The sequence below is a fragment of the Phyllobates terribilis genome, unplaced genomic scaffold (assembly GCF_046119375.1).
Source record: "Phyllobates terribilis strain yellow unplaced genomic scaffold, ASM4611937v1 Scaffold_2__4_contigs__length_985480577, whole genome shotgun sequence".
Taxonomy (NCBI): Eukaryota; Metazoa; Chordata; class Amphibia; order Anura; family Dendrobatidae; genus Phyllobates; species Phyllobates terribilis.
The window spans coordinates 453,676,802-453,804,666 of record NW_027362762.1 but is presented as its reverse complement, the minus strand read 5'-3'; the positions used below and the strand labels follow the sequence as shown (position 1 = coordinate 453,804,666).

At 43.2% G+C, this 127,865-nt stretch overlaps 3 protein-coding genes across 6 annotated transcripts; 1 reads left to right on the top strand and 2 right to left on the bottom strand.

The window, feature by feature from the left end:
• Window positions 1-9,595: 9,595 nt before the first annotated feature.
• PPT1 (palmitoyl-protein thioesterase 1) lies at window positions 9,596-33,762 on the top strand. Its single transcript, XM_073665619.1, has 9 exons — window positions 9,596-9,781; window positions 9,862-9,971; window positions 11,771-11,898; window positions 16,693-16,763; window positions 18,614-18,716; window positions 20,731-20,821; window positions 24,569-24,667; window positions 24,767-24,838; window positions 31,955-33,762. The coding sequence occupies exons 1-9, from the start codon at window positions 9,676-9,678 to the stop codon at window positions 32,075-32,077; spliced, it is 903 nt and encodes a 300-aa protein (XP_073521720.1). The 5' UTR covers window positions 9,596-9,675; the 3' UTR covers window positions 32,078-33,762.
• CAP1 (cyclase associated actin cytoskeleton regulatory protein 1) lies at window positions 33,714-65,266 on the bottom strand. Of its 4 annotated transcripts, none has more exons than XM_073665615.1 (13): window positions 65,130-65,266; window positions 62,901-63,007; window positions 62,716-62,816; window positions 61,262-61,339; window positions 58,196-58,339; window positions 53,301-53,386; window positions 53,100-53,205; window positions 52,808-52,997; window positions 48,455-48,645; window positions 43,640-43,763; window positions 43,479-43,561; window positions 34,612-34,755; window positions 33,714-34,457 (listed from the first exon to the last, which is right to left on the bottom strand). In XM_073665615.1, exons 2-13 carry the CDS (start codon window positions 62,995-62,997, stop codon window positions 34,374-34,376), a joined length of 1,428 nt encoding a protein of 475 aa, XP_073521716.1. In that variant the 5' UTR covers window positions 62,998-63,007; window positions 65,130-65,266; the 3' UTR covers window positions 33,714-34,373. The 4 variants fall into 4 exon arrangements, with proteins under 4 accessions (XP_073521716.1, XP_073521717.1, XP_073521719.1 ...); XM_073665616.1 differs by having other exon boundaries at window positions 65,087-65,180; XM_073665618.1 differs by lacking the exon at window positions 65,130-65,266 and adding an exon at window positions 65,100-65,123.
• A 26,498-nt stretch (window positions 65,267-91,764) lies between these two features.
• Window positions 91,765-119,614, bottom strand: MFSD2A (MFSD2 lysolipid transporter A, lysophospholipid). Its single transcript, XM_073665613.1, has 14 exons — window positions 119,329-119,614; window positions 116,320-116,448; window positions 116,105-116,229; window positions 109,865-109,988; window positions 109,209-109,287; window positions 108,949-109,112; window positions 104,402-104,492; window positions 104,168-104,289; window positions 102,437-102,520; window positions 101,958-102,041; window positions 101,499-101,611; window positions 100,411-100,554; window positions 99,015-99,188; window positions 91,765-94,556 (listed from the first exon to the last, which is right to left on the bottom strand). Exons 1-14 carry the CDS (start codon window positions 119,398-119,400, stop codon window positions 94,502-94,504), a joined length of 1,560 nt encoding a protein of 519 aa, XP_073521714.1. The 5' UTR covers window positions 119,401-119,614; the 3' UTR covers window positions 91,765-94,501.
• Window positions 119,615-127,865: the final 8,251 nt, after the last annotated feature.

Sequence of the window (127,865 nt, the reverse complement as noted above, 5' to 3'; positions counted from 1 at the left end):
AAGCGGACCATTTTTTGGTTGTTGCCCTCCTGCTGGTCAGCACACATCGCTGTGTGTGACCAGTGGGAGCAGTGATCAGGCTGGTAACCATGATAAACATCGAGTTACTAGGTGCGCGTGTGCCCCTAGTAACCCGATGTTTATCATGGTTACGAGCCTGCTAAAGTGAGCGATAACCTCCCGCTCACTGTAGCAGAGTGGTAACCATGATAAACAACGGGTTACTAGGTGCGTGTGTGCCCCTAGAAACCCGATGTTTATCATGGTTACGAGCCTGCTAAAGTGCTAAAGTGAGCGGTAACCTCCCGCTCACCGTAGCTGAGTGGTAACCATGATAAACAACGGGTTACTAGGTGCGCGTGTGCCCCTAGTAACCCGATGTTTACCATGGTTACCAGCCTGCTCCTGCTTCAGCAGGCTGGCAACCAGGAGCAGGACATCGTGGAAAGATTCTTTCCACGATGTCGCTGCTCCCCTGATCGTTGGTGAGCCGGCCTGTTTGACAGCTCACCAGCGACCACATAGCGACGCAGCAACGATCCCTGACAGGTCGTATCGTTGTCGGGATCGTTGCAGCGTCGCTAAGTGTGACGGGGCCTTAAGTCAGAAAACATCATGTTGGATGCAGATGACCGCATCCGTATAATTGACCTGGGGCTCGCCCAAGATGGCGTCACCTCCTCCAATAACATCTCTGGAGAGACGGGCACTTTCCATTTCATGGCCCTTGTTGGTGCTTCACAAGAAAGCCTGGAGATTGTGGTGTCCGAGATGGCAGCAGGAAGCTCCCCATTTTACACCGGCTCCGTCATCAAAATGGCTTACAGAGCAATAACCTAAGGAGAGCCTGAAATTCCATCTTGGCTTGATGCTGACTTCAAAGATCTTATCAAGAGGCTGCTGTGCAAAAATCCTCAGAAACGATTGGGTGTGTGCGGGAACATCAGAGAGCATCCTTTCTTTATCATCATGGGAGGATCTGGAGATAAGGATTTAATTACGTGTCACCAAGCTGGGCAGGTAAGATCATCCTTCCCTGAGGATAAATCCCATCAAATGTTCTTCTCACCTTGTGGCCATTATGACCGTCCTTGTCTTCTCCCACTGTTTCTGTCAATGACTATGTCTCTGTTATTCTTAGGTGGATGAGAATATCTGGGCTGTGAAAGAATCCAAGACCATCGGTGAGTGACCTCTGTACACACAGGACACCGATCATTAGATGTGTACATTATATCTGATGTTACATAGGGGAATGGTTCATTATAGTGACCATTCCTCTAAGATAACAGAAGATCCAGGAGATAGAAGTTGTTGAAATGTCTTCCTCCTTATGTCTTGCAGGATGAGCCCGTGCCAACTGCCCAGAACTTCTTGCCTCCTGAACCGTACCTCATGACTCGCTGCTGTTTGTCACCTCGGCTGCCCTAGAACATCAGCTCTCTCCATAACATATTCAGGTCGGACCACTGCTATCATATCGCTGCACCAAGCCCTTGACTTGGTCGCCTCCTATCCTGGGCTAGCACTTGACATCACTCCAGCCTGAAGATCTTCTGCGCCCCCCAGGAGCGGCCTGTGCTAAGTGTCCATCTGGTGAGTTCAGGAATAATAGTGTAATATAGGCAGGGCCAGTTTTAGACAAAGTGGGGCCCTGGGCAAAAGTTTAAAGTGAGGCCCCAAATGCTCACATATTGCACCGTCAGACAGAAACATTTCGGTTGCATTTACATACGCAGAATTCAGGCCGCTAAACGAGCATGATCGACAATATTGAAGTCGTTCAATGCTTGTTTCCCGGTCTCTTTACTCCGGCTGAGGAAGGATGATGGCACAGAGCAATCACTAATAGATCTATCTGTCCCCACACAGTATCCTGTTATCTGCAGCACATATGCAGTTTACACCAGACGATATGCTGCTGAGAACAATGATTTTTCTTTCGGCATAAACAATCCAATCACTCGATAAATAGGCAGCATTTTGCTTGTTTAGTATAATACACCCCATAGTCCTCCATACTGTATAATGCACACCCCATAGTCCTCCATATAGTATAATGCAAACCCCATAGTCCTCCATATAGTATAATGCAAACCCCATAGTCCTCCATATAGTATAATGCACACCCAATAGTCTTTCATATAGTATAATGCACTATGTGGAGGACTATGGGGTGCATTATACTCTATCGAGGACTATGAGGGGCATTATACTATATGGGGGCTGCATCATACACTATGGGGGGCTACATTATACTCTATGATGCAGCCCACCCCCGAGTATGATGCAGCCCCCTAATAGTATAATGTCCATCATAGTCCTCGATAGAGTATAATGCAGCCCCCCATAGTGTATGATGCCACCTGCCCAGAGTATGATGCAGCCCCCATATAGTATAATGCCCCTCATAGCCCTCGACATCGTATAATGCAGCCCCCCCAGAGTATGATGCAGCCCCCATATAGTATAATGCCCCTCATAGTCCTCAATAGAATATAATGCAGCCACCCCAGAGTATAATGCAGCCTCCCCAGAATATGATGCAGACCCCCCAGAGTATTATGCAGACCCCCCAGAGTATAATTCTATATATTATTACCATCAAATAAATAATAAAGCCTTAACTTTATACGATTAGTTGTAATTTTTTTCACTAAATTTATAAATTATATCTTTAGCACAACAAGACAGAAAAAAATCCCATAAAAAACCCTATAAAACCCAGTTAAAGCCAAAAACCAGGACATACTAGTGGATGGAACAACATGCACTTTTTGTGTAAAGTAGATAACAATGGTAGATAATTATCACTTTTGCAATATACAATGATATAGCTGTATACCTACATATATCTATATATACAGATATTTGAGGAAGACGGAGTATATAATACAAGTAGATCACAAATACAACCTCACATAGTGACGGGTGCAAGTCATACTAAAAGCTTACATACTGTATATATATTTGAGGAGGGCAAAAATATAAAGTGCGAGTAAATCACAGACACATCCTCTCACAGTAACAGATACAAATCGTAATGAAAGCTTTCATATATGATCACCCCTCAGTAGATATAGTGTTAAATAAAGAGACAAAGATTATTCAGACCAAATGCCATTTTGGTGCAGAGTCTGCCTGCTCCGTACCCCTACGTACGTTTCGGCACTATGCCGTCATCAGGACATCCAGACAGGGGCTGACATACCGCCGATGCTGCTGCACCGGGGCCCCGAAGGGGAGGGGGCCCGATCAGCTGCTGAAACTCCTTGTTCTGTCACGCAGCCGACGGCAGCTTTAAGAGTAAGAGGAGAGGAAGGGATCCATACAGGGTTGGACTGGCCCACCAGAGAACCGGAGAATCCTCCGGTGGGCCCTGGCTTCTCCTTCAGGAGAGTTCATAGTGCAAACCTTGCAGCTGCTATGGGTTGCACGGCGGCAAATTTTGGACACGCTCCTGGTCACACTCCAATCCACGCCAATTTACCATTTCTTTCTCCCCTGGCAGGAGGAGCTATCAGAGGGGCGCTGGTAATGAGGGGCATTCAGCAGATGGCCCTCAACCCCATTCCTGGTATGCATGGCCTCCTCATCCCCAATCCTGGTATGCATGGCCCCCTCAGACCCAATCCTGGTATGCATGGCCCCCTCAGACTTAATCCTGGTATGCATAGCCCCCTCAGACCCAATCCTGGTATGCATTTCCCCATCAGACCCAATCATGGTATGCATGGCCCCATCAGACCCAATCATGCTATGCATGGCCCCCTCAGACCCGATCCTGGTATGCATGGCCCCCTCAGACCCAATCCTGGTATGCATGGCCCCACCAGACCCAATCCTGGTATGCATGGCCCCCTCAGACCCGATCCTGTTATACATGGCTCCCTGAGACCCCATCCTGGTATGCATGGCCCCCTCAGACCGATCCTTGTATGCATGGCCCCCTCAGACCGATCCTTGTATGCATGGCCCCCTCAGACCCAATCCTGTTATGCATGGCCCCCTCAGACCCAATCTTGGTATGCATGGCCCCCTCAGACCCAATCCTGGAAGGCATGGCTCCCTCAGATCAAATCATGCTATACATGGCCCCCTCATACCCAATCATGCTATGCATAGCCCCCTCAGACCCGATCCTGATATGCATGGCCCTACCAGACCCAATCCTGGTATGCATGGCCCCCTCAGACCCGATCCTGTTATACATGGCCCCCTGAGACCCGATCCTGGTATGCATGGCCCCCTCAGACCCAATCCTGGTATGCATGTCCCCCTCAGACCCAATCCTGGTATGCATGGCCCACTCAAACCTAATCCTAGTATGCATGGCCCCCTCAGACCCAGTCCTGGTATGCAAGGCCCCCTCAGACCCAATCCTGGTATGCATGACCCCCTCAGACCCAATCCTGGTATGCATGACCCCCTCAGACCCAATCCTGGTATACATGGCCCCCTCAGACCCAATCCTGGTATGCATGGCCCCCTCAGACCCAATCCTGGTATGCATGCCCCCCTCAGGCCCAAACCTGGTATACATGGCCCCCATTACTGCACACATGAAAAAAATACACAATTATACTCACCTTCCTTCCTCTCCTCTTCTCTGCTCTGGCGCTGCATCCTGTCTGCCAGCAGGTCATGTCAGCATCTGAGCAGCGCATGATGTCACTGCCATGCGCCCTCAGATGCCGAGGTGAGCTGTGGGGATATTCACTCCTCTCCATGCCGGGATTATGGACGTAGAGAAGAGTGAATAGTTCTCCTTAATAGCGCACACAGCAGCGGCTGCGTTCCTGCTGCGGCTCCATGATCCTCTGTGCCCGCTACTAAAGAGAATGTTTATTCACTCTTCTCCATGCCCATGGGAGTGGAGAAGAGTGAATAATCATTCTCTCTATTAGCGGGCACACAGGATCGCGGAGCCGCAACAGGAAGCCTGCGGCTGTGATTGACAGTGTGTGCTAGTAAGGAGAATGAATATTCACTACTCTCCACTCCCATGTGCGTAGAGAGGAGTGAATACTAATTTTCTTTAGCAGCGGGCACACGTGGTAGCTGCAGGTGCCGGCTACTACCTGTGCCCACTGCTCCACCGCCGCAACCCGTCCCACAACCTTCCACAGCCGGGAGACCAGCTGAGCCGTGACGGGATGCGGGATTGAGCCCTCAAAGAGGGAGAGTCCCGCGGAAATCGAGACGGTTGGTAGCTATGCTGTAATAAATCAGGCTTAAAGTGGCCCCTGACCCCAGCCTTCCTCCACTGCAGCATTTGTATAGCTGTGGATAATATATATAGTTATGTATAGTATATACACATATATAGCACATGGGTGTGTATTATATATGAGTATATTCCATCTTTGTGCAGTGCATATCAATATATACTGTATTATACTTAGCTACATACTGGCTCATTAACAAAAGGCAATTACTGTGTGTCACTTTTGTCTTGCACTAGTCTAAAAAAATTGCCCCACAATGTCTAAATCCCCCTATTTTATGTATGGAGTCACTATAGTGAGTTTATCAGTAGATGTTAGAGCCCAATCAGATGGCCGTATAAGTCGGACCGAGATCGGACTGCAATGCATGGACTGGCCGGCAGCTCTCCTGACCAGAGTGTGACAGATTCATGTATTTCTATGAAGTTGTCACACTCGGGTCAGAGAGTCGCCCGCCAGTCCGTACACAGCAGTCCGAATGATATATTTGTCAGACTGCACCCTAAAGGTAAATATCTGCTATCCATGGGGAATTTCATTAAAGAGGTTGTCCACTACTATTAATATTGCCTCCATGGATTTAAATTGGGCCAACAAGTATTTTTGTAAATGCCTTTCGTTGTCTTTATTGCCTGTGAGTGGCGCTATCGCTGGCTGCTCACAGGCATCATGTGACTACAGCTGCAGCTGGCTCTGACATCCGCTGATTTTATACCCCAAACTGATAACATGTACCATATTTTTTGGACCAGAGAAATGGCCGCCCATACTGCGCATACGCTGGCTCGGGCGGCCATTTTCCTGTAGACCACAGCTTCTGGAAGGTGGCCGCCGGAAAAGCCGTGCACTGCGCTCTGTTTCACCGCCGACACCGGGCCCACAGCATCTCACCGCTCCTGCTCCGCTGGATTCCTGAGGGTGGGACCCTGCTTCCTGCTATGCCGCTCCACCACCCCCGCAATCCCATGCTGCTGTGGCACCGCCTTCTCCCACACAGGGTCCTCTGCAATGCTACACTTCTGCCGGCTTCCTGAGGGACCCTGCCTCCTGTGACCTTCGCTCCACTGCCCCCCAGGTAAAAGACCTATTTGGACTTTAAGACGGACCCCCATCTTATAAAAAAATATTTTTCCCGTTTTCCACCTCAAAATTTAGGGTGCATCTTATGGTCTTATAGTCCGAAAACTATGGTTTATAAAGGTGCTTTAATGCTGAGTAAATCCTTAACTTTCTTGTAGAAATCATTTTTGCTGTTTTAGAGAAATCTCTAGTTGTCTGCTATAGAGCCACAAGTGCAGTGGGTGGGCGCTGCACTGACAGCTCTCCTTCTTTTCTCTATTCCTGCTTCTTGACTCCTGTCTCTAGGTCACTCATATTTCAGTGACCTGTCAGTCATAGACAGAAGGCCGGCAGCAGGTGGGGAAAAGGCCGACAGGCAGGAGAGCTGGAAGTGCACCGACAGCTCATTAGCATACAACTTCAAATATGGATTACTCTAAAACAGAAAAATGGATTTCTACCAGCAAGGTGAGGATTTCATCAGCATTAAAGAGCCTTAATATACATTATTATTATTATTATTATTTATTATTATAGCACCATTTGTTCCATGGCGATTTACATGTGACAGGGATATACATAGCACAAACAATTACAATAAATTTTGAACAATACAAGTCAGTGACTGGTACAGGAGGAGCGAGGACCCTGCCCGCGAGGGCTCACAATCTACAGGGAATGGGTGAGGATACAGTAGGTGAGGGTAGAGCTGGTCATGCAGCGGTATGGTGGAACAAGGGTTACTGCAGGCTGTAGGCTTGTCGGAAGAGGTAGGTCTTCAGGTTTCTTTTGAAGGCTTCCATGGTAGGCGAGAGTCTGATGTGTTGGGGTAGAGAGTTCCAGAGTAGGGGGGGATGCACGGGAGAAATTCTTTTATACGATTGTGAGAAGAGGAGATAAGAGGGGAGTATAAAAGGAGATCTTGTGAGGATCGGAGGTTGCATGCAGGTAAGTACCGGGAGACTAGGTCACAGATATATGGAGGAGACAGGTTGTGGATGGCTTTGTATGTCATGGTTAGGGTTTTGAACTGGTGTCTCTGGGCAATGGGGAGCCAGTGAAGGGATTGACAGAGAGTAGAAGCCAGGAAATAGAGGAGCGACAGGTGGATTAGTTGGGCAGCCGACTTTAGGTTAGATTGGAGGGGTGCGAGAGTGTTAGAAGGAAGACCACAGAGCAGGAGGTTGCAGTAGTCGAGGCAGGAGATGATGAGGGCGTGCACTAGTGTTTGTTACACGCACGCCACTAGGTTCAGATAGGGGAGAGACAAGTTACATGAATTCTTTGGAATCCTGGGGGAACCGTTACTCAGGGTGACCATAGACCATGTGCTGCAGCTTCTCTCAGGCACACAGGGGTATTGACCCTCAGGCACAGACACATAGGTTGTTTCACTTGCTAACCAGACACACTTGACAAGAGTCCTCATAAACTGTAGAACAGTAGCATTTAATAAGAAGCTGCACAGCCAGTGCAAGTTAAGTCTTATGAGCAACAAGCTCCAGTGACAAACAGTACAGTTTTCTTAGCAGCACAGCAGTTCACAGTCATCCCAGTACAGTACAGGACTGCACATTTCTAATGCAAAGGCACATTAATGAACACAGCATTCTTTACAGCACAGTAAGATGGAGAGGAGGGGGGAGGGTTTGCTGAGGGAGATGATCCCAGTGACACAATTTCTTCCAGTCCTTATCTTTCTGCCTGACAATACTCTGCACTGTTAGTTCAGGAACTCTACCTGACCTGTGCTTAGCTTCACTCCTGACTTGAATCCTTTTCACTTGCAGGGGCGCTTCTGTGAGATACAGGACACACACACCACCTTTCTCTTCGGCTCCAGCCAGACAGTAAACAACTTCCCCACAATCCCCCTGGGGTTCTGCTAAAACACTCCCCTTCTCCTGTGACTGTGTTAACCCCTCTAGTTGCTGGATGTTTCTGAAGAGAAAGGTGTTGTGTGTTCTGTATCTCACAGAAGCGCCCCTGCAAGTGAAAATGATTCAAGTCAGGAGTGAAGCTAAGCACAGGTCAGGCACAGTTCCTGAACTAACATTGCAGAGTATTGTTAGGCAGAAAGATAAGGACAGGAAGAAATGGTGACACAGGGATCATCTCCCTCAGCAAACCCTCCCCCCCTCCTCCATCTCACTGTGCTGTAAAGAATGTGTTCATTAAAGTGCCTCTGCATTAGAACTGTGCTGTCATGTACTACTGGGAAGACTGTGAACTGCTGTGCTGCTAAGGAAACTGTACTGTTTGTCACTGGAGCCTGTTGCTGATAAGACTTAACTTGCACTTACTGTGCGGCTTCTTATTAAATGCTACTGTTCTACCGTTTATGAGGACTCTTGTCAAGTGTGTCTGGTCAGCAAGTGAAACAACCTACGTGTCTGTGCCTGAGGGTCAATACCCCTGTGTGCTTGAGAGAAGCTGCAGCACATGGTCTATGGTCGCCCTGAGTAATGGTTCCCCAGGATTCCAAAGAATTCATGTAACCTGTCTCGCCCCTATCTGAACCTAGCGGCGTGTGAGTAACAACAATCCCTTTAAAGAAAGAATGGATGTGGTTATGGTTCCAGTAAACTCTATTGGACCATGTGTTAAATGCAGAAAGCACATGGATGAGAATGTAGCCTCACTGATGCAACGGAAACAGAGGGACCTTACTGATTGTTATGGGGTCTGTTTGGAGTCTATTTTGTGTCAGTTTTTAGAACAGAAGAACAAGTTCTTCTCGTTTTCTTCTAGTCTAAAATCCGACATAAAAGGAAGCCTGACGGACCCCCACAATGAATAATGGGGTCTCTCTGCTCCTGTTTGCATTAGTTATGTAACAGAGCCTTTTTACACATTAATTCTGTTTGTTTTCCTCTAAACTGAACAGACAAATGGAAATGTGAATTGCGATTTATGACAGCAACTGTTATAGAAGTCCCCTGCCTGTCACTGTGGCAGTAATTACTCTGCCAATCACTATTATGGCTGTCACTCACCATGGTTACATGTATGTGAGCTGTCACAGTTATGGGAGCCCCCTGGCTGTCACTGCCGCTATCACTATTACAGGAGCCCCCTGGCTATCACTGTTATGGGGGCACCCGTTTATTCTTGCAGGGCAGCCGCTATTATGATAGTAACAGTGGCAGCCGGCTGTCATCGTTATAACTGTACACTAGCAGCCGGCTGTCATCGTTATAACTGTACACTGGCAGCCGGCTGTCATTGTTATAACTGTACACTGGCAGCCGGCTGTCACTGTTATATTGACTATTTTGAGTATTTGTATACGTCATTTGCTTTGCCCCGCCCACTTAACCATGAAGATCACGTGTCAGCATCATATGACCACAACAGGAACTGCCGCTAGTCAGGCGCTCCCGGTAACATGGAGTGGGTGAGGCTGGCGATCTTGCTCGGGATCGTGGTGTCCTGCGGGGAGGCCTTTCAGGGAAGAAAAGATCCGCTGCCATTGGTGATCTGGCACGGGATGGGTGAGAAGTGTGGGACGCTCTTCTCTGGCACCTGCTTTCTCTTCATTACTGCCCTGCCTTGCCATAACATGTATTTTCAGGTGACTCTTGCTGCAACCCCTTCAGTATGGGCGGGATCAAGAAGATGGTGGAGCAGCAAATCCCTGGCATATATGTCCTGTCCCTAAAGATAGGAAGCACTATTGCTGAGGTGAGAGTCCGCCATGCGGTGTGGTGAGGGGATGCCCGGTGTGCTGCCGCGCCCTGCACTATATCTGTGCTGGTTAGTGGTAGGAAATGCCTGTGCAGCTGGATGACCTGTCCGGCCTCTTCATACTGTCACTGAAACGAGTGACGGCCACAAGATGTCCGATCGTACAGCAGTGGTGGACCTGGGGCACAGCCCAAATGGCTCTGATTAGGGGGGTTGTCCACTTGTTATATACTGTATTCACTGGTGTAAAATAAAGATAACTGATACCCCCCGCAGCGGCGCCATTCTAATGTCAGCACCTGGACTCCCGGGGATAGCAAGGCGTAATGTCACGTGAGCGCTGCAGCCAATCAGTAGTCTCTTATGGACTACGTCACTTACACTTATCTTGGATGAACCTCAGATGTCTGAAGACAGTGAGAGCGCTGCCCATTAGTGGCCGCTGATTGGCTGCAGTGCTTACCAGCATAAGAATGTCACACCGCCACCTAACGCCATCGTTGGAACGGTGTCGGTGTGCGAGGGGAGCATGTGTTATTTTTAGTTTACATTGGGGAATATAGCACTTTAGAAGGAGTGACTTCGCAGTGAGCTGCCGCTTTAAAGTGCAATCTGCATCATATACACAACTGTGAAACCACTGCTGTCCGCTTAGTAATCCTTTCCTGCTAGTTAGGCCCTGCGTAGACTCTCGGCTCTCCTGACCGGTCTGTTTCTGTAAATACTTGTACTCCTTATGGAATAAAAATGCCGGAGTGATTTTTTCTTAGAACGTAGTTATTCCCCCTAGAAATGCATGGATAAACTAAGACTTAGGTTTAATGAAACCTGCCTGATGGTTCAAGGGCAACATGAAATGCCAAAAGGTGCTAGATGATGTAGATGTTTGATATAATTTCTGCCATGGTGTAAATTTTTGCAAATCTGTTGTGTGAGTAGATAGCACTTGTGAAATCTGTGGTTTCTGACCACAACTATCATCCAAGAGAAGACTTGCACACAAAATAGAATAATAGATGAAGGTGTGCTAACTTAACCCCATACATGTTCCATGTGTTTCTACCTAAAAGCACTTGTTTTCACAAAAAATTTACTTATGTCACTTTTCCATTCTCTAATACATCATGGCAACTTTTACTTGATAAGTGAGCGCCATCAGTTTTCATGATTTCTACTTAAAGCTCATCTGTCAGCAGGATTGTGCTGAGTAAACTACATACACTGTCAGGTTGGCGCCGTTACACTGATTAGAATGATACCTTTGTTGATGAAATCTGTCCTGTGGTTCTTGTGTAATCTTTACTTTCAGTTTGGAGATAATGATACGCTCGTGCTTCGGGGCGGCATTTGGGGAGGGCTTTATCTGGTGCTCTGCTTACTTATTTATCTGTATGCTATTATGATAGCTCACTGACCTGACTCCTATTTTACATAGTGTATCTAGTAATGCGGGGCTAGGTAAAATAGGAGGCAGGTCAGTGAGCTGTCATAAGAGCATAAAAATGAATATGTAAGCTGAGCACCAGATAGAGCGCCCCCCACAGGCCGCCCTGAAGCATGGGCATATCATTATCTCCAAACTGAAAGTAAAGATTACACAAGAACCACAGGACGGATTTAATCAACAAAGGTATCATATTAATCAGTGTAATGTCGCCCACCTGACATTGTATGTAGTTTACTGAGCACAATCCTGCTGACAGGTGCGCTTTAACAATATGGCCTATTTCCTAACTTGATTCGTGTGTGTGTGTGTGTGTGTGTGTGTGTGTTTTTTTTTTTTTTTATATCCCTAGGACATGGAGAACAGCTTCTTTCTGAATGTGAATAAACAACTGGATATGGTTTGTGAGCAACTTGCAAAGGACCCCGGACTTCAGAATGGTTACAATGGCATGGGTTTCTCACAGGGTGGGCAGTTTCTGTAAGTAATGCTTATTAAATTTGTAGTTTATCATTTTTAGAATGTGAAGTTTGCTTGCACGTCCCCTAATGATAAGCAGACCACAAGAGGGCTGGGTTCAGGGACCCTCTTGACTGTAAGCCATTATGCCCTAACGATGGGCATGCAAACAGGGTTTGTGCAAACTATGCAACTCCTTCTAATTTCAAAGATTATCTATTGATTATGGAAAAAATCTAAAAAAAAAAATGACAGAAGACGAAATTATAAGACGTTTCTGAAATATATCATTAGCAAATGAGATTCTTTCCATTAATATTACAGCAATGCAGATTTTACTTTCAGTTCACTAGCATGAGCTCCAAATCTGGTGAGATTCTCTTGTCTGGGAGATGCCAACTGTGAGGGGCAAACGGATTGTATATAGCATCCAAATGGTAAAGTAGAGCCTGGTGCTGAGATCTGGAAGGAGTTTGCCTTTGTCAACACACTGCTCCATAGAATATAATGGTAGAATGAGATGTAGATACCGTATATTCCGGCGTATAAGACGACTTTTGAAGACTGAAAAATCTTCTGTCTAGTCTGGGGTCGTCTTATACGCCGGTAATGCTTTTGAACTTTCAGAAATTGACATGCGGGGATACTCTGGGGGTGTTAATAAGCTGCCGTGGCCGTATCCCTGCCATGTCGGAGTTAATATAAGGTGGAGGGAGTTAAAATACGGCGGCGGTAGGTCCAGACAGTCAGCGCTTCTGTGCTGAAACTGACACATCGCTGCGTATTCCCAGCTCTGGACACAGCGCAGGGCTTCTGTGCCGACAGCTTTCACTTGTCACAGAAGCGCTGCGCTGTGTCCGGAGCAGGGAAGTTCGCATCGCTTCTGTGACAATATATGAAAAGCCGGCAATTCAGCAGCGGCGTAAGCCGGCACCCGACAATTTAGAATAGAAAGAATAGAGCTTCACACATAGATTAGATAGATAGAAACATGTCAGTCACATATATATGAAGTACAGTGACAGTATTGCTTACTGTACTTGTCATTTAGTGTAAAGGATTTATTAAAACAAATAATAGTGTTTTCATGCACTGTCTCTTTAAAAAAGCCGGCCGGCAATTCAGCAGCGGTACCCGACAATTTATAACAGAAAGAATAGAGCTTCACACATAGATTAGATAGATAGAAACATGTCAGTCACATATATATGAAGTACAGGGACAGTGCTGGTTACTGTACTTGTCATCTAGTGTTAAAATAACGGATTTATTTAAAAAAAAATTGGCGTGGGGTTCCCCTTAATTTTAGTCTCTAGCGGAGGTTAAGCAGACTGCTGGGGCAGATGTTTGAAGCCTGGGAAGGGGGTAATACCCACGGAGCTTCCCAGGCTACTAATATCAGCCCCCAGCTGAATACCTAGCCTTTACTAGCTATTAAAATGGGGGATCCCAAAAAAATGACGTGGGGTCCCCCCTATTTTAATAGCTAGCAAAGGCTAGGCAGACAGCTGGAGGCTGATATTAGTAGCCCAGGAAGGGTGCCATGAATATTGGCCCCCTCCCAGGCTAGAAACACCAGCCGTCAGCCGCCCCAGAAATGGCGCATTCATAGGATGCGCCAATTCTGGCACTTAGCCTCGCGCTTCCCACTGCCCTGTAGCGGTGGCAGTGGGGTAATAGGGCTGGGGTTGATGTCAGCTTATAATGCCAGCTGACATCAAGCCCAGGTTAGTAATGGAGAGGCGTCTATAAGACACCCCCATTACTAACCCCATAGTCAAAGTTAAAAAAAACACAAACACCCAGAATAAAGTCCTTTAATTGAAATAAAGACACAAATCTTTATTGTTCTAAATTAAACCATACTTACCATCACGCCCATTCCAGCTGAAGCCAACGATCTCCTGCAATAAAAGAAAAATAATAAAGCAACCTCATCCTTACCTTTCCATGGTTCCCAGGACAGCTCCAGCTCTGCTACATCGAGATGACAGGCTGGACCGCAGCAGAACGCTGCCATCCATCCTGTCATCCCGCCATCCCGCAGACACTGAGAAGCGCAGGCATGCTTGCGCTCTGCAGTGTCTGGCTGTGACGGCATCCAGATGAGCCGACAATGAACTCAGCTCACCTCCTGGACGTCCGTCACTGACAGCGTGGGAAACTTCTACTGCGCATGCGGGGAGCAGGAGAATTTTCCCACGCTGTCAGTGACGTGCATGAGGTGAGCCGAGTTCATTGGACATGATCTCGGCTCATCTGGATGCCGTCACAGTCAGACACTGAGGAGCACAAGCATGCCTGCGCTTCTCAGTGTCTGCCGCATGGCAAGCTGAACGGCAGCGTTCTGCTGCGGTGCAGCCTGTCATGTGAATGTAGCAGAGCTGGACCGGTCCTGGGAACCATGGAGAGGTAAGGATGAGGTTGCTTTATTATTTTTCTTTTATTGCAGGAGATCGTTGGCTTCAGCTGGAATGGGCGTGATGGTAAGTATGGTTTAATTTAGAACATTAAAAAATTGTGTCTTTATTTCAATTAAAGGACTTTATTCTGGGTGTTTGTGTTTTTTTTAATTACTTTACTAGAAATTCATGGTGGTCATGTCTAATATTGGCGTGACCCCATGAATTTCGGGCTTAGGGCCAGCTGATAATGCCAAGCTGGCCCTAACCCCTTTATTACCCAGTGAGCCACCGCACCAGGGCCCTGGATGAGTTGGGTACAGCGCCAGAAGATGGCGCTTCTATGAACGCGCCATTTTCCGGGGTGGCTGCGGACTGCAATTTGCAGCGGGGGGGGCCCAGAAAGCTTGGGCCTCCCTGCGCTGCGGATTCCAGCCCCCAGCTGCCTAGTTGTACCTGGCTGGACACAAAAATAGGGCGAAGCCCCACGTCAACATTTTTGGGAAAAATTAATTACAAAATTAATAATTTAGGGACTGCATCTTTATTAACCCCTCAATTGTCATTTAGTGTTAAAATAAAGGATTTTTTAAAAAGAAAATTGGCGTGGGATCCACCATCATTATAGTCTCTAGCGGAGGTTAAGCAGACGGCTGGGGCAGATGTTTGAAGTCTGGGAAGAGGGTAATACCCACGGAGCTTCCCAGGCTACTAATATCAGCCCCCAGCTGAATACCTAGCCTTTACTAGCTATTAGAATGGGGGACCCCCCCAAAAAATGACGTGGGGTCCCCCCTATTTTAATATGTTTGAGTGACAGTTTTCCTGCTATATACCTGCATGTCATAAGAATTTAAATTAAAAAAAGGACCATGTTAAATTCAAATCTGTTTTTTTTAAATTTTTACCGGTGTTTGGTATGCGTTGGAAAAGGGGTAGTCTTATACGGTGAATATATCCTAAACTCGATATTTTAACAGGAAAGTAGGGGGGTCGTCTTATACACCAGGTCGTCTTATACGCCGGAATATACGGTATATATTTTCATCTAAAGAAAATCAAAACCTGATGGTCACTCACCATTGTATGTCTAGGCAGTGAATCCACTAAACATAAGTTGTGCTGACATTTTCATCACCTCCTGCCAGTAGCTTGAATTTATTAAGCCATATATTGGCATGTCCCTGTATGTAATGAAGCAAAGAGAAGAGGGGGGTACAACTGTTTGTAAAGGGTTAATCTGCAAAAGGAGGACATAACTACATCTAAAGGCTTAACCCTGCAGGAAAGGGATGTAGATGTTTGTAAAACGATAGGCAGCCTGTAAAGTGTTAATCTGAGTCCTTACCCACATAGTGTACACAAACATCCACAAGAGGTTGTGACATGATTTGGTTCAGTTGCTGCTTGTAGTCACCCCACTCCTGTTGCTCCATAATACACAGGAGCCCATCTCACATTGTGTCTTCATACTAACTCAGTATGAAGTAAGACAGGAGCACTAATCTCTGCTGAAGTCCCCTAGTCTCTCCCCTACACATTTGTATATCAGAAGCTAGAATTTTTTTTCACAGCTGTCAAAATAGAGTCCCATTTGTCTCCCCTTCTTAAAGGGCCAGAGTTCTTATCACTAAATTTTAGGATTTTTTTTTTACTGTACATCTGTTTTTATTCTTGTTTTCTAGGAGGCGATAGGTCCTTTTGAAAGGCTTTGTCCAGTCCCTTTAATTTTCACCAAAAGCTCCTAATGCTATAAAATAACAAACTATTATTTTTCTTACTTGTATCCTGGCCTCCAGTGATGTTTTGACATGGACAAGTAACTAATAGTCTGTAGCAGACCCAACACCAATGTCACAACTGCTGTGGTCACATACCTGTGGCGAAATGTCATCACTGGCGACAGAGATACAAAGACCAGCAGGTGAGCCAGAAGCCGCCCAAGAAGGTGAGTATTACTCCCTTTACTTTATACACTTGGAGCTTTTACTTAAAACATTTCAAGGAGCTGGACAACCATTCTTAAACTCACTGATCCTTCTGAGTTCTTACAACAATCCAATTTCTATGTAGAATAATAAAGATCTAACATGTTGGATTTCTCACAATGATATGCGGCCACAAATCTCCTTGTGTGCCGCTGATCTTCACCTCCCTTTTGTGGACCTGTAGGCTCGTCTGAGCCACATTTGTGCTCCTGGTGAGTTTGGACTGATAACTCCATCTGATGACAACTCTAAAATTAGTTTTTCTTCCACCAGATTTAAGTTTTAGTTTTTTTTTTCTCTATCTAAAACCTTGCATAATTACTAAAAACTAGCTTTGGTTCGTTACCACATTTATATTGAACATAAATAATAGAAACGTGTCTGTACGTTTGTGGCTAAACCAGTTTTTCTTTATTTCTGTGCAGGAGGGCTGTTGCTCAGAGATGTCCTTCACCTCCTATGAAAAATCTTATCTCATTTGGAGGACAGCACCAAGGTACATAACAGACACACAAACCTCCTGTACAAATTTGATAGCTATTTGCCAAACTTTCTTTTGCTGGCAGCCATCCACCCTCACTCTTCCATGTACAAGTGCTCAGCATGACCAAGCATTAAGGGCTCGTGCATGCGACCGTAAAAATCGGGTGAGTGCTATCCATTGTTTTGACGGATGGCACTCTTCCCCATGTTATTCTATGGGCCATGCACCTGTCTAATTTAATTTCTTATTTTCCTCTTGCAGCATGCACTGGTTCCATCCAATTATCAGATCGCACTCCACCCTTTGTCTATCAGTCATGTGAACCTAGCCTAAGAGAGCCGCTGTTACTCCTTTTTTGGGGCAGCTTATCTCCCAGAGAACAAAAGGATTGGCCATTGGAAATGTGACAGGCCTGATCTTTCTCTCCCCTGACATCAGTCGGGAGGCCCCCATGCACATTACAATGCCGGCTGATCCTGCTGACATCGGCTGTTCGGACAGATTTAGTCTGTGTATGTTGACCTTTAATTTGTTAAAGGGATATTCTTGCCACTTAAAATGATGACATCGCAGGCATAAAGTATGACACAGCAGACACAAGAAAAAATTTAAATCAAGAGTGAGGGAACAAGAGACACCAAGAAGTCAAGGGATCAGAAAAACGCTAATCAATGTCCTACTGCACGATAACAGGATGAAATGGATGTCAGATTATACACATGTAAATTTAATTCTAAAACTGCACACGCTTCATTATATTACTTCACATTGCTGCATATGCCATATCAATTTCACATCCACTGGCAGTTATAGGGTTACTTTCATTGTATTGGTGTCTGTCCCTGCTTCTTTTTGTTCTGTCACTAGATGCACAATTGGCACGCCTGTGTGACATTGCCAGGGGCGTGCCTGCTTTGCCGCGGGATAAACCAGTGCTGTTAGTGGTGCCCGATAACAAGATGTTTGCCATACACATTCCTCATTCTATAAAATGCCCTTCCTGCTCCTCGTCGCTCTCTGAGGAAGTAGATCGCAAAACATGACTGAGTGCCTGGTGGGGGACAAGAAGGCGCCTATCAATTTGACCCACAGATCTAGATGCTACTCTTGGCCTCTAATTCTTTGGGTCCATTTGGGTTTTATTTTTTTGTGTTCCTGTGCTTTTCCATCCTGAGATATGGCTCCCTCTCTATGTAGAAATGCCATCTCGTTCCGTGAATTTGACGAGCGGTCGTAACCACACCCTGGCTCCTTCCCAACTTTGCCAATTTTGGCAGAACTGCTTTAAACTGGCCAACTGAAAACGCCTAGACATTTTTTGAGCAAGTTCATGTTGCAAAAAAAATGTTGCCATTATTCAAAGTGTTTTACAGTTTGATGTAACTGTCCCACCATAAGTTTAAAAATGTTACCCCAAGTTTCAGGTTACAATTTTAGTTCCTTCAGTCATTTTATACTACCTAATAATCCACTTGTAGCCTGCTCCTAGATTCAGATTTAGCCCATAAGGGTGTCCATGCAAAAATGCTGCTGCCTCTGCTCTATCCTATGAACTAGCACGGCTACAGTGCATTTTTCCCTTCTGATAAAGCCTTTGTGCTGACTGTGGTCTTCCCCCTGCTTCCGAGACGGACATCCCAATTTCTGCTGTGGATTTGCTGCCAGAGTGCACTTAAACCCTATTCATGTAAAGTGAAGGCTGACTTTTGTCAGATTTGGCTCTGAAACCGTGCTATGATCTGTTAAATTGGACACGTGAGCAGGGCATTATATGGAGCAAATACCCCCCAGCTTTTGGTGAAAACCTGTTGAGCATGTAATGGTGTGTATAGTTTTATTAATTACTTTGGCTTTATCTCTAGGCGTATATGGCTTTCCTCGATGTCCTGGAGAAAGCTCCCACATTTGTGATTGGATCAGAGAGACTTTAAATGCTGGTGCCTATACCAAACTTGTGCAGGAACAGTGAGTATGAAGAGCTGCTTTATTCTTTTTGGAAGCTGTTATGGTCATTGGTAGTTATCCCCTATCAAAAAGGTATTATCCTAATAACCCTTTATTGGTAAATGTCAAACTAACAACTGATCTGTGGGTCTGACTGCTGGGAAATCTACTGTTCACCAGAATGGGGCACTTTTATCCGCATTAGAAAAGAACTGAAGTGAGGCGCATGACTGCCGCTCCATTCATTTGCTATGGAACTGCCATAGTGCAATCACTACTTTTTCTTGCACTCCCCAGGAAATGAATGGGGCAGTGGTTGCGTATGCTCAAATTTTCCAATGGTGAGACATGGATATTGTCAAATAACAAGCAAGAGATCTTTAAGATTTAACCCATCAATGGATCAGAAATCTGTCTTTCCAGATTATTCAGTAAAGTGTAAAATAAGAGACAAACTTGTGGATAGATAACTTCTACATATGGGAATACCCCTTTAAATGGATTTTTGTAGACTTTAGGATCCTTAATAGTGATGAGCGAGTATGTTCTGTTCAGAGTATGCTCGGGCCGAGCTCCGAGTATTTATAGCTGCTCGGTGATATGGTTGAATCGCTCCCGTGTGCATGATTTGCAACTGTTTGACAGCTTTATTACATGTGAGGAATGTGTAAGAAATAGACATTCCTCCCATGTAATAAAACGGTCAGTCGCAAATCATGCACACGGGAGCGATTCAACCATATCACCGAGCAGCTATAAATACTTAGGCTAAGTCATCATTATCAGATTATGGAGGTCTGACACTTTTTATAGCTCCTCCAGTGGCCAGATGTACATAGCGAACAAACCCCTGGAGAAAGCTAGATGCCAAATGCACGTCTGGGTAGGACAAAGGGCACAGCAGGCACTGCACTTTATACCAGGTACATAAAACTATAGCCGCCATTCAATTCTTGCTCCTACTTGTCTATTATATATGACTAGTCTGCAGGACACAGCAATTTCTCATATACGCCATTGCACTTTATTACTGCATTCATTTACTATCATTGTTGCTACAATTTGGCTATCTTTAGTATAGTATTGCTGTGGACTGCCCTCGCTGCTATATATTTTGGGTTAACAATCATGTAGGCAGTGGTTTGTGTGTTCATTTGTAGTTAATCACGTTTTTGCTAAATAATCATTGTTTCCGCATGTTTACTGCATGATTTGTGTATCCAACCAAAGGGTATGTGCACATGTTTCAGACTTTTCTGCTATATATACTGAACATTGGTGGGGTGCTAGGTGACTAATCCCCCGATGACTTGATATTAATGACTTAAAGGGGTATTCCCATCTCCAAGATCCTATCCCAATATGTAGTAGGTGTAATAATAATATTAGCAAATACCTCCAATTAGAAATGTATAGTATTTTTGATTCGCTATGCCACTTACTTCATGTGCAGGCATCACAGGACCTTAGGTATCCATGGTTACGACCACTAGCAGCTAGCTAACTGTCACTTTATCAGTGGACGTAACCATGGATATCCAAGGTCCTGCACATGAGGACAGAGACATAGCGAATCAAAAATACTATACTACATTTCTAATTGTAGGTATTTGCTAATATTATTATTACACCTACTACATATTGGGATAGGATCTTGGAGATGGGAATACCCCTTTAAGTCCTGGTTATCACCCTTTAAAAATTGTCAGGAGTATTAAAGCGGGTGACAAAACCATGGTGCAGTTGACTTTAGTAATCATCAGCTTTTATTTTGTAAGGCTAGTTGAACACTGAGAAGAATGTCGATACTGCTGTGTTACTTATGTCTGCATTTGGCATATTAACCAGCAAGTTATATTTCTACAAAATGCTCAGAATGGTTTTTTCAACACAATCGTACTGCCCCTGTGCTCAGATTACAACACTGCCTGGACCCCCACCAGTATTGCTTCATGCTGCAGAGATGTGACTGCTGCTGCCAATCATCAGCTGTAATGGATGGTTTTGTAGGAAATAAAGTAACATGTCTTTTCAGTTTGGTACAGGCAGAGTATTGGCATGATCCTCTGAATGAAGAGCACTACAGAAATGGCAGCATTTTCCTAGCGGATATCAACCAGGAGCGTGTGAGTTTTTGTTCTGTCTTTTGAATACATGATCAGGAGCAGTTTATGTGCATTCAGAATAAGGGAAATGTGTCACCATATACAGAGACATCACTCATGTATTCCCAGGGGAAAACATAGGACAATATGGCCATTTTTTTTTGCAACTCTTTTTCACGCCTTGTGTTTTAAAGGCAGTGGGCACCTTTTGAAATTTATCAATCATTAGTTTAAAAGATTGGTCTGGCGTAAGATATAAGGGTTACGAGGTTAACCCTTTAGTGACCACCAATACGACTTAAAACTGACCTTAGATACAAGTGAAAAGTATCCCCCAAGGTGACAATCCAGCAGCTGTCAGCTGTACAGTCATGATCAGTGTTGGCTCCGACCATGGGCGTTTAACTGCTTAGATGGTGCTGTCAATAGTGACTACTGTATGTAGATGGTTAACAGAGTATGTGGCTTCCTCTTTGCCCAATCAGCATCCTGAGATCATGATTGTGTGCTCCTGATGCTTCCCTTGGCAATTCTGAGTCAAATAACGGCCTTAGAGTCTGCTGGCTATAGCTGCCTGTTCAGAAGTTGGCAACATTTAGGTGGTAAAAATAGTATTTTTCTTCCTTGTCATTCCACTTTGCATTAGTTCCTGAAAAGCACCTGAAGGGTTAATAAACTGACTGACAGCAATTTTGAATATGTTGAGGTGTGTGGGGGGGAGGGGGCTGTTTTTAAAAAATGGTAGCACTTTTGGGGGTTTTCCAATATATAGTTCTCCCAAAGTCACTTCAAGGCTATGTGCTCAAGATGCAGAAATGCTCCGGATTTTTTCCTGAGCATTTCTGCATCTCCCCTGGCAGAAAAAACGCATGCGGATTGTACATGCGGATTGTACATGTTTTTTCCTGCCAGGGAGATGCGGATGTGAAGCGTTCTTCACTTGCATTTCCGCATGCGGGTTGTTAAGCGCTTTCCATTGATTTTAGCATCACTTGGAAAGTGCTTGACAACTTGGTCACACTATATAAATCCATGCAAACGGCATGGATTTATATAGTGTGACCTTAAAGAATGTTTAAAAATTAAAAAATAAATCTATACTTACCTTCTGATGGCCCCCGCAGTCTTGCTTCGCTCCGTTCTCCCTTGCCGGCAGCTCGCTGTACACTACACTGAAGGACCTGCCGTCACATGACTATGATATCAGCGCAGGTCCTTCAGTCCACTGCGATCTGCCGGCAAGGGAGGACAAGCGCCACGGGGGCCATCAGAAGGTAAGTATAATATTTATTTTTTATTTTCTTTATTTTACAGGTTCTATGGTACCCGGGTCCGGAGGAGAGTCTCCTGTCCTCCACCCCCGGGTACCATCCGCACATTGAAACGCTTGGATTCCGCATCTACAGATCCAGTGATGCGGAATCCATGCGTTCCAATGAAAGTTAATGGTGGCGAAAACGCAGCGCTTCCCCAAAATAATTGGTAGTGCTGCGGATTTTTCCGCAATGATAATCCGCAGCAGAAATTTCCGCAGCATGTGCACAGCACATGCGGATTATCATTGGGGAACATGGCAGGCCTTCTACCATGCGTTTTTTAAGCGTTTCTGCAGCATTTTTGCCGCTGCGGAAACGCTTAAAAAAACGCATCGTCGGCACACAGCCCAAAACTGTATAAGTCCCCAAGAAAAAAAAAATCAGTTTTGTAAATTTCCTTTGAAAAAAAAAGAAATATTACTACTACAATTTTAAAGCTTTTAACATCCTAACAAAATAAAAGAATATTTTACAGATGGTGCTGCTGTAAAGCAGACGTGAGGAAAATTGTTAATTCATTAACTATTTTGTGTGGTATGACTGAATGATTATCCCTTTAATCCAGATAAAGTTTAAAAATTTAGAAATGTGTCAAATTTCTGATATTTTGTTCATTTATAAAAATATCAACCTAAACTTACCATTATCATAAAATATAATGTGTCAAAAAAAACATCTCAAAATCACTGGGATATATTTTGTACATAATTTTGAGAAATTTGGCCCAGTCACTGAGGGGTTAATCTGCCATTCAACAAGCTTAAGCCGACCATAGACATTAGATGTCTAGTGTGTATGGCTATTGGACGAACAATGCTGTGGCCGATTATTGGGCCCTCTGCCACCTCATCTGACTCTCCCATAGACAGGAGCACTTGCTTGGTTGAGTGCTCTCGCGTTCCCAAATATAAAATGTCGGCTAAACCGGTCACTGATATTAGTCTGTTTATGGGGGCCTTCACAGACTGATAGTACATAGATTCCACAACACTCCTATGGTACGTAGAGGCTGTAGAAGCCAAGCAATCCAACTTTCTTGCTCTTCACATGTCAATCTGGCAGGTGAGCTTAAAATAGGCATGGGCAAAAGTTTTGAGACTGACAAATTTTTGGTTTTCACACATTTTTCTACTTCCATGTTTTTTGATCTCTTAGCCATGGTTACTGATGTTCATTTATAACCATTTAGGGTATGTGCACACGATGCAGAAATGAAGCAGAAAATTTCTGCATCATTTCTGCATCTCCCTGGCAGAAAAAACGCATGCAGATTGTGCATGCGTTTTTCCTGCAGAATACATGCGGATCCACATGCAGATTCACATGCGTTTCCGCATGCAGATTGACAAGCGCTTTCCAGGCGATGTTAGCATCACCTGGAAAGTGCTTGATAACTAGGTCACACTATATAAATCCATGCAAACAGCATGGATTTATACAGTGTGAACCGAGAGCGTGTATATACTTACCTCCGATGGCCCGCGCTGTCCTGCTCAATCTGTTCTCCCGGCTGCCGGCAACTTTGAATTGAAAGACCTGCCGACGTCAGCGTCACGTGACCCGTCACATGACTCTGACGTCACCGCAGGTCCTACAACTCACTGCAAAGTGCCGGGAACCAAGCGGGAGCGCTGCGCGGGCCGACAGAAGGTAAGAATACATTATTTTTTATTTTATTCTTCTTTTTACAGCTTTTTTTAATGGTACCTGGGTGTGGATGAGACTCTCCTCTCCTCCACACCCGGGTACCATCCGCACATTAGAACGCACCAATTACGCAAGTACAGATGCTGTCTTGCGGAATTGGCGCGTTCTAATGCAAGTCAATGGCGGCGAAATCGCCGCGTTTCCGCAAAATTAATTGACATGCTGCGGATTTTTGACCGCAGCGTTAACGCTGCGGAAAAATCCGCATCATGGGCACAGCACATGCGGATTTCCATTGGGGAACATTGCTTCCCTTCTACCATGCGTTTTTCATGCGTTTCCGCGGCGTTTACGCAACTGCAAAAACGCCGCGGAAACGCATGAAATACGCATCGTGTGAACACAGCCTTAATAAGTTTTTACACTTTTATTGACAAATACATCATGCAATTCCCCCCGGCATGCTTGATATCTGCTTCTGGGCCAAATCCTGACTCGTCACAACCCATTCTTGACTAATTAGTGCTGGCAGTTTTTCACAATTTGTGTCTGTTTGTCCATCGCTTTTTGAGGATTGACAGCAGGTTCTCAGTGGGATTGATATTGCATTTTCCTGACCATCTATTCACTAAGCATAATAATGCAGAGTTAATTCAGATTGCCACCATTAAAAACTGAAGCTGCAAACTTTGTGAAAACCAAAGTTTGTGTCAGTCTCAAAACTTTTGTCTCCAACTGTACTTATTAGTTATTTTAGCATGTATTGTGTTTTTTTTTTTTCTTAATTTATATTCTGTCTTAACAGGGTCTAAATGAGAGTTACAAGCACAATCTACAAACTCTGGAAAAGTTTGTTATGGTGAAATTCCTCAAGGACTCCATGGTGGATCCTGTAGACTCTGAGGTTCGTATAAGTTAATATTCTGAATAATCCTAATGATTTTAATTCCTCAGTCTTGCCCTCATGTTAGGAATGTTCACTTCTGATTTCTTCTTCTTCTAGTGGTTCGGATTCTATAGACCTGGACAAAGCAAAGAGACGATTACATTACAAGAGAGTTCTCTGTATACAGAGGTAATGGTCTAAATATTTATATTTTAGCACCTTCCAAATTTTTGCATAAAACTCTTTAGATTTGTGTTGATGTATTGGCTCTAAGCCAAGTGCAGCGGCGTATTTTAGTTTACTTTGTGATACAAAACATATTTTCATATATATTTCTTATTTGGTTATTCAGTGTAAGGATTAATTTACATGAACTGACCAGCGGCTCTAAACTACTGCTGTTCAGTAAATATTTGCTGATCGTCGGTAGTTTAAAAGCCTCTTTACACATTCTGACTACACAAAATGATGATGCCACTCCTCTGGGCAGCACAAGTCTTCTTTACTTAGGACAATGCGCTGCCGAGAACAATGATTTTTAATAAAGCTTAAAAATCATTTCACCCGACAAACAAGCATTTTGTTTATCAGATGATCAGCCGGTTACACTGCAAGGTTATTGTTAATAGAGCTTTCCTAGGTCTACTAATCTTTCAGCCTGAGATTTTTATCTGTAGATGGAGGCTCCTGGTTTGGTCAGCAGATATACGATTGTAGGTAGCAGAAACGGGGCATTAGCTACTTCTAGCATTGCTACAATGTAGGAAGTTTACACTGCAATACTTGGATTGTTTTACTTGCCAAAACATACATTTTTTTTTGTAGAATTCATTGGGGACACAGTACTGTAGATAGATATAGGCACTAGCTAGAAAAAAATAGTATTGGCTCTGACCAGTAGGCTATCCACTCTCCTCCATAATAAGGCAGATCAGTTCTGGGGCCAAAAGCAGTAGGAAAGCAAATCTAACCCTAAAGGAGCAACATGTCAATTAGGGGAAGGAAATCCCAAAGATATCAGGACAACGGACCTCAGGAGAGGAAAAGAATTAAAGGGGTGGAATTTGTGTTCCCCATTCAATGAGAAAGGGCTTTTACGGTGAGTACAAAATTGCAATCATTTTTATTAACAACATTGGGGAACCAAGTACCGTGAAACGTTCAAAAGCAGTCCTATAGAGTTGGGAAGAAAGTCTGCATTATAGATTTTCCTATCTGGTTCACAGCGGACTGCAGCACCATACAACTTAGAGATCTTGTCATGTGAAAAAAATACTATTAATCTGCAGGTTAATAGCATTCTGACACACTGTGGCACCCGCACTTAAAGCGCCGCCACCGGGAGCATTCAATGTTCAGCCACAGGGGCGGCGTCGGCACAGTTTCAGTCACCGCTCTGTGTATAGGAGGCGGCGGCTGTAACCGCGCTCCTGGCACTAACTGACAGCAAACTTGGCATTAGGGCCGGCTGTCAGTTTCCTTTAAGCCTGCAATAGCAGAAGCCTTACATGAAGTGAGCCTGAGCAAGAGAGTACAAATTACCTGAAGGATAGTCTGCCAGGTAGCCAAAACTAGGGGACAGTTCCAAGCTTTAACGCAGTGGGCCTCACCCTTATGAGAAGACTTGCCTACTAGCACAGAAAAAGCAAGACTGGGATGTCATCTGACTGACTTACTTAAGAACTCAAGACCAGAGAAGAAAAAGATGTAAGTAGAGCAAACTAGTTTCAAGTAGTGACCATCAATTAAACCACAAAGGTCCCTGACTTGACACCATAAGATAAAAATCAATGGTATACACTTGCTGCAAAAATTCCCACATCAAGACAACCATCTATGAGACCTTTTCCAGAAGATTCTTGGAAGAAAAGTCCACTCTCCTGGGTTTAGGGTCCCTCGACTGGGAAAAAAAAAACATGGAAATAGTGTAGATGGGGTGCTTCCCACTGGAAGATGCTGAATCCTGACAGAGCAGTGAAAGTGCAAGGAAGATTAGTGTTGGAGCACAGCTTCCTCTGGAGGCCAAAGGCCTGGAACGGAAAAATGGAGAGCTTTATGGGCGAGTGTGACTTTTTATTGTGTATTCTATAGTAGATGGGCAACCAGTGCAATGATTTGGGAGAATGTAGCGGCTGGATAGAAATGACCCTTGCTGCTGCATTCAGTTTAGTATGAGGGAGATGCATTAGTAGAGAGTTGCAGTAGTCCAAATGAGAATGATTTAATCCTGATAATGCGCACTGAGGCTATGTGCCCACGATGCAGAAATGAAGCAGAAAATTTCTGCATCTCCCTGGCAGAAAAAACGCATGCAGATTGTGCATGCGTTTTTCCTGCAGAATACATGCGGATTCACATGCGTATCCACATGCGTTAACGCATGTGTTTCCTCATGCGGACTGACAAGCACTTTCCAAGTGATAGCATCACTTGGAAAGTGCTTGACAACTAGGTCACACTATATAAATCCATGCAAAAGGCATGGATTTATATAGTGTGACTGTAAAAAAAAAAAAAAAAGCTATACTTGCCCCCGATCCCCCGCCGCGTGTGCTGTCGCACTCGTCCTGGCTTCTTCCGGGTTGCCGGCATCTCGCGAGACAGCCTGCGGTCACATGACCGCGACGTCATCTCAGGTCTTGGAAGATAAGCGCTGCAGGGGCCGCCAGACAGGTGAATATAAACTTTATTATTTTATTCTTTTTTTTACAGGTAGAATGGTACCCAGGTCTGGATGAGAGTCTTCTCTCCTCCAGAACTGGGTACCATCCGCACATAGAGATGCATAGAATCCGCTTGTACAAATGTACAGACACGGATTATATGCGTCTCAATGCAAGTCAATGGCGGCAATTCCGCTGCGCTTCCGCAAAATTAATGAACATGCTGCGGATTTATTTGCGCTGCAGAAACGCTGTGGAAAAATCTGCAGCATGTGCATTGACATTGCGGAATGCCATTGGGGACCATGGGGTGCGGATTACCATGCGTTTTTGATGCGTTTCCGCTGCAGAAATTCCGCAGCATAAACGCATGAAAAACGCATCGTGTGCACGCAGCCTGACTATACGGTTGAACCGGCTCGTCACTTCTCGATGGAGTTGGCGAGGAGGCACACTGTCACTGTGAATTAAAGGGAGTCTGTCAGCACAAAATGACTGTTGAAACAAAGTACAGGTGCTTGGTGCTTCACAGCGGGGCCAAACCTTTAAATACACCTTCCCACCTGCTTGGTTTTCATCTATTTTTACCCCTCTCTGGCACTATGAAGCCAGAGCTGACAATCAAAGAAAAAGGGTGGGAGGGGGATTGAGGAAAATAAGCAGGTGGTAAAGTGTATATAAATGATTGGCCCTACCATGAAGCACCGAGTGGCGGGACTTGAACAGTAATTCTGTGCTGACAGAGTCCCTTTTAAAAAGAATATTGCACAGTGAGCATGCGTTGGAATTGACAACCTGCACATGCGCAGTAGGGCAGGGCCTAACCCAGCCCCTGAAACAGTTTCAGGGTGGGGACAGAGGCTGTGGTGATGAGACCCCCTGATGATGTCTTGTTTGAGTATCCCAGCATGCACTGTGGATTTTCAAACAAGAAGTCTGTAAGGCTATGTGCCCACAATGCAGAAATGCTCTGGATTTTTTCCTGAGCGTTTCTGCATCTCCCTGGCAGAAAAAACGCATGCGGATTGTACATGTGTTTTCCTGCCAGGGACATGAGGATGTGAAGCGTTCTTCACATGCATTTCCGCATGCGGGTTGACAAGCGCTTTCCAAGCGATTTTTGCATCACTTGGAAAGTGCTTGTCAACTTGGTCACACTATATAAATCCATGCAACCGGCATGGATTTATATAGTGTGACCTAAAGAATGGTAAAAAAATTATACTTACCTTCTAATGGCCCTTGGAGTCTTTATTCGCTCTGTCCTGGCTTGCCGGCAGCTCGCGGTACACTGAAGGACCTGCCGTCACATGACTAAATGACGTCAGCGCAGGTCCTTCAGTCCACCGCGATCTGCCGGCAAGTGAAGACAAGCGCACCGGGGGCCATCAGAAGGGAAGTATCATATTTATTTTTTATTTTATTTATTTTTTTACAGGTTCTATGGTACCGGGTCCGGAGGAGAGTCTCCTCTTCTCCAGACCCGGGTACCATCCGCACATTGAAACGGATGGATTCCGCATGTAGTGATGCGGATTCCATGCATTCCAATGCAAGTCAATGGCGGCGAAAACACAGCGCTTCCGCAGAATAATTGGTAGTGCTGCGTTTTTTTCCCGCAATGATAACCCGCAGCGGAAATTTCCGCAGAATGTGCACAGCACATGCGGATGATCATTGGGGAACATGCAGACCTTCTACCAAGCGTTTTTTAAGCGTTTCTGCAGCGGAAACGCTTAAACGCATCGTGGGCACACTGCCTAAAAATAAAGCAATTAGAGTAGAGAGGGTACAGTAGGGCCTTTTTAATTAAAAAGTATATTAGAAAAGAGATTAGAACAGTCAGTGAGAATCGGCTCTTGGTTAGATGGATATTGTCTCTACTCCAAGGCTAGTTAATACCTTTACCTAATCTGTAACTATGTTACTTTCCTCTTATTTGGAAAAAGAAAAACTAAAAACTGGTATGTAAAGTGGTTTTAATAAAAAAAAATTATTTGATTCAGAAAAGATATAAATTACATTAGAGACCTCAATTTTAGTTTTGGGCAGGCCTTTAAAAGTGACAGTAAGAGTTTTTGCATCTTCAAAGGTTAAGAAAATTATGGATTCTAGAGCTATTTTTGAGGTGCACGTGACATGAGCACACGAGTGAGTGGATGTAGGGAGTGAAGGAAAAAACGGAGTCAAATATAACCCCAAGACAATGAGCCTGCTGCATGAGATTATAGTAGACCTACCCCTGAAAAAAAAGTATCTGGTTTAGGTAGGTTATTAGAAGGAGGAAACTCAAGAAGTTTGGTTTTGTAAAGGTTTAGATAGAGGGAGGACATAATGTTAGAAACAGCAGAGTAGACATAGAGCCTGAGGTTGAGAGACTCTGAACTGAATGGAGGCGAGGGTGTATTTAGCATGACCAAGGATTTTATGATCCGTGTAAAATTTAAAATGATTTCTTAACACAAAGTTGGGAACTGAGACGATGACGAAGAGTGGATTGATGGCCTGAATGTAGTAGCAACAGGAGCTTTGACCTCTGGTGTCTATCTTTCTAACCACAAGGAATTACAGGGGCATTTTGGCAGCCATATACACTGCTCAAAAAATTAAAGGGAACACTCAAATAACACATCCTAGATCTGAATGAATAAAATATTCTCATTGAATACTTTGTTCTGTACAAAGTTGAATGTGCTGACAACAAAATCACACAAAAATCATCAATGGAAATCAAATTTATTAACCACTGGAGGCCTGGATTTGGAGTCACCCCCAAAATTAAAGTGGAAAAACACACTACAGGCTGATCCAACTTTGACGTAATGTCCTTAAAACAAGTCAAAATGAGGCTCAGTATTGTGTGTGGCCTCCACATGCCTGTATGACCTCCCTACAACGCCTGGGCATGCTCCTGATGAGGTTGCAGATGGTCTCCTGTGGGATCTCCTCCCAGACCTGGACTAAAGCATCCGCCAACTCCTGGACAGTCTGTGGTGCAACGTGACGTTGGTGGATGGAGCGAGACATGATGTCCCAGATGTGCTCAGGTCTGGGGAACGGGCGGGCTGACACACTCCAGCCACATGAGGTCTGGCATTGTCCTGCATTAGGAGGAACCCAGGGCCAACTGCACCAGCATATGGTCTCACAAGGGGTCTGAGGATCTCATCTCGGTACCTAATGGCAGTCAGGCTACCTCTGGTGAGCACATAGAGGGCTGTGCGGCCCTCCAAAGAAATGCCACCCCACACCATTACTGACTCACTGCCAAAACCGGTCCATGCTGAAGGATGTTGCAGGCAGCAGTTCGCTCTCCACTGCGTCTCCAGACTCTGTCACGTCTGTCACATGTGCTCAGTGTGAACCTGCTTTCATCTGTGAAGAGCACAGGGTGCCAGTGGCGACTTTGCCAATCCTGGTATTCTGTGGCAAATGCCAAGCATCCTGCACGGTGTTGGGCTGTGAGCACAACCCCCATCTGTGGACGTCGGGCCCTCATACCACCCTCATGGAGTCTGTTTCTAACCATTTGTGCAGACACATGCACATTTGTGGCCTGCTGGAGGTCATTTTGCAGGGCTCTGACAGTGCTCCTCCTGTTTCTCCTTGCAGAAAGGCGGAGGTAGCGGTCCTGCTGCTGGGTTGTTGCCCTCCTACGGCCCCCCTCCACATCTCCTGGTGTACTGTCCTGTCTCCTGGTAGCGCCTCCAGCCTCTGGACACTACGCTGACAGACACAGCTAACCCTCTTGCCACAGCTCGCATTGATGTGCCATCCTGGATGAGCTGCACTACCTGAGCAACTTCTGTGGCTTGGAGAGTCCGTCTCATGCTGCCACAAGTGTGAAAGGACAACCAACATTCAAAAGTGACCAAAACATCAGCCAGAAAGCATTGGTACTGAGATGTGGTCTGTGGTCCCCACCTGCAGAACCACTCCTTTATTGAGGGTGTCTTGATAATTGCCAATAATTTCCATCTATTGTCTATTCCATTTGCACAACAGCATGTGAAATTGATTGTCAATCAGTGTTGCTTCCTAAGTGGACAGTTTGATTTACTTGGAGTTATATTCTGTTGTTTACGTGTTCCCTTTATTTTTTGAGCAGTGTAGGTTGCTCCCCTACACAGACCAGTACTGAGGAGATAGTCCACCTTCCTGTTGAAACATCAAGGGAAGGGTGGAACTTGCGCAGTCTGCATCATCGGGGGCGGGTCAGAGATGAACTGGAGGCTTGCATGTTCGGGCCTGCTGGCAGGATGGAAGTGTGGGCAAAAATTTTATTACAGATAGATCTCCGGAGACCCCTTGTCTCCACTATTTCTCTCCCCCACCCTCTTGCTTGACAGTAGCCCAAATGGCACATAGGGCTGGAATGCCACTGTGCGATAGAAAAAGCTAGCCGAGGTTAAACTGATCTTTCTAATTTCTAAGAGAGTGTAGTCCAATAGGGGGCCCCAACAATTTTTTTTCCAACTGGTGTCAGTTTCATAGGGGGTGGGTCTTTAAGACCTTGGCATTGTGTTAACCAATGAAGTTAAAGAGAACTTGTCTACAGCATGTCTAAAGGTATCTCAACAGTAAAGCAGGAACTCTGCATTTAATTTTTTTTCTGATGCTTTATCAATTTTTCTTGTCATAGGATCGTTTGGGTTTGAGAGAAATGGACAAGGCTGGGAAGTTGGTGTTTTTGGCTGCAGATGGAGACCACTTGCAGTTTTCAGAAGAATGGTTCAATGAGAACATCATACCATTTATCCATTGACTTTTTTTTTGTATTGAGACTGTTTTTGGCAAAAAGCATCTAATCAATTGCACTGGAGTAGTACTTTTACTACAGTTTAGCTGATAGCAATAACCGGCATTAATCTGCAAATAACACTCCCTCCTTTTACTATCTTTACCAGGGAAGTTTTAGAGTCCCTCATGATATTGTTTTAACTGCTGTAGCTGTGATTCTAGTCTTTTGGCTATATGAAATTTCCTGTAATGCCTTGTTTAGAGGGCTCTAACATTACTGCAAAACCCAACTGAGGGCTCATGCAGGTGGCTGTGGATCTCTGTCTGATCACGGACCGGCTGTGGGGTCTCCCGACTGGAGCATGACTGCTTCATATAGTATGGCAGTCACGATCAATTCGGGAGACCTTGCAGCCAGACGATGCATTGTGGTCCTCATGAGTGGTTACTCTGATTATGTACAGGTCAAATAGCTATGCAAGGATGCATTTATACAGCTATCTCTATGCTCTATTACAGCATATAGTTGTAATAAGTCACTACCTAGTACTCTTCGTGGCCATTTTTTTCAGTATACAGCATTTAAAAAATAAACAAAAAAAACCTCATTGATCAACATACAATTGGGTACGTTAGATTTTAATGTGTCTAATTCTTTGTTTCAAAAGGAAATTAGTAGGTGCCGGAAGATTCTGGGAAATCTTATTTACATCACTGTATGGGAAAAGACATCTGAATATATGGAAAACGTATCCACGTTTTAAACAGGACTAAATCTCTAAGTATTGACTACGAGGGGCAAACATAAAAGGGGAGCAGAAGACGTGTAAAATATTTTATCTATTCAAAATAAATTAAGGCATATTTGCATAGGCAGCTCTGTGCAAGGCTGGAAATGATCACCGCATTATCCAGATTTTACAGGAACGCTGACGCCTGTGATTGTTGAGTTCTTCTAACTGCTTCAGCCAGAGAAACATTCATTGACTAGCTGCATCAGTTAGGTGACAAGACGAGCCAATCACTGCATTCTGTGTTGCTGTGCTATCTGGACGGCGCAGTCATCGCGGCCGGAGCTTGCACCAGGGCTGTGGAGTCTGTATAAAATGGACTGACTCCTGAAATATATAAGTTGTGTACAGTAATACAATGCAGTATATGCTGTAAATGTTTCCATACAAATTTGTGAAATGTCTTGTGTTCCTGATCTAAGCTTTTAGTTGAGATGAATCTGTGCTGCACTTTATGTACATGCTCTGTAGTGAGGCAGGGTCCCCCACACTAGGCAGAATGAGGAATTTTTATTCCAGTTACAAAATGAGGTGACAGGTCTGTCTGCATGATCACTGTTCCATTCATTCTCTATGGGGCTCCCGGAAAAAGCTAAGTACAGCGCTCTATAGCACCATAGGGAACAAATGGAGTGGTGGTCGAGCATGCGCACAGTCACTCCATTCAATTGGGGATAAAAGTTCCTTGTTCTGCTGATCAATGGTGGGTTCCATCAGTTAGTCAGTTCCCACAGATCAAGAAGTTATCACCTATCCTATTGGGTATCACTTATTGTGTGATATATTGTCTGGTGAAAACAAGTTCACTTTCATGATGTTGTATTGTTGAAAGCAACTCTCCCCCCACACCCCATAAAAACAAAGCAGACATTTTTTTTTCCTTTATTTTGAATCTTTAATAAAATGCTTGATTTGTAAACTTGTGTATTCCACAATCTGTGCAAGGACTGCTTCCGTTCCCTTAATATCAGAGCAGAACCTGCTTACAACATATTGGAAATGTTCAGTACACATTGGCATTATATTAGTTTAGGATCAGTACAGAAGTGACAGGCCAGGACAGTAATTCAAAGAGGGAAAACCATTGCATATTTCTGAAAATACTTATGTATAAAAAGTAAACCCTGGAAGTGCTGAAAAGCGTCGGCCAATAGTCAGGAGTTGTATTATTCCCTGTGCATGGAATGAACAAGATCCATTTGCAAAGTGCTCATTAGCTATTTAAACTTTGGTCCAATTAACATTTTACCGGTCATCCAGCCACTACCCAGAATTAACGTTTGACAGTCAGAACCTCTCCCTTTTAATTGGCACAGGAGGGGTAGGACAGCAGATTAGCATAAGCAGCTCTCAGTGGACTTCTGGCACTAATTAGGTGTGGTACAGTAGGACATTATCAGCATGGAGCTGTGAGGATCGGGTCTCTACCTACAGCTAGAGTAATCCTCAAGAAAGAAGCAGCAGAGAGAACACAGAGGGCTGGAGAGGACATTGTGTCCAGCCCATGTCACTGCAGACGGGTTACTGCTTCTACCCTGCTATCTCCGTCACTGTGGTCACCAGCTTCTCACCATTCCAAACAGTCTTGAACTGTTCTGGTACCGGAAACTCGCTCTGCAATAAAGCCAAGTACATAGTTAGGATATAGAACAGAAGAATTAGCAAGCAGACGATAGATGGTAGCTTTATCCATTTGATTTCTAAATCTATATACTTCTAAAAAGAAAACATTTAATAGCAATGCTATAGACAGAGAAGTCATACTTACAAATTCCCCTCCACTGCCTGGGACCAAAATATTCATTTCTGACGATTTGGCGCTGATGATCTCACAGTTAATGCTGTCCTTGCTTAGGTAGACATGACAGCCATCAGTCTTATTGATGGATATTGTTGGCACTTTACCCAACACCTAAGGAAAATAAAAACAATTGTAAATCATTACACTGTGTATGGTGAATGATGACGTTACACCCGGCCTACTAATCAGATGAGGCTCTGGCTGATTGGAGGAGGTTCACAGGGCGCTGTCTGGTCCGATGAATCTTTCTGCTCAACTGTCAAATACATCTAACACTTATTTTAATGAAGATGATTTACTAAGTTCATTTTTTTAGGTTCACAGTTCCCATGCAGACCAGTGTCTACACAGTAACAGACTTTAAAAAAACAACAACAACAAAAAACTGTATATTTGCATTAAGCTGAGGATAAATGGATCAGACTACATTCTGTAAATTATCAAAAAGTAAGTAATGAGTGAAAGTGACTGTAGGATTAGACTATACTGGGTCTGTATGTAGTTTTAAACCATGGAAATACATTGGCCTGCATAGGGATGTACACACAAAGCAGTAAATTATTTCTACTCAAAACTATTTGCATAAGATGCTTATTTTTTTAACTATATGTTGCACCTTACTAGAATACACACCCCAGATTTAGATGTCAGAAGATGTTTTTTTTCCTATTTCCCATGGATTCAAACTTCCCTGGCGGTGCAAAGAAGTGGAGTTGTCAATATCACTAATATCAATGCACTAGTGTAGAATAGGGGGCAATAGATCTATTTTTAGTGTTTCTCTGCAGCACGTATGTTATAAATACTCATCAGTACACAGATATACACACAGTCACACTGCTTAGCTGGACATCGCGTGTGCCACCCAGTGATGCTTATAATGCCGCCTCCTACATCAACAGTGCCACCCACAGTGAATGCAGTGGCACCTGGCAACAGAAACAGACATTGCTGGAGCAGGTCCAGGTATGGATATAGTACTCAGATTTATTCCCATCTTCACACTACATAAACGTGGTGATTTTAAATAGGTTGTCTGGTCCAAATCTATAAGTCTACAGTCACCCTGTACCTGCAGACTTCTGAATCCTCCCAGCGCATGCACTGTGCGCTGAAGGGATTCACAAGTTTGTGAGCCAGGGACTGGAGGGTATGTACGAGTTATACATACCCCCAGCCAGTGGGTGCAGCCTGCTTCCATACAAGTGTATGGAGCGAGGCCGCGCCCACTAGACTGCTTCTGCCCAGGAGTATGTATAACTCATACATACCCTCCAGTCCCCGACTTAGAAACCAGCGAGTGCACGTGCTGGGGAGATTCATAAGTCTGCAATCACACAGAGTGACTACAGACTTGTCAATTTGGACTGGACAACCCCTTTAACCACTTCGCACCAGAGCCTGTTTTTGCCTTAGTGACCGGGCCAATTTTTTCAATTCTGACCACTGTCACTTTATGAGGTAATTACTCTGGAACGCTTCAACGGATCCCCCTGATTCTGAGATTGTTTTTTCGTGACATGTGGTAAAATTTCTTCGATATGACTTGCGTTTATTTGTGAAAAAAATCGGAAATTTGGTGAAAATTTTGCAATTTTCAAACTTTGAATTTTCATGCCCTTAAATCAGAGAGAGATGTCACACAAGAGAGTTAATAAATAACATTTCCCACATGTCTACTTTACATCAGCACAATTTTGGAACCAAAAGTTTTTTTTGTTAGGGAGCTATAAGGGTTAAAAGTTGACCAGCGATTTCTCATTTTCCCAACAAAATTTACAAAAACATTTTTTTAGGGACATCTTATTTGAAGTGACTTTGAGGGGCCTTTATGACAGAGAAAATACCCAAAAGTGACACCATTCTAAAAACTGCACCCCTCAAGGTGCTCAAAACCACATTCAAGAACTTTATTAACCCTTCAGGTGCTTCACAGGAATTTTTGGAATGTGGAAGAAAAAAATTAACATTTAACTTTTTTCACAAAAATGTTACTTTAGACCCAATTTTTTTTTTATTTTCACAGGGGTAACAGGAAAAAATGGACCCCAAATTTTTTTGTGCAATTTCTCTTGAGCGCGCTGATACCCCATATGTGAGGGAAAACCACTGTTTGGGTGCACTGCAGGGTTCGGAAGGGAAGGAGCGCCATTAGACTTTTTGAATGTAAAATTTGTCTGAATAATTAGCAGACGCCATGTTGCGTTTGGAGAGCCCCTGATGTGCCTAAACAGTGGAAACCCCCCACAAGTGCCACCATTTTGGAAACTAGACCCCTTAGGGAACTTATCTAGATGTGTGGTGAGCACCTTGCACCCCCAGCTGCTTCACAGAAGTTTATAATATTGAGCTGTAAAAATAAAATTTTCACATTTTTCCCACAAAAACGTTTTTCATCCCTTAATTTTGCATTATCATAAGGGTAACAGGAGAAATTGCACCATGAAATTTGTTGTGCAATTTCTCCTGAGTACACCGATACCCCATATGTGGGGGAAAACCACTGCTTTGGTGTACGGCAGGGTTCGGAAGAGAAAGAAGCGCTATGTTGGCTGGGATAGGCAGCAGACACCATGTCACATTTGAAGAGTCGCTGACATGCCGAAACAGCAGAAACCCCCACAAATGACCCCATTTTGTAAACTACACCTCTCAAGGAATTCATCTAGGGAAGTAGTGAGTTTTTTAATTTTTAAATTTATACCATTGGGCAGTGAAAAATGCATAATTATATTTTTATCACAAAAAAATGTTTTACCCTCAGATTTTACATTTTCACACAGGGCAATGGGTAAAAATGGTGCCAAAATGTGTCACACAATTTCTTCTAAAAGTGGCAATACCCCATATGTGGCTGTATCGTACCGCTTAGCCATACGGTGAGATCTGGGGGGGACGGAGCGCTATTTGACAATTGGAGAACAAATTATTGTAGAATAGGCATTTGGATTTGGGAGCACAACATTTTCTGAATTTCTTTTGGGGGGCAAGGGCCATTTCGCTTTTCCAGAGTCTTTCTGCTACCAGTAACTTGAAAGTCCCTTATATTTTTAACAGATGACGGACCTGAGTGGGGACTAGCTTTTTTTGAGGACTGAGTTGAAGCTTTTATTGGGAACATTTTACGTAACATTTATCCGGCGCTCTAGGCTGAGCACTTACATTGGGGTTTCCATCTAAATTTCCAAGTGATGTAATTCGGATGAAACCCCTGCGGGATCCATTCACTGTAATGAGGCAGCAGAGTTACTCTGGACTCCGTCTGGCCTCTGTTTAGCGGTGTCCTTTTTTTCAGAAGTGCACAAAACTGTGGCCAACCGCACTTTTATGCACGCCTAAAAACACTGACACCGTGGGATCACAGGCCAGACGGCATCCACAGTGGCCTATATCTGCCTCATTACAGGGAATCTTCCGTCATGGGTTCCGGCTGAATCACGTATTTCAGAGATTTACACGGAAACTCTGGTGTAAGTGCTCAGCGCAGAGCGCAGGATAAATGTGGGCAGAGCCTTACTGGGATCTTTGGGAGGCATAATAAACAAATCAGTAGCAGGTGAAGAATTGGTTTTATTTATTTTTTACGCCGTTCCTCGTGTGGTAAAAGTGATGAGATTACTTTATTCTTCGGGTCGGTGCGATTACAGAGATACCAGATTTATATCGGGTTTTTATGATTGACAGCTGTCACACACTAAAAGACGCTTTTTTTTGCAAAATCTAGTTTTTGCATCGCCATATTTTGAAAGCTGTAATTTTTCCATATTTCGGCCGACAGAGTCATGTGACGGCTTGTTTTTTGCGGGACGAGTTGACATTTTTATTGGTACCATTTTTGGGTACGTGACATTTTTTGATCGCTTTCTATTCCGTTTTTTGGGAGGTAAAATTAACAAAAACCAACAATTCAGGAATTGTTTTTTGAGGTTTTTTTTTATGCTGTTCTGCGTGTGGTAAAAGTGATCAGGCAGCATTATTCTTCGGGTCAGTACGTTTACAGCGATACTACACTTACTGTATTTTTTTATGTTTTGACGCTTTTACACAATAAAAATTTTATAGAAAAATTTTTTTTGCATTGCTTTATTCTGAGCGCTATAACTTATTTTTCGGCTGATGGAGCTGTATGGCAGCTTTTTTTTTGCGGAACAAGATGACGTTTTCAGCGGTACAATTTTTATTTCCATTTTGCTTTTTGATCACATTTTTTTCCACTTTTTGTTTGGTGATATGATGAAAAAGCATTTTTTTGCGCAGTTTTTTATTTATTTTTATTACGGTGTGCACAGAAGGAGTTAGTGTGACAGTTTTATAGATCGGGTTGTTTCGGACGCGGCGATACAAAATATGAGTTCTTTTTTTTTGTTTTGCATAAATATAGGGATTTATTGGTTTAATATTTTATTTATTTTGTGATTTTTTTTTTTTAACAGTTTAAAAACATTTTTATTTTTACTTAGTCCCTGTATGGGACATTAATTTTTATTTTTCTGATCACTGATCTCATGTAATGTAATAGACATGTATTACATTACATGAGATCTTCGCTGACTGTTTCACAGTCAGAGTCTCCTGCCAGGCTTCAGCTGCAGGCTGACCCTGGCAGGACACCATATATGGCAGATCTGGAGGCGGTCATGTGACCTCCAGCTGCCATAGCAACGCCAGGTCCTGGAAGGTATCAGGGGTCGTCGGAGAGGTAAGCAAGACGACCCCCTCTCCTCTGTCTATCTTCTATATGCCGCGATCACTATAGATCGCGGCATATAGAACATAGCAAAGTGTTAACATCATTGGGACCTGATCCAATCAGGTCCCGATGATGTCTCCTGTCAGAGCGAACGCTCTGCACCGGAATCGCAGCGCTTGCAGGACCCTGGGGGTCCTGAGCGCTGCGAGACCACCCACCGTTTTTAAACGTCGGCGCTGCACAGAGCCCAGCAAGCGCCGACGTTTATCTACAGTGGGCGGTCGGGAACCGGTTAAAGTGCATATACCACCACATTTTACGTTCCTTCCAGGCAAGTAAAGCAGGGTTCCCCAACTCCAGTCCTCAAGGCCCACAGGTCATGTTTTCAGGATTTCCTTAGTATTGCACAGGTGATGGAATTATGGCTTGTGCAGGTGATGTAATTATCACCTGAGCAATACGAAGGAAATCCTGAAAACACGACATGTTGGTGGGCCTTGAGGACTGGAGTTGGGGAACCCTGATGTAAAGGACCTTCAACTAATTCTGAGTTGAAGCGCAGTTACTGAGCAGGAGAAGAAATCAGTGTTACTGGGCATTTCTTTCAGCGATCAGAATGGATGCCATGTCAGAATTCTGCTTGTTCATAGGAAGTTGTGTCTGGACTAGAAGATGCACACTTCTGGCTCACCCCCTTTGACACAGCCTCACCAGCTGCACTTTCATATGGCGGACTCCACCTTTCCCACACCCCCCGCCCCAGCGGCAAGCATGGTGGAGGAGTTGGCTTTATCCTGTCAGATAACTGCTCCTTCTCACATATCCCACTGTCACCCTCCATTACTCTCCCCTCTTTTGAAGTGCACTGCGTGCACATTTACTCCCCCTCCAACTGGCTGTCATCTACACCGCCTTCTTAGACCACTTCACCACCAGGCTACTTCACTTCCTTTCTGCTCACATTCCCACTATCATGGGCAACTTCAACATCCCCATTGACACTTCCCACTCATCAGTCTCAGCTTCTATTCCTCACTTCCTCCTTTGGCCTTGCTCAATGGTCTTTCAGCTCCCACACTGGACCTCATCTTCACCTGCCTCTGTTCCCTATCCAACCTCTAACTCTCCTCTCCCTCTTTCTGACCACAACTTACTCACATTCTCTCCCCTTTCCAGGTCCACAATCCCCAATCCAGAAACTTGCACACCCTCACAGAAATCTTAAACACCTCAACCTACACTTAACTCTCTGAATCCCTCCTCCCTCTTACAGACAAATTCCTTACACGATGCAGATGATGCTGCCGCCTTATACAACACCAACAGCTGCAGCTCTTGAATCAGTTGCCCCCCTCACACATACCAAAGCTCGCACAATCAACAGGCAACCCTGGCAGACCAGCCTGACTAAAGAACTGAGACGGGCTTCCAGGGTTGCTGAGCGGAGATGGAATAGGTCCCACTCCAACAAGCACTTCATCGAATTCAAACAAGCCCTCACCACTTTCAGGTCCACACTCACTGCAGCAAAACAAACATACTTCTCATCTCTCATATCCTCCCTGTCTCACAACCCTAAACAGCTATTCAGTACTTTCAATTCTTTCCTCCGTCCCCCAGCACCTCCTCCCTTCCCACTCATCTCAGCTGAAGACTTTGCCTCATTCTTCAAGCCGAAGATTGACACCATCAGACAAAGCTGTTGCTACAAGTGCCCACAGTCCCTTCTCATATCTACTCAACTCTCCTCCAAAACCAGCTTCTCCACCATCACAGAACATCAACTTTCCTCTTTACTCTCCAAGTCACATTTCACCACCTGTGAACTTGACCCAATCCGGTCCCACCTCATCCCAAACCTTACCGCAGTCTTCATCCCAACCCTAACCCACCCTCTCAACCTGTCACTAGCAACTGGTGTCTTCCCCTCATGCTTCAAACATGCCTCAATCACACCCATCCTCAATTAGCCATCCCTTGACCCATCCTCTCTGTCTAGCTATTGCCCCATATCACTTCTCCCCTATGCCTCAAAACTACTGGAACAACATGTCCATCTTGAGCTGTCCTCCCACCTCTCCTCCTGCTCCCTCTTTGACCGCCTCCAATCTGGCTTCCGACCGCACCCATTCTACTGAAACTGCCCTGACTAAAGTCACCAACGACCTACTGACCGCCAAATCCAAGCGACACTACTCTGTTCTTCTCCTTCTGGACCAGTCATTTGCCTTTGACACAGTAGACCATTCCCTCTTACTACAGACTCATCTCTCGGCATCACAGACTTGGCACTATCTTGGATCTCCTCATACCTCACAGACCGGACATTCAGCGACTTCCACTCACACACCACCTCCTCACCTCACCCCCTGTCGGTGTTTCCCAAGGCTTAGTTCTAGGACCCCTGCTCTTCTCCATTTACACCTTCGGCTTGGGACAGCTCATAGCGTCTCACGGATGACACACAGATCTACCTCTCTGGACCTCATATCAACTGCTTACTAACCAGAATCCCACAATGTCTGTCCGCTATTTTATTCTTCTCTGCTAGATTCCTAAAACTTGATATGGATAAAACTGAATTCATCATCTTTCCACCATCTTGCTCAACCCCCCCAATCTGACCTATCAAAGTCAACGGCTGTCCACTCTCCTCAGTCAAGTAAGCTCGCTGCCTCTGATCTCTCCTTCAAACCTCATATCCAAGCCCTTTCCACTTCCTGCCCACTCCAGCTGAAAAATATTTTACCGTATCCGCACATTCCTCAACCACGAATCTGCAAAAACACTAGTGCATGCCCTCATCATCTCCCGCCTCAACTACTGCAACCTCCTGCTCTGTGGCCTCCCTTCTACCACTCTCACACCCCTCCAATCTATCCTAAACTCTGCTGCCCGACTAATCCACCTGTCCCCCCGCTATTCCCCAGCCCCTCCTCTGTGTCAATCTCTTCACTGGCTCCCCATTGCCCAGAGACTCCAGTTCAAAACCCTAACCTTTGCATATAAAGCCATCCACAACCTGTTTCCGCCATACATCTGTGACCTAGTCTACCGGTACTTACCTGCACGCAACCTCCGATCCTCACAAGATTATCTTCTCTACTCCCCACAATCGCATACAAGATTTCTCCCGTGCATCGCTCCTACTCTGGAACGCTCTACCCCAAAGCATCAGACTCTCGCCTACTATGGAAACCTTCAAAATGAACCTGAAGGCCTACCTCTTCCAACAAGCCTACAACCTGCAGAAACACTCGGTCCACCATACCACTGTACGACCAAGCTCTACCCTCACCTACTGTATCCTCTCCCATCCCTTGTAGATTGAGACCTCGCGGGCAGGGTCCTCTCTCCTGTACCAGTCGCTGACTCATTTTTGGTCAAATTATAGTATGCCATATATACCCCTTTTAAAAATGTAAAGCGCCATGGAATTAATGGCCCTATAATAAATAATAATGCACACACTTTTTAGCAACAATTTTTCTTGCTAAAAAGTGTATTTAAATAAATAGTCGAGGAAAAATGCGGCAAGTTAAATTCTGTTCACTACAATTTACTATTGACCACTATAATTTTCTAGAACTGGGTTAGTCTGCAAAGTCTGATTATCTACTTTTGTGCAACTATAAGGCAAACTATAGACTTGCAATATCGCTTTTTATACAGTTTAAAAGGGGCTGTCCAAGTTTGGGATGAAAGTGTACATTCACTATGTGACTGCTGACTCCTGAATCCTTACAGTGTGTGCACCGCACACAGTCAGGATTCTCTGTTGCTAGTGGCAAGAGTGGGCGGTGAATTATGTGATTTGCATATATTTGGCCACATTCAATGCAACTGAGACTTTCATCCCAAACCTGGACCATCCCTTTAATACTCTGTTGGTCAATAACTATGTTTGAGGAAAAATGAATTTCCCCATGTTCTTCCGGCAATATCATAATTTAAGCGGCAAGCTTTAAAGCAAAACTGACAGCCAGTGATGGCCACCAACTCTCATCCCATTAGCTACAGCAGCAGAGAAAAGTAGCCTTCACTTTCAGAGATACACGACAATCTTAAGTTTGGCTACTCTGCTCTTCGCTGCAATAGTCAAAGCACAAACTGAAGGTATACAAAAAAAAAAATAAAATCGTACCTGCACTTTAACATCACGAGCATTAATGATTTCCACAATACCTACTGCATCTTCAAACACTAAGCCGAGCTTCTTGCAATTGTCTGCAGGGATTTAACACAGGTATAAGACTAAGAAATAAGTAGAACTATATATTTTTTTCCTTTTGTTTGCTTACTTACCTATAGTAATGGAGTTGATCTTTCCCTTGACTTGCAGGGTGCTGTTTACACACTTGTATACATAAACCACCTGTTTCAGCTCAGTGTCACTTATCACCAGATTGGATGCATTGTCCTGGTTTTCCTGTGAAGACAGACAGTTTGTATGAATGTGAGTGTCAACCTTATAGCCAATGGTCTTCAGTAGGTGGATGGCGCTAGGAGTTTAACACCATAAAGAGATGGTGCGACTTCTGGTATGCTATACCTGGATTGCAGGCTTTGTCTAAAGGTGTCCATACACCATAAAAAAATATTGGCCAATCAATGGTTTGTAGAGACAGAGCTTTAATGTGTTTTTATTTGGGAGAAAGCCTTTGCAAGTCATCTGGCAGCGACTTGTGTTCCCAGAGAACAAAAGGACTGGGCACTTCAATTCAATCTGCCTGATCTACACTCCCCTGACAATCTATCAGGAGTTCCTATATACATAAAATAGATGTGCACTTGACCAACTTTAAACCTTTTGGGCTTGTTCACACCTAGTGTTTTTGTGCCGTGTTTTACAGTACTAGCAAAGTGAATGAGATTTCTGAAATCTCATGCAGCATATTGTCTCCTTGCAGATGTGAACCAAAGCGTTTTCTCAAACCTGCATCATGTCAATTCTTTCAGAGTTTTTGTAGCGTTTTCACCTGTTAAAATGGGAAAAAACATCAAAACCGCATATATTTTATACAGCATTTTTCCTGCCAACACTTTTTTTGCAACAGAAAAATATGCTGCAAATACTCAACTTTTCACTAAATATTGATTTAGCCTCAAGTTTTTCATTTTCTCAAGGGGTAAGGTGAGAAATTGGACCCCACAATTTGTTGTGCAATTTCACTTGAACGTGGCAATACCCCATATGTGGTCAAAAGCTGCTATTTGGGCACCCAGCAGGGCTCAGAGGTTAAGAAGAGCCATTTGATTTTTGGAGCGCAAATTTTGCTGGAATAGACTGGATGTCATGTTGCATTTCTTGGCTCCACAAGGTGCAAAAACAGAAACCCCCCACAAGTTACCCCATCTTGGAAACTAGACTCCTCGAATTAATCTAGGAATGTATGGAACATTTTGAACCCACAGGTGCTTCCAATTTAATTTCCAATTTCTCCCAAATCCATATGTCATTGGAAACTGCTGTTTGGTCACACAGCAGGGATTAGAAGGGGAGATATTTTACTTTTGCAATGAAGAGTTGCTGGAATAATATGCAGGCACCATTTGCAGAGACCCTAAAGGTGCTTGAAAAGGACAAAAGCCCCCAAAGTGACCCCATTTTCTAAACTAGATCCCTTGATTAATTCATCGTGTGCAGTGACTATTTTCCAGAAAAGAGGAAGAAAAGAAAAAAAAAAAAAAAAAAAAGCATGCAGTGGATGCTACAGAATAAATACATTGGCCCCAATTCATCAAGATCGGGGATTTCTCTGCTGGTTTTGATGATGGGGAATGTTGGAATCAGATGCTCCTGATTCATGAAGGGGTGCACGCTAGTGTTGAGCAGGTATGTTCTATTAACCCTTTCGCCGAGTATCGAGTAGTTACAGCTGCCCGGTGATATGTTTGAATCGCTCCCGTGTGCATGATTTGCAACTGTTTGACAGTTATTACATGTGAGGAATGTGTAAGAAATAGACATTCCTCCCATGTAATAAAGCTGTCAAACAGTTGCAAATCATGCACACGGAGCGATTCAAACATATCACCGAGCAGCTATAAATACTCGGAGCTCGGCCGGAGCATACTCTGACAGAACATACTCGCTCAACCCTAGTGCACGCCTCTTCATGAGTCTGGACTGTATGACAAGTGGCGTGCGCCAAGCCAGAAATCTCACTAGTCAGAGACTGGTGTGAGATTATCGGCAATCAGACCAACACAGCTCATCATGAATTAGAGGAGCTGTGGAGTTCCGTCCCTGTGTGGGCCAGCTACTCCCATTTTGGTGGAGCTTGGAGAAATTGTTGCGACAATACCAAAAGTTGCAAAATTTTGGTGCAACCAAACTTGGTTTGGTTCTGCCAAACTTTTGCATCTTTTCAAAAGTTTTTACACCCCTTTTTTGGTGTAAAGGCTTTGATGAATTGGGGCCGTTGTGCTCAGTTTGTGCTTCAGGAGATACTCACCCCATATATTGTGAAGTTGGCTCTTCCCGCTAAAGTAATGCCAAACGTGGGCAATAACTGCAAGACTCAGAAGGGAGGGGGGGCCATTGGAATCTGGGAGTGCAGGGGTCAGTATTTTTTTTGGGGAGAGGTAGGGGGGAGGGTTGTGTCAGTTTTCCAGGTATTTTGTTTTGCCAGTAATACGGAAACCCACTTTTTTCAATTGACTGATGATGGAGCCCACTGGGGCTTTTTTAATTTTTTATATAGGGATATTTACCCTGTGATCTACACTGAGCAGTTACATCCGGGTTTCCAAAAAATGAGATTTCCCAATGGAATCATAACGAGTCAGAAGGAATTTCGTATAACTCTAACCTCTGTACTGGTGTGCTGTCTTTTTAGGCATGCACGCAACTAAGCTTGATCACACTTTTGTGCACTAAAAAGATGGGAGACCGCCGGAAAAGAGTCTAGACTGAGTCCAAAACAACTCCATTTACCTTATTATAGTGAATGGTTCTGTCAGGGGATTCGTCTATTTTGGGAAATTTAACTATTGCAGTGCATGAGATCAGGAATCTAAGTGAAAATTATTGAGATTGAATATTTTCCACCATGATTGCTGATGTCCTGCACTGCAATACTTGAGTACTGCAGTGCATGAGACCTGTCAGTTTCACAGTGACACAGCCTAATAGACCCTGCCATATAAGCAGGGTCTACCAGGCCACCAAACCCCAAGGCAATTACTTGGCTACGGTCATGGCAACTATCAGGACCCACAATTACGATCACTGGATCCCAGAAGAGTTAATAACGAAGCCCTCTCCCTTTGTTAACCATCTAGATGCCGCTGTCAATTGACAGCGACACTTAGGGGCTTAAACGGCTGCAATCCGTACTAAAACAGATTGTAGCCAAAGCAGCAGGGCAGCTATAATATACAGTTGACACCTGCTGCATTTTTAAATTTCAGTGCTGTAAAAAAGTGGCGCTGAGAATTAAGGTCCCTTAATGACTGCAGTACATAGGCATACCAGCAGTCATTAAGGGGCTAATATGTGTGTGTGTGTGGGAAAACATGACTGCTTTCATTCAAAATCATTGCTACCCCTGACCATGGGTTGTTCCTTGGATTGCAACTCAAACCCACTGAGCAGGGTGGCTCAGTGGTTAGCACTGTATCCTTGCAGCGCTGGGGTCCTGGGTTCAAATCCCACTAAGGACAACATCTGTAAGGAGTTTGTATGTTCTCCCAGTGTTTGCGTGGGTTTCCTCCGGGTTCTCCGGTTTCCTCCCACACTCCAAAGACATACTGATAAGGAATCTAGATTGTGAGCCCCAATGGGGACAGCGATGATAATGTCTAATCGCTGTGGAATTAATGGCGCTATATAAATGAGTAAAATAAATAAGTGAATTGAGTTGAGCTGTAATAACACTCAAAATCCTTGTTCAATTTTGACAGAATTTGCCAGTAAATGCTCATTTCCACCTATGCCTCCCCAATTTATATGCCCAGTTGGCATGTTTGTCTGTAAATAGAGGAAGGAGATATTGCAACCTGCTCAAATGTATGGATCTGAAAGATACCCCCCAAACAGTATTGTGCACATTAGTCCCCCAAAGTGAAATCTTGTTGGACAAATTATTCTGGATCAGCTACTGCGTTTCCCTGAAAATAACACAGGGTCTTCTATTTTTTTGTGCCGAAATAGGCTTTGGAGCTTATTTTCAGGGGATGCCTTTTTTTTTCCATAAACCAAGAATCCACATTTATTTTTGAACATTTTTTGGCTTGTTTTTTTTTAAATATAATCATGTCATCACACATACTGCGCATACACATGAAAAAAATGCACACTGTACCTAGGGTACATACCAGCCTGTCTCTTCAGGTCCTCTAGAGTTAAAGCACCTTTGGTGACATCATGCTCACATGATCAAGATGTCACCAAAAGTCCTTAAGCAGTCTTGACCTCAGAATAGAAATGCTGAGGACCCAGAGAAATTGCAGTTTGTCCCCAACCCTCCCCCTAACACGAGCCCTGCCTACCAGCCTGTCTCCTCTTTAATTCCTCTAGACTCCTGTAGTTAAAGGAATTTTGGTGACATCATGGCACATAACTGATGTCACCAAAGGTCCTTATGCAGTTTTAGTCTCAATAGAAATGCTGGGGGCCCTGAGCAATTGACTAGTTTGCGACTTCCCCCCTCCAAACGCCGGTCCTGAAACTAGGGCATATATTTCAAGCATACTCCAAAAATCCAGTAAAATCTTGCTAGGGCTTATTTTTAGAGGTCTTTTTTTTCAGGGAAACATTGTACTATCAAAAGATCCTCATTCCCTGCAATGCTGGTTGTTTGACCTGCGTAACCAAGTCCCAGCAAAGAAGTTTTGGTTGTGGGATGAGAAGTGGTTTGCACCATAGTTTGTCCACTATTGCCCTTGTCAAGGATCAATCATAATTCGTTCCTTTGCTAACAAATTACAGCAATCCTCACAGTTTTTAATTTGGCATTATGCCACAACTCAATCTACTGTAGCTCCAAGCTAGCTGGGCAGTTTGGCAACGATACCTGAATAATTCCTTTGCCTACACTTTTTTTCTCTCCTTTTAAATCTAGTTACTTCTTGTTGGGGTCTGTGGTATCTCTGATCACTCCATTGCATACTTACCACCTTCCATTTCTTCCCTTCTAGTTCAAGCACTGGGGGTTCCTTCTTTGGAGCTGGTTTGGATGCAGGAGATCCAATGTTTGTTGGTTTTGGACTTGTGAATGGTTTAGGTCCGCTTCGAATTGGACCGCTCTGAGACTTCAAAGCTGGATTTTTGTGAGTCTTCATATCTTCAGGCACATGTTTCAGAGCTAGAATCCATTAAAAAAGCAAATCGTTATGACGATCAGATCACTTATTGAGGAAGAATATTATATGCGCACTGGTATTCTCTGTACAACCAACAATGCTTATCTCAAGATAAACAATGCAGGCTCTGTCCTTGCATACCTGCTCATGGTATAAAAGAAAGGGGAAAAAAAACAAAAAAACCCTTCAAATTCCATGTTTTAGGATAAAGCATAAATGTTCTTAGAAAGAAGACACTTGGACTAATAAAATAAGCTGCTGGACCTCCTTTTATTAACACTGCTTCCTAATAACACACAATTTGGTATTAGACTTCTACCTTTCTAATCAGTTTGGTTAAAAGATTATTCTTATGCTCCCTATTCGGAGGCACACCACTTCCCAGCCTCCTAGGCAGCATGCTCTTAAATGACTGACAGTTCAGACCAGCGACAATGGTCTTGCCGCTGGCCCGAAATGTGTGCTCTTCTATACTAAAAGCAGAGACCGCTTTACACCTCTTCAGTACCAAAGAAACATAACTTCTGTCAGGGAGTGTATGTCGCTTATCCATGTTATGTAAATAAAAGCTTATAACCTGACGTTAAATTCATCCATTGGTTTTATAAATTACTCTTTTGAAAGCTGAAACCCTCCCAAATTTGGTTTCGGTTAAGAAAATAAATTGGCATCAATGCTGAAATATTGATCATTTAATGAACGCAGAATGGTCAGATTTTGGCAAGACAAAAGTTTTGTCGCCCTCAGAAAGTAATGTGATATTCAAACAAATAATTATCTTAAAATACAAATATATGTTGCATAACATTGGTGAATGAAGTTGTGATGCTATTAGGATCATATTTAATATTTTGTGTGACTTCCATGAGCTTGAAGGACTGCATCCATGCGATTCAACAATGATTCATACAATTTATTAATGAAGTCATCAGTAATAGCAGAGAATGCTGTCTTACATGCCTCCCAGAGGTCATCTAGATTCTTTGGCTTTGTCTTCCAAGCTTCCTCTTTCATCCTACCCCAAACATGCTCAATGATGTCCATGTCTGGTGACTGGGCTGGCCAGTCCTTGAGCACCTTGATCTTTTTTGCCTGGAGGAACTTTGTTGTAGAGATGGATGTATGAGATGGAGCACCATCCTGCTGCAGAATTTGACCCCTTTTATGATATGGAATGTAAGAGGTAGCTAATACGTCTTGATATTTTAGGCTATTGATATTGCCTTCCACCTTGCAAATGTTTCGCACACCCCCATACTGAATGTAACCCCAGACCATGATCTTTCCACCACCAAATTTAACTGTTTTCTGGGTGTATTTTGGATCCATACGGGGTTCAGTAGGTCTCCTGCAGTATTTGCGGTGGCTGTGGTGTAATTCTACTGAAGATTCATCAGAGAAATCCACCTTCTGCCACTTTTCCAGCGTCCATCTGTTTAGCAGGCTGTGGGACTTTGCAAATGCCACACAGTTTATTTGCCTTTTGATTAGTGTTGGCTTCTGGGCACTGATTCGACCATGGAGGCCATTTCGAGACACAATCCTACAAACTGTTCTAGTTGACACAGGGACTTGAGGTGACCAGGCCTGTTGGAGCTCTGCTGCAGTGGAAGAGGGGCTTGCTTTGGATTTTCTAACCAACAAAAGTTCCTCCTGAGCAGTTGTCTTGCAGGGTCTGCTGGACCTGGGCTTGTCAAACACATCTCCAGTCTCTTCAAATCTTTTTTTTCATTCTTTGTACTTGACGCTGAGACACATTAAAGATGCCAGCCACCTCTGCAGTGGATCTGGTCTTCAGCCTCTTGATAATCAAGGCTTTGGTCGCAGGGTGGATTATTGGCATGTTGTCAGAGCTCAAGTTGCAGTTAAAGTGAAGGTCTGGGGTGCTGGGTTTCTTTTTATACACACCCACTAATTAACCGATCATTTACTGAGCACTGGTGAGGATGTAAACTAGGATTGGGTGCATTATATGACCAGGCGACAAAACTTTTGTCTTGCCAAAATCTGACCATTCTGTGTTCATTAAATGATCAATATTTCAGCATTGATGCCAATTTATTTTCTTAACCTAAACCAAATTTGGGAGAGTTTCAGCTTACAAAAGAGTAATTAATAAAACCAATGGATGAATTTAACGTCAGGTTATAAGCTTTTATTTACATAACATGGATAAGCGACATAACTTCTGTCAGGGAGTGTAGGGGCACTTGCCAGATCCAGCCAGCTTCAAAGCAGTTATTTCAGGATTTAGAGCAAAAAGAATGAAGTGCAGCACTCCATGCCTTGGGAACCTATGACAATACTGCAGAGGTGGCAGGTAACCTAGGCAACAAGCAGTACAGAACAAAAAAAATAAATCCTTCCATTCTTGTGAAAGGATAGCATTTTTAATAAGAAATAAATGGATAGTTGCTCGTTTTACAAGAGCTTTGTAATTTTACAGATTTATGATAAGTAAAATGGTTTCAATTATTTTCATCTTAAATTTGATATTATTTAACTTGTATAGCGCCATTAATTACACAGCGTTGTACAGACATTACTGTTCCCATTGGGACAGTGTCTACATTTTCTATAAGTATGTCTTTAGACTGAGAGGAAACCCAGGTAAACATGGAGAGAACAAATACTCCTTAGAGATCTTGTTCTTGGTGGGATTTGAACCTAGGACCCCAGCACTGCAAAGCAACAGTGCTAACCACTGAGGCACTGTGCTGCTATTTTTTAAGTCATGCCAGAATTTGACTGAACAGCTGTCCTATTTATATTCCCACACTTCCTGAAACCAAACATGGATAAATTATTATTTTTTTTTTCCTTTTTCTTTGCTCATTCCTTAAGGCCCCCATACACATTAGATGAAAATTGGTTGAACTCGCAAATTTTGACAGGACTGGCAGACCATTTGATGTGTACGAGGCGAAGGAATCGGCCCGTAGAATTTCAACAGTTGAGCCTTTTGTTCTCATGGAAGAGGAGAAGCGTATACCAGCAGCTCACACTTGGCCCGGGACGGGCGGTGATGTGAATGGGAAGTTGGATGAGATTGTGGTCTGTGGAATGAACATTTAGTTGACAGCTCTCATATGTACGGCTAGCTTAAGCCATGAGTCAACCAAAGTGCACGTCTTCATCATACTTAGGATGGACAACTGCACCATCTTTCTATGGGGCCGCTCCTCATTTTATCTCTAGCTCTATCAAACCTCTCCTCCCTCCCTGTAGGGTCAATGCCACATCTTTCCATTCATCTTGGAAAGTCAGTAATTCCACTCTCTTGATTTCAAATCTAATGCCAATCAATTTACGCTGTGGATTTTCTCCATAGCAAGTGGATGCAATTTTGTGAAATGTGATATAAACTGCTGTTACTGTAATATGCAGCAGATTTTCCACCTGAAAAATCCAATGCCTATACAATGTGTGCATCTAACTTAAGGGGGTTCTCCTCTAAAAAGGTGAATTCGGCAGTGGGGTTAAAATAAAAGATTGCATACTCGCCTCTGCAGTTGGCCTTCAGTTCCCTCAGCCTCTTGCCAGGCCAGGAGTGGACTCCACAGACCACCAGTGACTGGACTGCTGCGTCTGCCATTTGGCTGCAGAGTCAGTAGTGGCCAGGTCACTAGTGGTCGGCGACTTCACCGCTCCCGACCCAGTTGAGTCTGTCGCAGCACTGAAGCTGAGCAAGAAGAATATGCATTATCTTATTGTTTTTAACCCCCCCCCCCCCCACTGCTGAATTTAGTTTTTGACCAGAGAATTCCTTTAAATGTATATAGAATTTTCTACCATCGATTCCATTATCGGACAAGCTACATACTGAATTGGCCACTCTTGTAGTCTCTTATCGCTATAGTACTTCATACTGTGAGAGTCTAAAGGATTCCCCCACCCCATATCCCCTCTTTAGCTGTGGCTTTGATTGAAGAAAATCCAGCCTTCAACTGTATTTTTATATTCTTACAATATTGGTATTGTATCATGCAGAGATATGGAGGATGATGGCAATATGTAAATAGTAGTAATAGTGTTTATGGTATATAAAATTAACAACTTTTCCCCATTTTGTACAATTATTTTGCAGGCTCATTCCTAATAGTTTTTCTTCCAACCTGCGGCACTCATCTAGCACATTATAAAGAATAACTGCTGGCTTCTTACCTCTAGTAATATTCTCTCCCTGGTTAAGTTGTGCAAACAGCTGTGAACGAGCCTGAGAATCATCACTGGGAGCTGAGGCTGGGGCTGGTGGGGGAGGAGGAGGTGGTCCTCCAGGTGGTGGAGGAGGAGGTCCAACTTTGGGGGCTGATGGAGCACTTGGTGAAGAAGTAGAAGGTCCAGCCTTTGGACCCTAATGAAAAAGAAAAGACAATGCACAATTTCTAAGTAATCAAGTAAAGAACTATTCAAATATATTACTACAAAGTTAAGAAAATAAAAAAATTACACTTACAGTCTTTCTCCAACTTAAGCCAGTTGTGTGGTGTTCTTTGATGTAGGCCTGCAGCTCCGTCCAGATGCTTAGATATGAGCGGACCCAGTCGACATGTTTCTTATCACTGTCAGGAACCCAGAAAGGTAACGAATACATTACTTCTATTTCTATCTGTGTCATGTGCTCTGGACATAGGAGATCAGTGAAATAACAACTTACACATCCTTGTATTCCTTTAAGACTCTGTTGGTGTAAAATGTAGCTGCATCAGTCATTTCCTTCACATAGGGACCAGGCTTGGGAGCCTTAAAAGTGGAGAAGGGAAAAAAAACAAAACAAAAAAAAACAAAAACATCAATGTAGAAGATAAAACTACCAAGTTAAAATTAAATGGAAATGCTGGTAACAATGACACTTTGCAATAATAAATCACCCATTAGAGAACTGTTCAGGCTTTCTACCCCAACTCAAAGAGAACCTGTCACGTTATTTTTGCTGCCTGTACATACATTTTTTTTTTCTCTGAAATGATCCAGCATGTCAGACAAAATATACTTTGAAGACCATAGCTGGAGACCAGACTATGCTAGCTCAGGCCCCCGGCCAACTCTTCCCAGTGCTACTTGTGGGGATTGACAGGTCTCTCCCTCGCATGTACAAAGCAAGACACCTATCAATCATCCGTAGCAGTGTTAGGAAGAGCTGACTGGGGGCGGAGCCAGACTAGTCATTGGCTGCAGTCTGCTTGTGACACAACCAGTCACATCACTCTCCGGGAACAGCAGTGCCAACATCACTAGAATAGTGCCGCTGCAGGTGACGACTATAGATTATTTAAACTGGAGCCCTGAAATGAGTAAGCCAGGATTCCCCAGTAGTGGACAACCACTTTAAAGACAGGGCCATTTTCCATTTTTGCATTTTCCTTTTTACTATCCACTTCTTTTAAGAGCCATAACTTTAATTTTTCTGTCTACATAGAAAATGTATAGTTTTGAATGATGCCACGTTGCCATATAAATGTACTGTAGAAGTGGGGAATAATTCCACCATTGTTTTTCAGTGTTCACCATGTGGTTTTATATAACCTGGCAAGATGATTTTACAGGTCAGTACTACTGCAGTGATCATAAAATAAAGACACCTTAAAGGGAACCTGTTAACATGTCTTTCCCATATAAAGTAGGGCCAGCACCTGTACACCCTCATATATAGCATTCCAGAATGCTGTACAAGTCCCCAATGCGCTCTGCAGAACACAAAAAATATCTTTTTTATACTAACCTACAGGGCAGCGCGGTCCAAGGGGCGTCTCTGGTCTTGATCCGGCGCCTCCTCTCTTCTTATGATCGCCGTCCTTCTTACTTTGTGTGGATGACACATCCTACGTCATCCACACAGTGTCCCCCGTCACGCTCCTGCACAGGCATACCTCTCTCTGCCTTGCCTGGCAAAAGGGCAAAGAGCGCCGGTGCAGGAGCGAGATTGAAGACACTGTGTGGATGACGTAGGAAGAGTCATCCACATGAAGCAAGAAAAACGGCGATAGTAAGAGAGGAGGCGCCGGATCAAGACAAGAGATGCCCATCGGATCGGACCAAGGCGTAGGTGGGTATAATAAGAGCTTTTTTTGTGTTATGAACAGTGCGCATTGGGGACTTATACAGCATTTCCGAATCCTGTATATATGAGGGTGTACAGGTGCTGGCCCTACTTTATATGAGGAAATCATGGTGACAGATTTCCTTTAGGTTTGTTGTGTTTAACTCCTTCATGCTCCATGACATAACACTACATTATGTAGCCCGTTGGGTACTTTGGAGCAAGCTCAGAAGCAAGGCCTACTCCACACACACTGCTCTAACAGCAGTGATCAGCTCACCCCTTGATCACTGCTCTTAACCACTTAAATGCTGATATCAATCGCTTACTGTGGCATTTAAGCGCTGCGATCCATCCCCGACGTTAGTTTGGGCGCCTATCACCCCTCCCTTTCCCCTCGACATTATCGCAGGAAGTCAATGGGCTGCTATGCCAGCCAAGGGCCGGCCGAAGGCTCCCGTGCCCGTCATGTGGTCTCTCCTGTGATGTCCAGCCTGTGGCTGGGCAACACAGAAGGCTGAGATTTTCATTCTATACAGCAATACTGTGGTATTGCTGTATATAGTACAAGCAATCAAATGATCGCAGGTTAGTTCCCTATGGGATCAAACACAGTTAAAAATAAACATATATTTGGTATTCCTGCATCTAGTATAGTCTGATCAAAATATAAAAGTTACAGAAAAAAAACTGACCGGCGCTTCCAAAACAAGAAATAGGTGTGAACAGGTGCTTACTAGGAGCAGCTACCTTCATATACAACTAACAAAGTAGCACACTGCAACGCTAAGTATGCGCTAAGATTTCGCATTTATTTCCATTTTCTACAGCACTAATGCTATTCATATTTCACGTGCGCATACTTAGCGTCAAAGTGTGCTACTTTGTTAGCAAAATATAAAGTTAATTAAGGATATTGGCAAATGCTGTAATGAGAAATAGGGATTCAAAACACCACAATTGCATGTTTTTGGTCACTGCAATAATGCTAAAAAAATTAACAAACAATCATAGCACAGTAAGTAATCCAAAATTGTATAAATAAATAAAAACACCAGCTCGCTAAGCAAAAACCATGTTCCCCACACAGCTCCATTGAGGAGGAAGAAAAAGTTCTAGATATTAAAAAATGGCCACACAAACTAATTTTTTTCTTTTTTTTTTTTTTTTATTAACAACATTTTATATACACTGCTCAAAAAAATAAAGGGAACACTCAAATACCACATCCTAGATCTGAATGAATGAAATATTCTCATTGAATACTTTGTTCTGTACAAAGTTGAATGTGCTGACAACAAAATCACACAAAAATCATCAATGGAAATCAGATTCATTAACCAATGGAGGCCTGGATTTGGAGTCACCCCCAAAATTAAAGTGGAAGAACACACTACAGGCTGATCCAACTTTGATGTAATGTCCTTAAAACAAGTCAAAATGAGGCTCAGTATTGTGTGTGGCCTCCACGTGCCTGTATGACCGCCCTACAATGCCTGGGCATGCTCCTCATGAGGTTGCAGATGGTCTCCTGTGGGATCTCCTCCCAGACCTGGACTAAAGCATCCGCCAACTCCTGGACAGTCTGTGGTGATGTTGGTGGATGGAGCGAGACATGATGTCTCAGATGTGCTCAATAGGATTCAGGTCTGGGGAACAGGCAGGCCAGTCCATAGCTTCAATGCCTTCATCTTGCAGGAACTGCTGACACACTCCAGCCACATGAGGTCTGGCATTGTCCTGCATTAGGAGGAACCCAGGGCCAACCGCACCAGCATATGGTCTCACAAGGGGTCTGAGGATCTCATCTCGGTACCTAATAGCAGTCAGGCTACCTCTGGTGAGCACGTGGAGGGCTGTGCGGCCCTCCAAAGAAATGTACCTCACACCATTACTGACCCACTGCCAAACTGGTCATGCTGAAGGATGTTGCAGGCAGCAGATCGCTCTCCACGGCGTCTCCAGACTGTCACGTCTGTCACATGTGCTCAGTGTGAACCTGCTTTCATCTGTGAAGAGCACAGGGCGCCAGTGGCGACTTTGCCAATCCTGGTGTTCTGTGGCAAATGTCAAGGGTCCTGCACGGTGTTGGGCTGTGAGCACAACCCCCATCTGTGGATGTCGGGCCCTCATACCACCCTCATGGAGTCAGTTTCTGCAGACACATGCACATTTGTGTCCTGCTGGAGGTCATTTTGCAGGGCTCTGGCAGTGCTCCTCCTTGCACACAGGTGGAGGTAGCGGTCCTGCTGCTGGGTTGTTGCCCTCCTACGGCCCCCTCCACGTCTCCTGGTGTACTGGCCTGTCTTCTGGTAGCGCCTCCAGCCTCTGGACACTACGCTGACATACACAGCAAACCTTCTTGCCACAGCTCGCATTGATGTGCCATCCTGGATGAGCTGCACTACCTGAGCAACTTCTGTGGGTTGTAGAGTCCGTCTCATGCTACCACGAGTGTGAAAGCACAACCAACATTCAAAAGTGACCAAAACATCAGCCAGAAAGCATTGGTACTGAGATGTGGTCTGTGGTCCCCACTTGCAGAAACACTCCTTTATCGAGGGTGTATTGATAATTGCCAATAATTTCCATCTATTGTCTATTCCATTTGCACAACAGCATGTGAAATTGATTGTCAATCAGTGTTGCTTCCTAAGTGGACAGTTTGATTTCACAGAAGTTTGATTTACTTGGAGTTATATTCTGTTTAAGTGTTCCCTTTATTTTTTTGAGCAGTGTATATTTTTAAGTTAATAAAATAGAAAAAAAACAAAAACGAAACATCTATTAATGTGTGGCATCTCTGTAAATCCTGCTAACCTGGAGAATCATGTTCCCAGGTAATTTTGTACTGTACATTGAACTCCATAAAAATAACACCCAAAAAATGATGTAAAAATGCAGCTGTTTTTTTACCATTTCACCGCAATTAGAATTTTTTTAAAATTTTCCCTTACACTATATTGTGAAATGAATGTGTCATATGTCAGTGCAAAAATACAAAACGTTATGGCTATTTCAAAAAAGGAGACGCAAAAATCAAAATCTGCAGTGGAAAGAAAGGGTTAAAAGTCATAACTTGGATTTGTGTTGCCAGAACTATTTTCCATTGAGGGAGCGGTACAATTGCCTTTTTTTTTTTGCAAAGGGAGTTGTTCTTTTAATATGTATCCCCATTGGGGAACTGAACTTGCTTCACTACAGTATTGGCGTATTTAGCACAACAACAATCCAATAGGGAGCACCAAGATGGCGGCATTGAGGGATTTCAGTAAGCCCCTGGCTGCCATAGTAACCCACCCCACAATTACGTCTTTACAGAAATATTTTCTCTCTAAAAGCCCATGTTTTCTATTCTAAGGCAGTGCTTAGATTAGTGCATTTATACAATGCTAGGCATTCTTTCTAAAGCAATGGGGGAACATCTAAACACCCACACAAACATTTCTGCACTAGTCTAGAATGAAAGGAAGAAGGAGGGATTAGAGAAAAATGGATGTATGGCAACCCACCATTGCTACCCATCCAAGAGCAGGAACACTTTCGCTGATGGCGGAAAGATGATTGAATTGCTTGCTGGTCCTATTTTTCTCTCTGAAGTCTTGAACAGCCTGAATCTGTTTGGAAAGAGGAGCTAAAAGCGCAGAAAGATCCTTCTATAGGACACAATCACAAAAAAACGAGAAAATTAGATTTAGTATTGTTACAGCCTTTTTCTTTTATTTTATGACATTTTGTGATATGTTCTTTCTAAAGAGGAAATGACAATTCACCTTTCAGTAGAATTCCCCTAAATGGAGTTGAAAGGTTCTGCATTATTTATATGTACAATTAGCAAACAAAAATAAAACAACTAAATTATTCATTAGGCTGGCTTTACTATAGCAGTGGAGTAACAGGACATCAATAAGATTACTTCTTGTTGAATGATATTCCATCTCTATTGAGGTTGGGGGGCACACACACACACATCTGGATCTAGCGGCTCTGACTACTTGTAACATGCAAAATTCAAGCATATCATGAGAGGCTAGAGATCAGCATGACAAAGTGGATCTGTCCCCTAAATATGCTGCCCTTGTATCACGACTTTGGTGTATGCACTGAGGAAAGTCCCCGAACACTTGTGGAGCATTTCCACAGATGCCCATGCACTCAATAGAAGTGCTCTCGGAATATGATGGACAGTAGGTGTGGGAGTAACTTATTTCCCCTCTTTACTATTCAATAAAATGTAGTCTATTGCCATCATCCATTTTAGCTCATATAAGAACTGACAGATTTCTGTAATATGTTGCCCTTACATGGGGCAGCATATTTAGGTGCCAGGCCAGTTTTCAGAGTGTATATATGAGATATAGGGATGTGTAGGCGATATAGGGATGTGTAGGCGATATAGGGATGTGTAGGCGATATAGGGATGTGTAGGCGATATAGGGATGTGTAGGCGATATAGGGATGTGTAGGCGATATAGGGATGTGTAGGCGATATAGGGATGTGTAGGCGATATAGGGATGTGTAGGCGATATAGGGATGTGTAGGCGATATAGGGATGTGTAGGCGATATAGGGATGTGTAGGAGATATATATAAGTTTGGACACACCTTCTCATTTAAAGATTTTTCTGTATTTTCATGACTATGAAAATTGTACATTCACACTGAAGGCATCAAAACTATGAATTAACACATTTGGAATTATATACTTAACAAAAAAGTGTGAAACAACTGAAAATATGTCTTATATTCTAGGTTCTTCAAAGTAGCCACCTTTTGCTTTGATGACTGCTTTGCACACTCTTGGCATTCTCTTGATGAGCTTCAAGAGGTAGTCACCGGAAATGGTCTTCCAACAATCTTGAAGGAGTTCCCAGAGATGCTTAGCACTTGTTGGCCCTTTTGCCTTCACTCTGCGGTCCAGCTCACCCCAAACCATCTCGATTGGGTTCAGGTCTGGTGACTGTGGAGGCCAGGTCATCTGTCGTAGCACCCCATCACTCTGCTTCTTGGTCAAATAGCCCTTACACAGCCTGGAGGTGTGTTTGGGGTCATTGTCCTGTTGAAAAATAAATGATGGTCCAACTAAACGCAAACCGGATGGAATAGCATGCCGCTGCAAGATGCTGTGGTAGCCATGCTGGTTCAGTATGCCTTCAATTTTGAATAAATCCCCATCAGTGTCACTAGCAAACCACCCCCACACCATCACACCTCCTCCTCCATGCTTCACGGTGGGAACCAGGCATGTAGAGTCCATCCGTTCACCTTTTCTGCGTCGCACAAAGACACGGTGGTTGGAACCAAAGATCTCAAATTTGGACTCATCAGACCAAAGCACAGATTTCCACTGGTCTAATGTCCATTCCTTGTGTTCTTTAGCCCAAACAAGTCTCTTCTGCTTGTTGCTGTCCTTAGCAGTGGTTTCCTAGCAGCTATTTTACCATGAAGGCCTGCTGCTCAAAGTCTCCTCTTAACAGTTGTTGTAGAGATGTGTCTGCTGCTAGAACTCTGTGTGGCATTGACCTGGTCTCTAATCTGAGCTGCTGTTAACCTGTGATTTCGGAGGCTGGTGACTCGAATAAACTTATCCTCAGAAGCAGAGGTGACTCTTGGTCTTCCTTTCCCTGGGGCAGTCCTCATGTGAGCTAGTTTCTTTGTAGCACTTATGTTTTTTTGCAACTGCACTTGGGGACACTTTCAAAGTTTGCCCAATTTTTCACACTGACTGACCTTCATTTCTTAACCCTAGAACGCATACCTGGGGCCTCGCAGGCCCGTCCTGTTAATTGTTTTCTATTTTCTGCAAGATTATTTTAGTTAGAATTTTGAAACTCTAGGTATTCCTCAGGTATATAGTGGTTTGTCATTTTTGTTTGAGTTATTCCATGTTATTTTTATGGTCATGCGTTCTAGGGTTAAAGTAATGATGGCCACTCGTTTTTCTTTACTTAGAATTTGTATTATGGCAAGAAAAAAGCAGCTAACAGTCTATTCAGTAGGACTATCAGCTGTGTATCCACCAGACTTCTGCACAACACAACTGATGGTCCCAACCCCATTTATAAAAGGCAAGAAATTCCACTTATTAAACCTGACAGGGCACACCTGTGAAGTGAAAACCATTTCCGGTGACTACCTCTTGAAGCTCATCAAGAGAATGCCAAGAGTGTGCAAAGCAGTCATCAAAGCAAAAGGTGGCTACTTTGAAGAACCTAGAATATAAGACATATTTTCAGTTGTTTCACACTTTTTTGTTAAGTATATAATTCCACATGTGTTAATTCATAGTTTTCATGCCTTCAGTGTGAATGTACAATTTTGAAAGTCATGAAAAATCTTTAAATGAAAAGGTGTGTCCAAACTTTTGGTGTGTGTGTGTGTGTGTGTGTGTGTGTGTGTGTGTGTGATCATGAAAATTGACAACATATGTAAAAATTTCATTCTTAATAGTTGTGCCATTGAAAACATAATATGTGTAACACTTACACATAAAAGGTTTAGAAAGAAGGAACAGCGCATGAACACGTATCAGGAAATACTGACATGCAAGACAGGAAATATTGTGTCATGTAGTATACCTCGTCTGGCTGCTGAAACTGTGATGCTTTAACCAAGATATCACGTTGTATGTTCAGGCCTACAAGCAACAAAGCAGCCTAAACAAATAAATGAAAAGGTTATTGTCCGCCATAATTTCTGAATGTCTATATATCAATATGAACAAAGTTATTAAAAGTACCTGTGTGCGACAATCAGTCTGCAGGCCATAGAGTATCACCAGTCACTATGAGCAACCTACAGCACAGTGCAGCAGCATTTTACAAAGGCAGGAAAATCGAGCTTAGCTATATTTCTCCAACATTTCTTTCCGTAAGTCAACATTTGTGAAGAGGGAGATATCGATCTTGCCCCCCACCCCCACAAGTGCATAAATAATTATTGATCACTGCACTCAACTACCCATTTAAATATTTCTTGCAAAAGGCATTTCATAAAACAGGTATTCACACACCTATAAAAACATTTCCATACTTTAGTTCTTAGCCAAAGATAATAATATTTTATATACATATATTGCATATGCACATGAAAGGGAGACACCAAAGCCCATGTTCAAAAATGCTGTGCTTTTTTTTAGCAGTGGTCTGCACCAAAATACAGAACAGCAATCTGCATTGATACTTTTTTCTGCATTTTTTATGAGTTTTCAATGATTTGATACAGCAAATTTAATGTATTTTTAGGCTATGTGCCCACAATGCAGAAATGCTGCATATTTTTTCCGCATCTCCCTGGCAGGAAAACGCATGCGGTTTTTACATGCGTTTTTCCCGCCAGGTAGAAGAGTTTGTCAAGCGTTTTTGCCTGCACTTCTGCATGCGGGTTATCAAGCGCTTTTCCAAGCGATTTTAGCATCACTTGGAAAGTGCTTGACAACTTGTTCACACTATATAAATCCATGCAACCGGCATTTATGTACAGATCCTGTGATGCGGATTCCATGCGTTCCAATGCAAGTCAATGGCGGCGAAAACGCAGCGCTTCCGCAAAATTAATGGACATGCTGCGTTTTTTTCCGCAATGATAATCCGCAGCGGGAATTTGCACGGCACATGCGGATTATCATTGGGGAACATGGCTGGCCTTCTACCATGCGTTTTTTAAGCGTTTCTGCAGCGTTTTTTCTGCTGCGGAAATGCTTAAAAAACGCATCGTGGGCACACAGCCTTAGTGTTTCCCTTAACTCCCATAGACTAATGGAGAGTACCCCCATTCATTGTCAACACTCTGGACTTCTTCATTCATCTTAGCTGACACGCTATATTTTATCACATATTTCAGCAGTATTTGGCATCAAGCACTTGTAAGCCAAAACCAGGGGTATGAAGGAAAAATTGAAGCGGTGCAAATCTTTCATTAGTTTTTTTTTCAGTAGATTCCACTCCAGATTTTGGCTTACAAATAGAGATGCAAAATATACAAGTGTATAAGTGACCCAGGAAACTCTATACATGGTTTCAATTACACTCACCTGCTTCTCCACATCTCCACCTAATTCCTTGCTGATTTTCAGAAATTCTCCTACTGATCCATTGAGGAGAGCATCATAGGCCTGAACAAACTGTGCAGTGTCTACAGTAAAATCACACAAGAAAGACATTAAGCGAGTGATACAAATATAAATATTACATGCCGATAAAACATCAACCTCCTCACCTGCGGCACAAGATCCAGCTCCTGACCCTCCTGCAAAAAGCTCCAGCTTTCCCACTGCCGTCTCCAGACGCTGAACTAGGCTTTGCAGGTCCGCCATGATTTACAACCTAATAGAAAATAGCAAATAGAATAACTGTAAAACAATGGAACAGATTAAAAGAAAGAAAATGAAATAGATACTGGAAAAAACTGCTTTCCTGAAGATCTACAAGGATGTTTGAAGGACTGAAGTATGTAATACTGAGACTCACTGCTGCTCCGAATGAGGAAGTCTTCAAGAATTGCAGCCAGTGCTGCAGGCAGCCTATATCAGGACTGCAGGAAGTGACTGAGCATGTCGGAGCAGATACCGAGAAATTCCACAAATGCAAACACCGCCTTTTACTTTCATGGTTCAAATCAAGTACGAAACATTAAGCACTCCCATCATACTGATCAGTGACAGTTATATCAAACTCCCTTGTCACTAAAACATGAATTGGCAAGGTCACATGCAGCTCTAAAATGGAAACTAATCCTAGTACCAAATAGTAGTGGGTACATAAATGGCTGGGATTACACAATTGCATATACATGCAATATGCATTTGCTTACAAATATTTAGCAACAGGAGGAGATGTATTACTATACAACTTTAAAGGGAACCTTACACCAGGATTCCTCTATAATCCATTGCCACCTTGTTTGACCTGAAAAGATCTTTACAATGTTGCAGAGATTAGAGAATTGCAGAGCCGCATCGGTTCCGACTTGACCTATGAAACACTCCTGCGTCGCACGCAAAGGATATGCTTAAGTGTCCTGTTAAGTCTCTGGCTACACTGGTCGCTCATCCAGATAGCTGTGGGCCGCCACTACACTGCAGCACAATGCTATTGAGATCTGCTGGCTGGGGTAACCTTGCAAGTAGCAATAAGACCCAATTCACTTGAACTATTGCTTCATTATAGCAGCGGTAAAACCTAACTCACACCTAAAGTCACCACATAGCCCCAGTGTAAAGCTTCATCAGAGCCTCCACTAGATTTTTGATTGAAGCGTATGGGACTTCAAGGTCATCCATGGACTACACATGTTCTGCAGCAAGGCCATAACCTAGTCCATGTAGCGTGCTTGCCCTTCTGTAAGCAAATTAACCAAAAGTTCTGCACTTGTACAGTGTCTTCCCCATTTATTTGATGACACGCACAAAAAATATGCATACGATGAGGGAGTCTCATATGTGGTGCTACAATTGTCTAATCTATAACTTGAGGAAGATGTTCAGGTTAGACATGGTGGTGGCAATGGTTTAAATGGGAGTTTGGTAAATGTTGGGGACAGGTTCCTTTTAAACTAGACATATCAAAAGAGGCCAGTTTCTGCTCTTCTTCCATTCTTGCCGTTTGAGTATTTAGTTTTGTTTTTTAAACTGAGATATGAGCCCTTTTATTTATCGGGGCAGCACGGTGGCTCAGTGGTTAGCACTGCAGCTTTTCAGCATTGGGGTCCTGGGTTCATATCCCCCTGTGTTTGCGTGGTTTTCCTCCGGGTTCTCCAGTTTCCACCCACACTCCAAAGACATACTGATAGGGAATCTAGCTTGTGAGCCCCAATGGGGTCAGTGATGATAATGTTTTTGAAGTGCTGTGGAATTAATGGCGCTATATAAGTGAGTTAAGTAAATAAAAAAATAGTGTTAATGTCTCACCCCACCAAGACTATAAAAAGTAGCACTAAATAAAAGGTCCAGATCTCTAGAAATGTATGGCAGATATAAAAAGCAAAAATAAAAAAAAAGGAACAATCAGGAGCAGCAGGAATAAAATCTGCACCCTCTTCACTGGTTTAAAGTAGTTTCCAAACCTAAGACCTAGTATTCTGGGGCAATTCCTAGCCTATCCTGCAGCCGCCCATAGTGAAGCCTCGCACATCACTGCCCCAGGCACACCCGCCACACCTGCACCGGTACAAGAGGCATCGGCTCCCAGGGAGTGACCTGACATGGGGCTGACACTTCCTGCCACTTATCCCCTGCAGACCACCAGTCAGCCTGAACAGCCTCTCCCAGACAAGTATCCTCATGTGGGTACAGCACACGCCTAATGACAGGCGCTCATTCACACCAATAATACTGCGAACCTGCGTCCTTCACACACAGCCCGAGGCGACCCTAACGTGCACATATACACATGCCAAGGCCATACCGGCAAACCGTACCGGTCCCCACAGGAGCCCCGCCCTGCTCACCTCCGCCGCTGCCTCTCTCTGCCCCACTTCCGGCAGTCACCTCCCAGTATGCGCCGCGGGAAATCACTTCCGTGACACCCTGTGGGCGTGGCCTAGGATAGACGCGGCTCTATTCTGCTGCAGGAGTGTGGTTCTCCGCTCCCCGGAGCAATTCTGAGAGCGAGGAGCTATAGTTGGCGGTTATTTCATTGTGTGTATGGGGTTATATGGACTGCGGCATAGGACTCTTTACTGGTATTTACTGCACGTGTCTGTTGCCCAGTTTAAAGATGGCGGGAGCGGCCTCCTCAGAGTCCGGGGATGTGGGCTGTTGCCATAGAGATAAGGAAGATCAAGCCATGACGTGGTCAAGCGGATGACATAATCAGGAGCTCGAGGCTCGTTCTGTTACCAAAGATGGTCACATATGTGCCAGCCTGGGGGCGGGGTCAGCGCTGGGGAGAGCGCACTTATCGATTACAGGTGCTGAGCGCAGGTCTGTGGACTTGTGAGCCCTGGAATCTGCATAACTATACTCTGCCTCATACTGCGGGGGGGGCTTACTTTACATTACTGCAGGGAAGAGCACTGACAGCTTGGGGGCATGTGGGAGAAGTGTGTCTGGTGACAAAGTGACACATAAAGATCATAGTGTGTCCGTCCGTCCTCCTAAAGCAGGAGGCTGATGGTCTGGTCACATTCTGCTGCATCAACATTGTATTTTATATAGAAGAAGAGAGGACTCTAATAAAGAGAGCGCACTGCGGATAACAAAAATAAAAAGCATACGCTATGTAATAAGGGACGGTGCTATACATAACAAGAGATGACCCTATGTAATAATGGGGCCGCTCTATACATAATAAGAGAGAACACTGTAATAAGGGACAGCACCATACATAACAAGAGGGTGGTACATAATAAGAGATGGTGCTGTACATAAGGAAAGAGGGTACTATCTTAGAGACAGTGCTTTACATAATGAGAGGAAACTACAGTGGGGGAAATAATTATTTGATCCTTTGCTGTTTTTGTAAGTTTGCCCACTGACAAAGACAAGAACAGTCTATAATTTTAAGGGTAGGTTAATTTTAACATTGAGAGAATATCCAAAAAAAATCAAGAAAATCACATTGTATAAATTAGATACATTTTTTGCATTTTGCAGCGAGAAATAAGTATTATCAAGATAAGCAACTTACTGTATCTCCCTTTTTAGGTAACAATGTAAGCCACCCCCACTTTCTTTCTCTTTGTGGTTAGTAATAAAAACTTGTCACCAGGCATCTGAGACTCAGACAAGTCTGGGACACAGAATTGGTTGTGTGTTCTCTTGTCTCCGATCGATCGACTACCTGATTTGATCAAAACTGGCAAACGTGTGAAACCCTTTGAGTTTCTCCTAACACTTTCTATACAGGTTTCCACATCATTGCAAAAATAGCAAGGGATCAAATACTTATTTCCCCTACTGTATGTAGTAATCTACAGCGCTGTACACAAGAAAGTACACTATATACTAAGGGACGGTGCTATATGTAACAAAGGAGTACACTATATACTATGGGACGGTGCTATACATACAAAGAAGTACACTATTCTAAAGGATGCGTTACACATAACAGAGGAGTACACTATATACTAAGGGATGGAGCTATACATAACAGTAAACTATACTAAGCGATGGTGCTACTCATAAGTGAGTACACTATATACTAAGGGACAGGGCTGTATGTAACAAAAGAGTACACTTTATACTGCTATACATAATAGAGTAAACAATATACTAAGCGTTGGTGCTATACATGACTGAGTACACTACAGGTGCATCTCACTAAATTAGAATATCATCAAAAAGTTAATTTATTTCAGTTCTTCAATACAAAAAAACGAAACTCATATATTATATAGAGTCATTACAAACAGAATGATCTATTTCAAGTGTTTATTTCGGTTAAGGTTGATGATTATGGCTTACAGCCAATGAAAACACAAAAGTCATTATCTCAGTAAATTAGAATACTTTATAACAACAGCTTGAAAAATAATTTTAAAATCCGAAATGTTGGCCTACTGAAATGTATGTTCAGTAAATGCCCTCAATACTTGGTCGGGGATACTTTTGCATCAATAAGGCGTGGGATGGAGGCGATCAGCCTGTGGTAGTTCTGAGGTGTTATGGAAGCCCAGGTTGCTTTGGTAGCAGAGTTTCACTTTTTCTATTGAAGAACTGAAATAAATTAACTTTTTGATGATATTCTAATTTAGTGAGATGCACCTGTATGGACTAAGGGATGGCGCTAGAAATAATAAGGCTACATTCATGCATTCCTGTAAAGTGTTAGTGTGCTGGCCCATTTTTTCGCAGTCAGCACACAGATGCATTGAGTATGTCCTATTCTGATCTTCAAAATCAGATCAGAATAGGACATGCTCTGAGTTTCACAGATTTGATTCTCGGATCAGTGATTTTCACGGATGAGTGAATGGATCTATGAAGCTCTATGGATCTGTGTGCTGTCTGCTAAAAAAAATCTGACAGCATAAGGACATTTCACACAAATGTGTGAATATAGCCTTAGGAAGGTTGTTTTACAAACGAGCATTACTCCCATAATCTTTCTGTCATACAGTATAGATAAAGAATAGATATCTTTAACTCCAGTGACTGCTGACGTCTCATCTTATTAGAGTCATTTTCTGCTGTTTATTCTCCATCTGGTCAGACCTTCATGTCGACATTTTCCAGCCACAACTTGTCTTACCACACTGATCACAGCGGCCCAGTTGTTCTAATCTTTAATTTTTTTCTGGGCAGCTTATAAAAAAAATCATGTAGTCCAAATAGAAAGACTGGGCTCACTATACAAAATAGGTGCCAAGAACCAAAAAATTATTCACAAATCAGAATAAGGTTCCGGCACTCAAAAAGCACAATAGCATAGGAGTCAAAGGTTATATATGTCCTTTTATTGATGTACATACAGTAAAATCCAATTTAAAGGAAGATTTCTGCCCAATGTTTCAACCCACACGGGTTTTCCTCAGGGGATTCAAAAACTAGTTCCATAGTATGTGAAAAAAAAACAGCAAAAGACAGACGTATCAATAACAATGTACGTACATCATCAAAATAACCTGGATATATCTATAAAGAGTAAATATAGAATATGAAACAGCAGGCATTCCCCAAAGAAGGACCCATAAGGTTTCAATGTTAAAGCTGTTTTATCATGAGAACCTAAAATTATAGATATAAATATCAACGGGATAGGAGAAACGGTCAAGCTGCAAAACTTATAATACCAGTGCATTAATAACTATCATGATCCTGTATTAATATCATTGTGATAATAGACATAAAAAATGTATAATACCCATGTGAAGAGTATATGGTCAGGACTTGCTGCGACTAGTGGATGTTGGATATCCTATAGTAAAAAGATTGCGATTTTGTGGAAAATTCATAGAGATTGTGGAAAATCAGGGATCTAGGGAAATTTTTATACATACCAAATGGTCAGTGAAATAGTAGAATATGGCCACAACTGATATACTACACCGGGAGTTACCCTGTGTAGCTGTAATGAAATAACACACTGCTCAGTGTCTATAGCACATAGTCCATATATCTAAAATGTGAGGGTCCCTCAATGATTTACCTGTTTAAAATGTGGAACTTAGGAAATGACAGGCAATGGTCCTAGAAAAAAAGAGGATGATAAAAGGTAACATGTCCCTCTAGAGAGGATCCAAAGTAGTTGACCCATAGAAGCGGTTTCAACATAGAATGGATAAAAATGCTCACTTGGGTATATAGAGATTACCTGTTTGTGCAGAGAGAGTCCTGGATTGTGGCGCTCGCTGTGTTGACAGAGCAGCTTTAAATACAGCACTCCATGATGCATCTGCTTCCTGTTTCCGGTCTGCTGGAGCGCAGGATCCGGTATGTGGAACACAAGCTAGCGCATGCGCTGTGTGTGCCGCTATTATTTGCAATGAGCGCATCGTGTGTCAGCATGAATGTGTGCATAGGAGAGGGAGGGGGGAACCCAAATAAGAAGAAAAGAGAAAAGGGTAAACAATGTGAAACGGTCACAAGGTACACCAGTATGGAGATGATACAAATAACAAAGGGTACATGATTAAACCGCAAGGCTGTGAATATCATAGAAACAATGCAGATCTAACTGTGAAATGTCTGAAAAAAAGAGAAGGATAAGTTAGTGGTAGGACGGCGAGCTCAGAAGGTAAAGTATAAAGGGAAGAGGAAGGTAAAAAATAAAAGAAAATTGATTACATGATTCATGAGTATAATAAACATACAATGATCGAAAATGAGAAGTAAATATTAAGTACTGAATAAATGAAAAAAGTCAGATATTGAAATAGTACATTGTAGATATTATACCATATCATATTTTATCACAGATAATGGCATATGTTCAGAAAAAAGGAGGGGGCATATTGAACAATATACTGGATTTCCGAACCTAAACCAAACATAAATTTAAATATGAACCTCATATTCACGATTAAGTCCATGAGGTTCTAATGTCTTAAGTGTGTAAATCCAGAACGTCTCACGTTCCTTTAATTTGCAAATCCTATCACCTCCCCTTCTTCCTACAGGCTCATGATCAATGACCTGATATCGCAACTGGGCAATAGTACACTGCGTACAGAATTATTAGGCAAGTTGTATTTTAGAGGATTATTTTTTATTATTGATCAACAACTATGTTCTCAATCAACCCAAAAGACTCATAAATATCCAAGCTTAATATTTTTGGAAGCTGGAGTGGTTTTTTTTAGATTTGGCTATCTTAGGAGGATATCTGTTTGTGCAGGTAACTATTACTGTGCAGAATTATTAGGCAACTTAATAAAATCCAAATATAATCCCATCTCACTTGTCTATTTTCACCAGGTAAACCAATATCAGTGCACAAAATTTAGAAATAAACATTTCTGACTTGCAAAAACAAAAATCAAAAAAATTAGTGATCAATATAGCCACATTTCTTTATGATGACACTCAACAGCCTTCCATCCATAGATTCTGTCAGTTACTTGATCTGTTTTCGATCAACATTGCATGCAGCAGCCACCACAGCCTCCCAGACACTGTTCCAAGAGGTGTACTGTTTTCCCTCCCTGTAGATCTCACATTTTATGATGGGCCACGGGTTCTCTATGGGGTTCAGATCAGGTGAACAAGGGGGCCATGTCATTATTTTTTCTTATTTTAGACCTTTACTGGTCAGCCACACTATGGAGTAGTAGGATGTATGTGATGGAGAATAGTCCTGCATGAAAATCATGTTTTTCTTGAATGATACCGACTTCTTCCTGTACCACTGCTTGAAGAAGTTGTCTTCCAGAAACTGGCAGTAGGTCTGGGAGTTGAGCTTCACTCCATCCTCAACCCGAAAAGGTCCCACAAGTTCATCTTTGATAATACCAGCCCATACCAGTACCCCACCTCCACCTTGCTGGTGTCTGAGTCGGAATGGAGCTCTCTGCCCTTTACTGATCCAGCATCTGGCCCATCCATCTGGCCCATCAAGAGACACTCTCATTTCATCAGTCCATAAAACCTTTGAAAAATCAGTCTTCAGATATTTTTTGGCCCATTCTTGACGTTTTAGCTTATGCTTCTTGTTCAAAGGTGGTCTTTTTTCAGCCTTCCTTACCTTGGCCATGTCCCTGAGTATCACACACCTTGTGCTTTTTGATACTCCAGTAACACTGCAGCTCTGAAATATGGCAAAACTGGTGGCGAATGGCATCTTGGCAGCTTCACGCTTGATTTTCCTCAATTCATGGGCAGTTATTTTGCGCCTTTTTTGGCCAACATTCTTCTTGCGACCCTGTTGGCTATTTGCCATGAAACGCTTGATTGTTCGGTGATCACGCTTCAAAAGTTTGTAAATTTCAAGACTGCTGCAGCCCTCTGCAAGACATCTCACAATTTAGGACTTTCCAGAGCCCGTCAAATCTCTCTTCTGACCCATTTTGTCAAAGGAAAGGAAGTTGCCTAATAATTAAGCACACCTTATATAGAGTGTTGATGTCATTAGTCAACACCCCTCCTCATTACAGAGATGCACATCACCAGATTTACTTAATTGGTAGTTGGCTCTCAAGCCTATGCAGCTTATAGTAGGACAACATGTATAAAAAGTATCGTGTGATTAAAATACTCATTTGCCTAATAATTCTGCACACAGTGTATCTTGATGGGAAATAAAATGATAGGGGATTGGTAATAAAGTATACTTGCAGTGGATCGTGGATTTATGTTTACTAATATGGTCCCGGATATGCTGGGTGGTCTCTCCCATATATCCGTGACCGCATGGACATTTGATAAGGTATATAACATATGTAGACTCACATGTAAAAAAAAACTTTTATAGGGAACTTTTTACCCGACATGGGATGGGTAAAAAAATTTCCTCTAATCATATTAGAGCATTGGCGACAACCAAGGCATGGAAAATTACCCATGCGTGGTGTCACCAGTGTAGTCTGTTGGATGTCCCTACCAATGTCAGCCTGTACCAATTTATTACGAAGGTGGGGAGGTTTTTTATGGCAAAGTAAAATAGGTTGCTGAAATTCTTTGATCTTGGGATAAGAACGTCCCAGTAATGGCCAGTGTCCTCTAATAATATTATGAATTAATGTTTGATATGGATGAAATGTATTGACAAATACCATCCTTTCAGTCTTGGAGCTACAGGTAGTCTGAGTATCAGTGGATGAAGCTATCGAAGGGGGGTAGCCCCTGGCAATAAATTTATCACCCATTTCCTTCTGGCGACCTGGTTTCAGAGTCAGATCTGAGACAATTCGATTAACTCTCGCCTGTTGTGATTTAGGAAGAGATTTATTGACGTGTTTAGGGTGACAACTAGAATAATGTAAAAGTGAATTACGGTCTGTAGGTTTCACAAAAAGGTCAGTTGCTAAATGTCCTTCCTTGTTCATTTTAATCAGGACATCTAAAAATGAATTTCAGATGTACTATGACTGAAGGTGAAAGAAAGATGTGGGGTACAATTATTGAGATATGTGTGAAAATCTAGTAGTTGATCCTCATCACCTGTCCAGATGACAAAAATGTCATCTATGTATTGTCTCCATGAGACGATATAAGATTGACCTACTGTATAATTGTATACATATTGTTCTTCAAAATGGGCAATAAATATGTTTGCGTAAAGGGGTGCAACGTTCGACCCCATTGCGGTCCCCTTACACTGCATAAAGTATCTGTCACCAAAAAGGAAAAAATTGTTCTGTAAAATGATACCTAGCAAATATTTGCAAAACTCCTTTTGTAAAGTAGAAAGTGTGCTATATTTGTCAAGAAACCAAGAAATTGCTTCAAGACCTAAATCATGGTCTATGCTGGTATATAAACTGTTGACATCGAGAGTAACCAGACATACATAACCTTTGACTCCTATGCTATTGTGCTTTTTGAGTGCCGGAACCTTATTCTGATTTTTGTATAAAAAAATCATGGACAGACAATATTTATACTGTGTAAGGTAGCGCTAATGATCATGTTGAGGGGCACTCACTTTACCGGGTCAATTAAAGCACACATGCAACGTTTTCCGTTAATATGAAGTCCAGCAGTTTATTACACATCATAAACTGCTTATAACATAGTCCATCTCAGTGGCTCGCAGGAATGTTACACATGTAATATCCTAGAGCCTTTTCAGTGGCAGCTATGCCCGCTTGGCTTCAGATACAGACTTCAGCAAGGTAACAACATCAATGTCCATATAACGCACCGCTTTTACCTTTGCCGGGTCTTAGCTGCTTCTATCAGCTCTGTTCTGCCAAAGCTGTGACTTAAGGCTTACCAGACGTGGTCTCCAGGCCACGTGCCTTCCAGGGCTAATGGTGTCCCAGACACAGGGATCAGGTCTCTTGCCTCTCAAGGCTAGTGGTGTCCCAAACACAGGGATCAGGCCTCTTGCCTTCCAAGGCTAATGGTGTCCCAGACACAGGGATCAGGCCTCTTGCCTCTCCACTGTTTCAAAACCACCAGGATTTATATATCCTTCTGTGCGTACAGGACCTGTGATGATGTCACAGTCATGTGATCAGTCACCTGAAGGGGAGGTACGTGGTCAGCCAGAACACACCCCCTGGACATTTTAGTAATGCAGCAAGCTGCTGCATTACATATCCCCCCTCTGTTCAAAGTTGTGGGGTTGAACACATAATATACACAATCACATTATAACCCACAGTTCACACAGAACATTAGTCATCAACATTAGCCCATTCCTTAGGGACCTACCATCCGTCATTGTCTCCAACTTCGTCAAGTCACATTTCCTAGTCATAACCTTGTCAGACCTCCCCCGTTCCCAGCGGTCAATACAGCAGTGCGACTCACTTGCGCTTGTATCTAAGGTCTGGTCAGACTCCGTACTGTCTCGTACTCTATTGGGACGTTTGCATGGGCCTCTCAGACCTGAGTTACTGGAGGTCTCACTACCTCTAAACCCACGCCCACTACCTTCAGGACATCCTGAAAGGTCTCTAACTTCTGCTGTAGCTGTTCTATTATTTAGGGGGCCCTTTCTCTGTCTGGTCTCACAATTTATATATGGCTGCCATCTTCTGCTGCTCAGGCGATGCTGTCTTTCTATTCGCAGTCTGGCGAGATTCAACTGTTCTACCTCTCGCAGGTAGGTCACTCGGTACTCCATCAGCATTCGTATATATGCAAGATTTTTTTCCGTGCTTACAGCAGAGAATGACACCATGCCGTCTTCATCCGGTATCCAGTCCTGATGATCACGTGGACTGCTTACTTTTATCACACCAGACTTCTTTACCATCATTTGCATGGTTCGGCCATTTCTCCCAATGAGCTTTCTTACCAGAACATGAGGCACCAGGATGACTTCTTCCCGCAGACTTTGAGCTTTTCTCATAAGCTCCAGTTGTCTAATGGCTTGTTCCGTCTTCAACCGGACAAACCGCTTTGTGCGAACACATCGCCAGTGCATGTCACTTAGGATAGCCACCCTCTTCACTGTGACTTCGGTTGTGGACAGGACCACCAGCTGTTTAGCTTCTGAGGTCGAGTACACCTTAGAGGCACCCACGGCCTTCTTAAACTCTTCATGCACGGACTCGCTGGTGCATTCTTCTCTCAAATCTTCGGATAGATCTATGAGGCACTTGTACAGAGAAGTTTCTGTCTCACCAGTGGTCTCCAAACGATCATCTGGCTCAGGAATCAGGGACAAATAACTTTCAGCTTCTTCACCCTGTATGCTTCCCCTGAGCTGGCTTACAGCTATGCACTCAAGAATTCTCCTCAGGTCCACCTTCTGATGGTATAAAGGATTAAGCGCAACTTATTTGCCCTTTCCCTTCTCCAAGGCGGCCTCGTTCACTGATTGGTACTTTGCCAGGCGACCTTTGAGCTCGAAAACTTTTTCCTCTAGCTCAGCTACTCGCCTCTCAGCAGCCCATCTCTGAAGCTCTTCCAGCTTCAACTGCTCCTTTATCAGTAGAGTTCTCTCAGACCTCTCTGTCTCCAATGCGCCCACTCGGCTCTCGACAGCAAGTCTCTCAAGCTTCTCTTGCTTCAAATGGGCTTGTAGCGTCTGCTTGAGCTCCTTGATCTCGGCTCTTACATCCACCGAATCATCCAAGCTCACATTATTCGAGGTGGTATTTACTTCATACCTCCCTTGTCCAGTGGCAAACTCCTGACCCTGGTCTGTGGCTTCTCTGATAGACTCCTCCATATTTTCCCATTCAGCATCCATCCTGCCGATTCTATCCTTATGGCACGTCTCTGCCCTCTGGAGATCATTACAGAACGTCTGCAGCTCCTTTACCTGGGCTTCCAGTCCCGGGATCTTTCTGCGGAGAGCATCATTCTCATCACGGGTGTCCTGTAGAGTGGTCTCAATCACTTGACGCATGTGCTCTGCATCCGCCTTATCATCCTCTAGTTTTTTCTTAACCTTGAAGAGATCCTCATAGTCTCTCTTGGTTTGTTGCAGTTCCCTGTTGAATTTTTCCTGCATCTTTTCTGCCTCACGGTCGTGACCAGACACTTCATCTTTTAATGCCCCTTTCAGGGCGGATAGCTCCCGGTCTCGCTGGTACAGAGAGTCCTCCAGCCGCTCCTTCTCCTGCATTAGAGACTTTACTTGGTCTTGGAATCGCTGCAGCTCCCTCATGTGTTCATCATACTCCTTCTTGGATTCACACAGCTCCCGGTTGAATTGTTCGCGCTGTTGTTCTAGGTCTTGATCATGTCCAGAAACTTCATCCTTCAGCGCCCCTTTTAATGCAGATAGCTCCCTATCCCTCTGGTGTAGACCCTCATCCAGCCTTTGCTTCTCTTGCATCAGCTCTGACTGCACCAGGGAGAGATGATTTTTCATCTCGCACAGCTCATCTTCATACTCGATTTTCTCAAGCTTCAACTGAAAAACCTCCTCTTTGGTTTTGCGGAGGCCCTCTTTATTTTTCCGGAACATTTCCTTCCATTTGTTGATGTCCTCACTGTTTTCCTCCAGTTCTCGCTGCAAGTTCCTCACAACCTGGTTTATTTTCTGCCGTTCAGACTCCAGGTTCAGTTGGTCATGGGACACGTTCTCCATGCTTTTCCTTAGTTGCTGCATGTCACTCTGATACTGCTGCCTGATAGGCACCAGCTCTTGGTCATGAATGGCTACCTCCTCTTTCAGCGCCCCTTTCAGGGCTGTTGGTTCCTGATCCTTTTGTCTCAGTAGATCATCCTGCTTGTAACGAATCTGCAGAACTGCATCCAACTCTTCCACCTGATCTTCATTGTTGTCTGATACTGTACCGGAGGTTGCTACTGGCAACGTTCCCTCCTCTGCTTCTAAAGGAGGATCCACACTCGGAATAAAGGCACACAGCATTTCATTTTCTTTATTTACCCTTTCAGCAAAGGCTACAGGAGCAACTTTTTTGTGGCCCCTGCGCCTTCGATGACGAGAGGAGGACTTTCACACCTTGTTTAGCTCCTCCTGACTGAACTCTCTTTCTACTGTCGTAGTGTCACCGTCAGCTGTGGGGTCTATGTCACTCCTCATGGTGTTGTGAACCAACAAGTCACCTCCCACTTTGATGTCAACCCCTTCTACTGGAGCTACCCAGTTATCAACGGTCGAATTGTCATTTTTAGGCGGTATCAACACACAATCAGTAACCAACTTTGGTATTCTATGCTCCACCCTTTTTTGAGACTCCTTCCCTTTTGGACAACCACACCTGTAGTTTTTTTTTTTTTTTAAAACCATGCGATAGTCTTAGGACCCAGTTCACAACATCTCTTACCACCTACCTGGGCACTCTGGGACAGCACCGGCACCACAGGAGAACTCAAGGAGTGGTCCGCTGCCACCCTTCTGTTCAACAGCTCCTGCCGTTCCTGCACCAAGACCTGTTGTCGTTTCTCAAATGCCTGTTGCTGTGATTTTAACCGACACTTTAATCGTTCAATAGCTTCAGACTCATCTGCTGCTCCCTTCACAGCCATCTTTATCTGCTTCTGCACCTCTTCAGGACACTCCATTTTGCTGCAGAACGCCTGCAGCCGGTCATCCAACCACTTCTCCATTTCGTGTGGGGATACTGCTCCATTCATAGCCATCGCGGTACGCTGTTCACACTAGACCCTTCACACCGCTCTCCCCGGAAAATTTTCATGGCCCCACCAAGCCACAGCAAACCAGGTTTGAGTGTGACGACAATTTTCGTAACCCCGCCGAGTTACAGCCAGATGCTTTAATCTTCGTGGCCCCGCCGGGCCACAGCAAGATGCTTGCATCCACATTCGTCGTCCTGTGCCGTTACCCCTAGCAACCAGGCTGCAGTTTCTCTAACCAATTGTGAGGTAGCGCTATCGATCATGTTGAGGGGCACTCACTTCACCGGGTCAATTAAAGCACACATGCAACGTTTTCCGGTAATATGAAGTCCAGCAGTTTATTACACATCATAAACTGCTTATAACATAGTCCATCTTAGTGGCTCGCAGAAATGTTACACATGTAATATCTTAGAGCCTTTTCAGTGTCAGCTATGTTCGCTTGGCTTCAGATACAGACTTCAGCAAGGTAACAACATCAATGTCCATATAACGCACCGCTTTTACCTTTGCCAGGTCTTAGCTGCTTCTATCAGCTCTGTTCTGCCAAAGCTGTGGCTTAAGGCTTACCAGACGTGGTCTCCAGGCCACGTGCCTTCCAGGGCTAATGGTGTCCCAGACACAGGGATTAGGTCTCTTGCCTCTCAAGGCTAGTGGTGTCCCAAACACAGGGATCAGGCCTCTTGCCTTCCAAGGCTAATGGTGTACCAGACACAGGGATCAGGCCTCTTGCCTCTCCACTGTTTCAAAACCACCAGGATTTATATATCTTTCTGTGCGCACAGGACCTGTGATGATATCACAGTCATGTGATCAGTCACCTGAAGGGGAGGTACATGGTCAGCCAGAACACACCCCCTGGACATTTTAGTAATGCAGCAAGCCGCTGCATTAAAACTGTATATAGGTGGCTATATGGGGGCTTATACTGTATATAGGGAGCTATGTGCGGGCTCATATATATAGGGAGCTGTGTGCAAGCTCATACTGTATATAGCGGGCTAGGTGTGGGCTCATACTGTATATAGCAGGCTATATGGGGGCTTATACTGTATATAGTAGGCTATATGGGTTTCATACTGTATATAGGGAGCTATGTGCGGGCTCATACTATATATAGGGGGCTCATACTGTATATAGGGAGCTATGTGGGGCTTATACTGTATATAGAGAATTATGTGGGGCTCATACTGCATCTAGGGGCTATATGGGGGCTCAAACTGTATATAGGGAGCTATGTGCTGGCTCATACTGTATATAGGAGGCTCATACTCTATATAGGGAGATATTGCGCGCTCATACTGTATATAGGGGGCTATGTGCCGGTGCATACTGTATATAGGAGGCTATATGGGGCTCATACTGTATATAAGAGGCTATATGGGGTTTCATACTGTACAGTACAGACCAAAAGTTTGGACACACCTCATTTCAAGATTTTTCTGTATTTTCTTGACTATGAAAATTGTACATTCACACTGAAGGCATCAAAACTATGAATTAACACATGTGGAATTATATACTTAACAAAAAAGTGTGAAACAACTGAAAATATGTCTTATATTGTAGGTTCTTCAACGTAGCCACCTTTTGCTTTGATGACTGCTTTGCACACTCTTGCCATTCTTTTGATGAGCTTCAAGAGGTAGTCACCGGAAATGGTCTTCCAACAATCTTGAAGGAGTTCCCAGAGATGCTTAGGACTTGTTGGCCCTTTTGCCTTCACTCTGCGGTCCAGCTCACCCCAAACCATCTCGATTGGGTTCAGGTCTGGTGACTGTGGAGGCCAGGTCATCTGGCGTAGCACCCCATCACTCTCCTTCTTGGTCAAATAGCCCTTACACAGCCTGGAGGTGTGTTTTGGGTCATTGTCCTGTTGAAAAATAAATGATGGTCCAACTAAACGCAAACCGGATGGCATAGCATGCCGCTGCAAGATGCTGTGGTAGCCATGCTGATTCAGTATGCCTTCAATTTTGAATAAATCCCCAACAGTGTCACCAGCAAAGCACCCCCACACCATCACACCTCCTCCTCCATGCTTCACGGTGGGAACCAGGCATGTAGAGTCCATCCGTTCACCTTTTCTGCGTCGCACAAAGACATGGTGGTTGGAACCAAATATCTCAAATTTGGACTCATCAGACCAAAGTACAGATTTCCACTGGTCTAATGTCCATTCCTTGTGTTCTTTAGCCCAAACAAGTCTCTTCTGCTTGTTGCCTGTCCTTAGCAGTGGTTTCCTAGCAGCTATTTTACCATGAAGGCCTGCTGCACAAAGTCTCCTCTTAACAGTTGTTGTAGAGATGTGTCTGCTGCTAGAACTCTGTGTGGCAGATCTGAGCTGCTGTTAACCTGCGATTTCTGAGGCAGGTGACTCGGATAAACTTATCCTCAGAAGCAGAAGTGACTCTTGGTCTTCCTTTCCTGGGGCGGTCCTCATGTGAGCCAGTTTCTTTGTAGCGCTTGATGGTTTTTGCAACTGCACTTGGGGACACTTTCAAAGTTTTCCCAATTTTTCGGACTGACTGACCTTCATTTCTTAAAGTAATGATGGCCACTCGTTTTTCTTTACTTAGCTGCTTTTTTCTTGCCATAATACAAATTCTAACAGTCTATTCAGTAGGACTATCAGCTGTGTATCCACCAGACTTCTGCACAACACAACTGATGGTCCCAACCCCATTTATAAGGCAAGAAATCCCACTTATTAAATCTGACAGGGCACACCTATGAAGTGAAAACCATTTCCAGTGACTACCTCTTGAAGCTCATCAAGAGAATGCAAAGAGTGTGCAAAGCAGTCATCAAAGCAAAAGGTGGCTACTTTGAAGAACCTAGAATATGAGACATATTTAAAGTTGTTTCACACTTTTTTTGTTAAGTATATAATTCCACATGTGTTAATTCATAGTTTTGATGCCTTCAGTGTGAATGTACACACACAATAGTCATGAAATTACAGAAAAATCTTTAAATGAGAAGGTGTGTCCAAACTTTTGGTCTGTACTGTATAAAAAAACTTGTCCTCTAAATGTATATATAAAAATATTTTTCCCTCTTTAGGGTTTTATAGAGCTTGATTTCACCTGCTGTGAATAAATATATATGCCATGTACACTTTTTGTAAACATATGGTTATTCCATAGATAGGACATATGCATGTATGTGTGTGCACTTTTTAAAAGGTAAGATCAGCTGATTTTGTTAATGAACTTATCCTCAATATGTGGATGAAACTCCACGCAAGGCTGATTTCAAATGGGTATATATACTCAGCACATCTTAGGGTCTCTTATGCACCTGACAAAGGCTTTTATAGCAGAAACGCGTTGTGCGTCTTTTGCAATCTCCTTGGATTGTGTTTTTAAAATAAAATGATCTGTTTGTTATACCCTGTGGCTGATCCCTGTGATCTGTGCACAAACAAACTGAACTTTATAGTGTTTCACAATGGGAAATTTCTCCTTTTCCATACAGGAGCGCATCTGGTTCATCTTCCTACATTTATGATCTGAAGAGCTATTCTTTGTTTGACAAGTACATCATTTATGTTTATTCTTGGACTTTGTTAGGGTTTTTTTTTTGGTCAGATTGTTGAAAAATATTGATGATATACCCCTCAGCCCACTAGTATCTATATTGTACATATTTATATATGTTCATTACATGTTATCTGATCACTTACTGAGGATGTCTGGTCAGTTAGAATAGTGGTAGGCCTACATAGGGGCAGTCGATGTGGTGCGGGGGCGCCCTACCATTCCAACTTAGGGTCCCAACTTCCGCTGTCAAGAAGAGAATTGTGAAGGGCAAAACTAGTTCCCGTCTCCCCTCATTCCTGCTTTTTTTTAAATCACTGTTTCTCTGTGAAAATGTGTATACATTTATGTCTTTATGTACTGGGTTTTTAAACTAGCTAAACTGAGATTTTTTAAAAACTTTTATGTTATTTACATGTATAAGGGCCCCATAGGTTGATTGCTTTGGTTGTTTATTGAGGGGGCTATGTGGGGGCTCAAATTTCATGCAAGGGGCTATGTGGGGCTCATACTGTATATAGGGGATGTTAGCATACTTAATTCTGGTCAATATTAAGTAATACAATTAATATAAAAAATTGTTAATATTAATATTGAGCAGAATTAATTTCAGCCTATTGGTTTGGCCTCCACAACAGTCACTGTCTGTCATGTGACCCCTTGGGAAAATTAATCTCCCACCCCTGGTCTATTTTACATAGCGCTTGGTTATGCATAGTGCTGTACTTAAGGGAAAAATTTGTGCAGCGTGCTAAGCTATCTCTTTCATTTTCTGTCTACAGATGTGCACCAGAGCACCTGTGTGTTACTCACATGACCTATCACATGATCTATCAGAGGGGATCATGTGACATATCACGTGATACATTGAGTACCTTGGGGGACCTTTACATGTACTGACAGTGGTTCTGGCGCTATATTCATGTACTGACGGTGGTTATTGCATTGCATTCATGTACTGATGGTGGTTCCGGTGTTGCATTCATGCACTGATGGTGGTTCTGGCACCATACTCAGGTGCTGACAGTGGTTCTGATCTTGTACACATGTAGTATTTCATAATGTGCCTCATGCCTATGCTAAAACTTAACAATCCTGAAAACGTAAAGATTTGAGATTGTGAGGAGAATTTGGCAAGTTTCTGCTCCAAAAACTCAGTTTAAGTTAGCGTGTGTTCACACTGGTATATTGGAGCAGAAACTTTTCGAATCCTCCTCAAATACTCAAAACTTGGTTTTGGTGATGTATTAACCCCTTTACCCCCCAAAGGATGGTTTGCACGTTAATGACCTGGCCAATTTTTACAATTCTGACCATTGTCACTTTATGAGGTAATAACTCTGGAACGCTTCAGCTGATCCCACTGATTCTGAGATTGTTTTTTTTCATGACATATTGTACTTTATGATAGTGGTAAAATTTCTTCCATATGAAATGGGAGACGGATATTGGTGTTATCACAGATGATGAGTGGGTTTCGGTGCTGGAATACATACCCAATCTTTCGCTTAGTGAGCCCAAACGACTCTCGCAGTTCTGTCATTCACAGAATGTACAGATCACCTGAAATGATGTTTAAAATAGGTCTTAGAACTGATTCTGGATGCCCGAGGTGCGCCCAAGAGGAAGCAGGAATATTGCACATGTTATGGTCATGCCCGCGTTCACACACATATTGGGGAGCAGTTTTGGGCTATATAGAGTTAGCCTATGGGTGCGTGGTAACAAGTAACCCTGTCACCTGCATACTGGGATATGTAGACGAGCCGAGTACTGTTGAGACTTGGAAACTTGCCATAGCGCGATTACTATACATGGCTAGAAAACGGATTGCTAAAAACTGGATTTCTGCAACTCCCGACAGGCAGAGAGTTTATTAAACAAGTTGAGTCCCTTATATCATTGGAAAAAGGGGTATACCTCAAAAGTGATAGAAGTAAATATTTTGATAAACTATGGGGTCCCTGGCTTGGAGACAACCAGTTACCAGCATCGATAGGGTCTTGTTAGATGTGTACCAGTTGTTATGGAATCACTACACATTGTTAACAAATGCCAAATGGCTCTGTGCCTTTCGACTTGGCTGGTCTTGATCGGCCTGATTTATTCTGTTTTGTGTGGACATATACCTATGATATGGTATTCCGGATAACATATGTTGGGGGAAGTTCGGGGTATGGGGGAGGGGTTAAACACCTTGGTTGAGAATGTCATTTGTATATGTGTAAGGTTATGTGCCCACGTAGCGTTTTACAAGCGTATATGCTGTGGAATTTCCGCAGCGTAAACGCTTGTGAAACGCTTGGTAATCCATCCCCCATGGTCCCCAATGAGAATCCGCAATTTCAATGCCCATGGTGCGGATTTTTCCACAGCGTTTTGGATGCGCTCAAAAATCCGCAGCATGTCCATTAATTTTGCGTTTACGCATGCGGAATTGCCTTGTCAATGCAATAAAAAACGCAAGGCAATTCCGCATGTCCAAAACGCTTCTAAAGCGCACGAAAAACGCTTGCCAAATTCCGCAAGTGTTTTTCCGGGAGAGGACATGCAGAAATGAAGCAGAAATTTTCTGCTTCATTTCTGCAAAGTGGGCACATAGCCTTACTGTTATAAAATAAATAAAAATTTACTTGATTAAAAAAAAAATTCTTCGATATGACTTGCAATTATTTGTGAAAAAATCGGACATTTGGCAAAAATGTTGAAAATTTAGCAGTTTTTAAAATTTGAATTTTCATGCCCTTAAATCAGAGAGATATGTCACACAAAATAGTTAATAAATAACATTTCCCTCATGTCTACTTTACATCAGCACAATTTTGGAACCAAATTTTTTTTTGCTAGGAAGTTATAAGGGTTAAAAGTTGAGCAGCAATTTCTCATTTTTCCAACAAAATTTACTAAACCATTTCATTTAGGGACCACATCACATTTTGACTTTGAGGGGCCTTTATGACAGAAAATACCCAAAAGTGACACCACTCTAAAAACTGCACCCCTCAAGGTGCTCAAAACCACATTCAAGAAGTTTTTTAACCCTTCAGGTGCTTCGCAGGAATTTTTGGAATGTGGAAGAAAAAAATGAACATTTAACTTTTATCACAGAAATGTTACTTTAGGCCCCAATTTTTTATTTTCGCAAGGGTAACACGAAAAATGGACCCCGAAATTTGTTGTACAATTTCTCCTGAGCACAAGAATACCCCATATGTGGGGGAAAACCACTGTTTGGGCACATGGCATGGAACTTATCTAGATATGTGGTGAGCACCCTGAAGCCCCAGATGTTTCACAGAAGTTTATAACATGGAGCAATGAAAATAAAAAAAAATCAAACTTTTTCCACAAAAATGATCTTTTAGCCCCAAATTTTTTATTTTCATAAGGGTAAGAGGAGAAAATGGACTCCAAAAACTGTTGTGCAATTTCTCCTGAGTACGCCGATACCCCATATGTGGGTAAAATACACTGTTTGGTCGCACGGCAGGGTTCAGAAGGGAAGGAGCACTGTGTGACTTTTTGAACGCAAAATTGGCTGAAATCGAGAGCAGATGCCATGTCGCATTTGGAGAGCCCCTGATGCGACTAAATAGTGGAAACCCCCCAAAAGTTACCCCATTTTGGAAACTAGACTCCTCAAGGATTTTATCAAGGAGTATAGTGAACATTGTGAACCCAGAGGTACGATACAGAATTTGATAACATTAGGTCATCATATTGAATAAGTTGTCAATATGTGCTCGCTATTTGAGTTTGCATCGGGTACTCTGTATTCACAATGTATCGCGGGTGCTCGAGTGACATGCTCGAGTCCCCGTCCTGCACGGCTTTTAGACACCCAAAAAAAACATGGGAGGATCGCTCGTGCATGGCAGGCAATCCCCTCAGTGTTTTTTTCGCGACGAAGCATATTAGGGCAGAGACTCGAGCATGTCACTCGGTGCATGCCCAAGCACCCGATGCATACTCAACTAGCGAGCACTTGTGCTTAACACTAATCGCCATAATTTTTTTTCTTTGCTTTTGAAAAAATCCCAACCTCAACACAACCCTAACCCTAGCACAACTCTAACACAACCCTAACCCTAGCACAACCCTAACACTAGAGTTTATTTTTTACGCCTTTCCTCGTGCGGTATAAGTGATTAGACGACTTTATTGTTCGGGTCAGTAAGATTACAGCGATGCCAGATTTATATCGGGTTTTTATGACTGACAGCTGTCACACACTAAAAGACGCTTTTTTTTTTTGCAAAGACTAGTTTTTGCATTGCCATATTTTGAGAGCTATAATTTTTCCACATTTCAGCTGACAGAGTCATGTGATGGCTTGTTTTTTGCAGGACAAGTTGACATTTTTATTGGTACCATTTTTGGGCACGTGACATTTTTTGATCGCTTTCTATTCCGATTTTTGGGAGGCGGGGTAAATAAAACCAACAATTCAGGAATTTTTGGTTGTTTTTTTTAATCCGTTCCGCATGTGGTAAAATTGATAAGGTGGTTTTATTCTTCGGGTCAGTACATTTACAGTGATACCACATTTATATATTTTTTTATGTTTTGGTGCTTTTACACAAACTATTTTATAGAAAAAAAATTTTTTTTTGTATCGCTTTATTCTGAGAGCTATAACTTTATTTTTCGGCTGATAGAGCTGTATGGCGGCTTATTTTTTGTGGGACAAGATGACATTTTCAGAGGTATAATTTTTATTTACATTTGTCTTTTTGATCGTGTTTTATTCCATTTTTTGTTTGGCGGTATGATAAAGCATCTTTTTTTTGCTTACTTTTTTCTTTATTTTTTTTACTGTATTCACTAAAAGGGTTAACTAGTGGGACAGTTTTATAGGTCAGGTCGTCCCGGATGCGGCGATGCCAAATATGTGTACTTTTATTGTTTTCTTTTTTTCATATTTATTTATGGGTACATTATATTTTTATTTTTTGGGGATTATTTTTTTCATTTTTTCAAAAATATTTTTACAATTTTTTTTTTCACTTTCTGATACTTTGTTTTACTTTTCCACTTTGTCCCACTATGGGACTTTCATTTTTTGCAGGCTGATCACTTGCATAGCTTAGAGATACAGCAGCATCTCTAGGCTATGCTGCGTGTCAGCACTGCACACTCAGAAGTTACTTTGATCGCGCACTGTGCATGATCAAAGTAACTTCCTGCAGCCTGGTGACCCGGATGTTGTCATGACGACATTGAGTCACCATGACAACTACCGGGACCCAGCACAGACAGCACGGGACGCCGGAGAGGAGGTAAGTAAGCCGCGCTTACCTCCCCTTGTTCCCGGAATGCTGCGATCAACTTTGATCACAGCATTTCGGGGATTAATGTGCCGGGAGCAGTGCTTGACCGCTCCTGCCACATAGCACCGAGTGTCAGCTGTGAGAATCAGCTGACACCCAGCAGCGATCGCACCGCTTGTGTGCGGGCGCCATCGCAGTGCACGTAATAGTGCGCACCTGGTCCAATAGGCCCAGGTCAGTAAGACGTACTATTACTGAGCACGTCAGAAAGGGGTTAATGTACTGCTGGTGGTTCTGGTTATGTATTCATGCAAGTCTCTCTTTAAAAAAATTTGAAGCCCTTTGGATTGCTTCAGTATAGCAATGTGGCACTTGGACCAAAAAATGTAGTGCACCCCTGGTATAAAACAAACACATGATCTGTTTATGAGTAGGAAGGGGAGTGTAAACTATGATTGGTTTATTAAGACTTCAGTTTCAGACTTTAAGACTTTCAGTTATGAATAAATCAGGACTCTTGTAGTTTCTGATTAGGGGACACAGGTTATGATTTTTATGGCCGTTTACTTGCCCAATAATAACAGAAACTTAGTTACTGTAGACAGCAGATTCAAGGTTTTTTATTCCTTGTTGGTACAGATTAGGGTAATGATTAGCTCGCTCTAAGACACTAGGTGTGGTTCTGTTTCCTCTTGGAGAAACCACCAGCTGACATAGGGTGATTCACTGGTAAGGCAATGCTCTATTGAACAAAAGGTAAGCAAAAATGTATTCTCCAGAAAGGAGAAAACGGTCTCTCTAATGAACGCTATAGGCAGCTACTCTGTAGGTAAATATCCAAACTATTAAAATTATCTTGAATCATGACTACGCATTTTAGCCAAGCCAGTCTCCTTCAAGTGAATAAGACACACATCTGGCTTTTTACAGGTTGGTTAGAGGCCTCAACATGATTTTGATTAGGAATGGTACTCGTCTCAGCAAGCAGAAATAGTAACCTCCAAAAGTTGTGTTAACTAAACAACCCCCACATCCAACCAGTAGCCTACTGTGCTAAAGAGGTGAAAGGATCTCAAAACAAAGGTCGGGAATCGTGGCCAAAAGTTTTGAGACTGGATTCAAATTTTGATTTTCACAAAGTTTGCTCCTTCAGTTGTTTTAGATCTTTTAGTCAGCTGTTTCTATGTTTACTGGAATACAATTATAAGCATATCATATGTTTTTACACTATTGACAAATACATCAAGTTTATGTAAAGACTCAATATCTGCAGTGTTCCCACTTATTTTTCAACACTTCTGAAATTAACCCTGGATATCAGCTACTCGGCTAAATCCTGACTGATGCCAACCAATTCTTGCCTAATCAGTGCTAGGATTTTTTCGCAATTTCTTTGGTTTTGTATGTACATTGCTTTTAGAAGATTGACCACAGGTTCTCAATGGAATTGAGATTTGGGGAATTTCCTGGCCATGGACCCAAGCGCAGCATTTAAAGTAGGAGGCAGGTCACTGAAGGTTCATTTAAGACCATAAGGATGAATATGAGAACAGAGCACCAAGAAAAGACCAGCCGACAGTCCGTCCCGAATCACGAGCATCTCATGATCTCCAAACTGCAAATAAAGATTAAACAAGAACCACAGGATGGATTTAATCAACCAAGGTATCATTTTATTCAGTTTAACGGCACCAACCTGACACTGACTGTAGTTTACTTAGCAAAATCCTGATGACAGGTTCACTTTAAGGCCCTCATACACTTTAATTAAAGTTGTTGAACCTGTCAATTTCAGCATGATTGGGCGACAAGCTAATGTGTGTGTGGAGGCCCCAGTCTGTATCCAGACATCCCCCCAACATCATCTGATGGGATTGAATTCAAACACCTGATTATTTGGTTTTACAGGAGGGTAAGTTGCCAGAGAAATCTGTCAGGTTATTACTTAGCTCTTTCCACAGAGAACACAAATGCTTGAACAAGCCCAACAATTATGTTTAAGGGGGAGTCAAGAGAGATCTCGATCACCCAAAGGAGTGTTTGGCATCAGTTTGAGGCTAAATACATCCAGATTAAACAGACAATTTTTCAGCAGCATTATCACCTGTATAGCTTTCTTTTTTGTACATAAGCAGTTTATAAGTCCAAATACCATTTCATATTAATTGCAACGTATCTAAAAAAAATAAATAAAGATAAATCAGAAGCTATAGATTTTTTTTTGTGCATGCATAGACTTGAATGGGTGAGTCTCACCCAAAATACAAAAGAGATTACTGCATGCTGCAATTTATTTTCATGTGGACATTCAGTCCATATAAACCCCCCCAAAAAAACAGTCAATCTGAACAGCCCAATTAGAGTGCTGAAAAATAAGGTTAGAAGAATGTAGCCATATAAGGAGTTTAAGTTATGTGGCAGTCATATCTGGCAACTCTGCACTATGCAAATTGTGCTGCCCTCTTCTGGCAGTAGTCTGTAAAGAATAACTAGGTTTACAATACAGAACCTAAAAAGGTATTCTCATTGTAGACATTTATGGCATTTCTAAAGTACATGCCATAAATGCCTGAGATACGGGTCTCACCTCTGGAACCAATATCAATCTTGATTATGGGGGTCTCATAACATCCCATCCTGCCTGGTAGGTGAATTTGCATATCCCTCTTCAAATGTGAGTTAGACAATGTTCACACGGATTATGTAGTGCGTTTCAGGGGTTCCATCTGAATCTCCATAAAAATGGGATTCAGACAAACCCTGACAGAGCCACAGACTGCTAAAATATGAGCAGAGTTCAAATTTACTTTTTTTTCCTTCTTTAAAGTATCTGTTTCTTCAGACAGTTACAAAAATATGGTTTCTCTGCATTCTTGTGCACCTCTGAAAAGATGGACGCTTTAAGAAAAAACATAAATGAAGTGCATTTGAAATCCTTTCAGGTCATAGCAGTATACAGCTCTGTTACTTACCAGCACAGGGCCTTGCTTCTTTCTCCTATGTTTTGCTCCATCTATGCTAATCCATGTCGGGTTACTCTGGTGACCCAGTAAACACTTGACATGCCCCCCCAGGGCTTTTTAGGACTTCTCGGGTAGATGTAAACTGCCTGAGTACTCAGTAAGCATAGCTTCCATTTACCATGTATTTTAAAGGAGTTTTCCTCATCATCCACTTCTCTGAATTCCATCCAGATAGGTGTCCAATCATCTCTTGAGCAAACTCCTGTCTGTTATTCATCAATCTGGAACTACTTCCTAGCTCAGTCCTGTAAATCCTGGTGTTATTATACGTTCAACTTTGCTGCAATACGGTATCGGATAAACTAATCTCTGCTAATTCTGATGCTGTTCACACCTTGGTCTCAGCAAGCAATGTACCAGATTATTATTAGTGTCTGCTATACCTATACTGTGCCGACTCTTAATTAGTCTGTTCCTGTAAGTAAGCACATCTTTTCCACAAGCTACTTTTGGAAGAGACTCTGGTTTAGCTAAAATCCCTAGTTATTCACCACATATACATCTATTCCTGTATGTAACTGCATTTCTGCAAGCAACTTACCCAACTGCCTATCCATTTAAGGTACTCCTGCTCCTCACTGATTCAGGTGCTGCTTGATAACCTGCTACATCATTGCTTCCAGTCTGTGCTGCTCATCTTGACCTATATTTTAGAGAATCCACCTCACCAGGTGATCTCCTAATAGGCTCATCCGAGTCCCGTTTTAAGGGATATTTAGACAAACCGCAGATGCATTGCATAAATGCGGTGTGGACAAGGCCTTACAAATACAACTAAGCACTCATGCATGCAGTAGAATTTTGGGGGTAACCAGAGACTGGAATAAAATTTTATAGTGTTTATAAATAGACATGAGGATCTAGTCAAGGAAAATTCTCAAATCAATGGCACAATGTAACCAAATGCCTTGGGAATGTACATAATTAAAGTATATCTTTACTGAAAACTGTAAAGAGAGCTCTTTCTTCCTCTGCTTGTGAGTTATCATCTTGACCACTTTCTTCTGTTTGCAGCCAAGTCCAGGAAGTGGCAAACTGTTTTTAGTAACTATAATTATGTTACAAAATCCTCAGAAGCACTTACACCCTTCTCCTCATGTGAAGTCCCCCCCCTCATTAAGTAAACTTAGAGGGGGTTGTACGCTTTAGACAAAACAGGTAAGACAATATCTCCACTAAAGCCCCCGTCACACTAAGCGAGATCGCTGCTGAGTCACAAGTTTTGTGACGCAACAGCGACCTCAGTAGCGATCTCGCTACGTTTGACACGTAGCAGCGACCAGGCCCCTGCTGTGAGATCGCTGGTCGTGTCGGAATGGTCTGGACATTTCTTTGATCGTTGAGGTCCCGCTGGGTAGCATGCATCGGTGTGTTTGACACCTTAGGCTGCGTGCCCACGTTGCGGATTACAAGCGTTTTTGATGCGGAATTTCCGCAGTGTAAACGCTTGTAAAACGCTTGTTAATCCGCATCCCATGGTCCCCAATGAGAATCCGCAAGTCCTATGCCCATGCTGCGGATTTTTCCGCAGCGTTTATGCTGCATTCAAAAATCCGCAGCATGTTCATTAATTTTGTGTTTCCGCATGCGGAATTGCCTTGTGCAATGCATTAAAAACGCAAGGCAATTCCGCATGTGGAAAACGCGCGATAAACGCATGCGGAATTCCGCATGCGTTTTTTCCGGGAGAGGACTTGCAGAAATGAAGCAGAAATTTTCTGCTTCATTTCTGCAACGTGGGCACATAGCCTTACCAACGACCTTGTTGACGACTCAGACACAGAAACACAGACGTGCATCGTTCTACAGATCGTTACAGGTCGCCGCATCGTTGCTGCGTCGTTGGGAAGATCTGTTTGACATCTCACCAGCGACCACAGAGCGACGCAGCAATGATCCGTGACAGGTCATATCGTTGTCGGGATCGCTGTAGCGTCGCTTAGTGTGACGGGGCCTTAAGTGTCCCAATGCTAAAAACACCCAGCGATCAGCATCTGTGAGGATCATGGGAGGTTTTCAGAGTGATACTTTTTTGTAGCTGCTCTACACACTGAAAACTCTGAACAGAGGACCCCCTCTAAGAACTCCCTAATAGGGAATATGCTGATATAATGGCTTGGAATCTATTAGTAGTAGCCTCATAAATGGGTTTATCTGGCATAGATTGGTATATACCAGTCAGAAACATTTTTTCAAATACAGTTTAGATTTATTTCAAAATTACAGAACAATCTCAGTTTAACATTTTCATGGCCTGTGAGAGTCAAAGTCACACACACTGTTTAAAATCCATTCCATGGAGCTGGGACATAAGTGAATGAATACATTCTGTAATGTACATAACATATTCACTTTAAGAGACAAAGCATAAGTTACCACAATAAAAAATACATTAACAATATATAGGATGGGCACTGTTATACAATTGTAGTTTAAAGGGATAATAAAAAAAAACAATTTTAAGGATACACATCCTATAAAAAGGGACACATTTCCCATAACGGTCATATAAAAGTTGTCAATAGCCCTTATAAGATTAAAAAATAAGAACATTTCTTCCATACCTGAAAACTAATTAAATATTAAAGATGTACTATGCACACAAGACAAGTACATGCTCTAGTAGTTACTGGTTCTCTAGTATTTTATACAGTGTCACAGTATTGGTCCTACAGGGTAGAGAAGTGCAAAAGACCGCTGGACAGATACTTAAGATTGTATACATCGGAGACAGCAACTTGTCTATGAGGCTTGGGCTATACAGCGACTTGGCCACAACAGAAATCGAGTGGCCAAAGACCGGTATGTGCCGCAACTACAATGCAGCCCCATTCACCTACAACTCCTAGGGTATCATGACAGTGACAAGCAGGTCGTAAAAAGCGGGACCCAGTTAAGTTTTTTGTGACTTTGTCTTGGAACCCTAAGGGCCACTAAACAAACCCATTTGCCCGCAATGTAGTAGCGGCACAAATATTTTTGGTCACGTGACCTGTGTCGCAGCCAAAGTATCTGTAATGATCCTGTTTCATGATGGGAAATGACAGAAGTGAACATGAACACAAAAAACATTTATAGCCCGTTCTCCACTACCAAGGAACATGAGGATTTTTAAAAAAGGGAGATAGATAGATATAGATATTCTTTTTTTTTTTTTTTTTTAAATAAAATTAGTAGTATGGAGGAGAATTTTTACTGAAAATATTCCATTGTAATTATCCTTTATACCCCCAAATGAAAAAAATGTTCCCCTACAAGAGTGCCAGGGTTGTCTATCAGTTGAGTCTGGTATTGCATTGATGGATATGGCAGACCTGCAGTAGCAGTTACAGCACGAGGGCATACACTAGTGCAATTTCTGGGGTAAAAAGAAGGTGGCCTTTAATTTTGGAATCCCTGATAACTCGTTTAATTTAGCAAGTACAAAGCACTTTTGTAGCATAGTGTTAGGAATATTTTAAGGGGAGCTTCATGGTAGATATAATCCACTAGATGAAAGTTTTCAGTTGCATGTGAAAAATGGAACCAGGACAATGTGCACGTGTTTTACATAAACAATTCAGTATAAATGTAACACAATGATAACATGTAATGCACAAATGCGCACGTGGCTGGAGTTGTGCAGCATTTAGAGAACTTAGATGGTGTTTATAATGGAGAGGAACACTGGGGAGACAGTTCTACATTTCAAGAATATGTTTCTTCTTGTGAAACTATCAGCTCTACATGTACTGTAAAGCACACACTTAAGGTCTACATTTTTTCCTACCAAAGTCAACGAGTCAAAACATTGCATGGTTCTTCCATATACCATCTAGCTGCTGATGCGTCTCATTAGGAAATACTGCACCATTCAGCCGCCATACAAATGCCTTTAGCTGTTCTTCGGTATCATTTAAGTAAACCTCATTCTTTTGAGTTTCCAAGCACTTTAGTCCTGCTTAATAAAGAGGCTTTAATCTATTGTACTGTAAATCACTGTGACTGAATAAGCCGATTTGTGCTCTTTAACGCTCCTCCTGCACAAATTTCACATTTAAAAAGGTGAAATTAATGAATGGCATGGTCAAAACCTGTAAGCAGCTTTTCAATACAATGCACATCCCTGTGTCTTCTAAAATACTGTCGTATAAAAATCACCAAACAGTAATACAAAAAACAATTTACATCTGTAGTAACATTCAATAGAAACATTTCTATAGTTTTACAAAAGTCCATCATTCTGAAGCACTTTTTATATGTCGAAATGAAAGGAAATGAGCACTTCCTTCTTGCGCCTTTGCTTCTCGTACTTGAGAGGGTTAACAAAATTGTACAAAAGACAAATCCAGCTTATTCTGTAACCTGGAATATAAATGCGCAGCTCCGTGGACTACCAAGTACAGAATTCAAGTAGAAGCAGCAATGTTAAAGAGGTTGTCCACTACTTTTACATTGATGGCCTATCCTTAGAATAGGTCATCAATATCTGATCGACCGACACCAGGCATCCCCGCCGATCAGCTGTTATCTTTGCCTGCGGTGGCGGCCGAAAGTGCTCACTTGCCGAGCTGCTCCTTCTACTTCTAGTGGCTGCTGCAGGTTGCTTCACATCTGCCTCCTATTGATTGTAATAGGAGGCAGATGTGCAGTACCAAGCAACGGCCACTACAAGTAGACGGAGCAGCTCGGCAAGTGAGCACTTCCGTTCGGTGGACGCCGCAGACACAGATAACAGCTGATCGGCGGGGGTGCCAGATACCAGCTGATCAGACATTGATGACCTATTCTAAGGGTAGGCCATCAATGTAAAAGTAGTGGACAACCTCATTAGCTACCCTTTGTTTTCAGCCACTTTTAGCTCCATATAATGTCCTACAATAGGGATGACGGGAAGACTGAAGGTCATGCTCCTAGGTTAGCATCTCCATAATAAGCAAACCATTTCTCTTCCTTGAATACTATTAAAGGCTTCGGTATGTAAAAGTTCCCTGTTTCTACATGGAGGTCCTATCCGTTGTGCTCTGGTACGCATACTCTTGGCAGCACTCCCCATTAAGGCAGACAAGCAGAAAGAGCTCCGATATGCACAATCAAAGCTGTAGCCGGGATTAGATTTTCCTCCAAAGCCATTGTGCTACCCAAGTACCAAAGTAAAGTAAATCTTATGCATACACATATGCATGTTTTAAAACTTGCCACAATTTGGCCATTTATGGTCCAGCTCTGGTAGAAATGATCGATAAGTTATGGCCAAATGATAATTTTGGCAATATTTTTTACACATTTAAATAAATGTAAGAATGTACAAAAGTCCCTGTGCATGATGCCGACATCTTCATAAGATAACCTTGAATCATGCCTCCTTATAAATAAGCCTTATTCGGTCTACAGGACAATACGTTTTGGTTGGATATACATTACTCACATCTTTGTACATGGCAACAGAAACATAAAACATATACAGCATTAAATACATTTATTAGGAGCACAAACGCCAATATTTATTTACATACGTTATTGAATCTCAAGAATTGGCGTTTAGCAGGCATACACTACCTGCTAAGATACTATAATTTAGGGGTCAATATAATATTACAGAAATAATTACTTTATCTGTTCCCCACAAGTCTGTGAAGTCCATATATACAAAACCATTTTGCAAATTTACAGTTAATACATTTACCCTATGTTAGTGCAATTTACAGTAGGATTGCAGCATTCAGTGTGTGCCAAGCACAGATAGCACCAGGGAGCAGGGTCATTCCCCCAAAAGATGACATGGTTCTTAACTCCACAGTGCAGAAAAGTCATTCATGGGCTAATACCTACCCCCATAGGGGTAAACAATGTCTGTAGAGCTCCTGTGTGTAAGAGTCGGCAAGACACTCTGCCTGGGTCATACGTGGCTTGCAAGCTCTATGGAGTCAGAGTCAGAGTCCCGGTCAGAATCTCTGTAGATCATAAAGAAAGAATTGTCACTTGTTAAAATAAGTACTTGTATATACAAAGACAGACAGAACCCTACACATTAGAAGCATAAGTAACATAGTAACATAGTTTGTAAAGCCGAATAAAGACTTGCGTCCATCAAGTTCGACCTGTTAGTTCTGTAATTGCTAAAGTTGATCCAGAGGAGGGCAAAAACCCCAAATGATTTGGCCAATCTTCACCTGAGGAAAAATTCCCTCCCTACTCTGAAACCAGCAGTCAGAATAAATCCCTGTATCAACTTACTATTTTATTTTATTTTTAAGTATACGCTGAAATCTGCCTGGTATCTAGAAATGCATCCAGTCCCCGCTTGAACTGGTGTAGTGAATCCGACATTACCGTCTCCTCACTCAGTGAATTCCATATTCTCACTGCTCTTACCGTAAAGAACCCCTTCCTATGCTGGTGCTGGAACCTTTTCTCTTCCAGTCTTAGTGAATGCCCTCTTGTTACCGTAATATCCCTCCTTTTGAACAAATCCCGGGCAAGGTCTCTATACTGTCCCCTAACATATTTGTACACATTTATTATGTCCCCCCTCAACCTTCTCTTTTCCAGGCTGAATAGTCCTAGTTTTGCCAACCTCTCTGGGTATTGCAGTCCCTCCATTCCCCTTATTAATTTTGTTGCCCTCCTTTGTACCTTTTCAAGCTCATTTATATCCTTTCTATATATTGGGGCCCATAACTGAGCACAGTATTCCAAGTGTGGTCTGACCAGTGCTTTGTACAGTGGAAGAACAATGTTCTCATCCTTTGCAGCTATACCTCTTCTGATACATCCCATTACCCTGTTTGCCCTTACAGCAGCGGCCTGACTTTGGGCACTCCAATTTAGTTTGCTATCAATCAAGATGCCCAAGTCCTTCTCCATCTCTGAATTCCCCAATGATTTCCCATTCAGTGAGTACTGGTGACTTCCATTTTTCCTTCCCATATGTATGACCTTACATTTCTCCTCGTTAAACCTCATTTGCCATTTAATGCTCCACCTACCCAGCTTATCCAAATCCCTCTGTAGGTCTGCACTGTCCTCTTTTGTATTAATTGTTTTACATAACTTTGTGTCATCTGCAAATATTGATATTTTACTATTTATCCCGTTGACTATGTCTTTAATAAAGATATTAAACATTGGGCCTAGTACAGACCCCTGTGGTACCCCACTAGTGACGCTTACCCAATCTGAGTATATTCCATTTATAACCACCCTCTGCCTTCTATCCCTTAGCCAGTTAGCTACCCACTTGCAGACATTTTCCCCCAGCCCCATCATTCTCATTTTGTATACCAACCTATTATGTGGCACGCTATCGAACGCTTTTGAGAAGTCGAGATACACGACATCCACTGGTTCCCCCTGATCTACTCGAGAGTAGTGTTGAGCCACCCCCGTAGTGTTGGGGTTCGGTTCGGTTCGTCGAACACCGGGATGTTCGAGGAACTGTTCGTCGAACTGTTCGTCGAACACCTTAGAACACCGTCGAACACCGTTAAAACCAATGGCAGGCAAACAAAAACACATAGAAACACATAGAAAACACCTTCAAAGGTGTCCAAAAGCTGACAAACTGCTCAGAAGACGCTCTCTTTAAAAAAGCCGGCCGGCAATTCAGCAGCGGCATACACCGGTACCCGACAATTTAGAACAGAAATAATAGAGCATCACACATAGATTAGATAGATAGAAACATGTCAGTCACACATATAAGAAGCACAGTGACAGTGTTGCTTACTGTACTTGTCATTTAGTGTAAAGGATTTATTTAAAAAAATAATAGTGTTTTCATGCACCGTCTCTTTAAGAAAGCCGGCCGGCAATTCAGCATCTGTACCCGACAATTTAGAATAGAAAGAATAGAGAATCATACATAGATTAGATAGATAGAAACATGTCAGTCACATATATATGAAGTACAGTGACAGTGTTGATTACTGTACTTGTCATTTAGTGTTAAAATAAAGGATTTATTAAAAAAAAAATTGGCGTGGGATTCCCCATAATTTTAGTCTCTAGCGGAGGTTAAGCAGACGGCTGGGGCAGATGTTTGAAGCCTGGGAAGGGGGTAATACCCACGGAGCTTCCCAGGCTACTAATATCAGCCCCCAGCTGAATACCTAGCCTTTACTAGCTATTAAAATGGGGGACCCCCCAAAAAAATGACGTGGGGTCCCCCCTATTTTAATAGCTAGCAAAGGCTAGGCAGACAGCTGGGGGCTGATATTAATAGCCCAGGAAGGGTACCATGAATATTGGCCCCCTCCCAGGCTAGAAACACCAGCCGTCAGCCGCCCCAGAAATGGCGCATCCATAGGATGCGCCAACTCTGGCACTTAGCCTCGCTCTTCCACGCTGCCCTGTAGCGGTGGCAGGGGGTAATAGGGCTGGGGTTGATGTCAGCTTATAATGCCAGCTGACATCAAGCCCAGGTTAGTAATGGAGAGGCGTCTATAAGACAATGGGTCCCCCATTTTAATAGCTAGTAAAGGCTAGGTATTCCGCTGGGGGCTGATATTAGTAGCCTGGGAAGCTCCGTGGGTATTACCCCCTTCCCAGGCTTCAAACATCTGCCCCAGCCGTCTGCTTAACCTCCGCTAGAGCCTAAAATTACCCCACGCCAATTTTTTTTTAAATAAATCCTTTATTTTAACACTAAATGACAAGTACAGTAATCAACACTATCACTGTACTTCTTATATATGTGACTGACATGTTTCTATCTATCTAATCTATGTGTGATGCTCTATTCCTTCTATTCTAAATTATCGGGTACAGATGCTGAAATGCCGGCCGGCTTTTTTAAAGAGACAGTGCATGAAAACACTATTATTTTTTTAAATAAATCCTTTACACTAAATGACAAGTACAGTAAGCAACACTGTCACTGTGCTTCATATATATGTGACTGACATGTTTCTATCTATCTAATCTATGTGTGATTCTCTATTCTTTCTATTCCAAATTGTCGGGTACCGCTGCTGAATTGCCGGCCGGCTTTTTTAAAGAGACGGTGCATGAAAACACTATTATTTTTTTTGATAAATCCTTTACACTAAATGACAAGTACAGTAAGCAACACTGTCACTGTACTTCATATATATGTGGCTGACATGTTTCTATCTATCTAATCTAGGTGTGAAGCTCTATTCTTTCGGTTCTAAATTGTCGGGTACCGGTGTATGCCGCTGCTGAATTGCCGGCTTTTCATGTTTCACTGTTGGCACTGTTCCCATCGATTTGGGCAATCACTGTAATGCCACAACCACCATGACTGTGGCATTACAGTGAGTGGCAGACAATCCCTGCATGATTGGTGCGATAAATAGCGCCAGACATGCAGGACACGCTTTTGGTGCACGAACAGTTATCGAACATAACCTCGAACAGCCGAATTTTTTGCAAATCGTTCGGGTTCGTCGAACAACTCGAACACCGCCCAAAACAGCTCGAATTTGAGATTGGCGAACAGTTCTAGTCGAACACCGCTCATCTCTACTCGAGAGCTAACCTCCTCGTAGAAGTCAATCAGGTTTGTTTGGCAGGAGCGATCCCTCATGAATCCATGTTGGTTCGGGGTTAATAGATTATTAGCATCAAGATGCTCCGTAATTGCCTCTTTAATGAAGCTTTCAAAAATTTTGCCCACAACGGACGTCAGACTCACCGGCCGATAGTTTCCGGCGTCACTTTTTGCTCCCTTTTTGAATATTGGCACTACATTCGCCTGTCGCCAATCAAGTGGTACAGACCCAGTCTCAACAGAGTCCTTAAATATAAGATATAACGGTCTGTCTATCACATTACTTAGTTCCCTTAGTACCCGTGGGTGTATGCCATCAGGTCCTGGTGATTTGTTTATTTTAATGTTACTGAGGCGTTTCTGTACCCCAGCTTGGGTTAGATTTGTCATACTTAGTGGAGGATTAAGTTTGTCACTTCTCATTTCTCCTGTTAGTTTGATTTCTTTTGTGAAAGTTGTCGAAAAAAATTTAATTGATTAGCTTTATCCTCATCTTTCTCTATGATTTTGCCTTCATCACTTTTTATCGGTCCAATATTATTCGATTTAATCCTTTTACTATTTATATACGTAAAGAACAGTTTGGGATTTGATCTACTTTCCCTAGCAATACGTCTCTCTGTTTCCTCCTTCGCTATTTTTATTTGTTTTTTGCAGGTTCTCGTTTTTTCCTTGTAACACATTAGTGCTTCCTTACTGTTTTCCTGTTTTAACCTCTTGAATGCCTCTTTTTTGCTATTTAACGCCCTTTTTACGTTCTTATTCAACCATATTGGTTTCCTCTTGTTTCTGGCCCTTTTATTCCCAGTGACAGAACAAATCCAAGTCATCAATATGATAATAATCCATGCTATACATAGATATGTAAAATCCTGTGTACGCATATAAATGATCTCACCTCATGAGCTGCAGAGCCTTTTTGTTTTCTTTCCTCTTTTCTTCATCAATTGGGTATAGTTTAAAGAGTAAGAGCCCAATAAGTATCATTAATATGGGGGCAGCGCACACCAGCAACTTCAGAGTCACATCCACTGAGCCTGGCTGATCACAGCTAGTCTTATAGCCTGCAAAACTAGGATGAAGAATGGTGAACATGGTTAAAAAAATATTTTCAACATAAGAAAGTTAAGAAAGTAATTGGGAAATGCTAAACTACTCACAAGACCGAACTTTAACTCCAGGACATTAAGAAGCTGGAGTTCAAGGCTTTTTTATTGTAAAAGCTGTTTATTAACTAGTCTACCTAAAGAAGACAAACAAACTTTATGACCATTTTGTGGTTCTATTACAATGGAAAAGCCATGAAGTCATTACAAGTCATGGTGCATAACCACAAATCCATTCCATAAGGCACTGATGACCATGCACCAACCAAAACAATGAAACATTCTATATCATCTGCTAGATGCCAATTTGTTTATAAGCTTAGAGTAACTGAGCCTATTCTAAGGATATCAATTGTGAAGCATTAACAATTATTTATATAGATCGAGCTCTCCTACAATAATATATATGATAAACCATCAACGCAGGATGCTGTAACCTATTTGATGATCAGCTGATCTAGATTGAGATATATCTACACATACATACATACATACATACGGGATCGATGTATATCAGCTGATCATCAAGAAGGTTACAACATATTGCATTGATGATTTATGGGAACATTCTATAGCTAATAGTTTTCACTCTCTCGAGTATGTGAGATAGATATATATAATCTCTATATCCATCTATCTATAATCTCTCTCTCTCTCTATATCTATATATACAAGATTCTGTAACTTATTTGAAGATCAGCCAAAAGATGTTAAATGTCGTGCAGAGTACAAGCTTGCATTTACTATATGTACCCTGTACTATCAACATTCCTTAAATCAACACACTTAATTACAATCCACACCAACCCCACAGACCTAGGTCATATGGATTAGAACCCAATGCAAATACCGTGCCATCAATGAATAAAATCACTTTATTTAGACCTTTTCTAAAATCAGAATTGATATACATAAAAAAAGCAAGAATGCCTCAAGGAGACGCTCTGGGTAATAAATCCATTTTCAGAAAATCAGTCATCATCTGCTGGGAAAGATGTGGGCTAGGCGTGCGAGCCCGCATCAAAGGCGGAGACACGACCTTTGACGTACATGTAAGGTCGCGAAAGGGTTAAAAAAAACCCCGACACAAACGTTCTTTTTTGAGGTGTGCACCACCGAGGTAATTTACTGTGTACCTATTCCAATAACCCCTCATTGTAGGAGAAAAAAAAACCTCAAAATACTTACTCCAAGCTTAGCGTAGAAATCCCCAATGATACCCCAGAGGCAAATTTGGTGAAGAAAACGTAAAAAGAGAAGAAAATGGCTTCATGTCCAGGTGAGTCTGGGTTCTTCAAAACAAAGTCATCTATTACATCTGGAAGCATGGACCTGACAGACAGGAAAACACATTATGTCATACATTAAAATTACGAAGTAGCAAGTAACTTTTAAAATGTACAGGTCCAGGACTTCTTCAGTTATGTTATGTATCCTGCCAATATAATACTTAATATTGCATGAAATACACAGCAAACACAAGCTTGTCAGAAACATATTACAGAAGTTTTGTGGTATACAAGTGCTGGATTTATCCTTAGTTTCCCATCAGGGTATGCTCACACGTTTCGTATTTGCTGTGGACTTTTCCCATGAATTTGGGTATGGAAAGTCCACAGCATAAGACAGTACCAGCTAAGTAGATTATGTTTCAAGTCTCCGCTACATGTTGCAGAACATTTCTGGGTGGAACTTGATATGCGTTGACTACTTTAAAGTCTGCAGAATGTCATTTTTTTACGGGGAATTCATGCATAGCAAAGCACAAAAAAAATTGTGCAGAATGTGGATTTTACTGCAGATGGGCTGCAGAAAAATTTTCAGCACATCTGCTTCATGTGAACATACTCCCTTTACATTCATACATAAAATCTGTTGTATATTTGCAATATTTACATTTTTTATCTGGTGAACTAGAGAGCTACTGTTTGTCTGTGCACATCCACGAAGGAGCGCATAGCATAGCCAAGTGTCTAAAAGAATATATGTTAAGTAAGGAAATTATGTGAATATACTATATTTCAGTGCAAGCATGAGAGTCCTCAGTGGCTGATACCTTTTAATGACTAACTGAAAAAATGGTAACAAATAGCAGCTTTCAAGCTAACTGAAAAAATGGTATCAACCACTGAGGATTCTCCAATTAATATTTTTCTACCTACTTGTTAACACAGTACAAAACACATTTTTCCTTCATTAGTACAAGCATGTGAATTTGGCGTTAAAATAGTAAGGACACAGTATGTGATAAACAAGGCACAACAACCAATTCTCACCATGGCAGGAGAAACGCAGCAGCTACGCTGAGTCCAGCAGCTACGGCAACAATATAGGTGACTATGAGATTGATCTTCACCACACCAGCAACAATAAGGAATGGAACAACAGACTAGAAATTAATAAGAAAATACATTTTAAAAAACAAAATTGTTCTGCTATAAAGTAGAGGGATTATGAAAGAGCACCTGCAAGTCACACAGCCCACCCACATTTCAAGAAGTAATTGCAGAAGAAGTGTCACACCCCTAACTGACACATCCTCGATTTCAGTAATGTATATTTTGTATGTGATAATGTTGAAGGCAGGTTTGCCTTGTTTTCTAGATTTCTACCAGTAGGTGGCAACAAAAGCTCAGCATTAAGAAGACATAACTTTCCATCAAGCCTCTGCCAAGTATAGTCTCACTTCTTCCATACTTCTGCTGGTTAGATTACACTACTCTACTTTTACTCACCGATATCCCAAAATAGACAGCAGTTTTCTTTCCAAACCGAGTCAGGAACCACTGCCAGAATGGCACTGTCAGCGTAGCGGAAATCTAGGCACAAAGGAAAACCTAAATACCCAAATGAATGAACTAATGAATGCAATAAAATACAAAACTATTTTACTTTTTTAGAAGGGGGGAAGAAAGGCAGAGAGATCTTAAGGAGGGAGTACTATCAGTTTACAGTGTACCCACACCCATCTTCCAGAAAAAGAATGGAGGAGAGACACAGGAATAAATATTATGTTCTCCGGCTCACAATAGCTTTCTATCTTGGTATTGGCAGGACAATAGCAGCAGTGTGTGCTTGGCAGTTCTAACAGCCATCAGCAGTAACAACTATTACTAATATGTTATAAAGGCTGAGACTGTAACCTACATGGAAATAAGTCAGGATTGTGGTTAAGAGAGATTCTGCAACAGCTATACGTGTCCCATGTACTCACCATTATGACAAGCAGAATATTCTGGAAGTGCTTGCGGTGTTGCAGTGTATATTTCAAAAACAGGGCAAAGTTCCCTTCCAGAAGCTTAAATACAGAAAAGAAAAGGTTACCTGGGATGCCACACACTATTCACAAGCACTATACACGCTATATCTGGTGCTTTGCCATAACAGAGTGGCGCTAGGAATGTGGACATTCCAGAACATAAACGGATCATCAGTGGAGGAGGCTGGAAAGAGATGGTATGTGCAGAGCTTGGATCTATGGTGTGCGGCCATACAGTCATCAGCAATGACCGGCGGTATGTAAACTAACACTGGCCTTCCTGCAGCCTAGATCAGCACATGAGGACAGAACAAGGTTTAGATTATGTACCATCAGCAACTCTGAGTGACTTCCTTAGCTTATTAAATAGAGCTCAACTAAATTAGCCACAGAATACATTCTACCTACTGTTCATCAGAATACAGATGTTACGTTAAAGCAGGTTTTTTTCCCCTAATCCTGGACAATGTTTTTGATCATTGTTTCATGAAGAGCTATGTATCTGTCAACTTCAATATGAACTCGTCTCAATTTGCGGTGAATTACGGGTAACACTGACATTTTGCTTCACATGCTTAGGTTGAAAACCTTGACAGACCCAAGGGTACGTTCACTAGGGGCAGATTCCTTGCTAAAATTTCTGCAAATGGAATTGAAAGGGTTTTTAAAGTAAAAAACAAACAAACAAACACACACTTGCTGATCGCTGGGGTACTGACCACTGTGACCCGTCCTGAATGGAGTATAGGTGCACGTGTGCCGCCTCCACTCCATTTATTATCCATGAATCTGCCGAGTACAGCGCTCAGTTCAACCAATAGATGATTAATTAAATGAGCTTCACACAAGCAACAACACTCCATTCAGGGCAGGGTTGATACCCCTGTTCTTGGGGTTATAAAGTCCCAATCTCTGGATCGCTGGACCTTGGACCTTTCGTGATCAGCAAGTTATCCCCATCCACAGAACTCATTTTTTTCTTGGGAATAACCCTGTAAATTCCATTCCTCTAAAAGGCTTATTTCTACAGCACTGGATTTATGCCTGCCCATGCAGATGGATGATAAAGCCACAGATATTTCTGCAACAAAACTGCTGCTTGTGAATGTATGCTAATGTCCAGCCCATCTATAAGCCTAACAGCAAAGACCCCAGGTGGATACATTTTTACGTGCACTGACTCACTGTTGAAAACCATCAGGTAAGAAGACAGATTTGTGTAGTTATGAATTTTACTCAGAATTGTCTAGATAAGCAACTGCCTAGCACCTCAAACACTGCTCATCTTCTACACTACAAACCAAGGAGCCATAACGTTTTCATTAATTGTATATAAGGAGATCAATTAGGCCGAGCAGGGCGGGGAGACATTGAAGGGAGCTGCTCAGAAGACTTCACCCCATGCCTGGATCTTTTTAATTCTGTCAAACACCGCAGTGCTGAAGACTAAAGTGTAATTCTTTGTAATGAGAGAGCTGGTGTGATTTACGCCAGCCATGGTTTGGGCTGAAGAAAACTAATACCAAGTTCCCTTTACAGGATTAAACAAGTGAGGTTTGGTGAAGAGGAAAGGAATTGAGGAAGTAGGACAGACATTGATAACAGAAGTTGTGGAAATTCAATGTAACGTACACATGAACAGGACTATGTATACACATGACAAATCTATATAATGACTGGCCTTACCATAAAAGCCAATGACGTGAAAAGAAAGCCGGTGATAAGTTTAATGTAGGGCCCATGACTCATTACTAGTTTCAAGCCCTGCCAGAAGGATACAGGCTGGTCAGTCAAGAGCTCGCAGGAATCTGCAGAAGAAACAAAAGGCTGATGTGATGCTAGCAATGGTAAACTCAAATATACCGGCAGGACTGTAATCAAACAGATGTAAAATCAGATCTAGCACTAATAGTTACGTACCTCTCCGCTCCTGCACCCCCAATGAAAGAACGATGGCACATAGCACATAAATGGCACAGATGACCCCTGCAGCAATCATGTAGGCATGTCTCTGTGGGCAGAAATGATTCATTGTGAATTTCACAGGGAGAGAATGAAGAACTTTATACATTACGAGATTATTAAACTAGTATTTAGGAATCACAATGTTTTGACAAATCCAAGCCTAGCCTTTCATCATGACACTTGCCAGGTTGGTCAGATCTCTTCCGAAGGATTCTCTCTGGCTTTTCAAGCTAGGTTCTCTCTAAAACAGCACAGCATTTCAGAGTAAAATGTATCTGGGTGCAATCATGCAGCCAGTGCATGACACATACTATGGTTTGGGCAACTTGAATCTAGTGACAGATTCCCCATAACCCTTTCGCACCAGAACCTGTTTTCACCTTCCTGACCGGGCCAATTTTTTCAATCCTGACCAGCGTCACTTTATGAGGCAATAACTCTGGAATGCATCAACCGGATCCCAGCGATTCGGAAATAGTTTTTTTTTTCGGGACATATTTTACTTCATGTTAGTAGTAAATTTAGGCAGATATTTTTTTGCCTTCGTGAAAATAATGGAATTTTGGCGAAAATTTAAAAAAAAAACAAACTCACTCAATTTTCAAAAAAACTTTTACATTTTTATTTGATTAAACCAGATACTTAACTATTTTGTGAGATATAGCTAACAGTTACTACATGTCTACTTCACATCAGCATCATTTTTGAGACAGTTTTTTTTGTTAGGAAGTTAGAAGGGTTAAAATTTTATCAGCAATTTCTAATTTTTCCAACAAATTTTTTTTTTTTTTTTTTTTTTTTTTTTTTTTTTTTTTTTTTTTTTTTTTTTTTAGGGACCACATTACATTTGAAGTTACTTTGAGGGGTCTTTATGAATAAAACACCCAAAGTGACACCATTCTAAAAACTGCATTCCTCAAGACCACATTTAGGTGCTACACAGAAATTAAAGCAATGTGAATGGAAAAAATAAAAATGCAGCTTTCCTAAACACCCCCCCAAAAAAAAAAAAAAAATGTTCCCACAAAAATGTTGCTTGAGCCCCACGTTTTTAATTTTCACAAGGGTAACAGGAGAAAATGGACCATAAAATTTGTTGTGCAATTTCTCCTGAGTGCGCTGATACCCCATATGTGGGGGAAAACCACTGTTTGGGTAAACGGCAGGGCTTGGAAGGGAAGGAATGCCATTTTGGCTGGAATAGATAGCCAACGCCATGTCACATTTGAAGGGCACCTGACATGTCAAAATAGCAGAAACCCCTACAAGTGACCCCATTTTGGAAACTACACCTCTCGAGGAATTCATCTAGGCGAGTAATAAGCATTTTTAACCCTCAGGCGATTCACAGAATCGTATAACATTGGGCTGAGTAAATGAAAAATTACCATTTTTTCCACTAAAATGTTGGTTTGGCCCCTAGTTTTTAATTTTCAAAAAGGGGTACTAGAAGAAATTGCGTGACAAATTGTACTGTTCATTTTCTCTCGAGTACGCCAATACCCAATAAGGGGTTAAAAACTACTTTTCAGGCACAGTGCAAAGCTCAGAAGAGAAAGATTGCCATATTGTACTGCAGATTTTGCTGTTATGGTTTGTGGGTGCCATGTCACATTAGCAGAGCCCGTGAGGTCCCAGAACAGCAGAACTTCCCCCAATAAGTAACCCCATTTTACAAACTACACTTCTCAATTAATTCATCTAGGGGTGCAGTGATCATATTGACATAACAGGTGTGTCACAGAATTTTATAACATTGGGTGGCGATTGTGAGGAAAAAAATTGTTTTAGCTCCAAAAAAATTAACATTTTTACAAGTGGACAATGGGTAAAAATGGCACCAAAATGTGTCACAATTTCCGCTGCATATACACTGTAAATTAAGCAGGCTCTTATCGCTACAGAGATGCAAAGCATGTGGAGGACACTAAATGTGGCACACTGGGGCTCAAAAGGGAAGGGGCCATTTGGATTTGGGAGCGCAGATTTTGCTGGATTTTTTTTTTTTTTTTTGAGCTTTCATACAATGAAAACTAGTTTACAGAAAAAAAATTGTTTTTGCATTGCGGTATTCTGAGACCTATAGCTTTTTTTTTTTTTTTGATGGAGCTATATGATGGGCGGCTTGTTTTTTTGAAGGATAAGATGACAATTTTAGCGATACCATTTTTAATTTACATTCGACTTTATCACATTTTAGTCCACTTTATTTTGCGCAGTATGATTTAAAAGCATAGTTTTTTTTGTCACGTTTATTCATTTTTTTATGGTATTTACTAAAGGCGTTAACCAATTAACTATTGTTACAGTGTTATAGATCAGGTAGTTACAGACGCAGTGATACCAAATATGTATATATATATTTTTTATTTTTACATAAATATACGTATTTATTTACATAAATATACATATTTATTGGCTTAATATATACTTTTTTTAAATTTCAAACTTTTTTTTTTTTTTTACTTTGTCACTCTATGGGACCTTCTACTCCTCTGATCACTGGTCTCCTGCATTGCAATACCCATGTATTGCAATGCATGGCAGCTGTCAGCTTTACACTGGCAGGTCGCCTGTTAGACTTCCCTGCTGGCTCGCTCTAACAGATCACCGTAGCTGGCAGACCTGGAGGTAATCATTTGACCTCCAGCTGCCATGACAACCCTCGGCTCCCTCGTGATCATGTCATGGGGGTGCCGAAGAGGTGAGAGAAGGAGCTCACAATCTTCCAAATGCAGCGATCCCAATTGATCATGGCGTCTAGAAGATAAGACAGGGTTAACATCATCGGGACTCGACCAATCAGTGTTCCCAAGCCCGCCAACCATAGTCAAACGTCGGCGCTGCACTAAGTCCAGCAAGCGCCAAAGTTTAATATAATATAATATAATATAATATAATATATAGTACAGACCAAAAGTTTGGACACACCTTCTCATTTAAAGAGAAATCTGTATTTTCATGACTATGAAAATTGTACATTCACACTGAAGGCATCAAAACTATGAATTAACACATGTGGAATTATATACTTAACAAAAAAGTGTGAAACAACTGAAAATATGTCTTATATTCTAGGTTCTTCAAAGTAGCCACCTTTTGCTTTGATGACTGCTTTGCACACTCTTGGCATTCTCTTGATGAGCTTCAAGAGGTAGTCACCGGAAATGTTTTTCGCTACACAGTTGTGCCCTGTCAGGTTTAATAAGTGGGATTTCTTGCCTTATAAATGGGGTTGGGACCATCAGTTGTGTTGTGCAGAAGTCAGGTGGATACACAGCTGATAGTCCTACTGAATAGACTGTTAGAATTTGTATTATGGAAAGAAAAAAGCAGCTAAGTAAAGAAAAACAAGTGGCCATCATTACTTTAAGAAATGAAGGTCAGTCAGTGCGAAAAATTGGGAAAACTTTGAAAGTGTCCCAAGCGCTACAAAGAAACTGGCTCACATGAGGACCGCCCCAGGAAAGGAAGACAAAGTCACCTCTGCTTCTGAGGAAAAGTTTATCCGAGTCACCATCCTCAGAAATCACAGGTTAACAGCAGCTCAGATTAGAGACCAGGTCAATGCCACACAGAGTTCTAGCAGCAGACACATCTCTTCAACAACTGTTAAGAGGAGACTTTGTGCAGCCTTCATGGTAAAATAGCTGCTAGGAAACCACTGCCAAGGACAGGCAACAAGCAGAAGAGACTTGTTTGGGCTAAAGAACACAAGGAATGGACATTAGACCAGTGGAAATCTGTGCTTTGGTCTGATGAGTCCAAATTTGAGATCTTTGGTTCCAACCACCGTGTCTTTGTGCGACGCAGAAAAGGTGAACGGATGGACTCTACATGCCTGGTTCCCACCGTGAAGCATGGAGGAGGTGTGATGGTGTGCTTTGCTGGTGACACTGTTGGGGATTTATTCAAAATTGAAGGCATACTGAACCAGCATGGCTACCACAGCATCTTGCAGCGGCATGCTATTCCATCCGGTTTGCGTTTAGTTGGACCATCATTTATTTTTCAACAGGACAATGACCCCAAACACACCTCCAGGCTGTGTAAGGGCTATTTGACCAAGAAGGAGAGTGATGGGGTGCTACGCCAGATGACCTGGCCTCCACAGTCACCAGACCTGAACCCAATCGAGATGGTTTGGGGTGAGCTGGACCGCAGAGTGAAGGCAAAAGGGCCAACAAGTGCTAAGCATCTCTGGGAACTCCTTCATGATTGTTGGAAGACCATTTCCGGTGACTACCTCTTGAAGCTCATCAAGAGAATGCCAAGAGTGTGCAAAGCAGTCATCAAAGCAAAAGGTGGCTACTTTGAAGACCCTAATTCCACATGTGTTAATGTATAATTTTCATAGTCATGAAAAGACAGAAAATCTTTAAATGAGAAGGTGTGTCCAAACTTTTGGTCTGCACTGATATATATATTTTCTTAAAAAACTAATGATCTTGAAGAGCAATAATTGTTTGGAGACATAATCCATGTACAACGAGGAGACTCACCATGCTGGTAAGAGACTCCAGATCTTGCAAATCTTGAGATGCGTTTCCACTTTCCAGGGACTGGTTTTGGAAGGTGTTGGTCACACATGGGTCTTCCACTTTACCCACAATCTGTCCTTGAATTGCTGTGCCAAGGACAGTTCCCAATACTTCAACAGTCATACCTAAAAGATAGATAATAGCAATGAAAAAGACTAGCGAGCCTTCCAGCAGCAGATTCAGGAGGGCTTGCCCGTTTGCTATACAAAGAATATACGTACGGTATCCTGTGGCGGAGTCCCGGTCACTTTGCTCCTTACTGATAAACATTGTGAGAGCTGAATAAGGCACATGGAAACACTGAAAAATACAAACAGGTATGAGAATACAAAACGGATGTCCAGTAATGATGATACAGTAGTAAGATGAAGTTCATCTAGAAAAGTTGAAATTCACAAGACCGTACTGCGGCCGTATTTTCTCACCCATGATAGGGCCATAATTCCCAGCCTGACCATGGGTCTCATGACCAGAACTAACAGCCTTAAATATGTCTTGTAAGCGAACAACATCATATATGACGGTGTTCGTGAATTGCAGCTGTAATATGGGATGAGAAAAGACAGCTGCACTACAGTTATGTGAATGAACCCTAAATGCCACATGGCTATACTTTTGTTCTATGTAGATTTTCTTATAAAAAGCAGTACATCCCACCAGAGGAAATTTTGAAAAAGTCTTCCTACTTTCCTATGATGTGGGTCCAGCACTGTTTATGGCAAGAAATATAAAAATGCACCCAGTACAAGTATGAGCATGCAGATGCACCATTACATTGGGCCAAGGCACATTATTCTGCCACCATTAACACTTCATTATTCTATGGCTGGAAAACAAATAAACTGTCATATACATAGAATTAAGTCATGATCCTCACCGTTACAAGAGTCTGGAAGAGGCAGTAGAAGGTAAGGTACCACAAGGTCTGACCACTGGTGAATCCAGGCACAAACCAGATGAGGAAATAAGTGATCACTGCAAAGGGTGTGGACAATATAATCCTGTGTGTGAAGAAATGAGACCATGAGAAAGGGATGAAATTGTATAGCGTAATATTGCAATCATTACCTTGTAGCTGTGAATAGCAAACTGTAACACAACCAGTGTGTCCGTACAAACTAGATGATGCTAGCAGGAGGCAGTTTTCATATTTTTATTAGGTCTTCCCCTTCCCACAGTATTATTTTCCAAAATACAGAACCAGCAGCAATGTCAACTCAACAACACTGGAATCTGAGGACACCAATACAGGTCCACAAGTGCAGTGGTGTAAGTTGAAGCTTATGGGTCCCAATGCATAATCTCCAACGGTGCCCCCAATTATTGCAAGCCTTTAATAATAAGGTTTTTTTCATACGAGCCAAAGAGACCTTTTGGGTCCCCTAGGCTCCAGGGCATGGGTGTAGTTGCAACACCTATACTTATTAAAGTTACGCCCCTGCACATCAATGAGCCATTCTGTAGGTTCATTACTCAGTCCTGGCAACGTGCGCTTTCCTTCATGGGATCCTATGTATAATATAAACTGACATGTAACAATCCTAATCTGATGTGTGCAGCACCACACAATATATGCATATTAACTCCAAGAATGCCTGCAGTGCTTAAAAGCAGAGTTACAAAAAAGATCAGAATGCACAGGTACAGACATATCAATTCACAGTTTTACTGGGAGCCACCCATTATTTATTTTTTAAATACTTCCTAATCCAGTCACCCAACCAGTTCTAGTGTTGGTGAACACTATCGACATCTAATTTAAAATACCTTTAAAAAGGGGTTGTCCGCTACTCAGACAACCCCTTCTTAATCCCTCTCTATAGGTTTCCCCCTACTGTCTTCGACTTCCTGTGGATGTCAATTAAGTCTATAGGAGAGGAGAATGAAGCAAACGCTGATTGTCAGCAGAGATCGCGTGACAGCCAGAACTGGCACCGCTGGAACAGCGCCGACACCGCTGGAACAGCGCTGACTGAGTATATGGGTTATTATTTTACTGGGAAGAAACATGGGGTTTCAGAATGTGTTGTCTTAGTAGTGGACAACCCCTTTAAGTAAGCACAGAATATTAGGAGTTGTAGTTCATTGGCACACGCTGGCTGACCTCAACTCACAAATATAGAAATAGCTTTGATACTAGAATTGGGCTGGGAAAAAAAAAATAACATTTCCGTGGAATACTGCAGTTCATCTCGAGTCGGTTGCACTAAATATATTGACTGGTAAAAAAAACTGCTGCATTGTGTTCCAGAAAAAGTCACAATTGTGGAGCTATGAAGAAACAGCCACTAGTCTGTTTGATATTAACGTAGGGGTCTAAGCTGGGGAAAGCGGAATACATTGAGACAAAGACCACTCATCTTTGTCACAAGCTGCTGCTCAGTTATCACCAAGGTTGACATCCCTGTAGACCAAGATGTGGATGTTGATAATGGTGGGAATATACTAACAGTTTTCTGATTAGAAAAAAAAAAAAAAGTACCAATTTTGACACAGGCCACATTTGGGTCTTCTTTTAATCACTTTTCAAAAGTGCCGAGAAAATTGGGCATGGTCGAATGGGAGGTTCACTGTAATCTACAGACGTAGATTTCCATTTCTGCCACACAGACAGCCCAAGATGCACCAGATTTATTATGAGGTGCGCGGCCCTTAATAAAGATCTTTTCCTAAGGAATTCCCCCTAATATGACAGGATATTTTGGCTCACGGCATATGGTCACATTTCCCACCCCTCGGTGTGCACACTGTGTGCTGCTGCCGTTTGTGACATAACAGGATTTCCTGCCACTCAGTGAAATCATACAGGATTGCCATCACAAGCGGCACGTCAATGACAATCCCTGATATAACAAACACAGCTTTCAGATATTTCAACTTGGAATGAATCACAAGAGGAAGAGCTGACTATACAAAGACCTCCCATATATTCAAGAGTACAAAACCATATAAAAGCCTATACAAACATTCATGCACAAAAGATACAGTTTTCTTTGGGAGAAAATGCTTTAAACTTTAATGTTTAAGCACATTTATAGAACAGAGACATTATTTCAATAGAAAACAATATAGATAGAGGACATTTATTCACTAATATACACATTAGCCATAAAGGTCCATTTACACTGCAAGATTATCATGAACGAACTTCCTAGGAAGCCTCTCTGCTCAATGATCTTATAGTCATGCGTTTTCCTGCCAGGGACAAGCGGATGTGAAGCGTTCTTCACTTGCATTTCTGCATGCGGATTGTACATGTGGATTGTACATGCGTTTTTCCTGCCAGGGACATGCGGATGTGAAGCGTTCTTCACATGCATTTCTGCATGCGGGATGACAAGCGCTTTCCAAGCGATTTTAGCATCACTTGGAAAGTGCTTGACAACTTGGTCACACTATATAAATCCATGCAACCGGCATGGATTTATATAGTGTGACCAAGTTATAGTAAAAGAATGGTAAAAAATAAACCTTATACTCACCTTCCGATGGCCCCCGGTCTCCTCCGATGCGTTCAGTGTGTTGGGTGGCTCGCGGTGGTCTAAAAGGACCTTCCATGACATCATTTAGTCGGCGGTCGCGTGACCCATTACATGACGTCATGGAAGGTCCTTTTAGACCATCGCGAGCCACCGGGAAGCATCGCTATGGAGACCGTGGGCCATCAGAAGGTGAGTATAATGTATCCCCCCCCCCAGATATTATGGTACCCGGGTCTGGATGGGATTCTCCTCTTCTCCAAACCTGGGTACCATCTGCACATTGAATCGCTTAATGTCCACATGTGCACATATAGTCATGTGGATATTAAGCAATTCAATGCAAGTCAATGGCGGCAAAAATGCCGCGATTACACAAAATAATTGGTAGCGCTGCGGATTTTTCCGCAATGATAATCCACATGTGCACAGCACATGTGGATTATCATTGGGGAACATAAACGCTTGGTAGAAGGTGTGCTAAGAGTTTCTGCGGTGGATTTGCCGCTGCGGAAACGCTTAAAAAAAAAAAAGCGCATAGTGGGCACACAGCCTAACAGAAACACGTCACCACTGCTGTATTTATCACCCACTCCTGGTTTTGCCTTATAAATACTGAGGTAAAAAAATCTGACCAAATACTGAACGTGTGAACGTAGCCTAAAGAATCTGCCAAACAAGTTGCTGATCGGCGGCCGCTGGTAATCAGGTGTAAGCGCACCTTCAGGCTACGTTTTGACACTACAAATGTTTTCTGTATATTTGTAACATTTGCAGCTTTTGCAGGAGATTTGCTGTGGTTTTAATCTTTTGCAATGCAATCCACGACAATGGCACATCAGAATGCTGCGGATGTGTGTGAACAGTTACAGCATAGTGGATTTCAGGGTAAGTTTTTTTTTTTTTTTTCTTTTTTTAAGTATAAGGTTTTGAAAAGCCCATCCACATGCATTGCACTTTAAACTGTGGCAGGTTACTGGTATGAATCTATGACGCAGGTACAACAAATCCACCATGTCTGAACATGAATGAAGTGTACTGTCAGAAGGCAGGAATTAAGCTTAATGACTTCTACAGAAGAACAGTGCAAAAATAATTGCAATCTAAAGAAAAAAATAAATAACTGAAGACCCAAAAAAAGCAAACGGCATTTATTGCATCATATTGATCATAGCAGAAGCAGAGAGTATATAGCGTACAGTGAGTGCGGCACACTGGCTCTGAGCTCCAGCAGTAGTGTAATCAGCATACATCTGCTGTATGTAACAGCCACTATATCCTGTGCCCTGTAGTAACCTCAGTCTCAGCTATCAGTGAATGGCTAAACACTCCCTGCTCTCTGATTGGGTGGGCTGAGCCCCGGCTGTACACACCCAATGTTTTCATTGGCTAAAACAGGTGGTGTGTTGTGCTTATAATGAAGTTACCGCCTTTTTCCATTTTTATACGTTAACTCACTCCTGAACCATGCCTTTGTATCTGATCAGGCGAGGGCCACGTCACAGGCAAAAAAGCGCCCGCGTGCCCTGAAGAGTCACAGAGCACCACGTCTCCTATAACACTTACATGACACACTTGCACTCATAAGGGGGGAATAATCAGTGATAGTATCATTTGGACTTTAGCATTTATAACAGTATAACACATGTGAATGACAGGTCTGATGGATTATTTAACCTAGGAATAATCCTCTTTAGATAAATGTAAAATTTTAGTTCCTAATGTATTGTATATAGGAAATCAGAATCTCTGGCCTACCTAGGAGTATTCCAGTAAAAGGCTAATGCACAAGTGCACCTTCGTGATGTGTATGGGATTCCCTATGGAAAGGGTTCTGAACGTTAGCTAGTGTGTATAATATATATGTGTAATATTATATATAATATGCACACATGCTGAACATTCACAATCTGCCATAGGGGTATATAACATACACTATGGAAGATTGAGAACATTCAGCTACACACATACATACATACATAATCTTACATAGGGTTCCAGAACCATATAACACATATGCATGGTGTTTGGGCACTTGACATTTCATAGTGATAAAACCGCGAGAACCCCTCCACTGCCGACTGCCTCCAATACTACAAATTAAACAAGCTGTTAATGTACAGTGGTGTAATGCTGTGTAAATATAACATATACTTCTGTCCCGGAATGATCTCCTTCTGTAGATAACAGAGCCAAACACAGTTACCTGATAACAAGCCTTTACTACTACACTACCTATTACTGCTGAATGGCAGGCTTACTCAGTAGGCTCCTGCGCTCACTACACTACATTCATGTCTTTAACGATCTGCAGCCTGAATAAACAAGTGAAACTGTCCTACCAACAGTTTGACCTACTTTGTAGAATTATCTAATGTCCCCAAAACCTGTAGAGCTTTTCTCCATTATCTTTGACTTTTGAAAAAGACATGCCATGCTTATGCCACCAAACGCTGATGCCAGAGCTGACACTCGGAATCCCCCCAAATTTTGATTCCTGCTGCTGACTGGGATCTGTTGATCATTTACATTCCGCTTAGAGAGAAAAAGAAAAAAAAAAAAGGGGGGGGGAGATAACATGCCAAAGTATAAGGATTTTTGGACTTGTGGCTGCTAGATCTATTGAATTTAACTGTATAGCCTTTAAAGGGACTGTCAGCACAGAATGACTGTTCACACCAAGTCCTGCCACGCAGTGCTTCATAGCGGGGCCAATCATTTACATACACCTTCCCACCTGCTTGTTTTCCATCAATCTCCACCCCCTCTTCTTTGATTGACAGCTCTGACTTTATAGAGCCAGAGAAGGGTGGAGATAGATAGAAAACAAGCAGGTGAGAAGGTGTATATAACTGACTGGCACAGAGTGCCTGTACTAGGTTTGAACTGTCATTCTGTGCTGACAGAGTCCCCGTAAAGCACTGCTGCTGTAAATGTCATTGATTACAGATCGCTGTCCTGCAAGCCATACACATTAGACAGCTGTCGGCCTAAGATCATTCAAACAACAGCTATCTCTCCCGACTCGCCATATACAGGAATGATCAGTCTAGCATTCCAGTGTGGTCTATGAGAGCCACTGCTAAAGTCATCTAGTAGTTCAGCTTATATCCCTAATGAAAAAAAATAGAAACAGCAGGATCCTTCTCTCCCTCAATAGGACAGAAATGTAATCAATGTACTGTCAGTCTGTAATGGGTAGGAGAAGCTTCACAAATTTTATTTTATTTTTTTGCATCCGTGAAAAAACACAGATGGCAAAAACTGACACACTGACCAAATGCCGATGAGAATCTCATTCAAAACACAGATAACCACCCCTCCAAAAAATGATCCGTTTAATCAGGTACATGAAAAAATACCAACAACTGAACAAGACCATAGTTGTGTGTTCCACAAGTTAAAGAAATCCAAATAGAAATGTTCAGCAAGGATACAAATAATTTGCTTTCGAGTTACATAATCTTTCTTCTTTATTTACATCCAATGCTATATCCAAAATACTGATGGTTTACCATTATTTCACAGCAGAAATATTGACAGTGTAACTCTAATGGTAACCAACAGAATTCTGAACGCTCATTTAGATGCGAATGTAATGGAAATCAGTACAAAATATAGTTTTCAATTTCACTTACCAAGGCATCAATCGGCCAAATCCGGTCCAATTGCTTTTACTGACAAAGAATCCCACCAATGGGTCTGTAATAGCATCCCAAATCCGTCCAGTAAAAAGAATGATGGAGGCATGGAAAGGAGTCATCTAGAGTTAAAGGAAGGTGGTGTGAAACGACTGCAGAGGCGATAAATGTACCGCCTTAGGTCTATACCACATGATAACTGAGCAGGTTACCTGTACCACATCCAAGAGGTAGATTTGCAGGAAAAATCCCAGGGCACATCCGGTAATTTGATATGGCGCACCACCAATGGCATAACATATTTTACTGCATATGGACAGCTTGTGCTTCCCTTGTCGGCCCTGTAGTATATAAAAAGAGGCATGTACGAGTCAAAGATGAGCTTATTTTACCAGCCCATGACATACTGTAGAACACAGAACATACAAATCAAAGGGGAGAACGAGCTCTTATCTCACAAGTATGTTAATGCCCTTTTCTCCAGCTTTCACAAGGCGCAAGGACAGAATATAAAAAGTCACAATTGACCAAATTGCATTGAATGGGATAAAATATACTTTATTGAACATATAAAGGGAGACTGCCTCTGTTTAATTCATTTAGGATCCACCGCATGCAATGAAATGGAGCGAGATACAATATTCTGCAGATAGGACATTTACAGCTTTATAAACCTAGGAACAGGTATCTAGCAGAGGAAGTTGTTGCATACACTGTGGTGTAGACTTCCTCTACAGTGCAGGAGGTAGACGCAGCACACGGCAGTGGGTCCGGCACACAGTGAAAATGTCACAGAACTACCATACACACGGGAACCTCCATATATACCAGACAATAATACAAGTGTAACCCTAATGATCTATTCCTCCATTTCCCTCATAGACCATATAAATGGCCACCTATGGATGCATCCTTAGACAATAGGTATATTTCCAATGCCTCACACAGACCGGCCACATTTTAGCTCTGAATTCTGGATGTAACATCCGGAACCCTGTGGTTCTTCAATAGGACCAAAGAGTGAGCCAAGTGTTACAGCCATAATACCAACCCTTTGTCTGCTTAGGATCCCTCTTAGGGTATGTGCACAGGATGTCTTTTTAAGACTATTTCTGCTCAGAATACGCATGAAAAAGTGCTGCAAACAATGGTCATAATGCACAGCAATGTCAAAACATTGCGGTGCACATGTCTCCGCTTATGTCGCTTCTATTAACCGCTTCAGGTTTCAGAAACCCTGGATTGGTTAAAAAGTAACTTTCATTATTCAGGCTGCTTCGCTTAGAAGCCACCCGCTCTGTTATAGAAGATACAGGAAAAAAAAAAAAAATCGGCTGGCGGCAGAGCGGCTGTAGAATCAAGCGCCAAACTGCCAGAGGTGTGGAGTTGCTTCAGGAAAAGCCAACAGCATTTTTGTTGAAGAGGATTTGTGATAAAAAAAAACTATTTGTCAAAGTGGTGTGCTAATACATATTTTAACATGGTCGCCCACTGACTTCCCTTGTGCTGTTACAGGTCAGTGTGATCACGTAGACAGTTTCTGGCTGTCAGACACCCAGTAATCAGCCGTCCGGTGAGCGGCAACTAGAAAGTTGCTAGGAGTTACTAGGAGTTGCTCAAGCTGGACATCCCCTTTCATATACGTATGGATATGTGCCATATACTATTGTGCAAATGACAAAATGTATGAATCAAATCATATAATCATGTAAATATTGATCATGACAACTTTTGCTTGTCCTGTGGATATTATGAGACAGACACACTCACTGGATTGAATGGTAAATATTTTGTGCATTTTCCAATCAGTTTCACTAAAATTTGACTCAACATGTGGACAATCCTGAAATTCCAGCAGTAGTCAGAGCAGCTGAAATCCCTTTATAGTCTGCCCACACTTTCCGTCGCAGATTTGTGGGAGCAGCCCTTGATAGGCTGATGAGCCCTCCCTTATATCAATCTGAATAATATGCCCTATAATAACCTCCTGTGGGGGGGGGGGGGGGTGATCATACTTTAGGATTCCGGAGCTACAGCTATGTTTTACTACTCTTTACCTGGCTCATATAATTGAACAGAATGTCATATTTCCCTATGTCTAGGTTTTCTATATAGAAAATAGAACTAGTTCTAAAGAAGTCAGTGGAGCCTGAAAATACTCAGCTTTCTATTTCGACCCATTTTATCTATACTGGAGGAGAAATGAGACGACATAAATATAGGCATTTCTCTTATTCTGTGTCTGGATCGAGGAGCAGGAACATCAAATATAGAGGATGTAATCTACACCGCACACAGGAGAATGCTCTGGTGGGCCCCTGTGCAGGAGTGGGCCGCCACCCTCTTATATAAGCACTTTTTGGCACTATATACTTTAATCACCATGTACAGACAAAGGCTGCATCTTATTTCCTTAATCTACCCAGTTCATTGTTATAGAAATTTGTGATTGAGGACAATGTCACAACTGCATGTAGCTGAAGAGTGGGGCCGTGGCGTTGGTCACTGGTGGGCCCTTGGCACCCCAGTCCGACACTGACAGCACGTATAGTAAGTGTCGTTAATGATCTGTCAGGGATGTCCGCCACTGCAGGAAATATATTATACATACACAGAGATAAGTGGCAGTTGCCCATAGCAACCGGGAAAATGAAAGACACGACCCAGCTGGGAGCCAGAGGCGACTTCCCAGTTGTCACCCATCTATACTAAGCCTATAACTCTCCTGTGCCCGGCAAGGTCACCGCCTGTGATATGTTACTGTGGACAATCCCTGGCTATGGGTTGCTATAGTGACCGTCCGGGAATTGCGCCAGGAAGAGACTTGATACTTTTTGAATAAAACAGCATTATTGTTCTGCCACGCTGGAATAATGAACAATAGGGAGGGATGTAGAGGAATGCCGTGCCCTCACTGATGCCCACTGTAACACTGCCCTGTTGTGTTCCCACAGGTCTCTACCACTAGGTCCTGGCGTCCACGTCAGACATCTCCTGACAGGCAGCCATAGGAAAGTCGCGCATCCCTGGAAAGTACAGCGTGTCCGTGACAGGCAGCCATAGGAAAGAACTTGACCTGCTTCAATGACAGGGAGCAGTCACATGTAGAGCAGGCTGCACAGTGTGCCGGGCGGAATCACTCCCACCGTCCTCCTGCAGCCGCTGATGGGAGTCGCACTGTCTGCACTGGACGGATAGATATTAGGTAATGGAGTAAATACCTTCTCCATGGATTTCGGCTGCTCCTGCCCCAATAAGCCGGCACAGGACGTGCTTTCTGATTGCTTCTCCATCCCCGGGAAGTACCGGCGGTGTCCGCAGCTGGTGATAGTCGGTGTACTGGTGCCGGTGTCCGCAGATATAGTCGGTGTACTGGTCCGGTCTGGGGATGTGGCAGCTCCTCGCCTCCGGTACACTCTGCAGCCGCCGCCCGCTGTCCTCGGCTCACTGACTCTGGCACATGAATGAAATGCTGCCGGCAGCCTGCAGTCACGCCCACCCGAGAACTGAAACCTCTCCTCAGCCACACCCCTCTCTGCCGTACGAGTCCGTGGGGGAGACAGGACTGAATGTATAGCAGGGCGGGACAGAGAGGTATCATAGAGATAGGTGAGAGGCATCCTCAGCACTGGGGAAAGGGCTAATGGAAACATCCCTGGTAGTCTGGTGTGGGGCTAATAGTGCATCCCTGGTAGCCTGGTGTGGGGCTAATGGAAACATCCCTGGTAGTCTGGTGTGGGGCTAATACTACATCCCTGGTAGTCTGGTGTGGGGCTAATACTACATCCCTGGTAGTCTGGTGTGGGGCTAATACTACATCCCTGGTAGTCTGGTGTGGGGCTAATAGTACATCCCTGGTAGTCTGGTGTGGGGCTAATAGTGCATCCCTGGTAGCCTGGTGTGGGGCTAATGGAAACATCCCTGGTAGTCTGGTGTGGGGCTAATGGAAACATCCCTGGTAGTCTGGTGTGGGGCTAATAGTACATCCCTGGTAGTCTGGTGTGGGGCTAATACTACATCCCTGGTAGTCTGGTGTGGGGCTAATAGTACATCCCTGGTAGTCTGGTGTGGGGCTAATAGTACATCCCTGGTAGTCTGGTGTGGGGCTAATGGAAACATCCCTGGTAGTCTGGTGTGGGGCTAATACTATATCCCTGGTAGTCTGGTGTGGGGCTAATACTACATCCCTGGTAGTCTGGTGTGGGGCTAATAGTACATCCCTGGTAGTCTGGTGTGGGGCTAATAGTACATCCCTGGTAGTCTGGTGTGGGGCTAATAGTGCATCCCTGGTAGCCTGGTGTGGGGCTAATGGAAACATCCCTGGTAGTCTGGTGTGGGGCTAATGGAAACATCCCTGGTAGTCTGGTGTGGGGGTAATGGAAACATCCCTGGTAGTCTGGTGTGGGGCTAATAGTACATCCCTGGTAGTCTGGTGTGGGGCTAATACTACATCCCTGGTAGTCTGGTGTGGGGCTAATAGTACATCCCTGGTAGTCTGGTGTGGGGCTAATAGTACATCCCTGGTAGTCTGGTGTGGGGCTAATAGTACATCCCTGGTAGTCTGGTGTGGGGTAATAGTACATCCCTGGTAGTCTGGTGTGGGGTAATAGTACATCCCTGGTAGTCTGGTGTGGGGCTAATAGTACATCACTGGTAGTCTGGTGTGGGGCTAATAGTACATCACTGGTAGTCTGGTGTGGGGTAATAGTACATCCCTGGTAGTCTGGTGTGGGGTAATAGTACATCCCTGGTAGTCTGGTGTGGGGTAATAGTACATCCCTGGTAGTCTGGTGTGGGGTAATAGTACATCCCTGGTAGTCTGGTGTGGGGCTAATAGTACATCCCTGGTAGCCTGGTGTGGGGCTAATAGTACATCCCTGGTAGTCTGGTGTGGGGCTAATAGTACATCCCTGGTAGTCTGGTGTGGGGCTAATAGTACATCACTGGTAGTCTGGTGTGGGGCTAATAGTACATCACTGGTAGTCTGGTGTGGGGTAATAGTACATCCCTGGTAGTCTGGTGTGGGGCTAATAGTACATCCCTGGTAGTCTGGTGTGGGGTAATAGTACATCCCTGGTAGTCTGGTGTGGGGTAATAGTACATCCCTGGTAGTCTGGTGTGGGGCTAATAGTACATCCCTGGTAGCCTGGTGTGGGGCTAATGGTACATCCCTGGTAGTCTGGTGTGGGGCTAATAGTACATCCCTGATAGTCTGGTGTGGGGCTAATAGTACATCCCTGGTAGTCTGGTGTGGGGCTAATAGTACATCCCTGGTAGTCTGGTGTGGGGCTAATAGTACATCCCTGATAGTCTGGTGTGGGGCTAATAGTACATCCCTGATAGTCTGGTGTGGGGCTAATAGTACATCCCTGATAGTCTGGTGTGGGGCTAATAATACATCCCTGATAGTCTGGTGTGGGGCTAATAATACATCCCTGGTAGTCTGGTGTGGGGTAATAGTACATCCCTGGTAGTCTGGTGTGGGGCTAATAGTACATCCCTGGTAGTCTGGTGTGGGGTAATAGTACATCCCTGGTAGTCTGGTGTGGGGTAATAGTACATCCCTGGTAGTCTGGTGTGGGGCTAATAGTACATCCCTGGTAGCCTGGTGTGGGGCTAATAGTACATCCCTGGTAGTCTAGTGTGGGGCTAATAGTACATCCCTGATAGTCTGGTTTGGGGCTAATAGTACATCCCTGGTAGTCTGGTGTGGGGCTAATAGTACATCCCTGGTAGTCTGGTGTGGGGTAATAGTACATCCCTGGTAGTCTGGTGTGGGGCTAATAGTGCATCCCTGGTAGTCTGGTGTGGGGCTAATAGTACATCCCTGGTAGTCTGGTGTGGGGCTAATAGTGCATCCCTGGTAGTCTGGTGTGGGGTAATAGTACATCCCTGGTAGTCTGGTGTGGGGCTAATAGTACATCCCTGGTAGTCTGGTGTGGGGCTAATAGTACATCAGTGGTAGTCTGGTGTGGGGCTAATAATACATCCCTGGTAGCCTGGTGTGGGGCTAATAGTACATCCCTGGTAGTCTGGTGTGGGGCTAATAGTACATCCCTGGTAGTCTGGTGTGGGGCTAATAGTACATCCCTGATAGTCTGGTGTGGGGCTAATAGTACATCCCTGATAGTCTGGTGTGGGGCTAATAATACATCCCTGGTAGTCTGGTGTGGGGTAATAGTACATCCCTGGTAGTCTGGTGTGGGGCTAATAGTACATCCCTGGTAGTCTGGTGTGGGGCTAATAATACATCCCTGGTAGTCTGGTGTGGGGCTAATAGTACATCCCTGGTAGTCTGGTGTGGGGGGGCTAATAGTACATCCCTGGTAGTCTGGTGTGGGGCTAATAATACATCCCTGGTAGTCTGGTGTGGGGCTAATAATACATCCCTGGTAGCCTGGTGTGGGGCTAATAGTACATCCCTGGTAGTGTGGTGTGGGGCTAATAGTACATCCCTGGTAGTCTGGTGTGGGGCTAATAATACATCCCTGGTAGTCTGGTGTGGGGCTAATAGTATGTAGCACCCCGAGGGCTCGTCTGCTACAGGGGTATTGCACCTCAACCAGAGGTGTGATATTCCACTCCCGGGTAAGGATGGAGTGTGGACCAGGACTCGTTTAGCTGCATGCACCACACACACCTCATTTCCGGGGGACAGCTCAACGGTGCTCCCATTTATACAGTAATGCAGGCATGACAGCTTCTGTCCCTGGCTGGAGTGGGGAGGGGGAGGAAAACCCAGTGGTGTAGGAGCAGAAGGGGTGGGTCTCTGGGCATAGGTAGGAGCCCATTGGTTGCTAGTCACCTGGGCTCGGGTGTTAGAAGGAGGTATATAAGGTGGGCACCATCTTAGGACTGTAGTAGTCAGTCAGTTCAAAGAGGAGTGCAGTCCGAGGAGAAGTGACAGGGAGCAGAGCTGCTCCAGGGGCTCTGCTCCACGGGCAGGCCTTGTCAGGAGGCCGGAGCCAGAGAGAGGAGAAGGAACAGCAAAGGAAGAAAGAAAGGAAACAAGGAATAGGAACACAGAGAAAGGCCCAGAGACACGAAGGTAGAAGGAACCCCAAAGGCCCAGGAGATTGTGGGTGAAGGGTTGGCAGAGCAGGGTACCGGAACCCAAATTGGTGGAGGCAACAGATTCCTCAGCCAAAGACCGGAGGTTGTGACCACATCTTGGTGCGACCCCTCACTACATCCACCAGGAAAGCATACCACATAGGGTGAGGGAAACCGGAGAGAGGTTTCACCAAGAGAAGGCCCGAGGGAGCTGGACAAAGGTGGGTCACTGGTGAGGACGGCCAGAGAAGGGAAGAGAAGGGAGCCCTGTGCCACACTCTGGAATTGCCTGGGAGTTGGTCGAGCCCCTTGCCTGGTGGACGCAGCACGGCTTGGGCAGTCATTCCCTGCAGAAGTGACTCGGATAACAACTGTGAGTAAAGCATTGGAAACTGCAACCACACGTCTCTGTGTTTCATCGCCGCACCAGCACCATCAGTACTGGGACGCTCACACCATCACTCTCATCATCCACACTAGCTGCCCTGAGGCAATACTTCTCCCGTGGGGAGTTATCCCATACTTAGCTGCGCATACAACATCAGCCTCAGCAGTCTGCAGCGCAGCGGCGGTCCCCACTGACCGCAATCCACGGGTGGCATAGTCGGACATTTGTTATTACACTAAGACTGCCACTGGTTTGACCACCCTGAGCCACGGACCGGGTCGCCGCCACACTGAGACTACCACCCCCAGCATCCCACCAGAGGCCCGGTTCCGGGTTCCCCACGCGGCCCAGGGGGCGAGTCAAGTACATCCCTGGTAGTCTGGTGTGGGGCTAATAGTACATCCCTGGTAGTCTGGTGTGGGGCTAATAGAAACATCCCTGGTAGCCTGATGTGGGGCTAATGGAAACATCCCTGGTAGCCTGGTGTGGGGCTAATGGAAACATCCCCGGTAGCCTGGTGTGGGGCAAATGGAAACATCCCTGGTAGTCTGGTGTGGGGCTAATAGTACATCCCTGGTAGTCTGGCGTGGGGCTAATGGAAACATCCCTGGTAGTCTGGCGTGGGGCTAATGGAAACATCCCTGGTAGCCTGGTGTGGGGCTAATGGAAACATCCCTGGTAGTCTGGTGTGGGGCTAATAGTACATCCCTGGTAGCCTGGCGTGGGGCTAATGGAAACTTCCCTGGTAGTCTGGTGTGGGGCTAATAGTACATCCCTGGTAGTCTGGTGTGGGGCTAATAGTACATCCCTGGTAGTCTGGTGTGGGGCTAATAGTACATCCCTGGTAGTCTGGTGTGGGGCTAATAGTGCATCCCTGGTAGTCTGGTGTGGGGCTAATAGTGCATCCCTGGTAGTCTGGTGTGGGGCTAATAGTGCATCCCTGGTAGTCTGGTGTGGGGCTAATAGGACATCCCTGGTAGCCTGGTGTGGGGCTAATAGCACATCCCTGGTAGCCTGGTGTGGGGCTAATAGCACATCCCTGGTAGCCTGGTGTGGGGCTAATAGCACATCCCTGGTAGCCTGGTGTGGGGCTAATAGCACATCCCTGGTAGCCTGGTGTGGGGCTAATAGCACATCCCTGGTAGCCTGGTGTGGGGCTAATAGCACATCCCTGGTAGCCTGGTGTGGGGCTAATAGTACATCCCTGGTAGCCTGGTGTGGGGCTAATAGTACATCCCTGGTAGTCTGGTGTGGGGCTAATAGTACATCCCTGGTAGTCTGGTGTGGGGCTAATAGTACATCCCTGGTAGTCTGGTGTGGGGCTAATAGTACATCCCTGGTAGCCTGGTGTGGGGCTAATAGCACATCCCTGGTAGTCTGGTGTGGGGCTAATAGCACATCCCTGGTAGTCTGGTGTGGGGTAATAGTACATCCCTGGTAGTCTGGTGTGGGGCTAATAGTACATCCCTGGTAGTCTGGTGTGGGGCTAATAGTACATCCCTGGTAGTCTGGTGTGGGGCTAATAGTACATCCCTGGTAGTCTGGTGTGGGGCTAATAGTACATCCCTGGTAACCTGATGTGTGGCTTAGTGTATGTGCCCACGTTGCAGAAATGAAGCAGAAAATTTCTGCTTCATTTCCGCATGTCCTCTCCCGGAAAAACACATGCGGAATTTGGCAAGCATTTTTCGCACGTTTATGATGCGTTTGGGACATGCGGAATTGCCTTGCGTTTTTTATTGCATTGACAAGGCAATTCCGCATGCGTAAACGCAAAATTAATGGACATGCTGCGGATTTTTGAGCGCAGTATAAACGCTGCGGAAAAATCCGCAGCATGGGCATTGAAATTGCGGATTCTCATTGGGGACCATGGGGGGCGGATTAACAAGCGTTTCACAAGCGTTTACGCTGCGGAAATTCCACAGCATATACGCTTGTAAAACGCTACGTGGGCACATACACTAATAGTACATGCCTGGTAGCCTGGTGTGTGGCTAATACATCCCTGGTAGTCTGGTGTGGGGCTAATGGAAACATCCCTGGTAGTCTGGTGTGGGGCTAATGGAAACATCCCTGGTAGTCTGGTGTGGGGCTAATACTACATCCCTGGTAGCCTGGTGTTAGGCTAATAGTGCATCCCTGGTAGCCTGGTGTGGGGCTAATAGTACATCCCTGGTAGTCTGGTGTGGGGCTAATACTACATCCCTGGTAGCCTGGTGTGAGGCTAATAGTGCATCCCTGGTAGTCTGGTGTGGGGCTAATAGTACATCCCTGGTAGTCTGGTGTGGGGCTAATAGTACATCCCTGGTAGCCTGGTGTGGGGCTAATGGAAACATCCCTGGTAGCCTGGTGTGGGGCTAATAGTACATCCCTGGTCGCCTTGTGTGGGGCTAATAGTACATCCCCGGTAGTCTGGTGTGGGGCTAATAGTACATCCCTGGTAGCCTGGTGTGGGGCTAATAATACATCCCTGGTAGTCTGGTGTGGGGCTAATGGAAACATCCCTGGTAGTCTGGTGTGGGGCTAATAGTACATCCCTGGTAGTCTGGTGTGGGGCTAATAGTACATCCCTGGTAGTCTGGTGTGGGGCTAATGGAAACATTCCTGGTAGTCTGGTGTGGGGCTAATAGTACATCCCTGGTAGTCTGGTGTGGGGCTAATAGTACATCACTGGTAGTCTGGTGTGGGGCTAATAGTACATCCCTGGTAGTCTGGTGTGGGGCTAATGGAAACATCCCTGGTAGTCTGGTGTGGGGCTAATGGAAACATCCCTGGTAGTCTGGTGTGGGGCTAATGGAAACATCCCTGGTAGTCTGGTGTGGGGCTAATAGTACATCCCTGGTAGCCTGGTGTGGGGCTAATAGTGCATCCCTGGTAGTCTGGTGTGGGGCTAATAGTACATCCCTGGTAGTCTGGTGTGGGGCTAATGGAAACATCCCTGGTAGTCTGGTGTGTAGCTAATAGTACATCCCTGGTAGTCTGGTGTGTAGCTAATAGTACATCCCTGGTAGTCTGGTGTGTGGCTAATAGTACATCCCTGGTAGTCTGGTGTGTGGCTAATAGTACATCCCTGGTAGCCTGGTGTGTGGCTAATACATCCCTGGTAGTATGGTGTGGGGCTAATGGAAACATCCCTGGTAGTCTGGTGTGGGGCTAATAGTACATCCTTGATAATCTGGTGTGGGGCTAATAGTACATCCCTGGTAGTCTGGTGTTCAGCTAGTATAACATCCCTGGTAGTCTGGTGTGGGGCTAATAGAAAATCCTTGGTAGTCTGGTGTGCGGCTAATTATTATTATTATTTATTTATATAGCACCATTGATTCCATGGTGCTGTAAATGAGAAGGGGTTACATACCAAATACAGATATCGCTTAAAGCAATAAACAATGATAGAGGACCCTGCACTTGCGGGCTTACATTGTACAGGATGGTAGGGAAGAAGACAGTAGGTGGTGGGGTTGCAGCAGGTCCTATGTTGGTGAGGCGCAGGTCCGGTGTTGTTAAGGCAGCAGCTCTGGTAGTGGTGAGGAGGCAGCATGGTCAATTGCAGGTTGTAAGCTTTCTTGAAGAGATGGGTTTTCAGGTTCTGTCTGAAGGATCCGAGTGTGGGGGATAGTCAGACGTGTTGGAGCACAGAATTCCAGAGGATGGGGGATATTTGGGAGAAGTCTTGGAGGCGATTGGGTGAGGAACGAATAAGTGTGAAGGAGAGAAGGAGGTCTTGGGAGGACCGGAGATTATGTGAGGGAAAATATCGGGAGTTTAGTTCAGAGATGTATGGAGGAGAAAGGTTATGCATGGCTTTGTAGGTCAGTGTTAGTAGTTTGAATTGGATACGCTGGGGAAATGGGAGTCAGTGAAGGGATTTGCAGAGGGGGGGAAGCGGAGGAGTTAAGAATGAACTGGAGAGGTGCGAGAGTGTTAGCAGGTAGGCAACAGAAGAGGATGTTGCAGTAGTCCAGGCGGGAGATGATGCACGAGCATTTTAGTAGATTGAAGGTTGAGGAAAGGACGGATTCTGGAAATATTTTTGAGCTGGAGGCGACAGGAGATGGAAATAGCGTGGATGTGCGGTTTGAAGGACAGGGCAGGTTTGGGTCAAGGGTTACTCGGAAGCAGCGGATGTCCGGTACAGGGGAAAGCGTGATGTCTTTTATTGTGATAGATAGATCAGGTTGGGAAAATACGTGAGATGGAGGAAAGATGATGAGTTCAGTTTTGTCCACATTGAGTTTGAGGAAGCGAGAGGAGAAGAAGCAGGATATGGCTGATAGACACTCTGGGACTCTGGACAGCAGAGAGGTGATGTCT

What these genes read in the sequence shown, in the direction of transcription:
- PPT1 (XM_073665619.1), top strand. Translation starts at nt 9,676, where the DNA reads ATGGAGTGGGTGAGGCTGGCGATCTTGCTCGGGATCGTGGTGTCCTGC. An exon ending in TCACAGGGTGGGCAGTTTCT is followed by an intron (nt 11,899 to 16,692) that starts GTAAGTAATGCT and finishes ATTTCTGTGCAG; the next exon opens with GAGGGCTGTTGCTCAGAGAT. An exon ending in ATTTGGAGGACAGCACCAAG is followed by an intron (nt 16,764 to 18,613) that starts GTACATAACAGA and finishes CTTTATCTCTAG; the next exon opens with GCGTATATGGCTTTCCTCGA.
- CAP1 (XM_073665615.1), bottom strand. Translation starts at nt 62,997, where the DNA reads ATGGCGGACCTGCAAAGCCTAGTTCAGCGTCTGGAGACGGCAGTGGGA. An exon ending in AGCTGGATCTTGTGCCGCAG is followed by an intron (nt 62,817 to 62,900) that starts GTGAGGAGGTTG and finishes ATTTTACTGTAG; the next exon opens with ACACTGCACAGTTTGTTCAG. An exon ending in GGGAGAGAATATTACTAGAG is followed by an intron (nt 48,646 to 52,807) that starts GTAAGAAGCCAG and finishes AATGGATTCTAG; the next exon opens with CTCTGAAACATGTGCCTGAA.
- MFSD2A (XM_073665613.1), bottom strand. Translation starts at nt 119,400, where the DNA reads ATGGAGAAGCAATCAGAAAGCACGTCCTGTGCCGGCTTATTGGGGCAG. An exon ending in AGCCGAAATCCATGGAGAAG is followed by an intron (nt 116,449 to 119,328) that starts GTATTTACTCCA and finishes TATATACTACAG; the next exon opens with GGCCGACAAGGGAAGCACAA. An exon ending in GCTGCGTTTCTCCTGCCATG is followed by an intron (nt 100,555 to 101,498) that starts GTGAGAATTGGT and finishes CCTGTCTGTCAG; the next exon opens with GTCCATGCTTCCAGATGTAA.